The 144,179-nt window shown below is 44.7% G+C and overlaps 1 protein-coding gene across 1 annotated transcript; it reads right to left on the bottom strand.

Annotated features, from left to right (window-relative positions):
- Positions 1-45,456: 45,456 nt before the first annotated feature.
- Positions 45,457-129,253, bottom strand: LOC137359611 (probable G-protein coupled receptor 139). Its single transcript, XM_068025443.1, has 2 exons — positions 129,031-129,253; positions 45,457-46,355 (listed from the first exon to the last, which is right to left on the bottom strand). Exons 1-2 carry the CDS (start codon positions 129,251-129,253, stop codon positions 45,457-45,459), a joined length of 1,122 nt encoding a protein of 373 aa, XP_067881544.1.
- Between the last annotated feature and the right edge of the window lie 14,926 nt (positions 129,254-144,179).

Genomic DNA, 144,179 nt, shown 5'->3' with positions numbered 1-144,179 from the left:
GTCTTCATTTCTCCCTCTGACTTCAATTTTCTCTCTGTCGGCAGTCACCATCTGTCTTTCGATGTCTTTTTGTCTTCAGTCCACCCTTTCTTCATTTCTCACTCTGTCTTCATTACTCCATCTGCATTCAGTTCTCTTTATGTGATCAGTTCACCCTGTCGTCACTTTTCCCTCTGTCTTCATTACTCCATCTGCATTCAGTTCTCTTTCTGTAATCAGTCCACCCTTTCTTCATTTCACCCTCTGTCTTCATTACTCCATCCACATTCAGTTCACTTTCTGTGATCAGTCCACCCTATCTTCATTTCTGCCTCTGTCTTCATTACTACATCTTACGTCAGTTCTATTTCTGTCATCAGTTCACCCTGTCTTCAGTTCTCCCTCTGACTTCAGTTTTCTCTCTGTCGACTCTTACCATCTGACTTTAGATCTCTTTTTGTCTTCAGTCCACCCTTTCTTCATTTCTCACTCTGTCTTCATTACTCCATCTGCATTCAGTTCTCTTTCTATGATCAGTTCACCCTGTCGTCACTTTTCCCTCTGTCTTCATTACTCCATCTGCATTCAGTTCACTTTCTGACATCAGTTCACCCTGTCTTCAGTTCTCCCTCTGACTTCAGTTTTCCCTCTGTCGACAGTCACCATCTGACATTAGATTGCTCTGTGTCTTCAGTTTACCCTTTCTTCATTTCTCCCTCTGTCTTCATTACTCCATCTGCATTCAGTTCTCTTTCTGTGATCAGTCCACCGTTTCATCATTTCTCCACCTGTCTTCATTGCTTCATCTGCATTCAGTTCTCTTTCTGTGATCAGTTCATCCTGTCTTCCGTCCTCTCTCTCTCTTCATTACTCAATCTGCATTCTGTTCTCTTTCTGTGATCAGTCCACCGTTTCTTCATTTCTCCCTCTGTCTTCAAAACTCCATCTGCATTCAGTTCTCTTTCTGTGATCAGTTCACCGTGTCTTCAGTTCTCCCTCTGATCTCAGTTTTCTCTCTGTCGACGTAATCTCTCTGACATTAGATCTCTCTGTGTCTTCAGTCCAACCTTTCTTCCGTTCTGCCTCTGACTTCAGCTCTCTCTCTGTCAACAGTCTCCCTCTGACTTTAGATCACACTGTGTCTTCAGTCCACCCTTTCTTCATTTCTCCCTCTCTCTTCATTACTCCATCTACATTCAGTTCACTTTCTGTGATCAGTCCACCCTGTCTTCATTTCTGCCACTGTCTTCATTACTCCATCTGTCGTCAGTTCTATTTCTGTCATCAGTTCACCCTGTCTTCAGTTCTCCCTCTGACTTCAGTTTTCTCTCTGTCGACTGTTACCATCTGACTTTAGATCTCTTTTTGTCTTCAGTCCACCCTTTCTTCATTTCTCACTCTGTCTTCATTACTCCATCGGCATTCAGTTCTCTTTCTATGATCAGTTCACCCTGTCGTCACTTTTCCCTCTGTCTTCATTACTCCATCTGCATTCAGTTCACTTTCTGACATCAGTTCACCCTGTCTTCAGTTCTCCCTCTGACTTCAGTTTTCCCTCTGTCGACAGTCACCATCTGACATTAGATTGCTCTGTGTCTTCAGTTTACCCTTTCTTCATTTCTCCCTCTGTCTTCATTACTCCATCTGCATTCAGTTCACTTTCTGTGATCAGTCCACCGTTTCATCATTTCTCCACCTGTCTTCGTTGCTTCATCTGCATTCAGTTCTCTTTCTGTGATCAGTTCATCCTGTCTTCCGTCCTCTCTCTCTCTTTATTACTCAATCTGCATTCTGTTCTCTTTCTGTGATCAGTCCACCGTTTCTTCATTTCTCCCTCTGTCTTCAATACTCCATCTGCATTCAGTTCTCTTTCTGTGAGCAGTTCACCGTGTCTTCAGTTCTCCCTCTGATCTCAGTTTTCTCTCTGTCGACGGACTCTCTCTGACATTAGATCTCTCTGTGTCTTCAGTCCAACCTTTCTTCCGTTCTGCCTCTGACTTCAGCTCTCTCTCTGTCAACAGTCTCCCTCTGACTTTAGATCACACTGTGTCTTCAGTCCACCCTTTCTTCATTTCTCCCTCTCTCTTCATTACTCCATCTACATTCAGTTCACTTTCTGTGATCAGTCCACCCTGTCTTCATTTCTGCCACTGTCTTCATTACTCCATCTGTCGTCAGTTCTATTTCTGTCATCAGTTCACCCTGTCTTCAGTTCTCCCTCTGACTTCAGTTTTCTCTCTGTCGACAGTCACCATGTGACTTTAGATCTCTTTTTGTCTTCAGTGAACCCTTTCTTCATTTCTCACTCTGTCTTCATTACTCCATCTGCATTCAGTTCTCTTTCTGTGATCAGTCCACCCTTTCTTCAGTTCTCCCTCTGTTTTCATTACTCCATCTGCATTCAGTTCTCTTTCTGTGATCAGTTCACCCTGCCTTCAGTTCTCCCTCTGACTTCAGCTCTCTCTCTCTGCCGACAGTCTCCCTCTGACGTTAGATCTCTCTGTGTCTTCAGTCCACCCTTTCTTCATTTCTCCCTCTGTCTTCATTACTCCATCCGCATTCAGTTCTCTTTCAGGGATCAGTCCACCGTTTCTTCTTTTCTCCCTCTGTCTTCATTACTTCATCTACATTCAGTTCACTTTCTGTGATCAGTCCACCCTGTCTTCATTTCTGGCTCTGTCTTCATTACTCCATCTGTCGTCAGTTCGATTTCTGTCATCAGTTGACACTGTCTTCAGTTCTCCCTCTGACTTCAATTTTCTCTCTGTCGGCAGTCACCATCTGTCTTTCGATCTCTTTTTGTCTTCAGTCCACCCTTTCTTCATTTCTCACTCTGACTTCATAACTCCATCTGCATTCAGTTCTCTTCATGTGATCATTTCACCCTGTCATCACTTTTCCCTCTGTCTTCATTACTCCATCTGCATTCAGTTCTCTTTCTGTAATCAGTCCACCCTTTCTTCATTTCACCCTCTGTCTTCATTACTCCATCTACATTCAGTTCACTTTCTGTGATCAGTCCACCCTATCTTCATTTCTGCCTCTGTCTTCATTACTACATCTGTCGTCAGTTCTATTTCTGTCATCAGTTCACCCGATCTTCAGTTCTCCCTCTGACATCACTTTTCTCTCTGTCGACAGTCACCATCTGACATTAGATTTCTCTGTGTCTTCAGTTCTCCCTTTCTTCATTTCTCCCTCTGTCTTCATTACTCCATCTGCAGTCAGTTCACTTTCTGTGATCTGTCCACACTGTCTTCATTTCTCCCTCTGTCTTCATTACTACATCTGCATTCAGTTCTCTTTCTGTGATCAGTCCACCGTTTCTTCACTTCTCCATCTGTCTTCATTGCATCATCTGCATTCAGTTCTCTTTCTGCGATCAGTCCACCATTTCTTATTTCTCCCTCTGTCTTCATTACTCCATCTGCATTCAGTTCTCTTTCTGTGATCAGTTCACCTTGTCTTCAGTTGTCCCTCTGACCTCAGTTCTCTCTCTGTCGACAGACTCCCTCTGACTTTCGATCTCTCTGTGTCTTCAGTCCAACCTTTCTTCAGTTCTCCCTCTGACTTCAGCTCTCTGTCTGTCAGCAGTCTCCCTCTGACTTTAGATCACTCTGTGCCTTCAGTCCACCCTTTCTTCATTTCACCCTCTGTCTTCATTACTCCATCTACATTCAGTTCACTTGCTGTGATCAGTGCACACTGTCTTCATTTCTGCCTCTGTCTTCATTACTCCAACTGTCGTCAGTTCTATTTCTGTCATCAGTTCACCCTGTCTTCTGTTCTCCCTCTGACTTCAGTTTTCTCTCTATCGACAGGTACCATCTGACTTTAGATCTCTTTTTGTCTTCAGTGAACCCTTTCTTCATTTCTCACTCTGTCCTCATTACTCCATCTGCATTCGGTTCTCTTTCTGTGATCAGTTCAACCTGCCTTCAATTCTCCCTCTGACTTCAGTTTTCTCTCTGTCGACAGTCACCCTCTGACTTTAGATCTCTTTTTGTCTTCAGTCCACCACTTCTTCATTTCTCCCTCTGTCTTCATTACTCCATCTGCATTCAGTTCTCTTTCTGTGATCAGTCCACCCTTTCTTCAGTTCTCCCTCTGTTTTCATTACTCCATCTGCATTCATTCTCTTTCTGTGATCAGTTCACCCTGCCTTCAGTTCTCCCTCTGACTTCAGCTCTCTCTCTGTCGACAGTCTTCCTCTGACTTTAGATCTCTCTGTGTCTTCACTCCACCCTTTCTTCAGTTCTCCCTCTGTCTTCATTACTCCATCTGCATTCAGTTCTCTTTCTGTGGTCAGTTCACCCTGCCTTCAGTTCTCCCTCTGACTTCAGCTCTCTCTCTGTCGACAGTGTACCTCTGATTTTAGATCTCTCTGTGTCTTTAGTCCACCCTTTCGTCATTTCGCCCTCTGTCTTGATTTCTCAATCTGCATTCATGCTCTCTTTCTGTAATCAGTCCATACTTTCTTCATTTCTCCCTCTGTCTTCATTACTCCATTTGTCTTCATTTCGCTATTTGTGATCAGTCCACCCTTTCTTCATTTCTCCCTCTGTCCTCATTACTCCATCTGCATTCAGTTCCCTTTCTGTGATCAAATGGCCCTCTCTTCATTTCTCCCTCTGTCTTCATTACTCCATCTGTCGCCAGTTCTCTTTCAATCATCTGTTCACCCTATCTTCAGTTCTCCCTCTGACTTCTGATTTCTCTGTGTCGACAGTCACCCTCTGACTTTAGATCTATTTTTGTCTTCAGTCCACCCTTTCTTCTATTCTCCCTCTGTCTGTCATTACTCCATCTGCATTCAGTTCTCTTTCTGTGTTCAGTTCACCCTGACTTCAGCTCTCTCTCTGTCGACAGTCTCCCTCTGACTTTAGATCTCTCTGTCTCTTCTGTCCACCCTTTCTTCATTTCTCCCTCTGTCCTCATTACTCCATCTGCATTCAGTTCCCTTTCTGTGATCAGTTCACCCTGTTTTCATTTCTCCCTCTGTCATCTTTACTCCATCTGCATTCAGTTCTCTTTCTGTGATCAGTTCACCGTGTCTTCAGCTCTCTGTGTCTGCATTACGCTATCTGCATTCAGTTCTCTTTCTGCGATCAGCCAGCCTTTCTTCATTTCTCCCTCTGTCTTCATTGCTCCATCAGTCGTCACATCTCATTTTGTGATCTGTTCACCCTGTCTTCAGTTCTCCCTCTGACTTCAGTTCGCTGTGTCGACAGTCTCCCTCAGACTTTATATCTCTATGTGTCTTCAGTCCACCCTTTCTTCAGTTCTCTTTCTGACATCAGCTCTCTCGCTGTCAGCAGTCTCCCTCTGACTTTAGATCTCCCTTTGCCTTCAGTCCACCCTTTCTTCATTTATCACTCTGTCTCCATTACTCCATCTGCATTCAGTTCACTTTCTGTGATCAGTTAACCCTTTCTTCATTACTCCCTCTGTCTTCATTACTCAATCTGTCGTCAGTTCTCTTTCAATCATCAGTTCACCCTGTCTTCAGTTCTCCCTCTGAATTCAGTTTTCTCTGTGTCGACAGTCACCCTCTGACTTTAGATCTATTTTTGTCTTCAGTCCACCCTTTCTTCATTTCTCCCTCTGTCTTCATTACTCCATCTGCATTCAGTTCGCCTTCTGTGTTCAGTTCACCCTGTCTTCACTTTTCCCTCCGTCCTCATTACTCCATCTGCATTCAGTTCTCATTCTATGATTAGTTCACCCTGTCTTCATTTCTCCCTCTGTCATCTTTACTCCATCTGCATTCAGTTCCCTTTCTGTGATCAGTTCACCCTGTTTTCAGTTTTCTCTCTGTCTGCATTACTCTATCTGCATTCGGTTCTCTTTCTGCGATCAGCCAGCCTTTCTTCAATTCTCCCTCTGTCTTCTTTACTCCATCTGTCATCAGTTCTCCTTTTGTGATCTGTTCACCCTGTCTTCACTTCTCCCTCTGACTTCAGTTGTCTCTGTCGACAGTCTCCCTCTGACTTTATATCTCTCTGTGTCTTAAGTCCACCCTTTCTTCATTTCTCCCTCTGTCTTCATTACTCCATCTGCATTCAGTTCTCATTCTATGATCAGTTCACCCTGTCTTCATTTCTCCCTCAGTCATCTTTACTCCATCTGCATTCAGTTCTCTTTCTGTGATCAGTTCACCCTGTTTTCAGTTTTCTCTCTGTCTGCATTATTCCATCTGTCTTCAGTTTTCTTTTTGCGATCAGTCCACCCTTTCTTCATTTCTCCCTCTGTCTTCATTACTCCATCTGTCTTCAGTTTTCTTTTTGCGATCAGTTCACTCTGTCTTCAGTTCTCCCTCTGACTTCAGTTCTCTCTGTCGACAGCCTCCCTCTGACTTTATATCACTCTGTATCTTCAGTCCACACTTTCTTCAGTTCTCCCTCTGACTTCAGCTCTCTCTCTGTCAGCAGGCTCCCTCTGACTTTAGATCTCTCTGTGTCTTCACTCCACCCTTTCTTCATTTCTCCCTCTGTCTTCATTACTCCATCTGCATTCAGTTCTCTTTCTGTGGTCAGTTCACCCTGCCTTCAGTTCTCTCGCTGACTTCAGCTCTCTCTCTGTCGACAGTGTACGGCTGATTTTAGATCTCTCTGTGTCTTCAGTCCGCCCTTTCGTCATTTCGCCCTCTGTCTTGATTTCTCAATCTGCATTCATGTTCTCTTTCTGTAATCAGTCCACCCTTTCTTCATTTCTCCCTCTGTCCTCATTACTCCATCTGCATTCAGTTCTCTTTCTGTGATCAAATCACCCTGTCTTCATTTCTCCCTCTGTCTTCATTACTCCATCTGTCGCCAGTTCTCTTTCAATCATCAGTTCACCATGTCTTCAGTTCTCCCTCTGACTTCAGTTTTCTCTGTGTCGACAGTCACCCTCTGACTTTAGATCTATTTTTGTCTTCAGTCCACCCTTTCTTCTATTCTCCCTCTGTCTTTATTACTCCATCTGCATTCAGTTTTCTTTCTGTGTTCAGTTCACCCTGTCTTCACTTCTCCCTCTGTCTTCATTACTCCATCTGCATTCAGTTCTCTTTCTGTGATCAGTCCACCCTTTCTTCAATTCTCACACTGTCCTCATTACTCCATCTGCATTCAGTTCTCTTTTTGTGATCAGTTCACCCTGTCTTCAGTTCTCCCTCTGACTTCAGTTGTCTCTGTCGACAGTGTCCCTCTGACTTTATATCTCTCTGTGTCTTCAGTCCACCCTTTCTTTAGTTCTCCTTCTGATTTCAGCTCTCTCTCTGTAAGCAGTCTCCCTCTGACTTTAGATCTCTCTGTGTCTTAAGTCCACCCTTTCTTCATTTCTCCCTCTGTCTTTATTACTCCATCTGCATTCAGTTTTCTTTCTGTGATCAGTCCACCCTTTCTTCAATTCTCACACTGTCCTCATTACTCCATCTGCATTCAGTTCTCTTTTTGTGATCAGTTCACCCTGTCTTCAGTTCTCCCTCTGACTTCAGTTGTCTCTGTCGACAGTGTCCCTCTGACTTTATATCTCTCTGTGTCTTCAGTCCACCCTTTCTTTAGTTCTCCTTCTGATTTCAGCTCTCTCTCTGTAAGCAGTCTCCCTCTGACTTTAGATCTCTCTGTGTCTTAAGTCCACCCTTTCTTCATTTCTCCCTCTGTCTTCATTACTCCATCTGTCTTCAGTTTTCTTTTTGCCATCAGTTCACCCTGTCTTCAGTTCTCCCTCTGACTTCAGTTCTCTCTGTCGACAGCCTCCCTCTGACTTTATATCTCTCTGTTTCTTCAGTCCACACTTTCTTCAGTTCTCCCTCTTACTTCAGCTCTCTCTCTGACAGCAGGCTCCCTCTGACTTTAGATCTCACTGTGTCTTCAGTCCACCCTTTCTTCATTTCTCCCTCTGTCTTCATTACTCCATCTGCATTCAGTTCTATTTCTGTGGTCAGTTCACACTGCCTTCAGTTCTCCCTCTGACTTCAGCTCTCTCTCTGTCGCCAGTGTCCCTCTGACGTTAGATCTCTCTGTGTCTTCAGTCCACCCTTTCGTCAGTTCGCCCTCTGTCTTGATTTCTCAATCTGCATTCATGTTCTCTTTCTGTAATCAGTCCATACTTTCTTCATTTCTCACTCTGTCTTCATTACTCCATTTCTCTTCATTTCGCTTTTTGTGATCAGTCCACCCTTTCTTCATTTCTCCCTCTGTCTTCATTACTCCATCTGCATTCAGTTCTCTTTCTGTGGTCAGTTCACACTGCCTTCAGTTCTCCCTCTGACTTCAGCTCTCTCTCTGTCGACAGTGTACCTCTGACGTTAGATCTCTCTGTGTCTTCAGTCCACCCTTTCGTCATTTCGCCCTCTGTCTTGATTTCTCAATCTGCATTCATGTTCTCTTTCTGTAATCAGTCCACCCTTTCTTCATTTCTCCCTCTGTCCTCATTACTCCATCTGCATTCAGTTCTCTTTCTGTGATCAAATCACCCTGTCTTCATTTCTCCCTCTGTCTTCATTCCTCCATCTGTCGCCAGTTCTCTTTCAATCATCAGTTCACCCTGTCTTCAGTTCTCCCTCTGACTTCAGTTTTCTCTGTGCCGAAAGTCACCCTCTGACTTTAGATGTTTTTTGTCTTCAGTCCACACTTTCTTCTATTCTCCCTCTGTCTTCGTTACTCCATCTGCATTCAGTTCTCTTTCTGTGATCAGTCCACCCTTTCTTCAATTCTCACTCTGTCCTCCTCATTACTCCATCTGCATTGAGTTATCTTTTTGTGATCAGTTCACCCTGTCTTCAGTTCTCCCTCTGACTTCAGTTGTCTCTGTCGACAGTGTCCCTCTGACTTTATATCTCTCTGTGTCTTCAGTCCACCCTTTCTTCAGTTCTCCTTCTGATTTCAGCTCTCTCTCAGTCATCAGTCTCCATCTGACTTTAGATCTCTCTGTGTCTTAAGTCCACCCTTTCGTCATTTCGCCCTCTGTCTTGATTTCTCAATCTGCATTCAGTTCCCTTTCTGTAATCAGTCCATACTTTCTTCATTTCTCCCTCTGTCTTCATTACTCCATTTGACTTCATTTCGCTTTTTGTGATCAGTCCACCCTTTCTTCATTTCTCCCTCTGTCTTCATTACTCCATCTGCATTCAGTTCCCTTTCTGTGATCAGTTCACCCTGTTTTCAGTTTTCTCTCTGTCTGCATTACTCTATCTGCATTCGGTTCTCTTTCTGCGATCAGCCAGCCTTTCTTCAATTCTCCCTCTGTCTTCTTTACTCCATCTGTCATCAGTTCTCCTTTTGTGATCTGTTCACCCTGTCTTCACTTCTCCCTCTGACTTCAGTTGTCTCTGTCGACAGTCTCCCTCTGACTTTATATCTCTCTGTGTCTTAAGTCCACCCTTTCTTCATTTCTCCCTCTGTCTTCATTACTCCATCTGCATTCAGTTCTCATTCTATGATCAGTTCACCCTGTCTTCATTTCTCCCTCAGTCATCTTTACTCCATCTGCATTCAGTTCTCTTTCTGTGATCAGTTCACCCTGTTTTCAGTTTTCTCTCTGTCTGCATTATTCCATCTGTCTTCAGTTTTCTTTTTGCGATCAGTCCACCCTTTCTTCATTTCTCCCTCTGTCTTCATTACTCCATCTGTCTTCAGTTTTCTTTTTGCGATCAGTTCACTCTGTCTTCAGTTCTCCCTCTGACTTCAGTTCTCTCTGTCGACAGCCTCCCTCTGACTTTATATCACTCTGTATCTTCAGTCCACACTTTCTTCAGTTCTCCCTCTGACTTCAGCTCTCTCTCTGTCAGCAGGCTCCCTCTGACTTTAGATCTCTCTGTGTCTTCACTCCACCCTTTCTTCATTTCTCCCTCTGTCTTCATTACTCCATCTGCATTCAGTTCTCTTTCTGTGGTCAGTTCACCCTGCCTTCAGTTCTCTCGCTGACTTCAGCTCTCTCTCTGTCGACAGTGTACGGCTGATTTTAGATCTCTCTGTGTCTTCAGTCCGCCCTTTCGTCATTTCGCCCTCTGTCTTGATTTCTCAATCTGCATTCATGTTCTCTTTCTGTAATCAGTCCACCCTTTCTTCATTTCTCCCTCTGTCCTCATTACTCCATCTGCATTCAGTTCTCTTTCTGTGATCAAATCACCCTGTCTTCATTTCTCCCTCTGTCTTCATTACTCCATCTGTCGCCAGTTCTCTTTCAATCATCAGTTCACCATGTCTTCAGTTCTCCCTCTGACTTCAGTTTTCTCTGTGTCGACAGTCACCCTCTGACTTTAGATCTATTTTTGTCTTCAGTCCACCCTTTCTTCTATTCTCCCTCTGTCTTTATTACTCCATCTGCATTCAGTTTTCTTTCTGTGTTCAGTTCACCCTGTCTTCACTTCTCCCTCTGTCTTCATTACTCCATCTGCATTCAGTTCTCTTTCTGTGATCAGTCCACCCTTTCTTCAATTCTCACACTGTCCTCATTACTCCATCTGCATTCAGTTCTCTTTTTGTGATCAGTTCACCCTGTCTTCAGTTCTCCCTCTGACTTCAGTTGTCTCTGTCGACAGTGTCCCTCTGACTTTATATCTCTCTGTGTCTTCAGTCCACCCTTTCTTTAGTTCTCCTTCTGATTTCAGCTCTCTCTCTGTAAGCAGTCTCCCTCTGACTTTAGATCTCTCTGTGTCTTAAGTCCACCCTTTCTTCATTTCTCCCTCTGTCTTTATTACTCCATCTGCATTCAGTTTTCTTTCTGTGATCAGTCCACCCTTTCTTCAATTCTCACACTGTCCTCATTACTCCATCTGCATTCAGTTCTCTTTTTGTGATCAGTTCACCCTGTCTTCAGTTCTCCCTCTGACTTCAGTTGTCTCTGTCGACAGTGTCCCTCTGACTTTATATCTCTCTGTGTCTTCAGTCCACCCTTTCTTTAGTTCTCCTTCTGATTTCAGCTCTCTCTCTGTAAGCAGTCTCCCTCTGACTTTAGATCTCTCTGTGTCTTAAGTCCACCCTTTCTTCATTTCTCCCTCTGTCTTCATTACTCCATCTGTCTTCAGTTTTCTTTTTGCCATCAGTTCACCCTGTCTTCAGTTCTCCCTCTGACTTCAGTTCTCTCTGTCGACAGCCTCCCTCTGACTTTATATCTCTCTGTTTCTTCAGTCCACACTTTCTTCAGTTCTCCCTCTTACTTCAGCTCTCTCTCTGACAGCAGGCTCCCTCTGACTTTAGATCTCACTGTGTCTTCAGTCCACCCTTTCTTCATTTCTCCCTCTGTCTTCATTACTCCATCTGCATTCAGTTCTATTTCTGTGGTCAGTTCACACTGCCTTCAGTTCTCCCTCTGACTTCAGCTCTCTCTCTGTCGCCAGTGTCCCTCTGACGTTAGATCTCTCTGTGTCTTCAGTCCACCCTTTCGTCAGTTCGCCCTCTGTCTTGATTTCTCAATCTGCATTCATGTTCTCTTTCTGTAATCAGTCCATACTTTCTTCATTTCTCACTCTGTCTTCATTACTCCATTTCTCTTCATTTCGCTTTTTGTGATCAGTCCACCCTTTCTTCATTTCTCCCTCTGTCTTCATTACTCCATCTGCATTCAGTTCTCTTTCTGTGGTCAGTTCACACTGCCTTCAGTTCTCCCTCTGACTTCAGCTCTCTCTCTGTCGACAGTGTACCTCTGACGTTAGATCTCTCTGTGTCTTCAGTCCACCCTTTCGTCATTTCGCCCTCTGTCTTGATTTCTCAATCTGCATTCATGTTCTCTTTCTGTAATCAGTCCACCCTTTCTTCATTTCTCCCTCTGTCCTCATTACTCCATCTGCATTCAGTTCTCTTTCTGTGATCAAATCACCCTGTCTTCATTTCTCCCTCTGTCTTCATTCCTCCATCTGTCGCCAGTTCTCTTTCAATCATCAGTTCACCCTGTCTTCAGTTCTCCCTCTGACTTCAGTTTTCTCTGTGCCGAAAGTCACCCTCTGACTTTAGATGTTTTTTGTCTTCAGTCCACACTTTCTTCTATTCTCCCTCTGTCTTCGTTACTCCATCTGCATTCAGTTCTCTTTCTGTGATCAGTCCACCCTTTCTTCAATTCTCACTCTGTCCTCCTCATTACTCCATCTGCATTGAGTTATCTTTTTGTGATCAGTTCACCCTGTCTTCAGTTCTCCCTCTGACTTCAGTTGTCTCTGTCGACAGTGTCCCTCTGACTTTATATCTCTCTGTGTCTTCAGTCCACCCTTTCTTCAGTTCTCCTTCTGATTTCAGCTCTCTCTCAGTCAGCAGTCTCCATCTGACTTTAGATCTCTCTGTGTCTTAAGTCCACCCTTTCGTCATTTCGCCCTCTGTCTTGATTTCTCAATCTGCATTCAGTTCCCTTTCTGTAATCAGTCCATACTTTCTTCATTTCTCCCTCTGTCTTCATTACTCCATTTGACTTCATTTCGCTTTTTGTGATCAGTCCACCCTTTCTTCATTTCTCCCTCTGTCTTCATTACTCCACCTGCATTCAGTTCTCTTTCTGTGATCAAATCACCCTGTCTTCATTTCTCCCTCTGTCTTCATTACTCCATCTGTCGCCAGTTCTCTTTCAATCATCAGTTCACCCTGTCTTCAGTTCTCCCTCTGAATTCAGTTTTCACTGTGTCGACAGTCACCCGCTGACTTTAGATCTCTTTTTGTCTTCAGTCCACCCTTTCTTCATTTCTCCCTCTGTCTTCATTACTCCATCTGCATTCAGTTCTCTTTCTGTGATCAGTTCACACTGCCTTCACTTTTCCCTCTGTCTTCATTACTCCATCTGCATTAAGTTCTCTTTCTGTGATCAGTTTACCCTTTCTTCACTTATCTCTCTCTCTTCATTACTCTATCTGCATTCAGTTCTCTTTCTGTGATCAGTCCACCCTTTCTTCATTACTCCCTCTGTCTTCATTACTCCATCTGCGTTCTCTTTCTGTGATCAGTTCACCCTGCCTTCATTTCTCCCTCTGACTTCAGCTCTCTCTCTGTCGACAGTCTCCCTCTGACTTTTGATCTCTCTGTGTCTTCAGTCCACACTTTCTTCATTTCGCCGTCTGTCTTGATTTCTCAATCTGCATTCAGTTCTCTTTTTGTGATCTGTCCATTCTTTCCTCATTTCTCCCTCTGTCATCTTTACTCTATCTGCATTCAGTTCTCTTTCTGTGATCAGTTCACACTGTCTTCAGTTCACCCTGTCTTCAGCTCTCTCTGTCTGCATTACTCTATCTGCATTCAGTTCTCTCTCTGCGATCAGACACCCTTTCTTCATTTCTCCCTCTGTCTTCATTGCTAGACCAGTCGTCAGTTCTCTTTTTGTGATCTGTTCACCCTGTCTTCAGTTCTCCCTCTGACTTCAGTCCTCTGTGTCGACAGTCTCCCTCTGACTTGATATCTCTATGTGTCTTCAGTCCACCCTTTCTTCAGTTCTCCTTCTGACTTCAGCTCTCTCTCTGTCAGCAGTCACCATCTGACTTTAGATCTCCGTCTGCCTTCAGTCCACCCTTTCTTCATTTATCACTCTGTTTTCATTACTCCATCTGCATTCAGTTCACTTTCTGTGATCAGTTCACCCTGTCTTCACTTTTCCCTCTGTCTTCATTACTCCATCTGCATTCAGTTCTCTTTCTGTGATCAGTTTACCCTTTTTTCACTTCTCTCTCTCTCTTCATTACTTTATCTGTATTCAGTTCTCTTTCTGTGATCAGTTTACTCTTTCTTATTTCTCCCTCTGTCTTCATTACTCCATTTGCATTCAGTTCTCTTTCAGTGATAAGTCCACCCTTCCTTCATTTCTCCCTCTGTCTTCATTACTCCATCTGCATTCTGTTCTTTTTCTGTGATCAGTCCACCGTTTCTTCATTTCTCCCTCTGTCTTCATTAATCCATCTGCATTCAGTTCTCTTTCTGTGATCAGTTCATCCTGTCTTCCGTTCTCTCTGTCTACATTACTACATCTGCATTCAGTTCTCTTTCTGTGATCAGTTCATCCTGCCTTTAGTTCTCCCTCTGACTTCAGCTCTCTCTCTGTCGAACTTCTCCCTCTGACTTTAGATCCCTCTGTGTCTTCAATCCACCCTTCCTTCATTTCTCCCTCTGTCTTCATTACTCCATCTGCATTCTGTTCTTTTTCTGTGATCAGTCCACCGTTTCTTCATTTCTCCCTCTGTCTTCATTACTCCATCTGCATTCAGTTCTCTTTCAGTGATCAGTTCACCCTTTCTTCATTTCTCCGTCAGTCTTCATTACTCCATCTGCATTCAGTTCTCTTTCTGTGATCAGTCCACCCTTTCTTCATTTCTCCCTTTGTCTTCATTACTACATCTGCATTCAGTTCTCTTTCTGTGATCAGTTCATCCTGCCTTCAGTTCTCCCTCTGACTTCAGCTCTCCCTCTCTGTCGACCTTCTCCCTCTGATTTTAGATCCATCTGTGTCTTCAGTCCACCCTTTCTTATTTCTCCCTCTATCTTCATTACTTCATCTGCATTCAGTTCTCTTTCAGTGATCAGCCCACCCTTTCTTCATTTCTCCCTCTGTCTTCATTACTCCATCTGCATTCAGTTCAATTTCTGCGATCAGTCCCACCTTTCTTCATTTCTCTCTCTGTCTTCATTACTCCATCCGTCTTCAGTTCTCTTTTTGTGATCTGTTCACCCTGTCTTCAGTTCTCCCTCTGACTTTATATCTCTCTGTGTCTTCAGTCCACCCTTCCTTCAGTTCTCCCTCTGACTTCGGCTATCTCTCTGTCAACAATTTCCCTCTGACTTTCGATCTCTCTGTTTCTTCAGTCCACCCTTTCTTCTTTTCTCCCTCTGTCTTCATTACTCCATCTGCAGTCAGTTCACTTTCTGTGATCAGTCCACCCTGTCTTCATTTCTCCCTCTGTCTTCATTACTACAGCTGCATTAAGTTCTCTTTCTGTGATCAGTTCACCCTTCCTTCATTTCTTCCTCTGTCTTCATTACTCCATCTGCATTCAGTTCCCTTGCTGTGATCAGTTCATCCTGTTTTCAGTTCTCTCTCTGTCTTCATTACTCCATCTGTCTTCAGTTCTCTTTTTGTGATCAGTTCACCCTGTCTTCAGTTCCCCCTCTTACTTCAGTTCTCTCTGTCGACAGTCTCCCTCTGACTTTATATCTCTCTGTGCCTTCAGTCCACCCTTCCTTCAGTTCTCCCTCTGACTTCGGCTCTCTCTTTGTCAACAATTTCCCTCTGACTTTAGATCTCTCTATGTCTTCAATCCACCCTTTCTTCATTTCTCCCTCTGTCTTCATTACTCCAACTGCATTCAGTTCACTTTCTGTGATCAGTCCACCCTGTCTTCATTTCTCCCTCTGTCTTCATTACGACATCTGCATTAAGTTCTCTTTCTGTGATCAGTTCACCCTTCCTTCATTTCTCCCTCTGTCTTCATTGCTCCATCTGCATTCAGTTCTCTTTCTGTGATCAGTTCACCCTGTCTTCAGTTATGTCACTGACTTCAGTTCTCTCTCTGTCGACATTCTCCCTCTGACTTTACATCTCTCTGTGTCTTCATTCCACCCTTTATTATTTCACCCTCTCTCTTCATTACTCCATCTGCATTCAGTTCTCTTTCAGTGATCAGTGAACCCTTTCTTCATTTCTCCCTCTGTCTTCATTACTCCATCTGCATTCAGTTCCCTTGCTGTGATCAGTTCATCCTGTTTTCAGTTCTCTCTCTGTCTTCATTACTACATCTGCATTCAGTTCTCTTTCTGTGATCAGTTCATCCTGCCTTCAGTTCTCCCTCTGACTTCAGCTCTCTCTCTGTCAACAGTTTCCCTCTGACTTTAGATCACTCTGTGCCATCATTCCTCTCTTTCTTCATTTCTCCCTCTGTCTTCATTACTCCATCTGTCTTCTGTTCTCTTTTTGCGATCAGATCACCCTGTCTTCAGTTCCCCCTCTGACTTCAGTTCTCTCTGTCGACAGTCTCCCTCTGACTTTATATCTCTCTGTGTCTTCAGTCCACCCTTTCTTCAAATCTCCCTCTGTCTTAATTACTCCATCTGCATTCAGTTCCATTGCTGTGATCAGTTCGTCCTGTTTTCAGTTATCTCTCTGTCTTCATTACTCCATCTGTCTTCAGTTCTCTTTTTGTGATCAGTTCACCCTGTCTTCAGTTCCCCCTCTGACTTCAGTTCTCTCTCTGTCGACAGTCTCCCTCTGACTTTAGATCTCTCTGTGTCTTCAGTCCACCCTTTCTTCATTTCGCCCTCTGTCTTGATTTCTCACTCTGCATTCAGTTCTCTTTCTGTGATCAGTCCACCCTTTCTTCATTTCTCCCTCTGTCTTCATTACTCCATCTGCATTCAGTTCTCTTTCTGTGATCAGTTCATCCGGTCTTCAGTTCTCTCTCTGTCTTCATTACTACATCTGCATTCAGTTCTCTTTCTGTGATCAGTTCACACTGCCTTCAGCTCTCCCTCTGACTTCAGCTCTCTCTCTGTCGACAGTCTCCCTCTGACTTTATATCTCTCTGTGTCTTCAGTCCACCCTTTCTTCATTACGCCCTCTGTCTTTATTTCTCAATCTGCATTCAGTTCCCTTTCTCTGATCAGACCACCCTTTCTTCATTTCTCCCTCTGTCTTCGTTACTACATCTGCATTCAGATCACTTTCTGCGATCAGTTCACCCAGTCTTCATTTCTCCCTCTGTCTTCTATACGCCATCTGTCTTCAGTTTTCTTTTTGTGATCAGTTCACCCTGTCTTCAGTTCTCTCTGTGACTTCAGTTCTCTCTCTGTCTTCATTACTACATATGCATTCAGTTCTCTTTCTGTGATCAGTATACCCTTTCTTCATTTCTCCCTCTGTCATCTTTAATCCATCTGCATTCAGTTCTCTTTCTGTGATCAGTTCACCCTTCCTTCATTTCTCCCTCTGTCTTTATTGCTTCATCTGCATTCAGTTCTCTTTCTGTGATCAGTTCACCCTGTCTTCAGTTATGTCACTGACTTCAGTTCCCTCTCTGTCGACATTCTCCCTCTGACTTTAGATCTCTCTGTGTCTTCATTCCACTCTTTCTTATTTCACCCTCTCTCTTCATTACTCCATCTGCATTCAGTTCTCTTTCAGTGATCAGTGAACCCTTTCTTCATTTCTCCCTCTGTCTTCATTACTCCATCTGCATTCAGTTCCCTTGCTGTGATCAGTTCATCCTGTTTTCAGTTCTCTCTCTGTCTTCATTACTACATCGGCATTCAGTTCTCTTTCTGTGATCAGTTCATCCTGCCTTCAGTTCTCCCTCTGACTTCAGCTCTCTCTCTGTCAACAGTTTCCCTCTGACTTTAGATCACTCTGTGCCATCATTCCTCTCTTTCTTCATTTCTCCCTCTGTCTTCATTACTCCATCTGTCTTCTGTTCTCTTTTTGCGATCAGTTCACCCTGTCTTCAGTTCCCCCTCTGACTTCAGTTCTCTCTGTCGACAGTCTCCCTCTGACTTTATATCTCTCTGTGTCTTCAGTCCACCCTTTCTTCAAATCTCCCTCTGTCTTAATTACTCCATCTGCATTCAGTTCCCTTGCTGTGATCAGTTCGTCCTGTTTTCAGTTATCTCTCTGTCTTCATTACTCCATCTGTCTTCAGTTCTCTTTTTGTGATCAGTTCACCCTGTCTTCAGTTCCCCCTCTGACTTCAGTTCTCTCTGTCGACAGTCTCCCTCTGACTTTATATCTCTCTGTGTCTTCAGTCCTCCCTTCCTTCAGTTCTCCCTCTGACTTCGGCTCTCTCTCTGTCAACAATTTCCCTCTGACTTTAGATCTCTCTGTGACTTCAATCCACCCTGTCTTCATTTCTACCTCTGTCTTCATTACTCCATCTGCATTCAGTTCACTTTCTGTGATCAGTCCACCCTGTCTTCATTTCCCCCTCTGTCTTCATTACTACATCTGCATTAAGATCTGTTTCTGTGATCAGTTCACCCTTCCTTCATTTCTGCCTCTGTCTTCATTGATCCATCTGCATTCAGATCTCTTTCTGTGAACAGTTCATTCTGCCTTCAGTTCTCCCTCTGACTTCAGCTCTCTCTCTGTCGACAGTCTCCCTCTGACTTTAGATCTCTCTGTGTCTTCAGTCCACCCTTTCTTCATTTCGCCCTCTGTCTTGATTTCTCACTCTGCATTCAGTTCTCTTTCTGTGATCAGTCCGCCCTTTCTTCATTTCTCCCTCTGTCTTCATTACTCCATCTGCATTCAGTTCTCTTTCTGTGATCAGTTCATCCGGTCTTCAGTTCTCTCTCTGTCTTCATTACTACATCTGCATTCAGTTTTCTTTCTGTGATCAGTTCACACTGCCTTCAGCTCTCCCTCTGACTTCAGCTCTCTCTCTGTCGACAGTCTCTCTCTGACTTTATATCTCTCTGTGTCTTCAGTCCACCCTTTCTTCATTACGCCCTCTGTCCTGATTTCTCAATCTGCATTCAGTTCCCCTTCTCTGATCAGACCACCCTTTCTTTATTTCTCCCTCTGTCTTCGTTACTACATCTGCATTCAGATCACTTTCTGCGATCAGTTCACCCAGCCTTCATTTCTCCCTCTGTCTTCTATACTCCATCTGCCTTCAGTTTTCTTTTTGTGATCAGTTCACCCTGTCTTCAGTTCTCTCTGTGACTTCAGTTCTCTCTCTGTCTTCATTACTACATCTGCATTCAGTTCTCTTTCTGTGATCAGTATACCCTTTCTTCATTTCTCCCTCTGTCATCTTTAATCCATCTGCATTCAGTTCTCTTTCTGTGATCAGTTCACCCTGTCTTCAGTTCCCTCTCTGACTTCTGTTCTCTCTCTGTCGACATTCTCCCTCTGACTTGAGATCTCTCTGTGTCTTCAGTCCACCCTTTCTTCATTTTTCCCTCTGTCTTCATTGCTCCATCTGCATTCAGTTCTCTTTCTGTGATCAGTCCACAATTTCTTCATTTCACCCTCTGTCTTCATTCCCCCATCTGCATTCAGTTCTCTTTCTGTGATCAGTTCATACTGTCTTCAGTTCTCTCTCTGTCTTCATTACTACATCTGCATTCAGTTCTCTTTCTGTGATCAGTTCACCCTGCCTTCAGTTCTCCCTCTGACTTCAGCTCTCTCTCTGTCGACAGTCTCCCTCTGACTTTATATCTCTCTGTGTCATCAGTCCACCCTTTCTTCATTTCTCCCTCTGTCTTCATTACTCCATCTGCATTCAGTTCTCTTTCTGTGATCAGTCCACCCTTTCTTCATTTCACACTCTGTCTTCATTCCTCCATCTGCATTCAGTTCTATTTCTGTGATCAGTTCATCCTGTCTTCAGTTCTCTCTCTGTCTTCATTACTACATCTGCATTTAGTTCTCTTTCTGTGATCAGTTCACCCTGCCTTCAGTTCTCCCTCTGACTTCAGCACTCTCTCTGCCGACAGTCTCCCTCTGACTTTATATCTTTCTGTGTCATCAGTCCACCCTTTCTTCATTTCTCCCTCTGTCTTCATTACTCCATCTGCATTCACTTCTCTTTCTGTGATCTGTCCACACTTTCTTCATTTCTCCCTCTGTCTTCATTACTCCTTCTGCATTCAGTTCTCTTTCTGTGATCAGTCCACCCTTTCTTCATTTCACACTCTGTCTTCATTCCTCCATCTGCATTCAGTTCTCTTTCTGTGATCAATTCATCCTGTCTTCAGTTCTCTCTCTGTCTTCATTACTACATCTGCATTCAGTTCTCTTTCTGTGATCAGTTCACCCTGCCTTCAGTTCTCCCTCTGACTTCAGCTCTCTCTCTGTCGACAGTCTCCTCTGACTTTATATCTCTCTGTGTCTTCAGTCCACCCTTTCTTCATTTCTCCCTCTGACTTGATTTCTCAGTCTGCATTCAGTTCTCTTTCTGTGATCAGTCCACCCTTTCTTTATTTGTCCCTCTGTCTTCATTACTCCATCTGCATTCAGTTCTCTTTCTGTGATCAGTTCACCCTGCCTTCAGTTCACTCTCTGTCTTCAGTACAACATCTGCATTCAGTTCTCTTTCTGTGATCAGTCCACCCTTTCTTCATTTCTCCCTCTGTCTTCATTACTCCATCTGCATTCAGATCTCTTTCTGTGATCAGTCCACACTTTCTTCATTTCTCCCTCTGCCTTTATTACTCCATCTGCATTCAGTTCTCTTTCTGTGAATAGTAAACCCTTTCTTCATTTCACCCTCTGTCTTCATTACTCCATCTGCATTCAGTTCTCTTTCTGTGATCAGTTCATCCTGTCTTCAGTTCTCTCTCTGTCTTCATTACTACATCTGCATTCAGATCTCTTTCTGTGAACAGTTCATTCTGCCTTCAGTTCTCCCTCTGCATTCAGCTCTCTCTCTGTCGACAGTCTCTCTCTGACTTTAGATCTCTCTGCGTCTTCAGTCCACCCTTTCTTCATTTCGCCCTCTGTCTTGATTTCTCACTCTGCATTCAGTTCTCCTCCTGTGATCAGTCCACCCTTTCTTCATTTCTCCCTCTGTCTTCATTACTCCATCTGCATTCAGTTCTCCTTCTGTGATCAGTCCACCCTTTCTTCATTTCACCCTCTGTCTTCATTACTCCATCTGCATTCAGTTCTCTTTCTGTGATCAGTTCATCCGGTCTTCAGTTCTCTCTCTGTCTTCATTACTACATCTGCATTCAGTTCTCTTTCTGTGATCAGTTCACACTTCCTTCAGCTCTCCCTCTGACTTCAGCTCTCTCTCTGTCGACAGTCTCCCTCTGACTTTATATCTCTCTGTGTCTTCAGTCCACCCTTTCTTCATTACGCCCTCTGTCTTGATTTCTCAATCTGCATTCAGTTCCCTTTCTCTGATCAGACCACCCTTTCTTCATTTCTCCCTCTGTCTTCGTTACTACATTTGCATTCAGATCACTTTCTGCGATCAGTTCACCCAGTCTTCATTTCTCCCTCTGTCTTCATTACTCCATCTGCATTCAGTTCTCTTTCTGTGATCAGTCCACCCTTTCTTCATTTCACACTCTGTCTTCATTCCTCCATCTGCATTCAGTTCTATTTCTGTGATCAGTTCATCCTGTCTTCAGTTCTCTCTCTGTCTTCATTACTACATCTGCATTTAGTTCTCTTTCTGTGATCAGTTCACCCTGCCTTCAGTTCTCCCTCTGACTTCAGCACTCTCTCTGCCGACAGTCTCCCTCTGACTTTATATCTTTCTGTGTCATCAGTCCACCCTTTCTTCATTTCTCCCTCTGTCTTCATTACTCCATCTGCATTCACTTCTCTTTTTGTGATCTGTCCACACTTTCTTCATTTCTCCCTCTGTCTTCATTCCTCCATCTGCATTCAGTTCTCTTCTGTGATCAATTCATCCTGTCTTCAGTTCTCTCTCTGTCTTCATTACTACATCTGCATTCAGTTCTCTTTCTGTGATCAGTTCACCCTGCCTTCAGTTCTCCCTCTGACTTCAGCTCTCTCTCTGTCGACAGTCTCCTCTGACTTTATATCTCTCTGTGTCTTCAGTCCACCCTTTCTTCATTTCTCCCTCTGACTTGATTTCTCAATCTGCATTCAGTTCTCTTTCTGTGATCAGACCACCCTTTCTTTATTTGTCCCTCTGTCTTCATTACTCCATCTGCATTCAGTTCTCTTTCTGTGATCAGTTCACCCTGCCTTCAGTTCACTCTCTGTCTTCAGTACAACATCTGCATTCAGTTCTCTTTCTGTGATCAGTCCACCCTTTCTTCATTTCTCCCTCTGTCTTCATTACTCCATCTGCATTCAGATCTCTTTCTGTGATCAGTCCACACTTTCTTCATTTCTCCCTCTGCCTTTATTACTCCATCTGCATTCAGTTCTCTTTCTGTGAATAGTAAACCCTTTCTTCATTTCACCCTCTGTCTTCATTACTCCATCTGCATTCAGTTCTCTTTCTGTGATCAGTTCATCCTGTCTTCAGTTCTCTCTCTGTCTTCATTACTACATCTGCATTCAGATCTCTTTCTGTGAACAGTTCATTCTGCCTTCAGTTCTCCCTGTGCATTCAGCTCTCTCTCTGTCGACAGTCTCTCTCTGACTTTAGATCTCTCTGCGTCTTCAGTCCACCCTTTCTTCATTTCGCCCTCTGTCTTGATTTCTCACTCTGCATTCAGTTCTCCTCCTGTGATCAGTCCACCCTTTCTTCATTTCTCCCTCTGTCTTCATTACTCCATCTGCATTCAGTTCTCCTTCTGTGATCAGTCCACCCTTTCTTCATTTCAACCTCTGTCTTCATTACTCCATCTGCATTCAGTTCTCTTTCTGTGATCAGTTCATCCGGTCTTCAGTTCTCTCTCTGTCTTCATTACTACATCTGCATTCAGTTCTCTTTCTGTGATCAGTTCACACTGCCTTCAGCTCTCCCTCTGACTTCAGCTCTCTCTCTGTCGACAGTCTCCCTCTGACTTTATATCTCTCTGTGTCTTCAGTCCACCCTTTCTTCATTACGCCCTCTGTCTTGATTTCTCAATCTGCATTCAGTTCCCTTTCTCTGATCAGACCACCCTTTCTTCATTTCTCCCTCTGTCTTCGTTACTACATCTGCATTCAGATCACTTCCTGCGATCAGTTCACCCAGTCTTCATTTCTCCCTCTGTCTTCATTACTACATCTGCATTCAGTTCTCTTTCTGTGATCAGTCCACCCTTTCTTCATTTCACCCTCTGTCTTCATTACTCCATCTACATTCAATTCCCTTTCTGTGATCAGTTCATTCTGTCTTCAGTTCTCTCTCTGTCTTCATTACTACATCTGCATTCAGTTCTCTTTCTGTGATCAGGCCACCCTTTCTTCATTTCACCCTCTGTCTTCATTACTCCATCTACATGCAATTCCCTTTCTGTGATCAGTTCATCCTGCCTTCAGTTCTCTCTCTGTCTTCAATACTACATCTGCATTCAGCTCTCTTTCTGTGATCAGTTCACCCTGCCTTCAGTTCTCCCTCTGACTTCAGCTCTCTCTCTGTCGACAGTCTCCCTCTGACTTTATATCTCACTGTGTCTTCAGTCCACCCTTTCTTCATTTCTCCCTCTGTCTTCATTACTCCATCTGCATTCTGTTCTCTTCCTGTAATCAGTCCACCCTTTCTTCATTTCACACTCTGTCTTCATTCCTCCATCTGCATTCAGTTCTCTTTCTGTGATCAGTTCATCCTGTCTTCAGTTCTCTCTCTGTCTTCATTACTACATCTGCATTCAGTTCTCTTTCTGTGATCAGTTCACCCTGCCTTCAGTTCACTCTCTGTCTTCAGTACTACATCTGCATTCAGTTCTCTTTCTGTAATCAGTCCACCCTTTCTTCATTTCTCCCTCTGTCTTCATTACTCCATCTGCATTCAGTTCTCCTTCTGTGATCAGTCCACCCTTTCTTCATTTCACCCTCTGTCTTCATTACTCCATCTGCATTCAGTTCTCTTTCTGTGATCAGTTCATCCGGTCTTCAGTTCTCTCTCTGTCTTCATTACTACATCTGCATTCAGTTCTCTTTCTGTGATCAGTTCACCCCGCCTTCAGTTCACTCTCTGTCTTCAGTACTACATCTGCATTCAGTTCTCTTTCTGTGATCAGTCCACCCTTTCTTCATTTCACACTCTGTCTTCATTCCTCCATCTGCATTCAGTTCTCTTTCTGTGATCAGTTCATCCTGTCTTCAGTTCTCTCTCTGTCTTCATTACTACATCTGCATTCAGTTCTCTTTCTGTGATCAGTTCACCCTGCCTTCAGTTCACTCTCTGTCTTCAGTACTACATCTGCATTCAGTTCTCTTTCTGTGATCAGTCCACCCTTTCTTCATTTCTCCCTCTGTCTTCATTACTCCATCTGCATTCAGTTCTCCTTCTGTGATCAGTCCACCCTTTCTTCATTTCACCCTCTGTCTTCATTACTCCATCTGCATTCAGTTCTCTTTCTGTGATCAGTTCATCCGGTCTTCAGCTCTCCCTCTGACTTCAGCTCTCTCTCTGTCGACAGTCTCCCTCTGACTTTATATCTCTCTGTGTCTTCAGTCCACCCTTTCTTCATTACGCCCTCTGTCTTGATTTCTCAATCTGCATTCAGTTCCCTTTCTCTGATCAGACCACCCTTTCTTCATTTCTCCCTCTGTCTTCGTTACTACATCTGCATTCAGATCACTTCCTGCGATCAGTTCACCCAGTCTTCATTTCTCCCTCTGTCTTCATTACTACATCTGCATTCAGTTCTCTTTCTGTGATCAGTCCACCCTTTCTTCATTTCACCCTCTGTCTTCATTACTCCATCTACATTCAATTCCCTTTCTGTGATCAGTTCATTCTGTCTTCAGTTCTCTCTCTGTCTTCATTACTACATCTGCATTCAGTTCTCTTTCTGTGATCAGGCCACCCTTTCTTCATTTCACCCTCTGTCTTCATTACTCCATCTACATTCAATTCCCTTTCTGTGATCAGTTCATCCTGCCTTCAGTTCTCTCTCTGTCTTCAATACTACATCTGCATTCAGCTCTCTTTCTGTGATCAGTTCACCCGGCCTTCAGTTCTCCCTCTGACTTCAGCTCTCTCTCTGTCGACAGTCTCCCTCTGACTTTATATCTCACTGTGTCTTCAGTCCACCCTTTCTTCATTTCTCCCTCTGTCTTCATTACTCCATCTGCATTCTGTTCTCTTCCTGTGATCAGTCCACCCTTTCTTCATTTCACACTCTGTCTTCATTCCTCCATCTGCATTCAGTTCTCTTTCTGTGATCAGTTCATCCTGTCTTCAGTTCTCTCTCTGTCTTCATTACTACATCTGCATTCAGTTCTCTTTCTGTGATCAGTTCACCCTGCCTTCAGTTCACTCTCTGTCTTCAGTACTACATCTGCATTCAGTTCTCTTTCTGTGATCAGTCCACCCTTTCTTCATTTCTCCCTCTGTCATCTTTAATCCATCTGCATTCAGTTCTCTTTCTGTGATCAGTTCACCCTGTCTTCAGTTCTCTCTCTGTCTTCATTACTACATCTGCATTTAGTTCTCTTTCTGTGATCAGTTCACCCTGCCTTCAGTTCTCCCTCTGACTTCAGCACTCTCTCTGCCGACAGTCTCCCTCTGACTTTATATCTTTCTGTGTCATCAGTCCACCCTTTCTTCATTTCTCCCTCTGTCTTCATTACTCCATCTGCATTCACTTCTCGTTCTGTGATCTGTCCACACTTTCTTCATTTCTCCCTCTGTCTTCATTACTCCTTCTGCATTCAGTTCTCTTTCTGTGATCAGTCCACCCTTTCTTCATTTCACACTCTGTCTTCATTCCTCCATCTGCATTCAGTTCTCTTTCTGTGATCAATTCATCCTGTCTTCAGTTCTCTCTCTGTCTTCATTACTACATCTGCATTCAGTTCTCTTTCTGTGATCAGTTCACCCTGCCTTCAGTTCTCCCTCTGACTTCAGCTCTCTCTCTGTCGACAGTCTCCTCTGACTTTATATCTCTCTGTGTCTTCAGTCCACCCTTTCTTCATTTCTCCCTCTGACTTGATTTCTCAATCTGCATTCAGTTCTCTTTCTGTGATCAGTCCACCCTTTCTTTATTTGTCCCTCTGTCTTCATTACTCCATCTGCATTCAGTTCTCTTTCTGTGATCAGTTCACCCTGCCTTCAGTTCACTATCTGTCTTCAGTACAACATCTGCATTCAGTTCTCTTTCTGTGATCAGTCCACCCTTTCTTCATTTCTCCCTCTGTCTTCATTACTCCATCTGCATTCAGATCTCTTTCTGTGATCAGTCCACACTTTCTTCATTTCTCCCTCTGCCTTTATTACTCCATCTGCATTCAGTTCTCTTTCTGTGAATAGTAAACCCTTTCTTCATTTCACCCTCTGTCTTCATTACTCCATCTGCATTCAGTTCTCTTTCTGTGATCAGTTCATCCTGTCTTCAGTTCTCTCTCTGTCTTCATTACTACATCTGCATTCAGATCTCTTTCTGTGAACAGTTCATTCTGCCTTCAGTTCTCCCTCTGCATTCAGCTCTCTCTCTGTCGACAGTCTCTCTCTGACTTTAGATCTCTCTGCGTCTTCAGTCCACCCTTTCTTCATTTCGCCCTCTGTCTTGATTTCTCACTCTGCATTCAGTTCTCCTCCTGTGATCAGTCCACCCTTTCTTCATTTCTCCCTCTGTCTTCATTACTCCATCTGCATTCAGTTCTCCTTCTGTGATCAGTCCACCCTTTCTTCATTTCACCCTCTGTCTTCATTACTCCATCTGCATTCAGTTCTCTTTCTGTGATCAGTGCATCCGGTCTTCAGTTCTCTCTCTGTCTTCATTACTACATCTGCATTCAGTTCTCTTTCTGTGATCAGTTCACACTGCCTTCAGCTCTCCCTCTGACTTCAGCTCTCTCTCTGTCGACAGTCTCCCTCTGACTTTATATCTCTCTGTGTCTTCAGTCCACCCTTTCTTCATTACGCCCTCTGTCTTGATTTCTCAATCTGCATTCAGTTCCCTTTCTCTGATCAGACCACCCTTTCTTCATTTCTCCCTCTGTCTTCGTTACTACATCTGCATTCAGATCACTTTCTGCGATCAGTTCACCAAGTCTTCATTTCTCCCTCTGTCTTCATTACTACATCTGCATTCAGTTCTCTTTCTGTGATCAGTCCACCCTTTCTTCATTTCACCCTCTGTCTTCATTACTCCATCTACATTCAATTCCCTTTCTGTGATCAGTTCATTCTGTCTTCAGTTCTCTCTCTGTCTTCATTACTACATCTGCATTCAGTTCTCTTTCTGTGATCAGGCCACCCTTTCTTCATTTCACCCTCTGTCTTCATTACTCCATCTACATTCAATTCCCTTTCTGTGATCAGTTCATCCTGCCTTCAGTTCTCTCTCTGTCTTCAATACTACATCTGCATTCAGCTCTCTTTCTGTGATCAGTTCACCCTGCCTTCAGTTCTCCCTCTGACTTCAGCTCTCTCTCTGTCGACAGTCTCCCTCTGACTTTATATCTCACTGTGTCTTCAGTCCACCCTTTCTTCATTTCTCCCTCTGTCTTCATTACTCCATCTGCATTCTGTTCTCTTCCTGTGATCAGTCCACCCTTTCTTCATTTCACACTCTGTCTTCATTCCTCCATCTGCATTCAGTTCTCTTTCTGTGATCAGTTCATCCTGTCTTCAGTTCGCTCTCTGTCTTCATTACTACATCTGCATTCAGTTCTCTTTCTGTGATCAGTTCACCCTGCCTTCAGTTCACTCTCTGTCTTCAGTACTACATCTGCATTCAGTTCTCTTTCTGTGATCAGTCCACCCTTTCTTCATTTCTCCCTCTGTCATCTTTAATCCATCTGCATTCAGTTCTCTTTCTGTGATCAGTTCACCCTGTCTTCAGTTCCCTCTCTGACTTCAGTTCTCTCTCTGTCGACATTCTCCCTCTGACTTGAGATCTCTCTGTGTCTTCAGTCCACCCTTTCTTCATTTTTCCCTCTGTCTTCATTGCTCCATCTGCATTCAGTTCTCTTTCTGTGATCAGTCAACAATTTCTTCATTTCTCCCTCTGTCTTCATTACTCCATCTGCATTCAGTACTCTTTCTGTGATCAGTCCACAATTTCTTCATTTCACCCTCTGTCTTCATTCCCCCATCTGCATTCAGTTCTCTTTCTGTGATCAGTTCATCCTGTCTTCAGTTCTTTCTCTGTCTTCATTACTACATCTGCATTCAGTTCTCTTTCTGTGATCAGTTCACCCTGCCTTCAGTTCTCCCTCTGACTTCAGCTCTCTCTCTGTCGACAGTCTCCCTCTGACTTTATATCTCTCTGTGTCATCAGTCCACCCTTTCTTCATTTCTCCCTCTGTCTTCATTACTCCATCTGCATTCAGTTCTCTTTCTGTGATCAGTCCACCCTTTCTTCATTTCACACTCTGTCTTCATTCCTCCATCTGCATTCAGTTCTATTTCTGTGATCAGTTCATCCTGTCTTCAGTTCTCTCTCTGTCTTCATTACTACATCTGCATTTAGTTCTCTTTCTGTGATCAGTTCACCCTGCCTTCAGTTCTCCCTCTGACTTCAGCACTCTCTCTGACGACAGTCTCCCTCTGACTTTATATCTTTCTGTGTCATCAGTCCACCCTTTCTTTATTTCTCCCTCTGTCTTCATTACTCCATCTGCATTCACTTCTCTTTCTGTGATCTGTCCACACTTTCTTCATTTCTCCCTCTGTCTTCATTGCTCCTTCTGCATTCAGTTCTCTTTCTGTGATCAGTCCACCCTTTCTTCATTTCACACTCTGTCTTCATTCCTCCATTTGCATTCAGTTCTCTTTCTGTGATCAATTCATCCTGTCTTCAGTTCTCTCTCTGTCTTCATTACTACATCTGCATTCAGTTCTCTTTCTGTGATCAGTTCACCCTGCCTTCAGTTCTCCCTCTGACTTCAGCTCTCTCTCTGTCGACAGTCTCCTCTGACTTTATATCTCTCTGTGTCTTCTGTCCACCCTTTCTTCATTTCTCCCTCTGACTTGATTTCTCAATCTGCATTCAGTTCTGTTTCTGTGATCAGTCCACCCTTTCTTTATTTGTCCCTCTGTCTTCATTACTCCATCTGCATTCAGTTCTCTTTCTGTGATCAGTTCAGCCTGCCTTCAGTTCACTCTCTGTCTTCAGTACAACATCTGCATTCAGTTCTCTTTCTGTGATCAGTCCACCCTTTCTTCATTTCTCCCTCTGTCTTCATTACTCCATCTGCATTCAGATCTCTTTCTGTGATCAGTCCACACTTTCTTCATTTCTCCCTCTGCCTTTATTACTCCATCTGCATTCAGTTCTCTTTCTGTGAATAGTAAACCCTTTCTTCATTTCACCCTCTGTCTTCATTACTCCATCTGCATTCAGTTCTCTTTCTGTGATCAGTTCATCCTGTCTTCAGTTCTCTCTCTGTCTTCATTACTACATCTGCATTCAGATCTCTTTCTGTGAACAGTTCATTCTGCCTTCAGTTCTCCCTCTGCATTCAGCTCTCTCTCTGTCGACAGTCTCTCTCTGACTTTAGATCTTTCTGCGTCTTCAGTCCACCCTTTCTTCATTTCGCCCTCTGTCTTGATTTCTCACTCTGCATTCAGTTCTCCTCCTGTGATCAGTCCACCCTTTCTTCATTTCTCCCACTGTCTTCATTACTCCATCTGCATTCAGTTCTCCTTCTGTGATCAGTCCACCCTTTCTTCATTTCACCCTCTGTCTTCATTACTCCATCTGCATTCAGTTCTCTTTCTGTGATCAGTTCATCCGGTCTTCAGTTCTCTCTCTGTCTTCATTACTACATCTGCATTCAGTTCTCTTTCTGTGATCAGTTCACACTGCCTTCAGCTCTCCCTCTGACTTCAGCTCTCTCTCTGTCGACAGTCTCCCTCTGACTTTATATCTCTCTGTGTCTTCAGTCCACCCTTTCTTCATTACGCCCTCTGTCTTGATTTCTCAATCTGCATTCAGTTCCCTTTCTCTGATCAGACCACCCTTTCTTCATTTCTCCCTCTGTCTTCGTTACTACATCTGCATTCAGATCACTTTCTGCGATCAGTTCACCCAGTCTTCATTTCTCCCTCTGTCTTCATTACTACATCTGCATTCAGTTCTCTTTCTGTGATCAGTCCACCCTTTCTTCATTTCTCCCTCTGTCTCCATTACTCCATCTGCAATCAGTTCTCTTTCTGTGATCAGTTCATCCGGTCTTCAGTTCTCTCTCTGTCTTCATTACTACATCTGCATTCAGTTCTCTTTCTGTGATCAGTTCACACTGCCTTCAGCTCTCCCTCTGACTTCAGCTCTCTCTCTGTCGACAGTCTCCCTCTGACTTTATATCTCTCTGTGTCTTCAGTCCACCCTTTCTTCATTACGCCCTCTGTCTTGATTTCTCAATCTGCATTCAGTTCCCTTTCTCTGATCAGACCACCCTTTCTTCATTTCTCCCTCTGTCTTCATTACTACATCTGCATTCAGTTCTCTTTCTGTGATCAGTCCACCCTTTCTTCATTTCACCCTCTGTCTTCATTACTCCATCTACATTCAATTCCCTTTCTGTGATCAGTTCATCCTGCCTTCAGTTCTCTCTCTGTCTTCAATACTACATCTGCATTCAGCTCTCTTTCTGTGATCAGTTCACCCTGCCTACACTTCTCCCTCTGACTTCAGCTCTCTCTCTGTCGACAGTCGCAATCTCACTTTAGATCTCTCTGTATCTTTAGACCACCCTTTCTTCATTTCTCCCTCTGTCTTCATTACTACATCGGCATTCAGTTCTCTTTCTGTGATCAGTTCACCCTGCCATCAGTTCTCCCTCTGACTTCAGCTCTCTCTCTGTCGACAGTCGCAATCTCACTTTAGATCTCTCTGTATCTTTAGACCACCCTTTCTTCATTTCTCCCTCTGTCTTCATTACTCCATCTACATTCAATTCCCTTTCTGTGATCAGTTCATCCTGCCTTCAGTTCTCTCTCTGTCCTCAATACTACATCTGCATTCAGTTCTCTTTCTGTGATCAGTCCACCCTTTCTTCATTTCACCCTCTGTCTTCATTACTCCATCTACATTCAATTCCCTTTCTGTGATCAGTTCATCCTGCCTTCAGTTCTCTCTCTGTCTTCAATACTACATCTGCATTCAGCTCTCTTTCTGTGATCAGTTCACCCTGCCTTTAGTTCTCCCTCTGACTTCAGCTCTCTCTCTGTCGACAGTCTCCCTCTGACTTTATATCTCACTGTGTCTTCAGTCCACCCTTTCTTCATTTCTCCCTCTGTCTTCATTACTCCATCTGCATGCTGTTCTCTTCCTGTGATCAGTCCACCCTTTCTTCATTTCACACTCTGTCTTCATTCCTCCATCTGCATTCAGGTCTCTTTCTGTGATCAGTTCATCCTGTCTTCAGTTCTCTCTCTGTCTTCATTACTACATCTGCATTCAGTTCTCTTTCTGTGATCAGTTCACCCTGCCTTCAGTTCACTCTCTGTCTTCAGTACTACATCTGCATTCAGTTCTCTTTCTGTGATCAGTCCACCCTTTCTTCATTTCTCCCTCTGTCTTCATTACTCCATCTGCATGCAGTTCTCTTTCTGTGATCAGTCCACACTTTATTCATTTCTCCCTCTGTCTTCATTACTCCATCTGCATTCAGTTCTCTTTCTGTGATCAGTCCACCCTTTCTTCATTTCACACTCTGTCTTCATTCCTCCATCTGCATTCAGTTCTCTTTCTGTGATCAGTTCATCCTGTCTTCAGTTCTCTCTCTGTCTTCATTACTACATCTGCATTCAGTTCTCTTTCTGTGGTCAGTTCATCCGGTCTTCAGTTCTCTCTCTGTCTTCATTACTACATCTGCATTCAGTTCTCTTTCTGTGATCAGTTCACCCTGCCTTCAGCTCTCCCTCTGACTTCAGCTCTCTCTCTGTCGACAGTCTCCCTCTGACTTTATATCTCTCTGTGTCTTCAGTCCACCCTTTCTTCATTACGCCCTCTGTCTTGATTTCTCAATCTGCATTCAGTTCCCTTTCTCTGATCAGACCACCCTTTCTTCATTTCTCCCTCTGTCTTCGTTACTACATCTGCATTCAGATCACTTTCTGCGATCAGTTCACCCAGTCTTCATTTCTCCCTCTTTCTTCATTACTACATCTGCATTCAGTTCTCTTTCTGTGATCAGTCCACCCTTTCTTCATTTCACCCTCTGTCTTCATTACTCCATCTACATTCAATTCCCTTTCTGTGATCAGTTCATTCTGTCTTCAGTTCTCTCTCTGTCTTCATCACGACATCTGCATTCAGTTCTCTTTCTGTGATCAGTCCACCCTTTCTTCATTTCACCCTCTGTCTTCATTACTCCATCTACATTCAATTCCCTTTCTGTGATCAGTTCATCCTGCCTTCAGTTCTCTCTCTGTCTTCAATACTACATCTGCATTCAGCTCTCTTTCATGATCAGTTCACCCTGCCTTCAGTTCTCCCTCTGACTTCAGCTCTCTCTCTGTCGACAGTCTCCCTCTGACTTTATATCTCACTGTGTCTTCAGTCCACCCTTTCTTCATTTCTCCCTCTGTCTTCATTACTCCATCTGCATTCTGTTCTCTTCCTGTGATCAGTCCACCCTTTCTTCATTTCACACTCTGTCTTCATTCCTCCATCTGCATTCAGTTCTCTTTCTGTGACCAGTTCATCCTGTCTTCAGTTCTCTCTCTGTCTTCATTACTACATCTGCATTTAGTTCTCTTTCTGTGATCAGTTCACCCTGCCTTCAGTTCACTCTCTGTCTTCAGTACTACATCTGCATTCAGTTCTCTTTCTGTGATCAGTCCACCCTTTCTTCATTTCTCCCTCTGTCTCCATTACTCCATCTGCAATCAGTTCTCTTTCTGTGATCAGTTCATTCTGTCTTCAGTTCTCTCTCTGTCTTCATTACTACATCTGCATTCAGTTCTCTTTCTGTGATCAGTCCACCCTTTCTTCATTTCACCCTCTGTCTTCATTACTCCATCTACATTCAATTCCCTTTCTGTGATCAGTTCATCCTGCCTTCAGTTCTCTCTCTGTCTTCAATACTACATCTGCATTCAGCTCTCTTTCTGTGATCAGTTCACCCTGCCTACAGTTCTCCCTCTGACTTCAGCTCTCTCTCTGTCGACAGTCGAAATCTCACTTTAGATCTCTCTGTATCTTTAGACCACCCTTTCTTCATTTCTCCCTCTGTCTTCATTACTACATCGGCATTCAGTTCTCTTTCTGTGATCAGTTCACCCTGCCATCAGTTCTCCCTCTGACTTCAGCTCTCTCTCTGTCGACAGTCGCAATCTCACTTTAGATCTCTCTGTATCTTTAGACCACCCTTTCTTCATTTCTCCCTCTGTCTTCATTACTCTATCTATATTCAATTCCCTTTCTGTGATCAGTTCATCCTGCCTTCAGTTCTCTCTCTGTCTTCAATACTACATCTGCATTCAGTTCTCTTTCTGTGATCAGTCCACCCTTTCTTCATTTCACCCTCTGTCTTCATTACTCCATCTACATTCAATTCTCTTTCTGTGATCAGTTCACCCTGCCTTCAGTTCTCCCTCTGACTTCAGCTCTCTCCGTCGACATTCTCCCTCTGACTTTATATCTCTCTGTGTCTTCAGTCCACCCTTTCTTCATTTCTCCCTCTGTCTTCATTACTCCATCTGCATTCTGTTCTCTTCCTGTAATCAGCCCACCCTTTCTTCATTTCTCCCTCTGTATTCATTACTCCATCTGCATTCTGATCTCTTTCTGTGATCAGTTCACCCTGCCTTCAGTTCTCCGTCTGACTTCAGCCATCTCTCTGTCGACAGTCTCCCTCTCACTTTAGATCTCTCTGTGTCTTCAGTCCACCCTTTCATCATTACTCCATCTGTCTTCAGTTCTCTTTTTGTGATCAGTTCATCCTGTCTTCAGTTCTCTCTCTGTCTTCATTACTACATCTGCATTCAGTTCTCTTTCTGTGGTCAGTTCATCCGGTCTTCAGTTCTCTCTCTGTCTTCATTACTACATCTGCATTCAGTTCTCTTTCTGTGATCAGTTCACCCTGCCTTCAGCTCTCCCTCTGACTTCAGCTCTCTCTCTGTCGACAGTCTCCCTCTGACTTTATATCTCTCTGTGTCTTCAGTCCACCCTTTCTTCATTACGCCCTCTGTCTTGATTTCTCAATCTGCATTCAGTTCCCTTTCTCTGATCAGACCACCCTTTCTTCATTTCTCCCTCTGTCTTCGTTACTACATCTGCATTCAGATCACTTTCTGCGATCAGTTCACCCAGTCTTCATTTCTCCCTCTTTCTTCATTACTACATCTGCATTCAGTTCTCTTTCTGTGATCAGTCCACCCTTTCTTCATTTCACCCTCTGTCTTCATTACTCCATCTACATTCAATTCCCTTTCTGTGATCAGTTCATTCTGTCTTCAGTTCTCTCTCTGTCTTCATCACGACATCTGCATTCAGTTCTCTTTCTGTGATCAGTCCACCCTTTCTTCATTTCACCCTCTGTCTTCATTACTCCATCTACATTCAATTCCCTTTCTGTGATCAGTTCATCCTGCCTTCAGTTCTCTCTCTGTCTTCAATACTACATCTGCATTCAGCTCTCTTTCTGTGATCAGTTCACCCTGCCTACAGTTCTCCCTCTGACTTCAGCTCTCTCTCTGTCGACAGTCGAAATCTCACTTTAGATCTCTCTGTATCTTTAGACCACCCTTTCTTCATTTCTCCCTCTGTCTTCATTACTACATCGGCATTCAGTTCTCTTTCTGTGATCAGTTCACCCTGCCATCAGTTCTCCCTCTGACTTCAGCTCTCTCTCTGTCGACAGTCGCAATCTCACTTTAGATCTCTCTGTATCTTTAGACCACCCTTTCTTCATTTCTCCCTCTGTCTTCATTACTCTATCTACATTCAATTCCCTTTCTGTGATCAGTTCATCCTGCCTTCAGTTCTCTCTCTGTCTTCAATACTACATCTGCATTCAGTTCTCTTTCTGTGATCAGTCCACCCTTTCTTCATTTCACCCTCTGTCTTCATTACTCCATCTACATTCAATTCTCTTTCTGTGATCAGTTCACCCTGCCTTCAGTTCTCCCTCTGACTTCAGCTCTCTCCGTCGACATTCTCCCTCTGACTTTATATCTCTCTGTGTCTTCAGTCCACCCTTTCTTCATTTCTCCCTCTGTCTTCATTACTCCATCTGCATTCTGTTCTCTTCCTGTAATCAGCCCACCCTTTCTTCATTTCTCCCTCTGTATTCATTACTCCATCTGCATTCTGATCTCTTTCTGTGATCAGTTCACCCTGCCTTCAGTTCTCCGTCTGACTTCAGCCATCTCTCTGTCGACAGTCTCCCTCTCACTTTAGATCTCTCTGTGTCTTCAGTCCACCCTTTCATCATTACTCCATCTGTCTTCAGTTCTCTTTTTGTGATCAGTTCATCCTGTCTTCAGTTCTCTCTCTGTCTTCATTACTACATCTGCATTCAGTTCTCTTTCTGTGGTCAGTTCATCCGGTCTTCAGTTCTCTCTCTGTCTTCATTACTACATCTGCATTCAGTTCTCTTTCTGTGATCAGTTCACCCTGCCTTCAGCTCTCCCTCTGACTTCAGCTCTCTCTCTGTCGACAGTCTCCCTCTGACTTTATATCTCTCTGTGTCTTCAGTCCACCCTTTCTTCATTACGCCCTCTGTCTTGATTTCTCAATCTGCATTCAGTTCCCTTTCTCTGATCAGACCACCCTTTCTTCATTTCTCCCTCTGTCTTCGTTACTACATCTGCATTCAGATCACTTTCTGCGATCAGTTCACCCAGTCTTCATTTCTCCCTCTTTCTTCATTACTACATCTGCATTCAGTTCTCTTTCTGTGATCAGTCCACCCTTTCTTCATTTCACCCTCTGTCTTCATTACTCCATCTACATTCAATTCCCTTTCTGTGATCAGTTCATTCTGTCTTCAGTTCTCTCTCTGTCTTCATCACGACATCTGCATTCAGTTCTCTTTCTGTGATCAGTCCACCCTTTCTTCATTTCACCCTCTGTCTTCATTACTCCATCTACATTCAATTCCCTTTCTGTGATCAGTTCATCCTGCCTTCAGTTCTCTCTCTGTCTTCAATACTACATCTGCATTCAGCTCTCTTTCATGATCAGTTCACCCTGCCTTCAGTTCTCCCTCTGACTTCAGCTCTCTCTCTGTCGACAGTCTCCCTCTGACTTTATATCTCACTGTGTCTTCAGTCCACCCTTTCTTCATTTCTCCCTCTGTCTTCATTACTCCATCTGCATTCTGTTCTCTTCCTGTGATCAGTCCACCCTTTCTTCATTTCACACTCTGTCTTCATTCCTCCATCTGCATTCAGTTCTCTTTCTGTGACCAGTTCATCCTGTCTTCAGTTCTCTCTCTGTCTTCATTACTACATCTGCATTTAGTTCTCTTTCTGTGATCAGTTCACCCTGCCTTCAGTTCACTCTCTGTCTTCAGTACTACATCTGCATTCAGTTCTCTTTCTGTGATCAGTCCACCCTTTCTTCATTTCTCCCTCTGTCTCCATTACTCCATCTGCAATCAGTTCTCTTTCTGTGATCAGTTCATTCTGTCTTCAGTTCTCTCTCTGTCTTCATTACTACATCTGCATTCAGTTCTCTTTCTGTGATCAGTCCACCCTTTCTTCATTTCACCCTCTGTCTTCATTACTCCATCTACATTCAATTCCCTTTCTGTGATCAGTTCATCCTGCCTTCAGTTCTCTCTCTGTCTTCAATACTACATCTGCATTCAGCTCTCTTTCTGTGATCAGTTCACCCTGCCTACAGTTCTCCCTCTGACTTCAGCTCTCTCTCTGTCGACAGTCGAAATCTCACTTTAGATCTCTCTGTATCTTTAGACCACCCTTTCTTCATTTCTCCCTCTGTCTTCATTACTACATCGGCATTCAGTTCTCTTTCTGTGATCAGTTCACCCTGCCATCAGTTCTCCCTCTGACTTCAGCTCTCTCTCTGTCGACAGTCGCAATCTCACTTTAGATCTCTCTGTATCTTTAGACCACCCTTTCTTCATTTCTCCCTCTGTCTTCATTACTCTATCTACATTCAATTCCCTTTCTGTGATCAGTTCATCCTGCCTTCAGTTCTCTCTCTGTCTTCAATACTACATCTGCATTCAGTTCTCTTTCTGTGATCAGTCCACCCTTTCTTCATTTCACCCTCTGTCTTCATTACTCCATCTACATTCAATTCTCTTTCTGTGATCAGTTCACCCTGCCTTCAGTTCTCCCTCTGACTTCAGCTCTCTCCGTCGACATTCTCCCTCTGACTTTATATCTCTCTGTGTCTTCAGTCCACCCTTTCTTCATTTCTCCCTCTGTCTTCATTACTCCATCTGCATTCTGTTCTCTTCCTGTAATCAGCCCACCCTTTCTTCATTTCTCCCTCTGTATTCATTACTCCATCTGCATTCTGATCTCTTTCTGTGATCAGTTCACCCTGCCTTCAGTTCTCCGTCTGACTTCAGCCATCTCTCTGTCGACAGTCTCCCTCTCACTTTAGATCTCTCTGTGTCTTCAGTCCACCCTTTCATCATTACTCCATCTGTCTTCAGTTCTCTTTTTGTGATCAGTTCATCCTGTCTTCAGTTCTCTCTCTGTCTTCATTACTACATCTGCATTCAGTTCTCTTTCTGTGGTCAGTTCATCCGGTCTTCAGTTCTCTCTCTGTCTTCATTACTACATCTGCATTCAGTTCTCTTTCTGTGATCAGTTCACCCTGCCTTCAGCTCTCCCTCTGACTTCAGCTCTCTCTCTGTCGACAGTCTCCCTCTGACTTTATATCTCTCTGTGTCTTCAGTCCACCCTTTCTTCATTACGCCCTCTGTCTTGATTTCTCAATCTGCATTCAGTTCCCTTTCTCTGATCAGACCACCCTTTCTTCATTTCTCCCTCTGTCTTCGTTACTACATCTGCATTCAGATCACTTTCTGCGATCAGTTCACCCAGTCTTCATTTCTCCCTCTTTCTTCATTACTACATCTGCATTCAGTTCTCTTTCTGTGATCAGTCCACCCTTTCTTCATTTCACCCTCTGTCTTCATTACTCCATCTACATTCAATTCCCTTTCTGTGATCAGTTCATTCTGTCTTCAGTTCTCTCTCTGTCTTCATCACGACATCTGCATTCAGTTCTCTTTCTGTGATCAGTCCACCCTTTCTTCATTTCACCCTCTGTCTTCATTACTCCATCTACATTCAATTCCCTTTCTGTGATCAGTTCATCCTGCCTTCAGTTCTCTCTCTGTCTTCAATACTACATCTGCATTCAGCTCTCTTTCATGATCAGTTCACCCTGCCTTCAGTTCTCCCTCTGACTTCAGCTCTCTCTCTGTCGACAGTCTCCCTCTGACTTTATATCTCACTGTGTCTTCAGTCCACCCTTTCTTCATTTCTCCCTCTGTCTTCATTACTCCATCTGCATTCTGTTCTCTTCCTGTGATCAGTCCACCCTTTCTTCATTTCACACTCTGTCTTCATTCCTCCATCTGCATTCAGTTCTCTTTCTGTGACCAGTTCATCCTGTCTTCAGTTCTCTCTCTGTCTTCATTACTACATCTGCATTTAGTTCTCTTTCTGTGATCAGTTCACCCTGCCTTCAGTTCACTCTCTGTCTTCAGTACTACATCTGCATTCAGTTCTCTTTCTGTGATCAGTCCACCCTTTCTTCATTTCTCCCTCTGTCTCCATTACTCCATCTGCAATCAGTTCTCTTTCTGTGATCAGTTCATTCTGTCTTCAGTTCTCTCTCTGTCTTCATTACTACATCTGCATTCAGTTCTCTTTCTGTGATCAGTCCACCCTTTCTTCATTTCACCCTCTGTCTTCATTACTCCATCTACATTCAATTCCCTTTCTGTGATCAGTTCATCCTGCCTTCAGTTCTCTCTCTGTCTTCAATACTACATCTGCATTCAGCTCTCTTTCTGTGATCAGTTCACCCTGCCTACAGTTCTCCCTCTGACTTCAGCTCTCTCTCTGTCGACAGTCGAAATCTCACTTTAGATCTCTCTGTATCTTTAGACCACCCTTTCTTCATTTCTCCCTCTGTCTTCATTACTACATCGGCATTCAGTTCTCTTTCTGTGATCAGTTCACCCTGCCATCAGTTCTCCCTCTGACTTCAGCTCTCTCTCTGTCGACAGTCGCAATCTCACTTTAGATCTCTCTGTATCTTTAGACCACCCTTTCTTCATTTCTCCCTCTGTCTTCATTACTCTATCTACATTCAATTCCCTTTCTGTGATCAGTTCATCCTGCCTTCAGTTCTCTCTCTGTCTTCAATACTACATCTGCATTCAGTTCTCTTTCTGTGATCAGTCCACCCTTTCTTCATTTCACCCTCTGTCTTCATTACTCCATCTACATTCAATTCTCTTTCTGTGATCAGTTCACCCTGCCTTCAGTTCTCCCTCTGACTTCAGCTCTCTCCGTCGACATTCTCCCTCTGACTTTATATCTCTCTGTGTCTTCAGTCCACCCTTTCTTCATTTCTCCCTCTGTCTTCATTACTCCATCTGCATTCTGTTCTCTTCCTGTAATCAGCCCACCCTTTCTTCATTTCTCCCTCTGTATTCATTACTCCATCTGCATTCTGATCTCTTTCTGTGATCAGTTCACCCTGCCTTCAGTTCTCCGTCTGACTTCAGCCATCTCTCTGTCGACAGTCTCCCTCTCACTTTAGATCTCTCTGTGTCTTCAGTCCACCCTTTCATCATTACTCCATCTGTCTTCAGTTCTCTTTTTGTGATCAGTTCGCCCTGCCTTCAGTTCTCCCTCTGACTTCAGTTCTCTCTGTCGACAGTCTCCCTCTGACTTTATATCTCTCTGTGTCTTCAGTCCACCATTTCTTCAGTTCTCCCTTTGACTTCAGCTCGCTCTCTGTCAATACTTTCCCTCTGACTTGAGATCTCTCTGTGTCTTTAGTCCACACTTTCTTCATTTCTCCCTCTGTCTTCATTACTCCATCTGCATTCAGTTCTCTTTCTTAAATCAGTCCACCCTTTCTTCATTTCTCCCTCTGTCTTCATTACTCCATCTGCATTCTGTTCTCTTCCTGCAATCAGTCCACCCCTTCTTTATTTCTCCCTCTGTCTTCATTACTCCTTCTGTCTTCAGTTCTCTTTTTGTCATCAGTTCACCCTGTCTTCAGTTCTCCCTCTGACTTCACTTCTCTCTCTGTCTTCAGTTCTCCCTCTGACTTTTGATCTCTCTGCGTCTTCAGTCCACCCTTTCTTCATTTCTCCCTCTGTCTTCATTGCTCCATCTGCGTTCAGTTCTCTATCTGTGATCTGTCCACCCTTTCTTCATTTCTCCCTCTATCTTCATTACTCCATCTGTCTTCAGTTCTCTTTCTGTGATCAGTTCACCGTGTCTTCAGTTCTCCCTCTGACTTCAGTTCTCTCTGTCGACAGTCTCCCTCTGACTTTAGATCTCTCTGTGTCTTCAGTTCACCCTTTCTTCATTTCTCCCTCTGTCTTCATTACTCCATCTGCATTCAGCTCTCTATCTGTGATCAGTCCACCCTGTCTTCAGTTCTCCCTCTGACTTCAGCTCTCTCTCCGTCGACAATCTCCCTCTGACTTGTGACCTCTCTGTGTCTTCAATCCACCCTTTCTTCATTTCTCCCTCTGTCTTCATTACTCCATCTGTCTTCAGTTCTCTTTCTGTGATCAGTTCATCCTGTCTTCAGTTCTCCCTCTGAATTCATTTCTCTCTCTGTCTTCAGTTCTCTCTCTGTCTCTGTTCTCCCTTTATCCTCAGTGCTTCCTCTTTCTTCATTCAGCTTTTAATATGTATGGTATTAAGCTAGCACTAGGGACCATGCAGTTAATTATAACAATTTAGTAAGGATTTAATAAGTATTTATTTATTTTAAATTAATTTATTAATTAGTGCTTGAAATGTCAATTGGAGGGGTGAATTGCTTCACCTGTAAGATGTTGGAAGTCCATGACGCATCCAGCGTTCCAGACGACTGCGTCTGCAGGAAGTGTACCCAGTTGCAGCTCCTCACATACCGCATGGATCCGTTGTAGCGGCCACTGGATACACTTAGGCGCATGCAGGTTGCGGAAAGCGTCACAGACAGGAGTTTTAGAGAAGTGGTTACACCCAAGGTGCAGGCAGATAGATGGGTGACCGCGAGGACGGGCAGGCAGTCAGTGCAGGAATCCCCTGTGGCTATCTCCCTCTCTAACAAGTATACCGTTTTGGATACAGTTGGGGGGATGGCCTATCAGGGGAACACAGCAGCAGCCAGAGCAGTGGCACCACAGCTGGCACTGTTGTTCAGCAAGGAGGGACAAATCGCAGAAGAGCAATAGTTATAGGGGACTCTATAGTCAGTGGCACAAATAGTCGCTTCTGTGGACGTGAAAGAGACTCCAGGATGGCATGCTGCCTCCCTGGTGCCAGGGTCAAGGATGTCTCTGAACGGACAGGGGGTATTCTGAAAGGGGAGGGTGAACAGCCAGAGGTTGTGTTACACATCGGTACCAATGACATCGGCAGGAAGAGTGACGATGTCCTGCAGGGGGAGTTTAGGGAGTTAGGTAGAAAGTTAAGAGACAGGACCTCTAGCGTTGTATTCTCGGGATTGCTCCCTGTGCCATGTGCCAGTGAGGCTAGAAACAGGAGGGTAATGCAGCTAAACACATGGCTGAACAGCCGGTGTAGAAGGGAGGGTTTCAGATATCTGGACCATTGGGATCTCTTCAGGGACAGATGGGACCTGTACAAGAAGGACGGGTTGCATCTAAACTGGAGGGGCACAAATATCCTGGTTGTGAGGTTTGTTAGCGTCACTTGGAAGGGTTTCAACTAGTGTGGTGGGGGGTGGGAACCAGAGCAGTGGTACAGCAAGTGAAATAAATGAAGGGTAACTAGGAAATAAGCCCAGTAAGACTGAGAGGAAGAGCAGGTGTTGATGCTGTGGAGCACAGCGGGACTGGTGGTCTGAAGTGCATTTGTTTCAATGTGAGAAGTATAACAGGTAAGGTAGATGAACTTAGAGCTTGGATTAGTACTTGGAACCATGATGTTGTTGCTATTACAGAGACTAAGTTTAGGGCAGGACAGGACTGGAAGCTAAATGTTCCAGGATTTGGAAGCTTCAGGCGGGATAGAGGGGGATGTAAAAGGGGTGGGGGTGTTGCATCACTTGCTAAGAACAATATCACAGCTGTACTGCAGGAGGACACCTCGGAGGGGTCGTGCAGGGAGGCAAACAAGCGTGAAGCTCAGGAATAGGAAGGGTGCAGTCACGATGTTGGGGGATTATGACAGGCCTCCCAACAGCCAGCAGGAGGTAGAGGAGCAGATATGTAGACATATTTTGGAAAGATGTAAAGGTAACAGGGTTGTCGTGGTGGGTGATTTTTACTTTCCCTATATTGACTGGGACTCACTTAGTGCTAGGGGCTTGGATGGGGCAGAATTTGTGAGGAGCCGCCAGGAGGGCTTCTTGAAACAATATGTAGATAGTCCAACTTGTGATGGGGCCGTACTGGACCTGGTATTGGGGAATGAGCCCGGCCAGGTGGTTGAAGATTCAGTAGGGGGGCATTTCGGAACAGTGGCCATAAATCCGTCAGTTCTAAGGTACATGTGGATAATGATAAGAGTAGTCCTCGGGTGAAAGTGCTAACTTGGGGTAGGCTAATTATAACAATATAAAATACATGGACAGGATGGGAGTAGAGGGATACGGCCCCCCGAAGTGAAGCAGGTTTTAGTTTAGGCAGGCGAAAAGATGGGTGCAGGCTTGCAGGTCCAAATGGCCGGTTCCTGTGCTGTACTGTTCTTTGTTCTTTGTTCTTTGCATTAGGCAGGAACTGAAGAATTTAGATTGGGGGCGGCTGTTTGAGGGTAAATCAACATCTGACATGTGGGTATCTTTCAAACGTCAGTTGATTAGAATACAGGACCAGCATGTTCCTGTGAGGAAGAAGGATAAGTTTGGCAAGTTTCGGGAATCTTGGATAACGCGGGATATTGTTAGCCTTGTCAAAAAGCAAAAGGAAGTATTCGTAAGTGCTGGAAGGCTAGGAACAGACGAATCCCTTGAGGAATATAAAGACAGTAGAAATGAACTTAAGCAAGGCGTCAGGAGGGCTAAAAGGAGTCATGAAAAGTCATTGGCCAACAGGTTCAAGGAAAATCCCAAGGCTGCTTATACGTATATAAAGAGCAAGAGGGTAACTAGGGAAAGGGTTGGCCCACTCAAGGACAGAGAAGGGAATCTATGTGTGGAGCCAGAGGAAATGGGCGAGGTAATAAATGAGTACTTTGTATCAGTATTTACCAAAGAGAAGGACTTGGTGGACGATGAGCCAAGGGAAGGGAGTGTAGATAGTCTTAAACATCTCCTTATGAAAGAGGAGGAGGTGTTGGGTGTCTTGCAAAGCATTAAGGTAGATAAGTCCCCAGGGCCTGATGGGAACTACCCCAGAATACTGAGGGAGGCAAGGGAAGAAATTGCTGGGGCCTTGACAGAAATCTTTGCATCCTCATTGGCTACAGGTGAAGTCCCAGAGGAGTGGAGAATAGCCAATGTTGTGCCTTTGTTTAAGAAGAGTAGCAAGGATAATCCAGGAAATTATAGGCCGGTGAGCCTTACGTCAGTGGCAGGGAAATTATTAGAGAGGATTCTTCGGGATAGGATTTACTCCCATTTGGAAACAAATGGATTTAGAGCGAGAGGCAGCATGGTTTTGTAAAGGGGAGGTCGTGTCTTACTAATTTGATTGATTTTTTTGAGGAAGTGACAAAGATTATTGATGAAGGAAGGGCAGTGGATGTTATCTATATGGACTTCAGTAAAGCCTTTGACAAGGTCCCTCATGGCAGACTGGGACAAATGGTGAAGGCACATGGGATCAGAGGTGAGCTGGCAAGATGGACACAGAATTGGCTCAGTCATAGAAGACAGAGGGTAGCAGTGGAGGGTGCTTTTCTGAATGGAGGGATGTGACTAGTGGTGTGCCGCAGGGATCAGTGCTGGGACCTTTGCTGTTTGTGGCATATATAAATGATTTGGAGGAAAATGTAGCTGGTCAGATTAGTAAGATTTGTGGACGACACAAATGTTGGTACAGTTGAGGATAGTGTTGAGGATTGTCAGAGGATACAGCATGATATAGATCGGTTGGAGACTTGGGCAGAGAAATGACAGATGGAGTTTAATCCTGACAAATGTGAAGTAATGCATTTTGGAAGGTCTAATGCAGGTGGGAGGTATACAGTAAATGGCAGAACCCTTAGGAGTATTGACAGGCAGAGGGATCTGGGCGTACAGGTCCACAGGTCACTGAAAGTGGCAACGCAGGTGGATAAGGTAGTCAAGAAGGCATTCGGTTGGCTAATCTCGGATTGTTTTCACTTGAACGACAGATGTGGAGGGGCGACATGATCGAGGTTTGCAAAGTTATGTGTGGATAGTCAGAAGCTTTTTCCCAGGGTGGAAGAGTCAGTTACTAGGGGACATAGGTTTAAGGTGAGAGGGGCAAAGTTTAGAGGGGATGTGCGAGGCAAGTTCTTTACACAGAGTGTGGTTAGTGCCTGGAACTTGCTGCCGGGGGCGATGGTGAAAGCAGGTACGATAGCAACGTTTAAGAGGCATCTTGACAAATACATGAATAGGATGGGAATAAAGGGATACGGTCCCCGGAGGTGCAGAAGATTATAGTTTAGGCAGGCATTAAGATCGGCGCAGGCTTGGAGGGCCGAATGGCCCATTCCTGTGCTGGACTGTTCTTTGTTATTTGTTCAAATTTGCCGCAGCAAATATCCATAAAATGGCCACAAATATCCTTTAAATGCACAAAGCAAACTTTACTTAAAGCTGCCATTGCTAAAATCACTTAAATGATAATCGCTAAAAACAATTATTGAACGTAGCATTTTAAGAGATATTTTCTGTGACCATTTTAATTGATATAAGTTGTTTTCATTGTAAGTGTTATTTGCTGTGTTTAGTTCGCATTTTTAGAGATAATTGTTGTCACTTTTTTGTGATATTTACGGTTACTTGTTTAAATGATATTTGCTTTGAACATTTCCAGAGATATTTTGTGTGACCATTTTGATTGATATATGTTGTGTTCATCGTAAGTGATATTTGCTGTAAACATTTTAACTGATATTTCCTGTGGCTACTCCATGCGATATTTGTTATGCCCAGTTAAGTGTTATTCATTTTGACCATTTTAAGTGATCTATTCTCTGTTCATTTTAAGGGATATTTGTGATCATTTTGTGCAACATTTGCTGTGACCATTGTAAGTGATATTTGACCATTTTAAATAATAGTTGCTGTGACTTTTCTTCAGGGCATTTACCGTCTCCTGTTTAATGAATATTTGTGACCATTAAACGAGATAGTTATTGCAATCATTTCAAACAATATTTGCTCTGCACATTTTAAGTGATATTTGCTGCGACAATTTTGATTGACATTTGTTTGGAAAATTTTAATTGATATTTGTTTTGACCGTTGTGTTCAGTGCTTGTGATATTTGCTTTGAATATTTTAAGCGATATTTCCTGTGACCATTTAAAATTACATTTTCTGTGGCTAATCAATGTGATATTTCCTACGTCCATTTAGTGTTTTTCGTTTTTATCATTTCAGTGATATTCGCAATGGCAGTTTTAAGTGATGTTTGCTTTATCCATTGAAAGGATATTTGTGAGTACTTTACGGGATATTTGCTGTGAAAACTTTGAGTGCTATTTTCTGTGATCATTTCAAGTAATATTTGCTGCAACCAGTTTAAATAATATTTATTGTGACCATTTTAAGTGATATTTGCTACGATCAGTTTAAGTGATTTTTCTTTGGTCATTTTATGCTGACGACAGACGACAGATTCCGAATTCACAGCAGCAATTTACGATATCGCGAAGCTAGTGATGGAGCATTGGCTGAGCATAAAATGAGGTGGGCTAGATTTCTGATGCTCGAAATGCTTCAGTTTTTCACATTATTTCATGAATCTAACAATTACAGCAAAGGCATATTTCACCACATTCTTCAACTGCTCCCTAAACTTAGTCTGCGCCACTGCATAAATACAAGTGTTTGTGCAGCAACTCAGGAGCTGAAGCATGACTCCCATTTGTTGTACATAAAAAGGTATATATACAGACTGATCTCTCATACTCCACATTCGGATCCATATAGAATACACCATAAACATTGCCCACAACAGTATGAAATTCCCCGAGATGGCAAACAATAAAATGATAGACTTCCTTCGGCTCTCCATCTCTGGGTCTCTGGGACTGTACCCATTGTTGTGGCTCCGAAGTTTCCAGCGGGCTCTACTGGTCACTAAAATGCATTTGACAGTTAAAGCATTGAGCAGTAGAACGAGGACAAATGGAACACATGGGGTTAGAATGTGGTGAAGTGTCTCAATTATCGCCCACATCCGGGATTGTGCAACCTCTTGTGTTACAAAACAAAACCATGGAAGGATCAGCATCATATATTCATTCCTGAACATAAAGTACCAGAAAATATTATTTAAACAGCTCAGCACAGTCACTGTTCCCAGAACCACAGGCGCCGTTTTCTCGTTGCAATATTTACTTTTCAGCTTCTGGCAACAAATGACCACAAATCGATCAAAGGTGAAAGTGACGGTGAACCAGACAGAACAGTCTGTGGCTGCATAAAGCAGGACGGCGTGAATATTACATACACGGAGGTTCCACATGAAAAGAAGCTGTTCCCGAAAGACAATTGGAATCTGCCTCAGCATCAGGTCAAGGATGATGACCAGTAGATCTGCCGCTGCCATGGCCACCAGGTATTGAGTGACACATTTGGAGAGACCACACTTTTTCCGAGACAGGACCACAATTGTCACCAAATTAACTGTGAGGAACAGAAATAAACAGGAAATTATACATCACTCTGAGCAAAGCTATTAGTTTGACTGAACAGTGAGAACGATTTGCAACTGTATATCCAGTGATGTACTGAAATGTACAAACTAAACTCAAAGTGTACAAAGCTGTAGTCCTCATCACCCTTCGGTATGATGGCGAGTCATGGGTCCCAGATGGCCATCATGTACGCCTTCGAGAGCGCTTACATCAGCGCTGGCTCTGCATCATCAAGACACACTGGCAGGACCAGATCACATGCATTGAAGTCCTGGAAATAGCAAACATCACCAGCATTGAGGCCATTCTCCGGCAAAACCACTACGTTGGGTGGGTCACATTGCCCAGACGGACAACAGTTGCCTGACCAAGATCGTGTTGCACGGATAACTGACCACTGGTAAACGGAACAGAGGAGCCTCATGTAAATGTTTCAAGGATACCCTGAACAAGTGTGTGTGCTACACCGACCATCAGCAGTGGAAAGGGCAGGCCATAGATCGTGATGCCTGGATATGCTGCACTGGGTGTGTTACAAGAGTACATCCATTTTTTGGTGTGAAATATGTTTCAAGGACTTACATTTGAATTATTAACATTGATTCATTATGAATCTTGAAGAGATGCTGAACTTTGTGGGTTTTTAAAAAAATAAGTCACCAGAAGCTTCCTGGATTTGGCTTGTAAATAATTCTTAATGTAAAGCATTAGTCTGTGGATAATCACACAAAAGGCATTGCTTTTAATTTGGGGAGATGTTTACGAAGAAGTGATAGGTCCTGATTCATTCAGGTCCAGAGGCTTGACTTAGGAACATAGGAGTAGGAGTAGGCTGTTCATCCGATTGAAACTGCCCCGACATTCAATGTAATCATGGCTCATCACCCCCTTTGTTGTTGCATCTCTGTTTAAAAAGGCAGCGAAGGATAGACCAAATAACTACAGGCCAGTCAGTCTAACCTCAGTAGTGTGCAAATTATTGGAATCTATTCTGCGCGACAGGATAAACTGTCACTTCGAAAGGTGCAGGTTAATTAAGGATTGTTTTTTTATATTCATTCAAGGGATGTGGGCGTCACTAGCTATGCCAGCATTTATTGACCATCCCTAATTGCCCTTCAGAAGGTGGTGGTGAGCTGCCTTCTTGAATCGCTGCAGTCCATTTGGGGTAGGTACATCCACAGTTCTGTTAGGAAGGGAGTTCTAGGATTTCGACCAAGCGACAGTGAAGGAACTGTGATATCGTTCCAAGTCAGGATGGTGTGTGACTTGGAGGGTAACTTTCAGGTGGTGGTGTTCCCATGTATTTGTTGCTCTTGTCCTTCTAGTTGGAAGTGGTCGCGGGTTTGGAAGGTGCTGTCTAAGGAGCCTTGGTGCATTGCTGCAGTGCATCTTGTAGATGGTACACAATGCTGCCACTGTGGGTCGGTGGTTAAGGGAGTGAATGTTTGTAGATGGTGTGTCAATCAAGTGGGCTGCTTTGTCCTGGATGGTGTCGAGCTTCTTGAATGTTGTTGAAGTTGCACCCATCCAGGCAAGTGGAGAGCATTCCATCACACTCCTGACTTATACTTTGCAAATGGTAGACAGGCTATGGGGAGTCAGGAGGTGAGTTACTCACCTCAGGATTCCCAGCATCTGACCTGCTCTTGTAGCCACGGTATTTATATGGCTGGTCCAGTTCAGTTTCTGGTCAATGGTAGCCCATAGGATGTTGATAGTGGGGGATTCAGCGATGGTAATGCCGTTGAATGTCAAGGGGCGATGGTTGGATTTTCTCTTGTTTGAGATGGCCATTGCCTGGCACTTGTGTGGTGTCTATGTAACTTGTCACTTATCAGCCCAAGCCTGGATATTGTCCAGGTCTTGCTGCATTTCTGCACGGACTGCTTCAGTATCTGAGGAGTCACGAATGGTGCTGAACATTGTGCAATCATCAGCGAACATCCCCACTTCTGACTTTATGATTGAAGGAAGGTCATTGATGAAGCAGCCAAAGATAGTTGGGCCTAGGACACTACCCTGAGGAACTCCTGCAGTGATGACCTGGAGCTTGACCTCCAACAACCACAGCCATCTTACTTTGCGCTCGGTATCACTCCAGCCAGCGGAGGGTTTTCCCCCTGATTCCCATTGACCTCTGTTTTGCTAGGGCTCCTTGATGGCGTACTCGGTCAAATGCTGCCTTGATGTCAAGGGCAGTCAATCTCACCGGACCTCTTGAGTTCAGCTCTTTTCTCCATGTTTGAACCAAGGCTGTGATGAGATCAGGAGTTGAGTGGCTCTGGCGGAATCCAAACTGAGCGTCACTGAGCAGGTTATTGCTAAGCAAATGTCGCCTGACGGCTCTGTTGATGACATCTTCCAACACTTTACTGATGATTGAGAGTAGGCTGATGGGGCGGTAATTGGCCGGGTTGGACTTGTCCTCCTTTTGGTGTACAGGACAGACCTGGGCAATTTTGCACATTGCACGGTAGATGCCAGTGTTGGAGTTGCACTGGAACAGCTTGGCTAGGGGTCCGGCAAGTTCTGGAGCACAGGTCTTCAGTACTATTGCCGGAATATTGTCAAGGCCCACAGCTCTTGCAGTGTCCAGTGCCTTCAGTCGTTTCTTGATATCACGTGGAGTGAATCGAATTGGCTGAAGTCTGGCATCTGTGATGCTGGGGACTTCAGGCGGAGGCTGAGATGGATCATCCACTCGGCACATCTGGCTGAAGATTGTTGAAAATGCTTCAGCCTTATCTTTCGCACTGATGCGCTGGGCTCCCACATCATTGAGGATGGGGATATTTGTGAAGCCACCTCCTCCAGTTAGTTGTTTAATTGTCCACCACAATTCTCGACTGTATGTGGCAGGACTGCAGAGCTTAGATCTGATCCGTTGCTTATGGGATCGCTTAGCTCTTTCTATCGCATGCTGTTAAGCAGTTTGGCATGCAAGTAGTCCTGGGTTGCAGCTTCACCAGGTTGACACCTCATTTTGAGGTATGCCTGGTGCTGCTCCTGGCATGCCCTCTTGCACTCTTCATTGAACCAGGATTGGTCTGCTGGCTTGATGGAAATGCTAGAGTGGGGGATATGCCGGGCCATGAGGTTACAGATTGTGGATGAGTACAATTCTGCTGCTGCTGATGGCCCACAGCGCCTCATGGATGCTCAGTTTTGCATTGCTATATAGGTTCGAAATCTATCCCATTTAGCACGGTGATAGTGCCACACAACACGATGGACGGTATCCTCAATGTGAAGGCGGGACTTCGTCTCCACAAGGACTTGCGGTGGTCACTCAAAGAACAAAGAACAGTACAGCACAGGAACAGGCCATTCGGCCATTCAAGCTTGCGCTGATCTTGATGCCTGCCAAAATTAAACCTTCTGCACTTCCGGGGAACGTATCCCTTTATTCCCATCCTAGTCATGTATTTGTCAAGATGCCTCTTAAACGTCGCTATCCTACGTGCTTCCACCACCTCCCCCGGCAGCAAGTTCCAGGCACTCACCACCCTCTGAGGAAAGAACTTGCCTCGCACATCACCTCTAAACTTTGCCCCTCTCACCTTAAACCTATGTCCCCGAGTAACTGACACTTCCACCCTGGGACAAAGCTTCTGACTATCCACTCTGTCCATGCCGCTCATAGCTTTGTAAACTTCTGTCATGTCGCCGCTCCACCTCTGTCGTTCCAGTGAAAACAATCCGAGTTTATTCAACCTCTCCTCATAGCTAATGCCCTCCAGACCAGGCAACATCCTGGTAAAACTCTTCTGTACCCTCTCCAAAGCCTCCATGTCCTTCTGGTAGTGTGGCGACCAGAATTGCACGCAATATTCCAAGAGTGGCCTCAATAAGTTCTGTAAAGCTGCAGCATGACTTGTCAATATTTATACTCTATGCCCCGACCGATGAAGGCAAGCATGGCGTATGCCTTCTTGACTACCTTATCCACCTGCATTGCCACTTTCAGTGACCTGTGGAACTGTGCGCCCAGATCCCTCAGCCTGTCCATACTCCTAAGGGTGCTGCCATTTATTGTATACTTCCCACCTGCATTAGACCTTCCAAAATGCATTACCTCACATTTGCCAAGATTAAACTCCATCAGCCATTTCTCTGCCCAAGTCTCCAATCGATCTATATCCTGCTGCATCCTTTGACTATCCTCATCACTATCGACAACTGCACCAAGCTTTGTGTCATCCACAAACTTACTAATCAGACTAGCAACATTTTCCTCCAAATCATTTATATATACTACAAAGAGCAAAACTTTCAGCACAGTTCCCTGTGGAACACAAGTAGTCACATCCCTCCATTCAGAAAAGCACCCTTCCACTGCTGCACTCTGTCTTCTCTGACTGAGTCAGTTCTGTATTGATCTTGCCAGCTCACCTCTGATCCCATGTGACTTCACCTTTTGTACCAGTCTGCCATGCTGGACCTTGTCGTCAAAGGCTTTACTAAAGTCCATATAAATAACATCCACTGCCCTTCCTTCATCAATCATCTTCGTCACTTCCTCAAAAAACTCAATCAAATTCGTGAGACACTACCTCCCCTTCACAAAACCATGCTGCCTCTTGCTAGTAAGTTCGTTTGTTTCCTAATGAGAGTAAATCCTGTCCCGAAGAATGCTCTCCAATAATTTCCCTGCCACTGACGGAAGTCCCCCCAGCCTATAATTTCTTAAATTATCCTTGCTAACCTTCTTAACCAAAGGAACAACATTGGCTATTCTCCAGTCCTCTGGGACCTCACCTGTAGCCAATGAGGATGCAAAGATTTCTGTCAAGGTCCCAGCAATTTCTTCCCTAGCCTCCCTCAGTATTCTGGGGTAGATCCTATCAGGCCCTGGGGACTTATCTACCTTAATGCTTTGCAAGACACCCAGCACATCCTCCTTTTTGATATGTGATGACTGAGACTATCGACACTCTCTTCCCTCGGCTCATCATCCACCAAGTCCTTCTCTTTGGTGAATACTGATGCAAAGTACTCATTTAGTACCTCGCCCATTTCCGCTGGCTCCACACATAGATTCCCTTCTCTGTCCTTGAGTGGGCCAACCCTTTCCCTAGTTACCCTCTTGCACTTTATATCCGTCTAAGGCGCCTTGGGATTCTCCTTAATCCTGTTTGCCAATGGCTTTTCATGACCTCTTTTCGCCCTCCTGGCTCCTTTCTTAAGTTCCGTGCTACTTTCTTTATATTCCTCAAGGGCTCCGTCTGTTGCCAGCTTTCTAGCCCTTACCAATGCTTCCTTTTTCTTTTTAACGAAGCTCACAATATCCCTCGTAATCCAAGCTTCCTGAAACTTTCCAAAATTATCCTTCTTCCTCACAGGAACATGCCAGTACTGGATTCTAATCAACTGACGTTTGAAAGACTCCCACATGTCAGATGTTGATTTACCCTCAAACAGCCACCCCCAATCTAAATTCTTCAGTTCCTGCCTAATGTTGTTATCATTAGCCTTCCCCCAATTTAGCATCTTCTCCCGAGATCTACTCTTATCCTGATCCACAAGTACCTTAAAACTTACGGAATTATGGTCACTGCTCCCGAAATTCTCCCCTACTGAGTGTTTGACCACTAGGCCGGGCTCATTCCCCAATACCAGGTCCAGTACAGCCCCATCCCCAGTTGGACTATCTACATATTGTTTCAAGAAGCCCTCCTGGATCCTCCTTACTAATTCTGCCTCATCCAAGCCCCTAGCACTAACTGAGTCCCAGTCAATCTAGGGGAAGTTAAAATCACCCACCACAACTACCCTGTTACTTTTACATCTTTCCAAAATCTGTCTACATATCTGCTCCTTTACTTCCCACTGGCTGTTGGGAGGCCTGCAGTAAACCCTCAACATCGTGACTGCATTTTCCTATTCCTGAGCTCCACCCATATTGCCTCACTGCATGACTCCTCCGAGGTGTCCTCCCGCAGTACAGCTGTGATATTCTCTTTCACCAGTAATGCAATTCCACAACCCCTTTTACATCCCCCTCTATCCCAGCTGAAGCTTCTCAATCCCGGAACATTTAGCTGCCAATCCTGTCCTTCCCTCAACCAAGTCTCTGCAATAGCAGCAACATCAGAGTTCCAAGTACTAATCCAAGGTCTGAGTTCATCTGCCTTACCTGTTATACTTCTCGCATTGAAACAAATGCACTTCAGACCACCAGTCCTGCTGTGCTCCGCAACATCACCCTGCCTGCTCTTCCTCTTGGTCTTACTGGCCTTATTTACTCGATCGCCCTCAATTATTTCACCTGTTGTCCGACTGCTCTTGTTCCCACCCCTCTGCCACACTAGTTTAAACCCTCCCGACTGACACTAGCGAACCTCCAGCCGGGATATTTGTGCCCCTCCAGTTTAGATGCAGCCCGTCCTTCTTGTACAGGTCCCACCAGTCCCTGAATATATCCCAATGGTCCAGATATCTGAACCCTCCCTTCTACACCAGCAGTTCAGCCACGTGTTTAGCTGCACCATCTTTCTTTTTCTAGCCTCACTGGCACGTGGAACAGGGAGTAATCCAGAGATTACAACACGAGAAGTCCTGTCTTTTAACGTTCTACCTAACTCCCTAAACTCCCCCTGCAGGACCTAGTCACTCTTCCTGCCTGTGTCAGTGGTACCGATGTGTACCACAACCTCTGACTGTTCAACCGCCCCCTTCAGGATGCCCCCTGTCCGTTCAGAGACATCCTTGCTCCTGTCACCAAGGATGCAACCTACCATCCTGGAGTTTCTTTCACATCCACAGAAGCGCCTATCTGTGCCCCTGATTATAGAGTTCCCTATAATTATTGCTCTTCTTGGCTTTGTCCCTCCCTGCTGAACAACAGTGCCAGCCCTGGTGCCACTGCTCTGGCTGCTGCAGTTGTTTTCCCCTCAACGTTCATTCCCCCCACCAACAGTGTCCTAAACGGTATACTTGTTATAGAGGGGGATAGCCATAGGGGATTCCTGCACTGACTGCCTGCCCCTTCTAGCGGTCACCTATCTATCCTCCTGTACCTTGGATGTAACCACTTCTCTAAAACTCCTGTCTATGACGCTTTCTGCCACCTGAATGCTCGTAAGTGCATCCAGTTGCTGCTCCAACTGATCCATGCGGTCTGTGAGGAGCTGAAACTGGGTACACTTCCTGCAGATGTAGTCGTCCGAAACACTGGGAGCATCACGGACCTCCCACATCTCACAGGTGAAGCACTTTACCCCTCTAACTGACATTTTTAGCACTAATTAATAAATTAATTTAAAATAAATAAATCTTAGAATGTTACTCAAATGAGGCCATTTGGGTAGAACTTAAAAACAAAAAGTGGCAATCAGCTGGATGCATGTGTACTACAGGCCTACAAACAGTCAGGATGAGATAGAGGAGCAGGTATGTCGGCAAATCTCAGAGAGGTGTAAAAATAATAGGGTAATAATAGTAGGGAACTTCAACTTCACCAATATTAACTGGGGTAGTCTTAGTGCAAACGGCTTAAAGGGGCAGAATTCTTAAAATGCATACAAGAGAGCTTTTTGACCCAGGATGTAGAAAGTCCTACAAGAGAATGTTGCAGAGGAGATTTACTAGGATGTTGCCTGGTATGGAGGGAAGGTCTTACGAGGAAAAGCTGAGGGACTTGAGGTTGTTTTCATTGGAGAGAAGGAGGAGGAGAGGTGACTTAATAGAGACATATAAGATAATCAGAGGGTTAGATAGGGTGAATAGTGAGAGTCTTTTTCCTCGGATGCTGATGGCAAACACGAGGGGACATAGCTTTAAGTTGAGGGGTGATAGATATTGGACAGATGTCAGAGGTTGTTTCTTTACTCAGAGAGTAGTAGGGGCGTGGAACGCCCTGCCTGCAACAGTAGTAGAGTCGCCAACTTTAAGGGCATTTAAGTGGTCATTGGATAGACATATGGATGAAAATGGAATAGTGTAGGTCAGATGGTTTCACAGGTCGGCGCAACATCGAGGGCCGAAGGGCCTGTACTGCGCTGTAATGTTCTTTAAAAAAAAGGGGCAGTACTGGACCTAATCCTTGCTAATGAAGCAGGTCAAGTGATAGAAGTGTCAGTGGGGTAGCATTTCAGGGATAGTGACGATAACTCTGTAAGATTTAAGGTAGTTATGGAAAAGGACAAAGATGGACCAGAAATAAAGGTACTGAATTGGGGGAAACCCGATTTCAATATACTAAGACAGATTCTGGCCAAAGTGGACTGAGAGCAGTTACTTGTAGGAAGGTCTACGCCAGACCAGTGGGAGTCATTCAAAGAGGAATTTGTGGGACTTCAGAGCCAACATGTACCCATTAAGGTGAAGGGTAGGTCCAACATGTCCAGGGAACCCTGGATGTCAAGGGATATAGAGAATAGGATCAGGAAAAAAAGGAGGCTTATGGCAGATACCAAGCGCTGAAAACAGCGGAGGCACCAGAGGAGTATAGAAAGTGCAGAGTGGTACTTACAAAAGTAATTAGGAGAGCGAAGAGGGGACATGAAAAAACACTGGTTGGCAAGATAAAGGAAAATCCCAAGGCGTTTAATAAATATATTCAGGGTAAGAGGAAAGGCAGGGAAAGAGTAGGGCCCATTAGGGACCAAGGTGGCAATCTGTGTGTGGAGTCAGAGGACATAGGTGAGGTTTTAAATGATTACTTTTCATCTGTCTTCACTATGGAGAAGGATGATGTAGGTGTAGAGATTAGGGAGGGGGATATACTTGAACATATGAGCGTTGAAAGGGAGGGAATATTAGTATTTTTAGCGGGCTTAAAAGTAGATAAATCCTCAGGACCAGATGACATGTATCCCAGGCTGTTAGGTGAAGCAAGGGAGGAAATAGCAGGGAGTTTTAAATTTTAAATCCTCTCTGGCCACGGGACAGGTACCAGAGCGCTGGAAAACAGCGAATGTGGTACCATTATTCAAGAAGGGTAGTAGGGAAAAACAGGTAATTACAGGCCGGTAAGTCTAACATTAGTGGTTGGGAAAATATTGGAAAAATTCTGAGGGGCAGTATTAATCTCCACTTGGATGGGCAGGGATTAATCAGGGATAGTCAGCATGGCTTTGTCAGGGGGTGATCATGTCTAACTGAATTGACTGCATTTTTCGAGGAGGTCACAAGATGTGTCGATGAGGGTGTTGGAGAAATTTTCTGAGCTTTGCGAATTATTACATAACTTTGTAGAAGCAGAAAAGCAGGACACAGCTTGTCGCTAATCTAACCACAACCAACGGTCATAAATTGTAGACAGAGCAGCTAACCACAATCAGACATTACGGCCAGATATGGTGTCTGGAGTGGGCATTGAATTAAGGAACTAGCTTGTTATTGTTGAAACTGATGTTTCGCTGACCTCGGACCCTGCATGGTGCACCGTTACGTAGGCAGTCTTGTGTGTGCTTATCTAATTGTGAAACTGTTAGCTCTGCCTTTGTTTATACTATATAAGTCCACGGCGATCTGTAGCTCTTTGGGAGTAGCTCTGGACCGCATTTAGGTAAGGTGTGCCCCCCCATGATATCATGCAATAAAGGGTTTGATTCTCAACGTCTGAGTCCGGAGAATTTGTTCAACAATTGGGCACAATCAGGATTTTCTTCAACAGTTTGGCGTAGTCGGCAGGATCCCTGACTTCACGGGAACCAAATGAACCTATTGAAGAAATAATTGACAGGATCAGGGGTAAGTCAACTTTTCTGCGACCCTGATATCCCAATCACCCAGCCTGAGCCGGAATTAAGAGGACAACTGCGTCCCACGTGAAGGCCAGGAATTAAGTGGGCGAAGGGAACAAAGGGGTCAAGGAAGAATTGGCTGAAACCTGATCAGAAAAGATCTAAAATTCCGCGAAGGGAAGTTGAAAAGGAGATAAGTAGAAAATCCAGTAAAATGTGGCGAATTCGGTGTAGTAGTAGTACCAAATTCCGGGAATTTGGTGATCCTAATTTGAATTTGCACGAGCTGTTCCTCCACCGGGTGGAGTAAAGAGGCTGTGGGACAGAAGGAGTTAGGACAACTGTCTGGGACGGTGAACGACTGGGGCTGTAACTAAACTGCCAAATTGACCCGACAGGCACATGATCGTTGCTCCTGAGTACACGAGCCGGAATCTGGCCCCAGAGAGAGAGGCTGTGGGACGGAGGGAGAACGAAAGAGCGTTCGCCTGAGAGAGAGGGGTGTGCCAGTTAGCTGACCTTGAGAATTTAACATTAACTGCGCCTGTTCGTATCCTTGTGTCTATTTGTTTGTTGTGTCTTGTTTGTTTTCCTGTGTTTTAATGCTACTTGATTCATAGAAAAGAACTCGTAAATTTAGAAGGTTTTGAGAAAGTAGAAGTAAGAGTGGACTCAACGGCTTCCAAGAAGGAAGGGTTGCCCCCAGGGACAAGTAAACCATGTCCTCTGGAGAAAGGCGACCCACGTCCGTTTGCCCCCTCGAAGGAGACGCAGAAGCGCCACGGTAAATATGTGTTTTAAAGATAGGAATGTGTGAGAGTAAAAACAAGTAACTGTGTCTTTGATTCGACTGTGAGAATGTCGGAAGCTTCCGCGAATGAATTGAATAACTGGGAAGAACAGCTTGTATTCTGCAGAACTGACTGTCGTTAACTCTTTGTTGTCTGGCTTTAATGTTAAAAGCATGAGTCTATTAAGTTGTTTGGAATTGAATGAGTGTGAAAAGTGATTGTTGAGTGTGTTCATTTCGATTTAAGATTGTGCACCCAGGAATGGGATATAAAATTGAATTATATTTTAAGTTAAAGTTTTATTTTTAGTTGGTTTTGCAACTGTAAAAAGGCAATGAACAATTTTCTGAGGGATAAGCTGCAGCCTTGAAGGTCTGAAGATGTCTGGCAGAAATCTAATTTGGGGTTTGGAACATTGATTTAATTGGAAGCTCTGCTATTGTTTTATTTTACAGTCTAAATTTGAAAACATGTTTCACTGACTGTTATACTGTTTTAAGGGAAAGAAAGGATAGAAAAGGAGATATAGGAAAGATTCTGTCTGTTTAAAAAGATTAAAGTTTGTGTAAGGACCTAGTGTTAAGTCTTTTGTTGTAAGAATGTTAAATAACTTTTTCTTTAGTTTAGGGTGGCACAGTGGCGCAGTGGTTAGCACCGCAGCCTCACAGCTCCAGGGACCCGGGTTCGATTCCGGGTACTGCCTGTGTGGAGTTTGCAAGTTCTCCCTGTGTCTGCGTGGGTTTTCTCCGGGTGCTCCGGTTTCCTCCCACAAGCCAAAAGACTTGCAGGTTGATAGGTAAATTGGCCATTATAAATTGTCACTAGTATAGGTAGGTGGTAGGGAAATATAGGGACAGGTGGGGATGTTTGTTGGGAATATGGGATTAGTGTAGGATTAGTATAAAATGGGTGGTTGATGTTCGGCACAGACTCGGTGGGCCGAAGGGCCTGTTTCAGTGCTGTATCTCTAATCTAATCTAATCTAGTTTTTCGTTTTATTACAGTCATTTGAAAAGGCGCCTGAAGAAAGAGCAAGAAAATGATGTAATTTACCTATATTTTAAAATAAGCACGTGCTATTCTGTTCTGTGTGTAGTTAATAAGTATTATAAGTTAATAAGTATGAATTGAATTAATACTGTTAAGGTTAATTGACCTGTTTAAGTTGAAGAACTGGAAATGTCATTTGCAACCACAATGAACTTTCAAGTTTAGCATGTCGAGTTTTGGAGGAGTCTTAAGTTCTGGACAGAGGACTCACTCATATAACATCGGCAGTTTTGATTTTTAAATATTATTGCAATGAATTGGAATTGGAATCATCTTTGTCGTAAAATTCCTTGGATTAGGAATCTCTGACAAGAGATACAAAAAGTTTGGAAACAATTGGAGTTTAATCTAAAATGCTGTCTTTCCTGATGGAGATGCTTTCCTTTGAAGTTGAAATATGTTACACATGATTTTGTTGTTTTTAAACCCGAAGGATACCAAAAGGATTGAAAAGGTTTAAAATAGATAGTTCTTTTCGATCAGAAAAGAAAGGTTTTGTAAAGTGACGTAGCTGAGAATGTTTTGCTCTGCACCCTTGGAGACAAACATAGAACTTAACTCCCTGCAGCTTTTTGCATTGCTGAGAGTCAAATTTATACATATTGGACGTTGCCAAATTTTACATTTCTAAGTTGACAGATAGAATTGGACAAATTAACCCATTGGGCTCAGGGGCAGAGCCACAATGGATTCTTTTTTAGCAGGTGACGGCAGGTTCCAAGGCCACATGAGAACTGATGCCACAACAAGAGATCCAGCAGCTTTGAGAATTTAAAACTTAATTGCAGACATCAAATATCATAGCATCTTTATCAATGAGACAAAATGCTTGAGAAGAAAAGATAGTTGCAAGCATTTCTGTCCTTAACGTACAAAAAGTACAACCAAGTCTGGGCATAAGAAATTGAAATCAATAACAAAATTTAATTGATATGAGTGGTTATTTAAAGCACTAAAAGGGAAATTTATCTGATATTTAAGAGGACAATCAAAGTTTTAGAAAATAACAAATCTGTGGTTTACTGTGTTGGACATTAGCAATGGGTTCTGGTCCATACAGTTGGCACAAGAGTGTCAAAATAAATTTGCATTTACGTTCAAGGGACAACAGTACATCTGGACGTGTCTCTCCCAGGGATTTTATAATAATCCATCGATATTCCACCTTCCTTCAGAAGGTTAGAGTGAAAGTTAAGCTGAAAATTGCACCGATAATGAAGGAAAACGTTTCTTATTTGGGAATAATAATAACACAGGGAAAGCATGAGACAGAGCAAAAGTGTGTGCAGACAATCCTCGAACTCCCCTAGCACAAGATATTAAAGCTCTAAAAAAAAGGACTGTTCCTATTTCTGGTTATGAGATTAAACAGACAATAAGCACCAACCCCCACGGTTAACCCCACATCCGCATTACCGACGAGTAAGGTTACGACCCAACAGCCACAAGTGACTGGTCTCCCTTGCCCGGTCTTGACTACAGGACTAGAAAATAGACTTGCGATAATAAAACCTAATAAAATTGTATATGATAATATAACGCTTGAGTTGGTACCGGTAATATTGATTTTCTCAGATATCCAGCTACCTGACTGGTGCCCTGAGAAGACCCGAGAGTTGTACAAGGTATTACTGTAACAATTGTTGAGACAGGAATTTGGTAATGCGAAAATAATAAAGGGAAAGAGACATAAACGCAGTTTAGTGAATGACGCAGCCACAGTCTTTAATACGGGAACTTCAATTGTCAATACTATAGATTTGGAAAATGTGGACCAGAAGGTTAGAACTCTCAGTCAGCTAGTAAAGGATATTGTTTTTAAAAAAGGAACAAAAGGCACAGAAGTGGTGTAGCTAAAGTAGGACAGGATCTGTCAAAAACAGTGACAGGACTGGTGAGAGTACGGGAAGGTCATGCTCATACTATTAATGATATCATAGAAAAGGTAAAGGAGGTCCATGACATTTCAAATAATGAAAGTGTTTGTAGTACATATGGTCCGTGGATGTTAGAACAAACGAAGGAAAATTGGAGGCAAATTGATGCAGGACAGGTACCAGTTTGGATCAATTACACCCAGTTGGAGGACTTAGCTAGTCACACAAATGATAAAATTATCAGGTGCCAACTCAGAAAACTTAAGGTATGGAAAGGTCAGGAATGTGTAAATACAGGATCTATGAGTATTGGAGTAGTGTTGGGAATACCTGTAATTCTGAGAGATAAGTTAGGGATACAATTTAATGAAGTAGAAAATATAGAAGTGATAAGGGGAAAAGATTACATAAAATACAATGATATTTTACCCTATGTTATGGAAATTGGAAAAGAGGTAATTGGACCAACATTGTCCATTGTCTGAGTGTAGTCTGGAAAACCAGGTGATCAGATGTCCTCGTCCTGTATATAAAACGGCAGAATCAAAAATGCGGATTTAATACCACTGTAAATTGCACCATGGAGACTAGGAAAGCATTGTCAGGACTAACCCATGTGGCCTATATGGGAAAGGGGAGATATTGCTTAACCACCACAGCGAAGGAGTACCAGTATGGACATAAACGGACTTGTCCGGTGAGCAACAGTACATTTTGGTTCAACCCACAAATACCAACCCGAGTAGGGAAAATGGAGCTGGTACAGATACATGAGCAAAAGACAGAAACGATAACTGTGACAGAAAGTATTAAGGAGGATTTGACAAATTACCTCCGAGAATATGAATATACTATTCAGCCATTGCTCACACGCTTGGGTAAAGAGAGACAGCAGCTGGAAGCCATTGCAAGCTGGAACAACAGTCGAAGATGCTACAAGATGAGATTGACAAGATAAATTATTCTACCTGGCAGGAGGACTTATGGAACTGGGGGTCAAACGTGCAGATACACACCTGGTTTAGAATTATCTCCCATGTCCTGACAGTGGTTTTGGGTATCATGGCGTCATATGTGACAGACTTAATTTGGCAACTTAAGAAATTGATTAGGCAATGCAAGAGGATGTATGAACACAGGTTGGACAGCTACCCGAAAAGCAATTAGTGTTCGAGCTTGCTCTGTAAAAGGAGGGACAATTAGTTATGCCATAAAAGGGTAATTGGATAACCTTCTCATATGTACTTAAAGTGAGCAAATGAATGATCAATGTACTTTATGAAATTGTATTATGTTTGTACAATAGATTATGTAACAATGATGTTTAAATGACATGGTAAATGTACAAGTGTACCACCTTTTATGTTGTAAACAAGTGATTGAAGCCCCTGCAAAACTTATGCCTTTACAGAGTTCCCGCTGCCCCCTTGTGATATAAGCAGGCGACGTATTGAGTGCGACCCCTCCGAGTGTTGAAGGCTGTTGCGAGACAAAGAGAGACCATTAAAGGCACCGAGGTGGGATCAAGGTAAGGATTCTTAAAAGGGTTGTAGAAGAGTCAAGCGGGGACTGTGAGAACAGAATTTTAGAATTTTAAGAACAGAGTTTATGGGGACATTTAAGCTGAGATTAATCAATCATGTATTGCGAGCTTGGCCTTGCGGCTGCTACAGCGCGATGGTAGGAAAGATATAATGCTGCAATGACTACTTTAAATACCTCTCCCCTCCACATACGATGATATTGTGTTATCATGGTATGATAAAAGGAGGGATTGTTGGAGAAATTTTCTGAGCTTTGCGAATTATTACTTAACTTTGTAGAAGCAGAAAAGCAGGAGACAGCTTGTAGCTAATCTAACCACAACCAACGGTCATAAATTGTAGACAGAGCAACTAACCACAATCAGACATTACGGCCAGATATGGTGTCTGGAGTGGGCATTGAATTAAGGAACTAGCTTGTTATTGTTGAAACTGATGTTTCGCTGACCTCGGACCCTGCATGGTGCACCGTTACGTAGGCAGCCTTGTGGGTGCTTATCTAATTGTGAAACTGTTAGCTCTGCCTTGGTTTATACTACATAAGTCCACGGCGATCTGTAGCTCTTTGGGAGTAGCTCTGGACCGCATTTAGGTAAGGTTTGCTCTCCCATGATATCATGCAATAAAGGGTTTGATTCTCAACGTCTGAGTCCGGAGAATTTGTTCAACAATTGGGCACAATCTGGATTTTCTTCAACAGAGGGTAAAGCAGAAGATGCAGTATACAAGGATTTCAGTAAGGCTTTTGAGAAGGGTAAGCATGGAAGATTGGTTAAGAAAGAAAGAGCCCATGGGATGCAGGACAATTTGGCAAATTGGATCCAAAATTGGCTTAGTGGCAGCAGGCAGAGGGTAATAGTCAAGGGCTGCTTTTGCGATTTGAAGCCTATGACCAGTGCTGTACCACAGGGATCCGTGCTGTGACCCTTGCTGTTTGTAGTGTTCATTAATGATTCAGACATGAATATAGGAGATATGATCAGTAAGTTCGCAGATGACACGAACATTGGTGGTGTTGTAAATCGTGAAGTGGAAATCCTTAGATTACAGGGAGATATAGATGGGCTGGTAAGATCCGCGGAGCAGTGGCAAATTGAATGCAATCATAAAAACAGTGAGGTAATGCATTTTGGAGAACTAACAAGGCAAGGGAATACACAATGGATGATAGGACCCAAGGAAGTACAGAAAGTCAGAAGGACCTTGGTGTACCTGTCCACAGATCACTGAAGGCAGCCGCACTGCCTGTGTGGAGTTTGCAAGTTCTCCCTGTGTCTGCGTGGGTTTTCTCCGGGTGCTCCGGTTTCCTCCCACAAGCCAAAAGACTTGCAGGTTGGTAGGTAAATTGGCCATTATAAATTGTCACTAGTATAGGTAGGTAGTAGGGAAATATAGGGACAGATGGGGATGTTTGGTAGGAATATGGGATTAGTGTAGGATTAGTATAAATGGGTGGTTGATGGTCGGCACAGACTCGGTGGGCCGAAGGGCATGTTTCAGTGCTGTATCTCTAATCTAATCTAATCATAAAAAAGAACAAAGAACAAAGAAAATTGCAGCACAGGAACAGGCCCTTCGGCCCTCCAAGCCTGCGCCGATCCAGATCCTCTATCTAAACATGTCGCCTATTTTCTAAGGGTCTGTATCTCTTTTCTTACTGCCCATTCATGTATCTGTCTAGATACATCTTAAAAGACGCCATCGTGCCCGCATCTACCACCTCCGCTGGCAACGCGTTCCAGGCACCCACCACCCTCTGCGTAAAGAACTTTCCACTCATATACCCCCTAAACTTTTCCCCTTTCACTTTGAACTCGTATCCTCTAGTAATTGAATCCCCCAGTCTGGGAAAAAGCTTCTTGCTATCCACCCTGTCTATAACTCTCATGATTTTGTACACCTCAATCAGGTCCCCCCTCAACCTCCCTCTTTCTAATGAAATAATCCTAATCTACTCAACGTCTCTTCATAGCTAGCGCCCTCCATACCAGGCAACATCCTGGTGAACCTCCTCTGCACCCTCTCCAAAGCATCCACATCCTTTTGGTAATGCGGCGACCAGAACTGCACGCAGTATTCCAAATGTGGCCGAACCAAAGTCCGATACAACTGTAACATGACCTGACAACTCTTGTACTCAATACCCCGTCCGATGAAGGAAAGCATGCCATATGCCTTCTTGACCACTCTATTTACCTGCGTTGCCACCTTCAGGGAACAGTGGACCTGAACACCCAAATCTCTCTGGACATCAATTTTCCCCAGGACTTTTCCATTTACTGTATAGTTCACTCTTGAATTGGATCTTCCGAAATGCATCACCTCGCATTTGCCCTGATTGAACTCCATCTGCCATTTCTCTGCCCAACTTTCCAATCTCTCTATATTCTGCTGTATTCTCTGACAGTCCCCTTCACTATCTGCTACTCCACCAATCTTAGTGTCGTCTGCAAACTTGCTAATCAGTCCACCTATACTTTCCTCCAAATCATTAATGTATATCACAAACAACAGTGGTCCCAGCACGGATCCCTGTGGAACACCACTGGTCACACGTCTCCATTTTGAGAAACTCCCTTCCACTGCTACTCTCTGTCTCCTGTTGCCCAGCCAGTTCTTTATCCATCTAGCTAGTACACCTTGGACCCCATGTGCCTTCACTTTCTCCATCAGCCTGCCATGGGGAACCTTATCAAACGCCTTACTGAAGTCCATGTATATGACATTGACAGCCCTTCCCTCATCAATCAACTTTGTCACTTCCTCAAAGAATTCTATTAAGTTGGTAAGACATGACCTTCCCTACACAAAACCATGTTGCCTATCACTGATAAGCCCATTTTCTTCCAAATGGGAATAGATCCTATCCCTCAGTATCTTCTCCAGCAGCTTCCCTGCCACTGACGTCAGGCTCACCGGTCTATAATTACCTGGATTATCCCTGCTACCCTTCTTAAACAAGGGGGCAACATTAGCAATTCTCCAGTCCTCCGGGACCTCACCCGTGTTTAAGGATGCTGCAAGGATATCTGTTAAGGAACCAGCTATTTCCTCTCTCGCTTCCCTCAGTAACCTGGGATAGATCCCATCCGGACCTGGGGACTTGTCCACCTTAATGCCCTTTAGAATACCCAACAATTCCTCCCTCCTTATGCAAACTTGACCTAGAGTAATCAAACATCTGTTCCTAACCTCAACATCCGTCATGTCCCTCTCCTCGGTGAATACCGATGCAAAGTACTCGTTTAGAATCTCACCCATTTTCTCTGACTCCAAGCATAACATTCCTCCTTTGTCCTTTAGTGGGCCAATCCTTTCTCTAGTTACCCTCTTTCTCCTTATATATGAATAAAAGGCTTTGGGATTTTCTTTAACCCTGTTTGCTAAAGATATTTCATGACCCCTTTTAGCGCTCTTAATTCATCGTTTCAGATTGGTCCTACATTCCCAATATTCTTTCAAAGCTTCGTCTTTCATCAGCCGCCTGGACCTTATGTATGCTTCCTTTTTCCTCTTAGCTAGTCTCACAATTTCACTTGTCATCCATGGTTCCCCACTCTTGCCATTTCTATCCCTCATTTTCACAGTAATATGTCTCTCCTGCACGCTAATTAACCTGTCTTTAAAAGCCTCCCACATATCAAAAGTGGATTTACCTTCAAACAGCTGCTCCCAATCTACATTCCCCAGCTCCTGCCGAATTTTGGTATCGTTGGCCTTCCCCCAATTTAGCACTCTTCCTTTAGGACCACTCTCGTCTTTGTCCATGAGTATTTTAAAGCTTACGGAATTGTGATCACTGTTCCCAAAGTAGTCTCCTACTGAAACTTCAAACACCTGGCCGGGCTCATTCCCCAATACCAGGTCCAGTATAGACCCTTCCCGAGTTGGACTATTTACATACTGCTCTCGAAAACCCTCCTGGATGCTCCTTACAAATTATGCTCCATCTAGACCTCTAACACTAAGTGAATCCCAGTCAATGTTGGGAAAATTAATATCTCCTATCACCACCACCCTGTTGCTCCTACATCTTTCCATAATCTGTTTACATATTTGTACCTCTATCTCACGCTCGCTGTTGGGAGGCCTGCAGTACAGCCCCAACATTGTTACCGCACCCTTCCTATTTCTGAGTTCTGTCCATATTGCTTCACTGCTCGAGTCCTCCATAGTGCCCTCCTTCAGCACAGCTGTGATATCCTCTTTGACCAGTAAAGCAACTCCTCCACCCCTTTTACCTCCCTCTCTATCCCGCCTGAAGCATCGATATCGTGGGATATTTAGTTGCCAATCATGCCCTTCCCTCAACCAAGTCTCAGTCATAGCAATAACATCATACTCCCAGGTACTAATCCAAGCCCTAAGTTCATCTGCCTTACCTACTACATTTCTTGCATTAAAACGAATGCACCTCAGACCACCAGTCCCTTTACATTCATCATCTGCTCCCTGCCTGCTCTTCCCCTTAGTCACACTGTCTTCATTATCTAGTTCCTTGCAGGCTTTTGTTACTACCTCCTTAGTGTCAACTGAACCTCCTCAATTGGTTCCCATCCCCCTGCCACATTAGTTTAAACCCTCCCCAACAGCGTTAGCAAAAGCACCCCCAAGGACATTGGTTCCAGTCCGGCCCAGGTGTAGACCGTCCAATTTGTAATACTCCCACCTCCCCCAGAACCGGTCCCAATGTCCCAAAAATCTGAACCCCTCCTTCCTGCCCTATCTCTCAAGCCACGCATTCATCCTGACTATTCTTTCATTTTTTACTCTGACTATCACGTGGCACTGGTAGCAATCCTGAGATTACTACCTCTGAGGTCCTACATTTGAACTTGGCTCCTAACTCCCTAAACTCTGCTTGTAGTACCTCATCCCGTTTTTTACCTATATAATTGGTGACTATGTGCACAACGACAACTGGCTGTTCACCCTCCCCCTTTAGAATGTTCTGCAGCCGATCTGAGACATCCCTGACCCGTGCACCTGGGAGGCAACATACCATTCGGGAGCCTCGTTTTCGACCACAGAACCGCCTATCTACTCCCCTTACAATAAGGTGGTTAGGAAGGCATATGGAATACTTGCCTTTGTTAAATGAGGCATAGAAGATAAGAGCAGGGAGGTTATGATGGAGCTATATAAAGCGCGAGTTCGCCACAGCTGGAGTACTGTGTACAGTTCGGGTCACCACACTATAGGAAGGATGTGATTGGACTGGAGAGGGTGGAGAGGAGATTCACCAGGATGTTGCCTGGTCTGGAGCATTTCAGCAATGAAGAGAGACTGGATCGGCTGGGGTTATTTTCCTTGGAACAGAGAAGGCTGAGGGGGGGCATGATTGAGGTGTGCAGATTATGAGGGGCATTGATATGCTCAAGAACCAGGGGGCACAGATTTAGGGGGATTTCATTAACCAGTTATTCACCCAGAGGGTGGTTCGAATCTGGAACACCATGCCTGAAGAGGTGGTGGAGTCAGGAACTCTCACAACATTTAAGAAGTACTTGGATGAGCACTTGAAACGCCATAAAATACAAGGCTACAGGCCAAGTACAGGAATATGGGATTAGAATAGTTGAGTGCTGTATGGCCAGCTTCGACACGATTGGCCGAAGGGCCTGTATTTGTGCTGTTTAACTCTGTGACTCTATGACTAAGTAACAAGGAAGATAGATATGGGTAATAAAAACAAGAAATGCTGGAACCATTCAGCAGGTCTGGCAGCATCTGTGAAAAGAGACGCAGTGTTAAAGTTTAGCACTGAGTGTGGATCTCAGGATGCGGCGAGTGTAGCAGTCCGAGGAACGTTATATTTCTCGGATATACCTGTGATCCTGGGTGGATTAACAAGGTAAAAGAGACAAACGAAAATCCCGTCGGAGAGACGAGCAGAACTTCTTCAAGGTCGGCATTCCTGGAAGAGAAGTGGCAGTGAATTAACACTAAAATAAAAGCAAAATACTGCGGATGCTGGAAATCTGATAGAAAAACACGATATGCTGGAACGAATCAGCAGGTCTGGCAGCATTTAGAACATAGAACAGTACAGCACAGTACAGGCCCTTCGGCCCACGATGTTGTGCCGAAACATTAACCTACTCTACGATCAAACTACCTACTTACCCTTCATTCTACTATCATCCATGTACCTATCCAAGAGTCGCTTAAACGTCCCTAATGCATCTGCTTCGACTACCACCGCTGGCAGTGCATTCCACGCACCCACCACTCTCTGTGTAAAGAACCTACCTCTGACATCTCCCCGCAACCTTCCTCCAATCACCTTAAAATTATGCCCCCTGGTGATAGCACTTTCCGCCCTGGGAAAAAGTATCTGGCTATCCACGCTATCTATGCCTCTCATCATCTTGTACCCCTCCACCAAGTCACCTCTCATCCTTCTTCGCTCCAATGAGAAAAGCCCTATCTCCCTCAACCTTTCTTCGTAAGACATGCCCTCCAGTCCAGGTAGCATCCTGGTATATCTCCTCTGCACCCTCTCTTAAGCTTCCACATCCTTCCTATAATGAGGCGACTAGAACTGAACACAATATTCCAAGTTTGGTCTAACCAGGGATTTATAGAACTGCAGCATAACCTCGCGGCTCTTAAACTCAATCCCTTTGTTAATGAAAGCCAACACACCATATGCCTTCTTAACAACCCTATCAACTTGGGTGGCAACTTTGAGCGATGTATGGACATGGACCCCAAGGTCCCTCTGTTCCTCCACACTACCAAGAATCCTGTCTTGAAGCCTGTATTCTGCTTTCAAATTCGACCTTCCAAAATGAATCACTTCGCACTTTTCCAGGTTGAACTCCATCTGCCACTTCTCAGCCCAGCTCTGCATCCTGTCAATGTCCCGTTGCAACCAAAAACAGCCTTCCACATTATCCAGCAATCTTCGTGTCATCGGCAAACTTGCTACCCAGCCTTCCACTTCCTCATCCAAATCATTTATAACAATCACAAAGAGCAGAGGTCCCAGAACAGATCACTGCGGAACACCACTTACCAGCGAGCTCCAGGCTGGATACTTTCCATCTACTACCACCCTCTGTCTTCTATGGGCCAGCCAATTTTGTATCCACACAGCAAACTTTCCCTGAATCCCATACCTCCTTACTTTCTGAATGAGCCTACTAGGGGAACTTTATCAAACGCCTTGCTAAAATCCATATACACCACATCCACTGCTCTTCCTTCATCAATGTGTTTTGTCACAACTTCAGATAATCCAGTAAGACTTGTGAGGCATGACCTGCCCCTCACAAGGCCATGCTGACTGTGTCTAATCAAACCATGCTTTTCCAAATAATCATAAATCCTGTCTCTCAGAATCCTCTCCAATAATTTGCCCACTACCGACGTAAGACTGAGTGGTTTATAATTCCCAGGGTTATCCCTATTCCCTTTCTTGCACAAAGGAAAAACATTTGCCATCCCCCAATCATCCGGTACTACTCCAGTGGACAGTGAGGACGCACAAATCATCGCCAAAGGCGCAACAATCTCTTCCCTCGCTTCCCGTGATAACCTTGGGTATATCCCTTCTGGCCCCGGGGACTTATCTGTCCTTATATCATTCAAAATTTCCAGCACATCCTCCCTCTTAACATCAACCTGTTCGAGCATATTAGCCTGTTCCACGCTGTCCTCACAAACGACCAGATACCTCTCACTAGTGAATACTGAAGCAAAGTATTCATTTATGACCTTCCCTACCTCCTCCGACTCCAGGCACAAGTTCCCTCCACTATCCCTGATCGGCCCTACACTCACTCTGGCCATCCTCTTGTTCCTCACATACGTGTAGAACGCCTTGGGATTTTACTTGATCCTACCACAATGACTTTTTCATGTCCCCTTCTAGCTCTCCTAAGTCCATTTTGCAGCTCCATCCTGGCTACCTTGTAACCCTCCAGAGCCCTGTCTGGTCCTTGGTCCTCAACCTTAAGTAAGCTTCCTTCTTCCTCTTGACTAGCTGTTCATCATCTCTTGTCATCCAAGGTTCCTTCACCCTACCGTCCCTTCCTTGCCTCGTCGGGACAAACCTATCCAGCAGTTGCAGCAAGTGCTCCCTAAACAACCTCTTCATATATGTCGTGCATTTCCCTGAGAACATCTGTTCCCAATTTAAGCTCCCCAGTTCGTGCCTAATAGCATTGTAATTCCCCCTCCCCTAATTAAATATTTTCCCATGCCGTCTACTCCTGTCCCTCTCCATGACTATAGTAAAGGTCAGGGAGTTGTGATCACTATCACCGAAATGCTCTCCCACCGAGAGATCTGCAACCTGGCCTGGTTCGTTGCCAAGCACCAAGTCCAACATAGCCTCCACTCCAGTCGGCCTATCTGCATATTGAGTCAGGAAACCTTCCTGGACTCACCTGACAAAAACTGCTCCTTCCAAACTATTTGCACTAAGGAGGTTCCAATCAATATTAGGGAAGTTGAAGTCACCCATGACAACAACCCTGTTACTTCTGCACTTTTCCAAAATCTGCCTCCCAATCTGTTCCTCCATGTCTCTGTTGCTACTGGGGGGTCTATAGAAAACTCCCAATAAAGTGACTGCTCCTCTTCTGTTTCTGACTTACACCCATAATGACTCAGTAAACAAACCTTCCTGGACGACCTCCCTTTCTGCAGCTGTGATACGATCCCTGATTAGCAATGCCACTCCCCCACCTCTTTTACCTCCCTCCCTATTCCTTTTGAAACATCTGAACCCCGGAACATCCAACATCCATTCTTGCCCCTGTGATATCCAAGACTCCGTAATGGCCACAACATCGTAGTTCCAAGTACTGATCCATGCTCTAAGTTCATCACCCTTATGCTTTACACTTCTTGCGTCAAAATAGACACACTTCAACCCATCATACTGGCTGCAACTTTGCCCTGTCAACTGTCTGACCTTCCTCTCAGACTCTCTGCACTCGGTATCTGCCTGCTCAACAGCTATCCCATCCACTTATCCGTAGCTCCGGTTCCCACCCCCCTGCCAAACTAGTTTAATCCTTCCCGAAGAGCTCTAGCAAACCTCCCGCCCAGGATATTGGTGCCCCTCCAGTTCAGATGTAACCCGTCCTTCTTGTGCAGGTCCCACCTTCCCCAGAAAGTATCCCGATGATCCACATATCTGAAGCCCTCCCTCCTACATCAGCTCTGTAGCCACGTATTTAGCTGGTCGCCACTCTACCAGAAGGACGTGGAGGCTTTGGAGAGGGTACAGTGGAGGGTGACCAGGATGTTGCGTGGTCTGGACGGCATTAGTTATGAGAAGAGGTTGGAAAAACTCGGATTGTTTTCACTGGCACGACGGAGGTGGAGGGGCGAAATGATAGAGGTTCACAAAGTTATGAGCGGCATGGACAGAGTAGATAGTCAGAAGCTTTTTCCCAGGGTGGAAGATTCAGTTATTAGGGGGCATAGGTTTAAGGTGCGAGGGGCAATGTTTCGAGGGGATGTGCGAGGCAAGTATTTTACACAGAGGGTGGTGAGTGCCTGGAACTTGCTGCCAGGGGAGTTTGCGGAAGCAGATACGATAGCGAAGTTTGAGAGACATCTTGACAAATATATGAAAAGGAAGGGAATAGAACAAAAAAAACAAAGAACAAAGAACAGTACAGCACAGGAACAGGCCGTTCGGCCCTCCAAGCCTGCGCCGATCTTGATGCCTGCCGAAACTAACACCTTTTGCACTTCCGGGGCCCACATCCCTCTATTCCCTTCCTATTCATATATTTGTCAAGATGTCTCTTAAACGTCGCTATCGTATCTGCTTCCACCACCTCCCCTGGCAGCAATAGAGTGATTTGGGCCCCGGAATTGGATCGGCGCAGGCTTGGAGGGCCGAATGGCCTCTTCTTGTGCTGTATTGTTCTTTGTTCTTTGCACTCGCTCCCTGTTTCTGGCCTCACTAGCACGTGGCACCGGTATCAATCCTAAGATTACTACTCTGCTCGTGCTGCCTTTTAGCTTCCAACCTAACTTCCTATATTCGCTTTTCAGGTCCTCGTCCCTTTTCCTAGCTATGTCATTGGTACCAATGTGTACCACGACCTCTGGCTGCTCCCCCTCCCCCTTAAGAATCCTGTAGACTCGATCCGAGACATCCCTGACCCTGGCACCCGGGAGGCAACATACCATCCGGGAGTCTCGGTCGCGACCACAGAATCTCCTGTCTGTTCCTCTAACCATTGAATCTCCTATCACTATCGCTCTCCTATTCTCCCCCCTTCCCTTCTGAGCCACAGAGCCAGGCTCAGTGCCAGAGACGTGGCCGCTGTGGCTTTTCTCTGGTAGTATGTCCCTCCGAAGCGGATCCAAAATGGTATACATATTATTGAGGGGAATGGCCACAGGGGATCCCTGGACTGTGCGCCTATACCCTTTCCCTCCCCTGACGGTCACCCAGCTACCTTTATCCTGTAACGTAGGTGGCACTACTTCCCTATAACTGCTCTCTATCACCCTCTCAGTCTCCTGAATGAATCGAAGTTCATCCAGCTCCAGCTCCAGTTCCCTAACGCGGTCTGTGAGGAGCTGGAGTTGGGTGCACTTCTCACAGGTGAAGTCAGCAGGGACACAACTGCCCAAGCTTCCATCCCCTCTGCTCTAAATTGACAGCAGAGATTAAAAAAAATAAAAATAAATAAATAAAGGAAAACCTTACCTCACCAAAGCCTCCACTCAAGAGTCCTTTTTTTTGGTTAGAGGAGGAGGATGGGTGGGAGACACGACACGTGCAGTGTTTCGGGTTTAGGCACTGCCCGAATATATAAGTTTACTTACCCAGCAGTCCCCGTGACCACCGAATCAAGAGGTAAGTACTTTGTACTGAAACTTACCTTCCCAGCTGCCCCCTCGCTCGCACTATCGCTGAACAAAAAGAAGCTGCCGAATCGAGAGGTAAGTACTTTCTACTGAAACTTCTGTGAAAAGAGAAGCAGGGTTAAAGCTTAGCACTGAGTGTGGATCTTAGGATGCGGCGAGAGTAGCAGTCCGAGGAACGTTGTATTTCTCGGAGATACCTGTGATCCTGGGTGGATTAACAAGGTAAAAGAGACAAACGAAAATCCCTTCGGAGAGGCGAGCTGAACTTCTTCAAGGTAGGCATTCCTGGCAGAGAAGTGGCAGTGAATTAACACTAAAATAAAAGCAAAATACTGCGGCAGGAAGATATTGATGGCCGGGTCAGATGGGCAGAATAGTGGCAAATGGAATTCAACCTGGAGAAGTGTGAGGTGATCAATGAGAAAATACTGAGCAATGCCAGGGGTGTGAGGGACCTTGGAATGAATGTCCACGGGATCCCTGAAGGTATGTCAGGTCGATAAGGTGGTTAAGAAGGTATATGGAATCCTTTCCTTTATCAGCCGATTCATAGAACATAAGAGCAGGGACGCTATGCTGGAACTGTACAAGTCATTGGTGAGGCCACAACTTGAGTATGGTGTGCAGTTCTGGTCAGGTAATTACAGAAAGAATAGAATTTCATTACAGAGCGTTCAGAGGAGATTCCGAGCATGTTGCCAGGACTGAGAAATGCAGCTATGAAGAAAGACTTGATAGGCTGGGGTTGTTTTCCTCGGAACACAGAAAGCTGAAGGGAGATCAGATTGAAATGGATAGAAGTTTTACGAGCCTGGATAGAGTGCACGTTAAGGGTCTATTTACCTTAGCAGGGAGGTCAGTGACCTGGGGGGCACAGATTTAAAGGGATGGTAGAAAAATTACAGGGGATATGAGGAAAAGCTTTGTCACCCAGAAGGTGTTGATGGCCTGGAACTCACTGCCTGAAAGGGTAGTTAAGGCAGAGATCCTCAACTAATGCAAAAGGAGTCCGGATATACACCTCATGTGCCGTAATCTGCAGGGCTGCGGACCAAATGCTGGGATTAGAACTGGTAGATCCTATATTGGCCGGCACAGACACAATGGGCCAAGTGGCCTCTTTCCATGCCTTAGATGTTCTATGATTCTGTGATTTTAAGGCACACCAAATTGAAACCATGCACCAGGACATACCTCTCACTTAATGAACCACCAGCTCGTTCTTGAAAAATTCAAAATACAGTGTCCAACATGAGATGTGATTCTATAAGTGAACAACATTTGATAAATATTCTGTAAGATTGCTCTGACAGCCAATGGAAGATTGTCAACAGGGATCGCAGTGTGGCACATTTGCACGTGCTCTAAGCTACACATATCAATACAGAGACCCTGTTCTTTGCAGATAGAAAAAATACGTACACACATTGTGCCTGTTTCAGCTAAGCATAAGTGACAGCCATCCGCTGTTCATTCCTTAGGGCAATGCTTTGAAAAAGTAGAGTCCAGCTGCCTGGTTTAAATTTCGAACAAGACTTGGCAGTTAACTGTCAGTTACCATGAACTGGTGCATTCTCCATGGCAATGCCTCTACCATTCAGAGTTCACTTGCAATCCAATCAGCACTCTCTTCTCATTCAGTATAAGTTGTTGTTTTCCCTTAAATTGGTTATTCTTGCACATTGTCCTGATCAGTGCGAGACCAAAAGCTTCGACAACATGTCTCTATTTGCAGCAATGATCTAGACTCTTGGTGCACAGGGCACAATTTCAAATTTTGCAGATGATTCGAAACTTGGACACATTAAGAACTGTGAGGAGGATAGTGTAGAACTTCAATAGGACATAGAAAAGTTGATGGAATGGGCAGACAGGTGGCTAATGAAGTTCAATGCAGGGAAATGTGAAGTGATTCATTTTGGTCGGAAGAACATATGAGACAGGATAAAATAAAGGGAAAGATGCTAAAAGGGCTGCAGGAGCAGAGGGACCTGGGTGTTTATGTGCATGAATAATTGAAGGTGGTAGGAGAGGTTGAGAGAGCAGGTAATAAATCATATAGTATCCAGGGCTTTATTAATAGAGGCAGAGTACAAGAGCAAGGAAGTTATGTTGAACTTGTATAAAACACTAGTTCAACCTCAGCTGGAATATTGTGTCCAGTTCTGGGCGCCTTAGTTGAAGAAAGATATGAGGGCATTGGAGAGAGCAGAAAAGATTCACGAGATTAGTTTCCGGGATAAGGAACTTCAGCTTGAAGAGAAGGTGAAGAAGTTCGGACTGTTTTCATTGGAGAAGAAAAGGCTGCAACGTGATTTTATAGAGGCATTCAAAATCATGAGGGGTTTTGACAGACTAGAGAGAGAGAAACTGTTCCCACTCGTGAAAGGCTCAAGAACGAGAGGGCACAGATTTAAAGTATTTTGTAAGACAAACGAAGGTGGTGACATTCCCATGAATTTGCTGCCTTTGATCTTCTAGTTGGTAGAGGTCGGAGATTTAGAAGGTTCTGTCGAAGGAGCCTTGGTGCGTTGCTGTGGAACATATTGCAGATGGTACACACTGCTGCCACTGTGCGTCGGTGGTAAAGGGAGTGTATAGAAACATAGAAAATTGGAGCAGCAGTCGGCCCTTCGGCCCTTCGAGCCTGCTCTGCCATTCATCATGATCATGCAGATCATCCAACGAAGTAACCTGTTCCGGCTTTCCCCGCATATCCCTTGATCCCTTTCACCCGAAGAGCTCCATCTAACTCCTTTTTGAAAACATATAATGTTTTGGCCTCAACTGCTTTCTGTGGTAGCGAATTTCAGGGGCTCACCACTTTCTGGGTGAAGAAACTTCCCCTCATTTCAGTCCTGAAAGGTTTACCCCGTACCCTTAGATTATGATTCCTCGTTCTGGACTCCCCCACCATCGAAAACATCCTTCCAAGTCTACCCCGCCAAGTACTGTTAAAATGTTATAGGTCTCTATGAGATCCCCCCCACCTCCCCCCCCGACTCTTCTGTACTCCAGCGAATAATATCCTCGTATGTCAGTCCCGCCATCCCAGGAATCAGACCAGTAAACCTTCGCTGCACTCCCTCCATTGCAATAACATGTTTCTTCAGATAAGGAGACCAAAACTGACCACAATATTGCAGGTGTGGCCTCACCAAGCCCGATATAATTGCAGCAAGACATCCCTGGTCCTATAGACGAATCCTCTTGCTGTGAAGGCCAACATACTATTTGCCCTTTTTGCTGCCTGTAGCACCTGCATGCTTACATTCAGTGACTGGTGTACGAAAACACCCAGGTCTCGTTGTACCTCCCTCAGTTTATTGCCATTCAGATGACAACCTGCCTTCCTGTTTTTGCTACCAAAGTGGATAATCTCACATTTACCCACATTATACTGTATCTGCCATGCATTTCCCCACTCACTCAACTTGTACAGATCACCCTGAAGCCTCTTAGCATCGGCCTCACAACTCACACTCTCACCCATTTTTGTGTCATCTGCAAATTTGGAGATATTAGTTTTAGTTCCCTCATCTAAATCATTAATATATTGTGAATAGTAATGTGAATAATATTATAGTACTGAAGACCAGAACTTGCCGAGCCCTGAGCCAACCTGTTCTAGTACATCTACAATACTGGCATCTACCCTGCAATGTGGAAAATTGCCCAGGTATGTCCTGTACACAAAAAGCAGGACAAGTCCAACCCGGCCAATTACCGCCCCATCAGCCTACTCTCAATCATCAGTAAAGTGATGGAAGGTGTCATCAAAAGTGCCATCAAGCGGCACTTGCTTAGCAATAACATGCTCAGTGATGCTCAGCTTTGGTTCCGCCAGGGCCACGCAGCTCCTGACCTCATTACAGCCTTGGTTCAAACATGGAGAACAGAGTTGAACTCAAGGCAGCATTTGACCGAGTATGACATCAAGGAGCCCTAGCAAAACTGAAGTCAATGGGAATTAGGGGGGAAACACTCCGCTGGCTGGTTGGAGTCACACCTAGCGCAAACGAAGATGGTTGTGGTTGCTGGATGTCAATCACCTGAGCTCCAGAACATGACTGCAGGAGTATTGCAGGGTAGTGTCCTAGGCCCAACCATTTTCCAATGCTTCACCAATGACCTTCCGTCAAGCATAAGGTCAGAAGTGGGGTCTTTCGCTGATGATTACACAATGTTCAGCACCATTCATGACTCCTCAGATACTGAAGCAGACCGTGTAGAAATGCAGCAAGACCTGGACAATATCCAGGCTTGGTTTGATAAGTGGCAAGTAACATTCACGCCACATAAGTGCCAGGCAATGACTATCTCCAACAAGAGAGAATCTAACCATCTCCCCTTGACAGTCAATGGTATCGCGATCTCTGAATCCCACACTATCAACATCCTCGGGGCTACCTTAGGAGACCAGAAACTGAAACTGGTGTAGCCATATAAATACCGTGGCTGCAAGAGCAGGTCAGAGGCTAGGAATCCTGCGGCGAGTAACTCACCTCCTGACTTACCAAAGTCTGTCCACCATCTACAAGGCACAAGTCAGGAGTGTGATGGAATACTCTCCACTTGCCTGGATGGGTGCAGCTCCAACAACACTCAAGAAGCTCGACACCATCCAGGACAAAGCAGCCCGCTTGATTGGCACCCCATCCACAAACATTCACTCCCTCCACCGCCGATGCACAGTGGCAGCAGTGTGTACCATCTACGCACCAAAGCTCCTTAGACAGCATCTTCCAAACTCGCGACCTCTGCCAACTAGAAGTACAAGGGCAGCAAATACATGGGAACACCACCACCTGCAAGTTCCGCTTCAAGTCACACGCCATCCTGACTTGAAACTGTATCACCGTTCCTTCACTGTCGCTGGGTCAAAATCCTGGAATTCCCTTCCGAACAGCACTGTTGGTGTACCTACCCCACAGGGACAGCAGCGGTTATGAAGGTAGCTCAGCACCACCTTCTCAAGGGCAATTAGGGATGGGTAATAAATGCTGGCCTGGTCAGCGACGCTCACATCCCATGAATGAATAATAAAAAAGGAGTATTTTGGGTCCTAGCACCGATCCCTGTGGTACCCCACTAGTCAATACCTGCCATTCGGAAAAAAAGACCCATTTAGTCCTATTCTTTGTTTCCTGTCTGCCAACCAATTTTCTGTGCCTCACAATGCACTAAACCCAATCCCATGTACTTTTAATTTACACGCTAACCTCCGATGTGCGACTTTGTCGAAAGCCTTCTGAGGTTCCAGAGGAGTGGAGAGTAACCAACGTTGTTCCTTTGTTTAAAAAGGGTGGCAAGATAATCCAGGAAATTATAGGCTGGTGAGCCTTACGTCAGTGAGAGGGAAATTACTGGAGAGGATTATTCGGGACAGGATTTGCTCCCATTTGGAAACAAATGAACTTATTAGCGATTGGCATCATGGTTTTGTGAAGGGGAGGTCGTGTCTCACTAACATGATCGAGTTTTTTGAGTAAGTGATGAAGAAGACTGATGAAGGAAGGGCAGTGGATGTTGTCGACAAGGACTTCGGTAAAGCCTTTGACAAGGTCGTCATGGCAGAATGGTACAAAAGGTGAATTCACACGGGATCAGAGGTGAGGTGGCAAGATGGAGACAGAAATGGCTCGGTCATAGCAGTGGAAGGGTGCTTTTCTGAATGGAGGGCTGTGTCTAGTGGTCTTCTGCAGGGATCAGTACTGGGACCTTTGCTATTTGTTGCATATTTTATTTGATGATAAAGCACTGAAACAGGCCATTCGGCCCACCGAGTCTGTGCCGACCAACAACCACCCATTTATACGAATCCTGCAGTAATTCCATATTCCCTAACATCTGCCTACACTAAGGACAATTTACAATGGCCAATTTTACCGATCACCTGCAAGTCTTTAGCTGTGGGAGGAAACCGGAGCACCTGGCGAAAACCAACGTGGTCACAGGGAGAACTTGCAAACTCCACACAGGCAGTACCCAGAATCGAACCTGGGACCCTCGAGCTGTGAGGCTGCGGTGCCAACCACTGAGTCACTGTGCCTCATATGTAAATGAATTGGAGGAAACTGTAGCCGGTCTGATTGGTAAGTTTGCAGACCACATAAAGGTTTGTGGAGCTGTGGATAGTGATGCGGATTGTCAGAGGATCCAGCAGGATGTAGATCGGTTGGAGACTTGGGCAGAGAAATGGCAGATGGAGTTTAATCCGGAAAAATGTGAGGTAATGGAATTTGGAAGATCTAATACAGGTGGGAAGTATACAGAAAATGGCTGAACTATTAGGAGTATTGACAGGCAGAGAGATCTGGGCGTACAGGTCCACAGATCATTGAAAGTGGCAATGCAGGTGGATAAAGTAGTCAAGAAGGCATACGGCATCCTTGCCTTCATCGGTCGAGGCATAGAGTATAAAAATAGGCATGTCATGCTTCAGCTGTACAGAACTTTAGTTAGGCCACACTTAGAATATTGCGTGCAATTCTGGTCGCCACACTACCAGAAGAACATGGAGGCTTTGGAGAAGGTACAGAAGAGGTTTACCAGGATGTTGCCTGGTCTGGAGGGCATTAGCTAGAAGGAGAGGTTGAATAAACCCGGATAGTTTTCCCTGGAACGACGGAGGTGGAGGGGTTACATGATAGAGGTTTACAAAATTATAAGCGGCATGGACAGAGTGGATAGTCGGAAGCTTTTTCCCAGGGTGGAAGAGTCTGTTACTAGGGGACATTGGTTTAAGGTGAAAGGGGCAACGTTTGGAGGGGATGTATGAGGCAAGTTCTTTACACAGAAGTTGGTGAGTGCCTGGAACTTTTTGCTGGCGGAGGTGGTGGAAGCCATTGAGACGTTTATGAGGCATCTTGACAAATACATGAATAGGATGGGAATAGAGGGATATGGACCCCGGAAGTGCAGAAGGTTTTAGTTTAGACAGGCATCAAGATCGGCGCAGGCTTGGAGGGCCGAATGGCCCGTTCATGTGCTGTACTGTTCTTTGTTCTTAGTGTTTTTCAAGACGCCCAACAGCTCCTCCATTTTGATATCGACATGACCCAGACAATCTGCACACCCTTCCCTGAACTCATTGTCCACTAAGTCCTTCTCTTTGGTGAATGCTGATGCAAAATATGCATTTAGCACCTCGCCCACTTCCTCTGGTTCCACGCACAGATTCCATCCTCTGTCCTTGAGAGGGCCAACCCTTTCCCTGGCTACCCTCTTGCTCTTTATATACGTATATAAAGCCTTGAGATTCTCCTTAAACCTCTTTGCCAATGACTTTTCATGACCCCTTTTAGCCCTCCTGACTTTTTTCTAATGATCCGTAATATCCTTATATTCCTCAAGGGAAGTCTGTTCCCAGCCTTCTGGCCCTTCCGAATGCTTCTTTTTTGATTTTGACGAGGCTCACAATATCCCTCGTTATCCAAGGTTCCCTACATTTGCCAAAGTTATCCTTCATCCTCGCGGCAACATTCCGGTCCTGGATTCTAATCAACTTACGTTTGAAAGACTCCCACATGTCAGAAATTCATTTTCACTCAAACAGCCGCACCCAATTGAAATTCTTCAGTTCCTGCCTAATATTGTTATAATTAGCCTTCCCCCAATTTAGCACGTTCACCCGAGGACTAATCTTACCCTTGTCCAGAATTACCTTAAAACTTACGGAATTATGGTCACTGTTCCCGAAATGCTCCCCCACTGAGACTTCGACCACCTGGCCGGGCTGATTCCCAAATATCAGGTCCAGTACGGCCCCATCCCACTTTGGATTAGAGCAAAGAACATAGAACAGTACAGCACAGTGCAGGCCCTTCGGCCCACGATGTTGTGCCGAACCTTTAACCTACTCTAAGATCAAATTAACTACCTACCCTTCATTCTACTATCATCCATGTACCTCTCCAAGAGACGCTTAAATGTCCCTCATGTATCTGCTTCTAGTACCACCGTTGGAAGCGCATTCCACGCACCCACCACTCTCTGTGTAAAGAACCTACCTCTGACATCTCTCCGAAACCATCCTCCAATCACGTTAAAATTATGCCCCCTGGTGATAGCCCTTTCCACCCTGGTAAAAGGTCTCTGGCTATCCACTCTATCTATGCCTCTCATCATCTTGTACCCCTCTATTAAGTCACCTCTCATCCTTCTTCGCTCCAATGAGAAAAGCCCTAGCTCCCTCAATCTTTCTTCGTAAGACATGCCCGCCAGTCCAGGCAGCATCCTGGTAAATCTCCTCTGCACCCTCTCCAAAGCTTCCACATCCTTCCTATAATGAGGCGACTAGAACAGAACACAATATTCCAAGTGTGGTCGAACCAGGTCCTTATAGAGCTGCAGCATAACCTCGCGGCTCTTAAACTCAATCCCCCTGTTAATGAAAGCCAACACACCATACGCATTCTTAACAACCCTATCAACTTGGGTGGCAACTTTGAGCGATCGATGGACATGGACCCCAAGATTCCTCTGTTCCTCCACACTATCAAGAATCCTGTCTTGAAGCCTGTATTCTGCTTTCAAATTCGACCTTCCAAAATGAATCACTTCACACTTTTACAGGTTGAACTCCATCTGTCAATTCTCAGCCCAGCTGCGCATCGTGTCAATGTCCCTTTACAACCTACAACAGCCTTCCACACTATCCACAACTCCAACAACCTTCGTGTCATCGGCAAACTTGCTAACCCAGCCTTCCATTTCCTCATCCAAGTCATTTATAAAAATCACAAAGAGCAGCGGTCCCAGAACAGATCCCTGCGGAACACCACTGATCACCGAGCTCCATGCTGAATACTTTCCATCTACTACCACCCTCTGTCTTCTGTGGGCCAGACAATTTTGTATCCAGACAGCCAACATTCCCTGTATCCCATGCCTCCTCACTTTCTGAATGAGCCTACCATGGGAACCTTATCAAACGCCTTGCTAAAATCCATATACACCACGTCCACTGCTCTTCCTTCATCAATGTGTTTTGTCACATCTTCAAAGAATTCAATAAGGCTTGTGAGGCATGACCTGCCACTCACAATGCCATGCTGACTGTCTCTAATCAAACCATGCTTTTCCAAATAATCATAAATACTGTCTCTCAGAATCCTCTCCAATAATTTGCCCACTACCGACGTAAGACTGACTGGTCTATAATTCCCAGGGTTATCCCTATTCCCTTTCTTGAACACGGGAACAACATTTGCCACCCTCCAATCATCCGGTACTACTCCTGTGGACAGTGAGGACGCAAAGATCATCGCCAAAGGCGCGGCAATCTCTTCTCTCGCTTCCCGTAATATCCTTGGGTATATCCCATCTGGCCCCGGGGACCTATCTGTCCTCATATCATTCAAAATTTCCAGCACATCCTCCCTCTTAACGTCAACATGTTCGAACATATCAGCCTGTTCCAGCTGTTCTCACAAACGACCAGGTCCCTCTCACTAGTGAATACTGAAGCAAAGTATTCATTTAGGACCTCCCCTACCTCTTCCGATTCCAGGCCCAAGTTCCCTCCACTATCCCTGATCGGCCCTACTCTCACTACGACCAGCCTCTTGTTCCTCACATAAGTGTAGAACGTCTTGGGATTTTCCTTAATCCTACCCGCCCAGACTTTTTCATATCCCCTTCTAGCTCTCCTAAGTCTATTCTTCAGTTCCTTCCAGGCTACCTTGTAACCCTCTAGAGCCGTGTCAGATCCTTGCTTCCTGAACCTTAAGTAAGCTTCATTCTTCCTCTTGACTAGCTGTTCCACATCTCTTGTCATCCAAGGTTCCTTCACCCTACCATCCCTTCTTTGCCTCATCGGGGCAAACCTATCCAGCAGTCGCAGCAAGTGCTCCCTAAACATCCCTAAACATCTGTTCCCAGTTTATGCTCCCCAGTTCCTGCCTAATAGCATTGTAATTCCCCCCCCCCAATTAAATATTTTCCCATCCAGTCTGCTCCTGTCCCTCTCCATGACTATAGTAAAGGTCAGGGAGTTGTGATCACTCTCACCGAAATGCTCTCCCACCGAGAGATCTGCCACTCGGCCTGGTTCGTTGCCAAGCACCAAGTCCAACATAGCCTCCCCTCTAGTCGGCCTATCTACATATTGAGTCAGGGAACCTTCCTGGACACACCTGACAAAAACTGCTCCATCCAAACTATTTGCACTAAGGAGGTTCCAATCAATATTAGGGAAGTTGAAGTCACCCATGACAACAACCCTGTTACTTCTGCACTTTTCCAAAATCTGCCTCCCAATCTGTTCCTCCGTGTCTCTGTTGCTATTGGGGGGTCTATAGAAAACTCCCAGCAAAGTGAGTGCTCCTTTCCTGTTTCTGACTTGCCCCCATAATGACTCAGTGGACAAACCCTCCTCGACGACGTCCCTTTCTGCAGCTGTGATACTATCCCTGATGAGCAATGCCACTCCCCCACCTCTTTAACTTCCCTCCCTATTCCTTTTGAAACATCTAAAGCCCGGGACATCCAACATCCATTCCTGCCCCTGTGATATCCAAAACTCTGTAATGGCCACAACATCGTAGCTCCAAGTATTGATCCATGCTCTAAAATCATCACCCTTATTTCTGACACTTCATGGATTATCTCCATATTGTTTCAAGAAGCCCTTCTGCATGCTCCTTACAAATTCTGCCACATCCAAGCCCCTAGCACTAAGTGAGTCCCAGTCAATAATGGGGCAGTTAAAATCACCACCACCACAACCTTTATGCTTTCACATCTTTCCAAAATCTGTCTACATATCTACTCCTCTATCTCCCGCTGGCTGTTGGGAGGCCTGTAATAAGCACCCAACATTGCGACTGCACCCTTCCTATTCCTGAGCTCTACCCATATTGCCTCACTGCATGAGCCCCCCCCCCCCCACCCCGATGTGCCCTCCCGCAGTACAGCTGTGATATTCTCCTTAACCAGTAATGCATCTCCTTCAATCCCTCCGTACTGCATATTTCCTTCAATCCCTGCGTCATACAGATCTCCTTCAATTTCTGCGTTCTGTACATTTCCTTCAATCCCTCCATACTGCATACCTGCTTCAATCTCTCCACACTGCACATCTTCTTCAATACCTCCATACTGCACAGCTCCTTCAATCCCTCCTTGTACTCTTGCACTCATCAGGACAATCCTCAAGAACACCAATGTAAGGGATATCAACAACTTGATACTGTATGAGAATAGAGTGCTGATTGGTTGGCAAGTGATCTCTGATTGGTAGAGGTGTTGCCATGGAGATTGCACCAGTTTATGGTGACTGACAGTTAACAGCCAGGCAGTTTGACTCTGGTTAGTCAAGTCATTACCCTAAGGAATAAACCAGAGAATGCCTGTCACTTATTTTGTTTAGAAGCTGCTTGTACTGGAAGTCACACGTATCAATACACAGCGCCCCGTTCTTTGCAGTCAGAAAGAACAGGTGCACACATCGCGCCTGTTCCAGCTAAACAGAATATGTGCAGCCATTCTCTTTTAGTCATTCATTGCTGATGTGTTCATATTTTGTCCGATCTTCTGACCTGAAACCCATATTTTCGCAATTATGTGATTTTTCTTTAAGTTTGATGCTATCTTTTTCATTTTTTTATTAACTTCGCATGGAGGGTCCTCCCCTTAGAATTTTTCTTTCCGTTGGGCTATATCTATTCTATGTATTCTGCAATATCTCCTTCATTGTCTGCCACAGTATCTGTATTGACCTATCCCTCAACCTAGGTTTCCATTTCGCTTTAGCTAGCCTTGCTTTCATTCCCTCACAATTGCCTTTGTTGAAGTTGTTACAACTGAGACGGGAGTAATGCATTGTCAATTCGGTCCCAATACTCCACAGGTCGCAGCATATTATGTAGGTTTCCCACCTACCGGAAATCAGCCATATTAAACACTTTAATAACCCATAGAATAAGACAGACCAAACCATGTATCTTCAAACAAAAAAAATACTGTTTATTAATAAACTAAATCTTAAACAATATTGAGATAAATTTGTGGCTGAAGCCCTTATAAACTTCGTCTTTCTCTGAACGTCCATGCACACACACATAAATTCAAAAAACCAACAGCTCACCTTCTTTTTTAATCATGCTTTTTTTTTTAAAGAGAGCTGTTTCTTAGGAATACATAAATAGCTGGGCTGTAAGTCCTGGTGAGTTACGTTCCTGATTAGTGAGATGTCCCTGAGTTGAATGGTCAGATGTGACTCAAATTCTCCAGGCGAATTTGATGAGCAGTCCTTACTAGATAGGCAGTAAAAGCACTTCGGTTTCAGCAAGTATTACACAGTTCTTTCAACAAGGAGTATAGCAACATGTCTGTTTGGATTTTAAAATTGGTAGTCTTTTACAATAAATTTTCCTGAGAATTCCAGCAAACACAAGCAGACAGCAGAGAGTCACTCTTGAAGCAGAGAATTCTTAGAGTTTCGAAGTGAAAAGGAATTTACTACTTTATACAATGCTAATGATCTTTTTCCCGGGTTTCTTTTCTCTCCTTAGGCAACACAAAGCCTGAAGAAAAATGTAGGTTTTCCTGCTGAGAGAGGAAGGGGCATCCTTCTTTTCAGTAAGCACGCTTCGCTGGTTTCCAGTTCAGACTGCTTTTAGCTGCTTTTTTACACACAGTCAAAAGTTACAAAACAACACGTGAGCTTTTCTCTCTCCTGTTGTTGCCTAGGAAACAGGAGCAGCTGCTGCCACACTATTGTTAATCCGAGTTTTAAAGGAACAATGTTTTAAACAGAGGACAGAAAAAACAGTTCTGTGACACCTCTGCCCTTGGCGGAATGAAACGCCATTTCTTAAACGTGCATTTCATTACTATACAAAACAGAAACTAGAAAAAAAAACACTCGAAATAGATTTTCACATTCATGCCCTCATTTACTCTACTGATAATTTACAGAACTTTGTTTTGTACCATCGACAATCATGTAACTGAACAAGGTTAAATTTGTGATAAAGCGTCAGCAATAACATTATTTTGCCCTGACATACGTGCAATCTTCAAATGATAAGGCTGTAACAATAAACTCAATCTAAATACCTCAGCATTTCGGATTTTACATTTTTCCCCAAATATTGATAGATTATGGTCAGTGCATATTAATGTTTGTTTGTAGTCTTTCTGGAAAAATACTTCGAAATGTTTGAGAGCCAGTAAAATTCTTAATGTTTCTTTTTCCACAGTGGAATAGTTTTTTGGTGATAGTTTAGTTTTCTTGAAAAGTACCCTGCAGGCTTTTCTATGCCCGATTCGTCATCCTGCAAAGGGCTGCACCAACCCCAGGTTGCTGGCATCGAGCGCTATTTTATAGGGTTTAGCAAATTTTGGAGCAGCCAACACGGGTTCACCAGTTAAGATTGCCTTTAGCTTTTCAAAAGCTGCCTGGCATTCATCTGACCATAGTTCATTGTTTTGCTTTTCATGTAGCAAATCTGTTAATGGAGCAGCTACTGTTCTAAACTTCTGTACAAATTTCCAATAAAAAACCGTACATCCCTAAAAACCTTATTACTTCCAGCTTTTTCCCAGGGTGGAAGAGTCAGTTACTAGGGGACCGAGGTGAGAGGGGCAAAGTTTAGAGGGGATGTGCGAGGCAAGTTCTTTACACAGAGGGTGGTGAGTGCCTGGAACTTGCTGCCGGGGGTGGCGGTGGAAGCAGGTACGATAGCGACGTTTAAGAGGCACTTGACAAACACATGAATAGGATGGGAATAGAGGGATACGGTCTCTGAAAGTGCAGAAGGTTTTAGTTTCGGCAGGCATCAAGATCGGTGCAGGCTTGGAGGGCCGAATGGCCTGTTCCTGTGCTGTACCGTTATTTGTTCTTTTTTCTTTGTTCACGTTTAGATTTAGGGATAAGAAACTCCAATGAGGCTTGTACTTCTGCTGTTTTTGGCAATACCTGTCATTGCTCCACTTTTTTGCCAGTTTTATCACTATGTGGCACAGTGGCGCAGTGGTTAGCACCGCAGCCTCACAGCTCCAGCGATGCGGGTTCAATTCCAGGTACTGCCTGTGTGGAGTTGGCAAGTTCTCCCTGTGTCTGCGTGGGTTTCCTCCTGGTGCTCCGGTTTCCTCCCACATGCCAAAGACTTGCAGGTTGATAGGTAAATTGGCCATTATAAATTGCCCCTCGGATAGGTAGGTGGTAGGGAAATATATAGGGATAGGTGGGGATGTGATAGGAATATGGGATTAGCGTAGGATTATTGTAAACGGGTGGTTGATGGTCGGCACAGACTCGGTGGGCCGAAGGGCCTGTTTCAGTGCTGTATCTCTAAATTAAACTAAAAACTATGCGCTGCTTTCAATTTTTCCAATCAGAGTTTAAGTATTCTTCCAAGTGTTGCTGTATATTAGTACATCATCGAGATACAGTGCACAGTTGGGAACACAGGCTTCCACCTGATTCATTAATCTTTGAAAAATAACTGGGGCATTTTTTTTATCCCAAATGACATCACCCAGCACTGATAATGACTTTCAGGTGTGACAAAAGCTGATATTTCTTTGGCTCGAAGAATCAAAGGAACTTGTCAATATCCCTTTAACAAGTCAATTTTGGTAAGAAACTTCCGACTCTGTTAGTACAGTCTTTTAAACGCAGAACTGGCTCGGAGTCTGCCTTCGGTACTGCATTGAAATTTCTGTAGTCTATGCAAAGGCGGGTTGACCCGTCAGCTTTAGGTAGCAGGACTAGTGGTTAACTACAGCTGCATTGACTTGGTTCGATTAAGTTGCTTTCCAGCATGTATTGGATTTCTGCTTTTGCTTGGGCCTGTTTGTCTGGACTTAAGCCTTAAGGATGTTGCTTTAAAGGAACGGATTCCCCTACAGCGACATCATGTGTGGCTAAGGTTGTACTCCTGGCATATCCCTACAGACGCTTTTAAATGCTGTGCAAAGCCTGGTTAGGCCTTCAGGTTGTTTTGCATTTACGTTCAAAAGCATGTTGTCCAATTTTCCTAGCCATTCTGCATTCCCTAAATGGATAGTTGGAGGTAAATTCTGGAAATTGTATCGGCTTTGTTCTGCCTCATCCTTACTATCCCTTTCCTACTCAACAGTCTCCATGACCTGGCATACCTGCGTTGGTGTATCCTGCTCCCTGCAATAATATTGCTTTAACATATTGGTGTGCGCAACCAGTTCATCTTCCGGTGGTCAGGGGTATCAATGAACCTTACCCACTCTTTTAATTATTTTACATGGGCCACTGAACCGTGCTTTTACTTGTTCCCCCGTAACTGTAAAAAAAACACCAATACTCCATGCCCTGGTTGAAAATTGAAGCTGTTTGCATTCTTGTCTGCCCATTTTTTTCATTTGATTTGAGAATGTTTCAAGGTGCTCCTGAGCCACACAACCTGCGTCACGTCATTTGTATGGCCTGACCAATAGTAATGTTGACGTAGTCGTGCTTTAGTCTTCCAAATTCCCCTTTGTCCTGCAAAAGAAATGTCATGTGCTACCCTTAATAATTCCTGGAAATATTTAGGTGGTTCCGTTATCTGTTTAACAACAGTCCAGACTTAGTCTGCAGGCCTTTGAGGCGTTCTCCATTTCCTCCTCAAAACCTGGTTTTCTATATAATAGCATTCTGGAACTCCTTTCGCTTCAGCTTCATTAGAGCTGTCTGTGCTATTCGGTGTAACATTGGATAAGCTTGCTGTGCTGCAATTATAGAAGTACTGTAAAACATCTCATTTGGATGATCTAATCCCCAACAGCGGCCTCCAGGTGATTCCCTCATTCCATTGATTTCAAGAGGCTTTCCCTTTCTTTACAACTATTTCACTGTCCATCTATGGTCGGGCTTGTGACTTCCACAGTTCGACTAATCCATCAAGTTCCATCTTATGACCCTTAGGCCATCAAGTTTATCTAATTTTAGGACATTTATGGCCTTCCAGTTCCTGAACAGATTTCTGAGCAGTAATGTTTCCAGAATTCTGATCTCACTAACATCCTGCACGTGTCTGAGCAAGTAGTGGTTAACGACCATGACTCATGGCCCTCCTGCCTTGGGCGCAATGGCATTGGAAGGATGAATGAGAATGGACAGAGACTGCTTGAGTTGTGTACCTATCATAACCTCTGCATCACCAACTCGTTCTTTCACAATAAACCCTGTCACCAGGTTTCTTGGAGGCACCCAAGATCACGTCATTGGTACCAATTGGACCTCATCTTCACAAGGTGAGCCTCTTTAAACAGTGTCCAAATCACACGCAGCTTCCACAGTGCAGACTGCGACCCTGACCACTCCCTGATGTGCAGCAAGGTTGGACTCAAGCAAAGAAGCTGCATCACTCCAAGCAGAAGGGCCGCCCGCGCATCAACACTAGCAGACTTTCTTACACACAGCTGTTCCATAAGTTTCAAAATTCACTTGAAAAAGCCCTTCACAACACTCCTACAGGGGATGCAGAGACCACGTCGCCCACATCAGCGGCGCCACCTATGACGCAGCAGTGACCACCTAAGGCAAACGTATGAAGCAGAATGCAGACTGGTTTCTATCTCACCTTGAAGAGCTTGGAACTGTCATAGCCGCTAAGCGCATTGCACTGCTGAACTACAAGAAAGCCCCCAGCGAATTAACATCTGTAGCACTTAAAGCAGCCAGAAGTGCTGCACAAAGAACAGCCAGGCGCTGTGCAAATGACTACTGGCAACATCTATGCAGTCATATTCAGCTGGCCTCTGACACCGGAAACATCAGAGGAATGTATGATGGCATTAAGAGAGCTTTTGGGCCAACCATCAAGAAGATCGCCCCCCTCAAGTCTAAATCAGGGGACACAATCACTGAACAACGCAAGCAAATAGACCGCAGGGTGGAGCACTACATCGAACTGTACTCCAGGGAAAATGTTGTCACTTAGACCGCCCTCAATGCAGCCCAGTCTCTGCCAGTCATGGATGAACTGGACGTACAGCCAACAAAACAGGAACTCAGTGATGCCATTGATTCTCTTGCCAGCGGAAAGGCCCCTGGGAAGGACGGCATTAGCCCTGAAATAATCAAGAGTGCTAAGCCTGCTGTACTTTCAGCACTCCACGAACTGCTTTGCCTGTGCTGGGATGAGGGAGCAGTACCTCAGGACATGCGCGATGCCAATGTCATCACCCTCTATAAGAACAAGGGTGACCACGGTGACTGCAACAACTACCGTGGAATCTCCCTGCTCAGCATAGTGGGGAAAGTCTTCACTCGAGTCGCTTTAAACAGGCTCCAGAAGCTGGCCGAGCGCGTCTACCCTGAGGCACAGTGTGGCTTTTGCGCAGAGAGATCCACCATTGACATGCTGTTCTCCCTTCGTCAGCAACAGGAGAAATGCTGCAAACAACAGATTCCCCTCTACATTGCTTTTATTGATATCACCAAAGCCTTTGACCTCGTCAGCAGACGTGGTCTCTTCAGACAACTAGAAAAGATCGGATGTCCATCAAAGCTACTAAGTAAGATCACCTCATTCCATGACAATATGAAAGGCACAATTCAGCATAGCGGTGTCTCATCAGACCCCTTTCCTATCCTGAGTGGTGTGAAACAGGGTTGTGTTCTCGCACCAAAACTTTTTGGGGTTTTCTTCTCCCTGCTGCTTTCACATGCGTTCAAGTCTTCTGAAGAAGGAATGTTCCTCCACACAAGATCAGGTGATATGTTGTTCAACCTTGCCCATCTAAGAGCGAAGATCAAAGTACGGAAAATCCTCATCAGGGAACTCCTCTTTGCTGACGATGCTGCATTAACATCTCACACTGAAGAGTGTCTGCAGAGACTCATCGACAGGATTGTGGCAGCCTGCAACGAATTTGGCCTAACCATCAGCCTCAAGAAAACGAGCATCATGGGACAGGACGTCAGTAATGGTCCATTCATCAATATCGTCGACCACGCTCTGGAGATGGTTCAAGAGTTCACCTACCTAGGCTCAACTATCGACAGTAACCTGTCTCTCGATGCAGAAATCAACAAGCACATGGGAAAGGCTTCCACCGATATATCCAGACTGACCAAGAGAGTGTGAGAAAATGGCACACTGACATTGAACATAAAAGTCCGAGTGTATCAAGCCTCTGTCCTCAGTACCTTGCTCGATGGCAGCAAGGCCTGGACAATGTATGTCAGCCAAAAGCGACGTCTCAATTCATTCCATCTTCGCTGCCTCCAGAGAATCCTTGGCATCAGGTGGCAGGACCGTATCTCCAAAACGGAAGTCCTCGAGTTGGCCAACATCCCCAGCATACACACCCTACTGACTCAGCAGCGCTTGAGATGGCTTGGCCATGTGAGCCGAATGGAAGATGGCAGGATCCCCAAGGACGCATTGTATAGCGAGCACGTCATTGGTATCAGACCCACCGGCCGTCCATGTCTCCACTTTAAAGACGTCTGAAATCGCGACATGAAGTCCTGTGACATTGATCACAAGTCCTGGGAATCAGTTGCTAGTGATTACCAGAGCTGGTGGGTAGCCTTAAAGGCGGGGCTAAAGTGTGGCGAGTCGAAGAGATTTAGTAGTTGGCATGGAAAAAGATAGAAACGCAAGGAGAGAGCCAACTGTGTAATAGCCACGACAACCAATTTTATCTGCAACACCTGTGGAGAGTCTGTCACTCTAGAATTGGCCTTTATAGCCACTCCAGGCGCTGCTTCACAAACCACTGACCGCCCACAGGCACTTACACATTGTCTCTAGAGACACGGAGGCCAAAGAATAATCCCCAAGTAACTTTCAAATTCTCGGCTATTTATTTGTGGTGCCTCTTTTACCTTCGACAATGGAACCTGTTTAACTATTGCTCGCATTACTACACACATAGGAAATATTCCTGGAATTCGTTCCTGTAATTCCTCCGTTTCTTTAACTTCACTTGGCTTCTCAGTGATTATAGGAGAAAATGATACTTTTTATCCACCCAAATCATTTCCTGGGATTACCTCAGTACCCTCAACTGTCAAACTGTGAACAACGTCTGCAGTTAGCATCCCAGATATGCGGTCGCACCTTAAGTGCACTTTATATAAATGTGCTGTTGAAGTGTATTCCCAGGGCAAAGGCACCTGCAATAGATATTATACGAAGAACCAATAACATATAATTCTAGCTGGCAATGAAATGTTTGCAAGGCACCATGGGACTCAGCAAATTTGACCACATTCCTTGCAAGGGATGATTCGCACAGATGCAGCAGAGTCTAATCAAGTGGCCTCTGGCAGATGCCTTATGGAATGCTGACAAAGATACCAGCCTGTAACAAGGTTAAGATAAGATGTTATGTATACATAAGGCCCAAGGACGGTGAGTGGGGAGATCTGGAAGACATCATGAGCGCATGAGTAACCCCCTAGCTGACCATGAGCTGACAACGCAGTCCTCCAATGTCTAATAACCCATTTCATTGGCTCTATTAATCAATGTATGTAATCTATAATCACTACAATTGGGCCGTGCGCAGCCGGGATGGGCTGAGTAATTATTTGAAACTTTATAAATATTGATGATTTTCCTTTGTTCAGTGGAGAGGTATCTGGGCTGCCCAGTGACCTACTCCCCACCAGCGTAACCCGATAAACTGTTTGACATTTTGAACAGAGCCGAGGGTCGAGCGATACGTTCAGAATTATTCCCACTAACATGTATTCCCCGCCAATTCCATTAACTAAAACTTTAGCATTCATGGCGTTCTCTGGTGGAAATGTTATATCTTTCCCCAGCAAAAGTGTTTGGGTTGCTCCTGTTTCCCTGAGTATATCGATAGGCATTTCTGTACATGAACCGCAAAATGTTAGCATGAGGTACAGCAAGTAACTAGGAAAGCAAATGGAATGTTGGCCTTTATTGCTAGGGGATTAGAGTTTTAAAAATAACGAAGTCTTGTTACAACTGTACAGGGTGTTGGTGAGGCCACACCTCAAATACTGCGTACAGTTTTGGTTCCCGTATTTAAGGAAGGATGTACTAGCATTGAAGGCAGTTCAGAAACGGTTCACTCGGCTGATTCCTGGGATAGATGGGTTGCCTTAACAAGAACGGCTAAGCAGGTTAGGCCTTTATTCATTGGAATTTAGAAGAATGAGATGTAACCTTATTGAAGCAGATAAGATTCTAAGGGGGCTTGACAGGGTAGATGTTGAGAATATGTTGCAACTGGTGGGGGAATCTCGAACTAAGGGACATCGGCACAGAATAAGGGTTCACATTTTAAAACTGAGATGTAAAGGAATTTATTCTGTCAGAGGGTGGTGAATCTCTGGAATTCTCTACCTCAGAGAGTTGTGGAGGCTAGTTCCGTAAATGCATTTAAGGAGGAGGTAGAGAGATTTTTGAAATCTCGGGGAGTAGAGGGTTTTGCGGAGCAGGCTCGAAAGAGGAGTTGAAGTCTGGAACAGATCAGCCATGATCTCATTGAATGGCAAGGCAGGCTCGAGGGGCTGAATGGCCTACTCCTGCTCCTATTTCTTATGTTATTATGTTATCATGCCTCACTTTAAAGGATATGGAGTTACTTTCCCCGGGAAGAAAAATCCATTATAACTTTTGGGTGTCTTATTGTTAACCTCTCCACTCACTTTAGTTGTTGTATCTGGTTTGACAGCTGCTGTTAAAGCTATAGCCTGCTCTGCTATACTCTCAGTCAGAGTCTTTTGCTCTGCATTAGCTTTGCGTACTGCAACCAGTCCTATGGGTCTAACTCACAACTTCCAGCATTCTGAATGAAGATGACCTGTTTTGCAGCAATGATAACACTTCAGCTTGCAGATCTCACTTCCACCCACAGCAACTTCCTTCCTGGCCTTAGGAGATGATGTTGGGGCATTGCCAGCTGTTCCTTTTTGTCCCCGGCTAATTGCCTTCCTTTCACTCTCCCATTTTCGCCCATTCTTGGATTTATGGGGGTGATGGACAAAAGGTTTTGGTTTAATCACTAGCCCAAAATCATCATCAATTTCCACTGCTTGCCTAACTTTCAAACCTCTCTTGTTAGCTACATGAGTTCTCATTGCTGAAAGAATTGAATTTGAAAATTCTTCCAAGAGAATCAATTCTCCAAGGTTCTGATATGTGGTTTCCATCTTGAATGCCCGTATCCAACGATCAAAATTTAATTTGCTTCACTTTCTCAAATATTACATACGTCTATCCAGCCAATCTATGTAAATTTGAAAACTTCTGACAGTAGGCTTCAGGGACTAACTCATATGCGACTAGAATGGCCTTTTTTGCCATCTCATAATCTGCAGAAGCCACCTCCAAAATTTGGCATAAGCTTCATGAGCTCTGCCTACCAGCCTGCTCTGAATTATCAATGTTCAACTTTCCTTTGGCCATTTCATTTATTTGGCTATTTTTTCAAAAGATATGAAAAATGCCTCTATGTCCCATTCCTCAAACGTTCGAAAAGCTTAAAAAAATAGAACCACAGAAATATTACGGCACAATATGAGGCCATTCATCCCATCTGTCCGTGCCATCTGAAACAAAATAGCCCATCTAATCACTCTTTCCAGCACATGGTACATGGCCTTTTTTGAAATTTAACATCTTTTCACTGTGTCCTGGGCTGAATTCAGATTCTTCATGACTAGAACTTTCCCTGAATTCAAGACTACCTATTTGTCTTATTTCCATCTCTTTTAACACAGTGGTGCAGTGGTTAGCACCGCAGCCTCACAGCTCCAACGACCCGGGTTCAATTCTGGGTACTGCCTGTGTGGAGTTTGCAAGTTCTCCCTGTGTCTGCGTGGGTTTCCTCCGGGAACTCCGGTTTCCTCCCGCATGCCAAAGACTTGCAGGTTGCTAGGTTAATTGGCCATTATAAATTGCCCCTAGTATGGGTAGGTGGTAGGGAAATATAGGGACAGGTGGGGATGTGGTAGGAATACGGGATTAGTGTAGGATTAGTATAGATGAGTGGTTGATGGTCGGCACAGACTCGGTGGGCCGAAGGGCCTGTTTCAGTGCTGTATCTCTAAACTAAACCTAAATTCTCTCTCTTCTCTTTCACTTTCTCTCTGATGTGCTCTCTCTTTCCTCTTTTTCCAATTCAAGTTTTCGTAATTGTTTTGCAGCCTCAAGTTTTTTCTTTCTAACTGAATCCTTTCCAAAACAACTGCATCACGTTATGACTTATTTTCATCTTGTTCCTCGTCATCTTTTTCCTCTTCTCTTCTTCTAATTTTTAATGTTGGCTTATTATGTCAATGATATCTCTGCTTTTTAGCACCTGATTTCAATTCTAACCCAATTGTGCTTCCAATTGTTTTCGTTTATTCGTAGTTAAAGTTATCAATTTACTGAGGCACACATTCTCCTTTCCCATCAAAAATTGGTGCAACTGCTAATGCCATTCCAATGATACAGCCTTTACCCTATTGCACAAGAAACCTGGTTCGTTATAGTTTTCTCTTTCAAATTATTACTCTCCTTATAGCTAACATAATTGGCATTAGATTCGGTTTGGATCCCAGACACAAGAGAAATTAACATGGTCCCAGATGTGAGAGCAATTCATATGATTGCCAACGAGGCCTCATTTAATATGCTACGACAGTAATGCACTGTTAATTCAGTCACAATACTCCACAGTCCCATCATATTATTAAAATTTTCCCACCTACCAGAAATTAGCGATATTAAACATTTTAGTAATCCCCAAAATAAAACAGGCCAAGCCAGGTATCTTTAAGGAACAAATTACCAATTTATTAACTAACTAAACCTTAAACATCTTTGAGATAACTTCATGTCTAATAACTTAAAACGTCTTATTTTTCTTACCCCCATACATAAAAACATAAATTCAAAACCAACAGTTAACCGTTTTATTTTAATGGTGACTTTTTTTTAAGAGAAATGTTTTAGGAATAAATAACTAGCTGGGTTGGAACTCTTGGTTTGGTGTCCCAGAGCTGATTCGTCAGATGTGACTCGAGTCTCCAGGCGAATTTGATGAACAGTCTTTACTGGATAGACGTTCAGAGCACTTCGGTTACAGCAGATGTCACACAGTTCTTTTAACAAGGAGTATAGCAAAAGGTCCATTTGGATTTTAAAATTGATATTCTTTTAGTAGAAACTTTACTGAGAATTCCAGCAAATACAGAAAACAGAGAGTCACTCGTGAAGCAGAGAATTATCGTCATAGAGTCATAGACTAACACAGCACAGAAACAGGCCCTTAGGCCGAACACATCCACGCCGACCATCATGCACCCATCCAATCTAATCCCATTTTCCTGCACTTGGCCTGCAGTCTTCTATGCTGTGGCGTTTCAAGTGCTCATCTAAATACTTCTTAAATGTTGTGAGGTTCTTACCTCTACCACCACTACAGGTAATGCATTCCGGAATACAACCACCCTCTGGGTGAATTGTTTTCTGCTCAAATGCCCTCTGAACCTCCTGTCGCTTACCATAAATTTATTCCCCCTGGTTATTGACCCCACCACTAAGGGAAAGTGTTTATTTCTATATATACTATCAATACCACTCATAATTTTGTATACCTCAATCAGGTCGCCCCTCAACCTTCTCCACTCCAAAGAAAACAACACCAGCCTATCCAGTCTCTCCACACAGCTGACATGCTCCAGCCCAGGAAACATCCTGGTGAATCTCCTCTGCACCCTCTCCAGTGCAATCACATCCTTCCTATAATGTGATGATCAGAACTGTACACAGTACTCCAGCTGTGGCCTTACCAGCGTTCGATACAGCTCCATCATAACCTCCCTGCTCTTATATTCTATGCCGCAGCGAATAAAGGCAAGGATCCTGTATGCTTTCCAAACCACCTTTTCAACCGTACTGCTGCCTTCAGTGATCTATGGAAAAGTACACCAAGGTCCCCCGACCCTCTGTACTTCCTAGGGCTCCACCTTGCCTTGATAGTCCTCCCAAAATGCATCACCTCACACTTCTCAGGATTAAATTCCATTTGCCACAGCTACGCCCATCTTACCAGCCCATTTTTATTGCCCTGTAATCTAAGGCTTTCCTTCTCACTATTTAAGACACCACCAATTTTCATGTCATCTGCGAACTTACTAATCATACCTCCTATATCCACGTCTAAGTCATTAACGTACACTACAAACAGCAAGGATCCCAGCACCGATCCCTGTGGTACACCACTGGTCACAGACTTCCACTCACAAAAACAACCCTCGACCATCACCCTCTGTTTCCTGCCACGAAGCCAATTTTTCATCCAATTTGCCAAGTTGCCCTGGATCCCATAGGCTGTTACCTTTTTAACCAATCTCCAATGTGGGACTGTATCAAAAGCCTTACTGAAGTCCAACAGGGCAACAGGAGACAGAGAGTAGCAGTGGAAGGAAGTTTCTCAAAATGGAGACGTATGACCAGTGGTGTTCCACAGGGATCCGTGCTGGGGCCACTGTTGTTTGTGATATACATAAATGATTTGGGGGAAAGTATAGGTGGTCTGATTAGCAAGTTTGCAGACGACGCTAAGATTGGTGGAGTAGCAGATAGTGAAGGGGACTGTCATAAAATACAGCAGAATATAGATAGATTGCAGTGTTGGGAAGATAAATGGCAGATGGAGTTCAATCAGGGCAAATGCGAGGTGATGCATTTTGGAAGATCCAATTCAAGAGTGAACTATACAGTAAATGGAAAAGTCCTGGGGAACATTGATGTACAGAGAGATTTGGGTGTTCATTGTTCCCTGAAGGTGGCAACGCAGGTCAATAGAGTGGTCAAGAAGGCATACGGCATGCTTTCCTTCATCGGACGGGGTATTGAGTACAAGAGTAGGCAGGTCATGTTACAGTTGTATAGGACTTTGGTTCGGCCACATTTGGAATACTGCGTGCAGTTCTGGTCGCCACATTACCAAAAGGATGTGGATGCTTTGGAGAGGGTGCAGAGGAGGTTCACCAGGATGTTGCCTGGTATGGAGGGCGCTAGCAAGAAGAGAGGTTGAGTAGATTAGGATTATTTTCATTAGAAAGACGGAGGTTGAGGGGGGACCTGATTGAGAGGTATCGACAGGTTGGATAGCAAGAAGCTCTTTCCCAGAGTGGGGGATTCAATTACTAGGGATCATGAGTTCAAAGTGAAAGGGGAAAAGTTTAGGGGGGATATGCGTGGAAAGTTCTTTACGCAGAAGGTGGTTGGTGCCTGGAATGCGTTGCCAGCGGAGGTGGTGGATGCGGGCACGATAGCATCTTTTAAGATGTATCTAGACAGATACATGAATGGGCAGGAAGTAAGGAAATACAGACCCTTAGAAAATAGGCGACATGTTTAGATAGAGGATCTGGATCGGCGCAGGCTTGGAGGGGTGAAGGGCCTGTTCCTGTGCTGTAATTGTCTTTGTTCTTTGTTTGACATAGACTACATCAACTGCTTTACCCTCATCTACACATCTAGACACCTCCTCTAAAAATTCAACTTTGTTAGACACGATCTCCCCCTGAAAAAGCCGTGCTGACTATTCCTGATTATGTCCTGCCTCTCCAAGTGGAGATTAATCCTGTCTCTCACAATTTTTTCCAATAGTTTCCCAACCACCAACGTTAGACTCACCGGCCTGTAAAGAGGAAATAGCGATGGTTCAGAGCAAGCATGTACCCGTTTAGGTGAAGGGTAGGATCATTAAGTCCAGGAAACTCTGGATGTCATGTGATATAGAGTATTGGATCATGAACAAAAAGGAGGTTTATGGCAGATTCAGAGCGCTGAAAACAGCGGTGACCTTAGAGGAGTATAGAAAGTGTAGAGGGGTACTTAAAAATAATAATTAGGAGAGCGAAGAGCGGACATGAAAAAACATTGCATGACAAGATAAAGTAAAATCCTAAGGCGTTTTATAAGTATCTTCAGGGCAAGAGGATAACCAGGGAAAGGGTAGGGCCCATTAGGGACCAAAGTGGCAATCTGTGGCTTGCGGCCAGGCCACAGAGAAAGGATAGCTTGTGTGTCAGCTCACCAGAGAGTGAGGTCGTAAACAAGTTATGATCCAGGGAACTCAGATGAGAACTGCAATGGGGCAGCATATAGGAGGACGCTGATGGGCATGCCCACTGAGATGTTCTATGCATTGGTAAGCCATTGAGACAGTGTGTCGCCACTGTCAAGGAGCCTGGAGGAGTTTGGCTCCAAACAATGACAGAGCGCAATATTGTCCCTGTGATAGTGGTAACTAAGTCAATGACAGCACCAATGGACTCATCCATGACAAAGCATCTGGTTGCCATTGTCTCAAGTCCCACTGCAGGACAGGTGGATGCCAACTAAGTCTCAGTCCTGCGGTAGAAGCTCAGCCAGAGGTCATCAGATGCATGGCAGTGCGGCCATGCAGGCTCAGACTATTGCCATCATGGCTGCAAATCTTAGAGCTCAAAGGCATTTGCAGATTCGGCAGTCCGGCGATCAGTGCTCCAGAGATTACTAGAATTGCTAAAATGTTGCCCCATTGATTCAGTGATAAAGAAAACTGTTGTCCTCTCTCAGTATGACAACATTTGTGCTCCCACGAAACCTACACTGCTGTTTCGCAGCGGACAACCCATATGGTTGCTTTTCATGTCGAGGTGATGCAGTCCATATCCAAGCCCTCAAGCCCCATCGCTGCTTGAGGGCATCTGGTAAGCCCTACCCCAGTTTTCCCCGGTGAAAGTCAGGAGCCTTCCACTGACCATGCTGGAGCCACTATGGAAATACTATATTGGAAGATAAGCTAATAGCGGAACCTGCAAGACATGGGAATACAAAAAGTGAATAGTTTTTTTGGAAAATTAGATGTGCTGTTGGATAAAGTTGATAACGAAATGCTTTTGCTTGTGGTTTTTATTGCAGGATAGAGGCCAAGGGGACGGTATCATGGGAGTCTCAGATGGAGGTAATGGTGGAGAGTGGAGGATACAAGGTGGTAAAGGAACGTTGTCCTTTGCGAACTGGCCTGTCAAAGACATCCAGGAAATATCTTGCTTACTTCATCCTCCTCCTTCTGGAAAATAAAGTGTGGTACAGCCAAATCTAGATCCGCCTGCTTATTTCAAGCATATCAGTAAGATAATGCAGGAAAAGAAAGCTTATGACAGTCATAAAACGTAATACGTTAGAAAGCCGAGAGGACTATAGAAAGTGTAGGGCTGGAGGAAAAAAGGAAATTAGGAAAGCAAAGAGACAGCATGAAAAATTATTAGCAGGTAAAATCAAGGAATCCCAAAGATTGCCTAAAATAGAGGCATGTTGTTGAAGCTTTTCGTCTTGCACTCATCAGGACAATCTGAAAAAATAACCAATGTAATGGAAAACACCAACTTATACTGCATGAGTAGAGAGTGCTGATTAGTTGGTAAGTGAACTCTGATTGTTAGAGGCTTTGCCATGGAAAATGAACCAGTTTATGGTGACTGTCGGTTTACTGCCAAGCCCTCTACAGACGGAAAGTATATGTGCAAACATCGTGCCTGTTTCAGCTGAACAAAATAGGTGACAGCCATTCGCTGGTTCTTTCCTCAGGGCAATGCCTTGACCAATCAGAGTCAAGCTGCCTGGTTTAAATTTCAAACAAAGCTTGGCAGCTCAACATGACAGGACAGCCTTGTTTAAAAGTAAGCTTAAATAAAACGCTTGCAGGTATTGTGCAAGAGCAATGCGCTGTTGGATCATATATATGGCAGGGTTCATCCTCACAGTTCGCTACCTCCACGTATGTATGACTGACCAAGATATACTAACTTGATGTCCTTCTGCGCTCCATCTTAACTATGACCGGTTCTGCACAACATGAATTGGCCAAATGGTTGGGCGAATTGTTCCAACCAGTTTTGAGCAAGTTCCCCACATACACAGTGAAGGATTCCTTCACATTTGCGAAGGCCATGCAGGACTTGCAGATCGATAGCAATTCCATTTCCGTGTCCTAATTTGACATTACTAGCCTATTCAACAATGTGCCACTTAAGAAAGCCATAGACATTTGCGCTGAAGCGCTAGATCACGATGATCTAGACTCACCACCATTGCATGATTCAATATTTATTGAACTGAAGTTGTGTTCAGTTTTAACGACACCATATATGCCCGAATAGATGGTTTTGCCACGGTATCCCCTCTAGGCCCAGCAATGGCAAACATCTTTGTTGGGTTCCATGAGAAGCATGTTTTTAATGGAATGACGCCTAACTTCCTACCTCCCGAATATTTCTGATATGTAGATGATACGTTTGTTATACATGAATCCGCAACAATAATTTCCTTACATGTCGTTATGTGCTCTATCCTGCGGTCAAATTCACCTTTGGAATAGAGCATGCAAATGAGCTCCCATTCAAAGAGAGATACAGCACTGATACAGGCCCGTCGGCCCACCGAGTCTGTGCCTTAACGTACGAGTTGAGAAATCTGTTAAGGGTTCTCTACCACAGTCTATTTTAAACTGTTGGAGAATTTTCTGAGCTTTGCTAATTATTTTGTTAACTTTGTAGAAATAGAGAAACAGGACGCAGCTTGTAGCTAACCTAACCAATGATCAGGAAATATAGACAGGGCAACTGACCACAATCATTTTGGAAGGAGTAACAGCAATGCAGAGTACTGGGCTAATGGGAAGATTCTTGGTAGTGTAGATGAGCAGAGAGATCTTGGTATCCAGGTACATAAATCCCTGAAAGTTGCTACCCAGGTTAATAGGGCTGTTAAGAAGGCATATGGTATGTTAGCTTTTATTAGTAGGGGGATCGAGTTTCGGAGCCACGAGGTCATGATGCAGCTGTACAAAACTCTGGTGAGACCGCACCTGGAGTATTGCGTGCAGTTCTGGTCACCGCATTATAGGAAGGATGTGGAAGCTTTGGGAAGGGTGCAGAGGAGATTTACTAGGATGTTGCCTGGTATGGAGGGAAGGTCTTTCGAGGAAAGGCTGAGGGACTTGAGGTTGTTTTCGTTAGAGAGAAGGAGGAGGAGAGGTGACTTAATAGAGACATATAAGATAATCAGAGGGTGAGATTGGGTGGATAGTGAGAGTCTTTTTCCTCGGATGAGGATGGCAAACACGAGGGGACATAGCTTTAAGTTGAGGGGTGAAAGATATAGGACAGATGTCAGAGGTAGTTTCTTTACGCAGAGAGTAGTAGGGGCGTGGAACGCCCTGCCTGCAACAGTAGTAGACTCGCCAACTTTAAGGGCATTTAAGTGGTCATTGGATAGACATATGGATGTAAATGGAATAGTGTAGGTCAGATGATCGGCGCAACATCGAGGGCCGAAGGGCCTGTACTGCGCTGTAATATTCTAATTCTAATTCTAAAATCATCTGGCTTCGGAAGGGACAGAGCTCAGGATGGATTTGGGGAAGTGAAAACAGACTGTTCGTTACTGACTCTTCCGCTTTTATCATGTTTGTGCAACCTAGCCAGAAGTAACGGCCAGATATAGTCTGGAGTGGGCATTGAATTAAGGAACCAGCGTGTTATGCTCGAACTAACGCTCTACTGACCTCGGACATTGCAAAGGGCACAGAGCTGCAGGTGGTCTTGTGGTTGTCCTGTGGTTTATGCTTAAATGTGAAACCGCGAGCTCTGCTTCTTTTATACTACATAAGTCCACGACGATTTGTAGTTCGAGGGAGCAGCACTGGACCGCATTTAGATAAGGTGTGCATCCCCATGATATCATGCAATAAAGTGTTTGATTCTCAACGTCTGAGTCCGGAGAATTTGTTCAACAATTGGGCACAATCTGGATTTTCTCCAATATAAACATACCTTCACTGTTCAATACCCGAGTTAGGATTCTTAGAGTTCCACAGGCTATAAGATTGGGCTAATCGGCAACATCGTAAATCGGGCCCAAGTCATTTGCTCACCATGCAAGCTTGATGCTGAAATAGGGCGAATCAAAGATGAATATACAGGCGAATATACAGTGGATGGTAGATCCCTAGGAAGTATAGAGGGTGAGAGGGATCTTGGTGTAAGTGTCCACAGATCACTGAAGGCAGCAGCACAGGTAGATTGCTTTTTTATACAGTCATGGGATGTGATCGTCGTTGGCCAGGCCAGCATTTAGTGTCCATCCCTAATTGTCCTTGAGAAGGTGGTGGTGAGCTGCCTTCTTGACCCGCTGCAGTCCATGTGGGATAGGTACACCCACAGTGCTGTTAGGAAGGGGGGTTCCAGGATTTTGACCCAGCGACAGTGAAGGAACGGCGATATAGTTCCAAGTCAGGATGGTGTGTGACTTGGAGGGGAACTTGCAGGTGGTGGTATTCCCATGTATTTGCTACCCTTGTCCTTCTAGTTGGTAGAGGTCGCGGATTTGGAAGGTGCTTTTTAAGGAGCCTTGGTGCATTGCTGCAGTGCATCTTGTAGATGGTACACACTGCTGTCACAGTGCGTCAGTGATGGAGGGAGTGAATGTTTGTAGATGGTGTGCCAATCAAGCAGGCTGCTTTGTCCTGGATGGTATCGAGCTTCTTGATTGTTGAAGGTGCTGCACCCATCCAGGCAAGTGGAGAGTATTCCATCACACTCCTGACTTGTACCTTGTAGATGGTGGATAGGATTTGCGGAGTCAGGAGGTGAGTTACCCGCCGCAGGGTTCCTAGCCTCCGACCTGCTCTTGTAGTCACGGTATTTATATGGCTACTCCAGTTCAGTTTCTGGTCAATGTTGGCCCCTAGGATGTTGTTAGTGGGGGATTCAGCGATGGTAATGCCATTGAATGTCAAGGGGAGATGGTTATATTCTTTCTTGTTGGAGATGGTCATTGCCTGGCACTTGTGTGGCGCGAATGTTACTTGCTAAGTATCAGACCAAGCCTGGAGATTGTCCAGGTCTTGTTACATTTCGAAGTGGACTGTTTCACTATCTGAGGAGTCATGAATATTGCTGAACATTGCGCAATCATCAACGAACATCCCCACTTCTGACTTTATGATTGAAGGACGGTCATTGATGAAGCAGCTGAAGATGGTTGGGTCTCAGACACTACCCTGAGGAACTCCTGCAGTGATGTCCTGGAGCTCAGATGATTGACCTCCAAGAACCACAACCATCTTCCTTTGCGTGAGGTATGACTCCAGCCAGCGGAGGGTTTCCCCCTGATTCCCATTGACCTCAGTTTGACGAGGGTTACTTGATGCCATACTCGGTCCAATGTTGCCTTGATGTCAAGGGCAGTCACTCTCACCTCACCTCTTGAGTTCAGCTCTTTTGTCCATGTCTGAACCAAGGCTGTAATGAGGTCATTGGCGAAGTGGCCGTGGCGGAACCCAAACTGAGCGTCACTGAGCAGGTTATTGCTCAGCAAGTGCCACCTGATGGCACTGTTGATGACACCTTCCATCACTTTACTGATGATTGAGAGTAGGCTGATGGGGTAATTGGCCGGGTTGGACTTGTCCTGCTTTTTATGTACAGGACGTACCTGAGCAATTTTCCACATTGCAGGGTAAATACCAGTGTTGTAGCTGTATTGGAGCAGCTTGGCTAGGGGCACGGCAAGTTCTGGAGCACAGGTCTTCAGCACTATTTCGGAAATATTGTCAGGGGCCATAGCTTTTGCAGTGCCCAGTGCCTTCAGTCGTTTCTTGATATCACGCGGAGTGAATCAAATTGGCTGAAGTCCGGCATCTGTGATGCTGGGGACATCAGGAGGAGGCCGAGATGGATCATCAACTCGGCACTTCTGGCTGAAGATTGTCGCAAATGCTTCAGCCTTATCTTTCACACTGATGTGCTGGGCTCCCCCATCATTCTGGATGTGGATATTTGTGGAGCCACCTCCTCCAGTTAGTGGTTTAATTGTCCACCAGCATTCACGGCTGAATGTGGCAGGACTGCAGAGCTTAGATCTGATCCGTTGGTTATGGGATCGCTTAACTCTATCTATCGCATGCTGCGTACACAGTTTGACATGCAGATAGTCCTGCGTTGTAGCTTCACCAGGTTGACACCTCATTTTGCCTGGTGCAGCTCCTGGCCTGCTCTTCTGCAGTCTTCATTGAACCAGGGTTGGTCTCCTGGCTTGATGGTGTTGGCAGAGTGGGGGATATGCCGGGCCAGGAGGTTACAGATTGTGGTTGAGTACAATTCTGGTGCTGCTGATCGCACACAGCGCCTCATGGATGCCCAGTTTTGCATTGCTGGATCTGTTGGAAATCTATCCCATTTAGCATGGCCGCAGTGCCACACAACATGAAGGGGGGTATCCGGAATGTGAAGGCGGGACTTCGTCTCCACAACGACTGTGCGGTGGTCACTCCTACCCATACTGTCATGGACAGATGCATCTGCGGTAGGCAGATTGGTGAGGACAAGGTCAAGTATGTTGTCCCCTCGTGTTGGTTCCCTCACCACTTGCCGCACACCCAGTCTCGCAGATATGTCCTTTAGGACTTGGCCAGCTCTGTCAGTAGTTTTGATACCAAGCCACTTTTGGTGATGGACGTTGATGTCCCCCAGCCAGAGTGCATTCTGTGCCCTTGCCACCCTCAGTGGTGTTCAACATGGAGGAGTATTGAGTCATCAGCTGAGGAAGGGTGGCAGGTGGTAATCAGCAGGATGTTTCCTTGCCCATGTTTGGCCTGATGCCATGAGACTTCCTGGGGGCCAGATTCGATGTTGAGGACTCCCAGGGCAACTTCCTCCCTACTGTATACCACTGTGCCACCACCTCTGGTGGGCCTGTCCTGCCGGTGGGACTGGTCATACCCGGGTATGGTGATGGCAGAGTCTGGGACATTGTCTGTAAGGTATGATTCTGTAAGTATGACTATGTCAGGCTGTTGCTTGACTAATCTGTGGGACAACTCTCCCAACTTTGGCACAAGCCCCCAGATGTTAGTAAGGAGGACTTTGCAGGGTCGACAGGGCTGGGTTTGCCGTTGTCATTTCTGGTGCCGAGATCGATGCTGGGTGGTCTGTCCAGTTTCATTTCTTTTAAATGACTTCGTAGCGGTTAGATACAACTGAATGGCTTGCTAGGTCATTTCAGAGGGCATGCAATAGTCAATCACAGGTGGTTGATAATGTGATAAGTTGGTTCCTAATTATTATGGAATACTTGCCTTTGTTAGCCGAGGCATAGAATATAAGAGCAGGGAGGTTATGATGGAGCTGTATAAAACAACCACAGCTGGAGAACTGTGTACAGTTCTGGTCACCACACTATAGAAAGGATATGATTGCACTGGAGAGGGTGCAGAGGAGATTCACCAGGATGTTGCCTGGGCTGCAGCATTTTAGCTATGAAGAGAGACTGGAAAGGCTGGGGTTGTTTTCCTTGGAGCAGAGAAGGCTGAGGGGGGAACCTGATTGAGGTGTACAAAATTATGAGGAGCATTGATGGGATAGATAGTAAAAAGAATTTCCCCTTTGAGGAGGGATCAATAACCAGGGGGCATACATTTAAGGTAAGGGGCAGGAGATTTAGAGGGGATTTGAGGATAATTTGCTTTCTCCCGGAGGGAGAAGTGGCGCTAGAGTCAGAAAGCCTCACAACATTTAAGAAGCACCTAGATGAGCACTTGAAACGCCGTAACAGAGAACAAGGCGAGGAGCTAAGTGCTGGAAAATGAGATTCGAACACATAGGTGCTTCATGGCCCGCATAGACCTTTCAGGACTGAGATGAGGAGAAATTTCATCACCTAGAGAATGGTGATCCACAGAAAGCAGCTGAGGCCAAAATGTTGCATGTTTTCAAGAAAGAGTGAGATATAGCTCTTGGGTCTAAACGGATCAAAGGGTATGTGGTGAAAGTGGGAACAGGTTACTGAGTTGGATGATCAGCCAGGATCATAATGAATGGTGAAGCAGGCTCGAATGGCCTGCTCCTGCTCCTATTTTCTTTGTTTCTGTTTCAGACACGAGGGGCCGAAGTGCCTGTTTCAGTGTTGTATTACCGTGTGACTCTAAAGACATCCTGCGTGGCAATAGCTACCCTGATCAAACAACTTCTCATTGTTTTTCACACAAACCTATGTATAGACCTAAGTTCGTCTTATTGGGCACTGAAAAAGTACCCAGTCTACCTCAAATTACGCCAAACATTTGAGCAAGAGGTAAAGTTAGCTGTTTGACGCTGCTGCTATGCAATAGCAACACGTGTGGTGTTCGTCCGCAACAGGATATTGCCATCAAGCCAAATATACGTCCTGCCTATCACACAAATGAGTAACGTGATATATGAATATCAATGCCAGTGTGATACAATGTATATAAGCCCTACGTCCCAAAGACTGGCGGATCACATCAAACAACATGTCCCTTCTGTTGTTCGCAACAGACAAGGTACAGGTCGTACCCAACTAGCCCGTGCTTGCAAAACTCAAAAAACAGTGCCCAACATTAAATGTGATTCCGTGTTTGGACAGCATTTGCTAAATAATCCACATTGTGCTAAGAATTACGCTGACATTATCAGCAGGGCTCACAGCATTGCACATTTTCACATGCTGGAAGCAACGAATATTAATACACAGGGCCCTGTTCTTTGCAGACAGAAAGAATATGTACAAACATTGCACCTGTTTCAACTGAACGAAATAGCTGACAGCCATTTGCTGGTTCACTTCTCAGGGCAATGCCTTGACCAATCTGAGTCAAGCTGTCTGGATAAATTTCAAGCAAGCTTGGCAATTAAATGCCAGTCACCAGATACTGGTGCATTCTCAGTGGCAACAGCTCTACCAATTAGAGTTCACTTGCCTACCAATGAGTACTCTCTTCTCATGCAGTATAAGTTGTTGCTTTCTCTTACATTGGGTATTCTTGAGAACTGTCCTGATGAGTGCAAGATGAAAAGCTTCGACAACATTTTCAGCAGTATTCAAGTTTTGTGCTTCTAAACCACCAAACCCAAAAAATATTTTATCAGTACATTAAGAGCAAGAGGATAACTAAGGAAAGGGTTGGGGCCTGTCAGACAGTGTACAAGAGAAATCATGTGTGGATGCCGAAGTTGTGGGCAGGGTTCTTGATAAGTTTTTTGTCTCTGTCTTCACAAAGGAGAGAAATGATGCAGGCACTTTGGTAAAAGAGGAGGAGTGTGAAATATTAGATACGATAAGCAAAATGGGAGAGGAAGTACGAGACAGTCTGACATCCTTGAAAGTGGATAACTCACCAAGGCCGGATGGATTGTATCCCAGGTAGTTCAAGGCAGCCAGGGAGGTAATAATGGATGCGCTGAGGATCATCTTCAAATCCTCACTGGATACAGGCGAGGTGCCAGAGTATTGGATGTCTGTGAACACTGTAACATTGTTGAAAAGGGTTTGAAGGATATGCCAAATAATTATAGGCTGGTCTATCTGAGCACGGTGGTGTGTAAAGTATTAGAATCAATTCTGAGACATAGGATAAACTGCCATTTATAACGGTACAGATTGATCAACGACAGTCAGCACGGAATTGTTAGGGGAAGGTCGTGTCTTACATACGAATGCAAGAAATAGGAGCAGCAGTGGACCATATTGCCCATCGAGTCTGCTCCGCCATTCAATGCGATCAGGGCTGATCTTGGTCTTCAATTCCACTTTCCTGCCTGCTCCCCATATCCCTTGATTCCCTGCGAGACCAGAAATCTATCTATCCCAGACTTAAATGTATTCATTGATGAAGCATCCAGAACCCTCTGGGGTAGAGTATTCCAAAGATTCACAATCCTTTGAGTGTAGACATTTCTCCTCATCTCAGTGCAGAATGAACGGCCCTTCATCCTGAGACTGCGCCCCCGTGTTCTAGATTCCCTGACCAGTGGGAACAACCTCTCAGATTCTACCATATCCAGCCCTAGAGAATCTCATATGTCTCAATTATATCACCTCTCATTCTTCTAAACTCCGAGAATATAGGCCCAATTTACTCAGCCTCTCATCATAGGACAACCCCTCATCTCAGGGACCAATTTAGCATATATTTGCTTCACTTCCTCCAGTGCAAGTATATCCTTTCTTAAACGTGGAGACCAAAACTGCACACAGTATTCCAGGTGGGGTCTCACCAATGCCTGGTACAATTTTAGAAAGAGTTCTTTATTCCTGCACTCCAATCCCCTTGCAATTAAGGTCAACATGCCACTTGCATTCCTATTAGCCTGCTGCATATGCAGGTCCACACCTGCCAAGAATGAGGTACATTTTGCCACATGGACATTAACTTTCAAATAGTTGCTGGGAAGAAGATAAGGCCTGTTGCAAGGAATTGCCAGGCTCCTGGCCGGAAAGACATTTTTGCATATTATCAGATAGTGTTGGTACAAAGGGGCTATCTGTTTCCTGCTCCCATGCAATACACAGAACAGACCTAGTCAAACCAGTCAGCCAAATGACCACCCTGCTGGCCAACTTGGGGTGTTTTAAATTGTATAGACAGTGTTTGAACAGGCAGAACGCTCTTTGCTTCTGGACTAAAGAAGACCTCCTGTCTACCTGTCTGTTCCCATCTCTTTCTCACAGAACTGAAACCCCGAAGACGTATGAACCTCAAGAGAGAAAAGCCTCCTGCAGTGAACAGGTTTAAGAAGATTAGTGGGCGCCAACGAAAAGCCAGCTATAGCTACAATCAAGGACTCTACAGCAAGCTCGAAGCACAATAACAAATAAACCCTCTGCAGATATTGCCTCAAAATTCTCCACTTTATTTTCCTTCCGTACTTTCTGTCCCAATCTGCCAGTTCGTATTGCATATGTGTATTAGCGTGGACGCGTTGTGTATCAGTAAGCATTAATCGAATTAGAGTTTAAGATCAAGTTTAATAAAATTTCACCTTTCTTCTTTAAAGCTAAGAAAGCCTGTTTGTGCTCATTTCTTTTCTTTATACTTGGAAAGCAGTGAACAAGGATTCACCAAGGGGTAGCTAAAACACAGCGTGTTTAAAAATAACACCCTGTGACAGTAAGACCAGCTGAAGGCTGAAAGGGAACCCTAGATCTCTTTCTCACCTGGTAGTAACAATATTAACTTTGTGAGTTCCTTATACGAGTACCCCCAAGTCTGTCTGAACAACAACACTTACCACTTTCACACCTTTCAAAAATATTCTACTTTTCTATTTTTTACGACCAAAATGAATAACTTCACACTTCCTAGCATTGTTGTAAGATTGTTAGGTAGCTAAGCGTTACTAAACGGTATACCAATTTTTGGAATCTAGCTGTTTTCAACTAACAAATGACCTTCGATTATGAGCTAACATTTAGCTTCAATAGGTTGCTTCTTTGCAGTATGATAAAGTAAAAATACTTAGGAAATAATGCACAGTATAGGTAGGATGTCAAGGCAGAGAGATTCTGTCTTATGTAAAGTTTTAAAATGCTTGCTTGCAATAAAATTGTCAGGCCTTGTGAGCAGGCAGTGGCAGCCTCTGCATAGATTTGTCTCATCGTGAGATAAGGAATCCCCCGAAATGTACAACCATTGAGATAAGGTGGTTAACACCAAGACTTTTTTTATGTATTAATAGTGGAAATGAAAAGCTTGTCAACCATCACAAAATAATCCTTGGTTTTCTGAGGAAGATTTCCTTTAATACAAGACTGATCACTGCTTGGTGTGAGGGGAGGGTTAACTGTAAAGCTGACAGAATAAGTTGAATTGTGCCCCTATGCAGCAGAGAATTTTGAACATCAACAAGAGAACTTATGGGAGAGAAAGAGAGAGCCAAAGGCTTGAAGACCACAAGATGCAAGACAGAGAGTTGTTGCCTCTGCTGTTCAGTCTATAATATAGGTTAGACTGTTAAGAACTGCCTGAGTTTGTGAGTATAGTTTATCGGAGAACTTAACAAACTTGTCCTTGACTTGGGGGCGGCTGTTTGAGAGTAAATCAACATCTGACATGTGGGAGTCTTTCAAACGTCAGTTGATCAGAATCCAGGACCAGCATGTTCCTGTGAGGAAGAAGGATAGGTTTGGCAAGTTTCGGGAACCTGGGATAACGCAAGATATTGTGAGCCTCATCAAAAAGAAAAAGGAAGCATTCGTAAGGGCTGGAAGGTTAGGAGCAGCCGAATCCCTTGAGGAATATAAAGGCAGTAGGAAGGAACTTAAGCAAGGAGTCAGGAGGGCTAAAAGGGGTTATGAAAAGTCATTGGCAAACAGGATTAAGGAAAATCCCAAGGCTGTTTATACGTATATAAAGATAAAGAGGGTAACCAGGGAAAGGGTTGGCCCACTCAAGGACAGAGAAGGGAATGTGTGGAGCCAGAGGAAATGGGCGAGGTGCTAAATGAGTACTTTGCATCAGTATTCACCAAGGAGAAGGACTTGGTGGATGATGAGCCTAGGGAAGGGAGTGCAGATAGTCTCAGTCATCTCATTATCAAAAAGGAGGAGGTGTTGGGTGTCTTGCAAAGCGTTAAGGTAGGTAAGTCCCCAGGGCCTGATGGGATCTACCCCAGAATACTGAGGGAGGCAAGGGAAGAAGTTGCTGGGGCCTTGACAGAAAACTTTGCACCCTCATTGGCTACAGGTGAGGTCCCAGAGGACTGGAGAATAGCCAATGTTGTTCCTTTGTTTAAGGGCGGCAAGGATAATCCAGGAAATTATTGGCCGGTGAGCCTAACATCAATGGTAGGGAAACTATTAGGGAGGATTCTTAGGGAAAGGATTTACTCCCATTTGGAAACAAATGGACTTATTAGCAAGAGGAAACATGGTTTTGTGAAGGGGAGATCGTGGCTCACTAATTTGATTGAGTTTTTTGAGGAAGTGACGAAGATGATTGATGAAGGAAGGGCAGTTCTCTATATAGACTTCAGTAAAGCCTTTGACAAGGTCCCGCATGGCAGACTGATACAAAAGGTGAAGTCACGTGGGATCAGAGGTGAGCTGGCAAGATGGATACAGAACTGGCTCTGTCACAGAAGACAGAGGGTAGCAGTGGAAGGGTGCTTTTCTGAATGGAGGGATGTGACTAGAGGTGTTGCGCAGGGATCAGAGCTGGGACCTTTGCTGTTTGTACTATAAATAAATGATGTGGAGGAAATGGTAGCTGGTCTGATTAGTAAGCTTGCGGATGACACAAAGGTTGGTGGAGTTACGGAAAGTGATGAGGATTGTCAGAGGATATAGTAGGATATAGATCGGTTGGAGATTTGGGTGGACAAATGGCAGATGGATTTTAATCCGGACAAATGTGAGATAATGCATTTTGGAACGTCTAATGCAGGTGGGAAGTATACAGTAAATGGCAGAATCCTTAGGAGTATTGACAGGCAGAGAGATCTGGGCGTACAGGTCCACAGGTCACTGAAAGTGGCAGCGCAGGTGGATAACGTAGTCAAGAAGGCATACGGCATGCTTGCCTTCATCGGTCGGGGCATAGGGTATAAAAATAGGCAAGTCATGCTGCAGCTGTACAGAACTTTAGTTAGGCCACACTTAGAATATTGCGTGCAATTAGATTAGAGAGAGATACAGCACTGAAACAGGCCCTTCGGCCCACCGAGTCTGTGCCGACCATCAACCACCCATTTATACGAATCCTACACTAATCCCATATTCCTACCAAACATCCCCACCTGTCCCTATATTGCCCTACCACCTACCTATACTAGTGACAATTCATAATGTCCAATTTACCTATCAACCTGCAAGTCTTTTGGCTTGTGGGAGGAAACCGGAGCACCCGGAGAAAACCCACGCAGACACAAGAAGAACTTGCAAACTCCACACAGGCAGTACCCAGAATCGAACCCGGATCCCTGGAGCTGTGAGGCTGCAGTGCTAACCACTGCGCCACTGTGCCGCCCACTTTACCAGAAGGACATGGAGGCTTTGGAGAGGGTACAGAAGAGAATAACCTGGATGTTGCCTGGTCTGGAATGCATTAGCTATGAGGAGAGGTTGGATAACTCGGATTGTTTTCCCTGGAACGACGTAGGTGGAGGGGCGACATGATAGAGGTTTACAAAGTTATATGTGGCATGGACAGAGTGGATAGTCAGAAGGTTTTTCCCAGGGTGGAAGCGTCAGTTACTAGGGGACATAGGTTTAAGGTGAGAGGGGCAAAATTTAGAGGGGATCTGCGCGACAAGTTCTTTACACAGAGGGTGGTGAGTGCCTGGAACTTGTTGCCGGGGGAGGTGGTGGAAGCAGCTGCCAAAGAGACGTTTAAGAGGCATCTTGACAAATACATGAATAGGATGGGATCAAAGGGATATGGACCCCGGAAGTGCAGAAGGTTTTAGTGTAGGCTGGCATCAAGATTGTCACAGGCTTGCAGGGCCGAATGACCTGTTCCTGTGCTGTACTGTTCTTGTTCTTTGTTCTTTATTTGTTTTAATAAAGTCGATTCACAACAAGCTGTTTTGCTGTTAAGTCTGTTCCCACCAAACAAGGGGCATAAAACACCCTTATCCTATTAAAAATCTATCTTTGCCATCTTGGTACCCAGTCACATAACCTGCCTATATCTCTTTACAGCCTCTCTAAATTCTTCTGCAGCTTATCTTTCCACCGAGCTTTGTATCATCAGCAAACATAGATACATGACTCCCTCTCTCTTCATCCAAGTCATTAATATCCGGCTTAGGCCCCAGGACGGATCCTTGCGGCATCCCGCTATTCACTGCTTGCCAACTTGAAAATGCCCCATTTATGACAAGTCTCTGCTTCCTGTCTGTTAACCAGTCCTCTATCCAAACTAATATAATACCCCCTACACCAGTGCCCTTATTTTGCCTATTAATATTTTATGTGGCACCTTATCAAATGCCTTTGAAAATTCAGGAATACAACATCGAGCAACTACCTCCCCGACCAGTTACATTCTCAAAAAACTCTAATAAATTTGTCAAACAAGATATTCTTTAGTAAAATCATGCCGACTTGTTCTAATCATACGATGCTTTTCCAAGTACAATGTTAAGACTTCTTTAATTTTAGTTTCCAGCATCTTCCCAACGACTGATGCTTGGTAACTGGCCTGTAGTTCCCTGTTGTCTCCTGACCTCCATCCTTGAAAAGCGGTGTAACATTTTCTTAGAACATTACAGCGCAGTACAGGCCCTTTGGCCCTCGATGATGCGCCGACCTGTGAAACCATCTGACCTAAACTATTCCATTTTCATCCATATGTCTATCCAATGACCACTTAAATGCCCTTAAAGTTGGCGAGTCTACTACTGTTGCAGGCAGGGCGGTCCACGCCCCTACTACTCTCTGAGTAAAGAAACTACCTCTGACATCTGTCCTATATCTATCACCCCTCAACTTAAAGCTATGTCCCCTCGTGTTTGCCATCAACATCCGAGGAAAAAGACTCTCACTATCCACCCAATCTCACCCTCTGATTATCTTATATGTCTCTATTAAGTCACCTCTCCTCCTCCTTCTCTCTAACGAAAACAACCTCAAGTCCCTCAGCCTTTCCTCGTAAGACCTTCCCTCCATACCAGGCAACATCCTAGTAAATCTCCTCTGCACCCTTTCCAAAGCTTCGACATCCTTCCTATAATGCGGTGACCAGAACTGCACGCAATACTCCAGGTGCGGTCTCACCAGAGTTTTGTATCGCTGCAGCATGACCACGTGGCTCCGAAAATCGATCCCCATAGCAATAAAAGCTAACACACCATATGCCTTCTTAACAGCCCTATTAACCTGGGTGGCAACTTTCAGGGATTTATGTACCTGAATACCAAGATGTCTCTGCTCATCTACACTACCAAGAATCTTCCCGTTAGCCCTGTACTCTGCATTCCTGTTAGTCCTTCCAAAGTGAATCACCTCACACTTTTCCGCATCAAACTCCATTTGCCATCTCTCAGCCCAGCTCTGCAGCCTATCTATGTCCCTCTGTAACCTACAACATCCTTCAGCACTAGCCACAACTCCACCGACCTTCGTGTCATCCGCAAATTTACAAACCCACCCTTCTACACCGTCATCCAGGCCATTTATAAAAATGACAAACAGCAGTGGCCCCAAAACAGATCCTTGCGGTACACCACTAGTAACTAAACACCAGGATGAACATTTGCCATCAACCACCACCCTCTGACTTCTTTCAGCTAGCCAATTTCTGATCAAAAGCTCTAAATCACCTTCAACCCCATACTTCCGTATTTTCTGCAATAGCCTACCGTGGGGAACCTTAACAAACGCCTTACTGAAATCCATATACACCACATCCACGGCTTTACCCTCATTGACCTGTTTGGTCACCTTCGCAAAAAACTCAATAAGGTTTGCGAGGCACGACCTACGCTTCACAGAACCGTTCTGACTATCGCTAATGAACTTATTCTTTTCAAGATGATTACAAATCCTATCTCTTATAACCTTTTCCAACATTTTACCCACAACCGAAGTGAGGCTTACAGGTCTATAATTACCAGGGCTGTCTCTACTCCCCTTCTTGAACAAAGGGACAACATTTGCTATCCTCCAGTCTTCCGGCACTATTCCTGTCGACAATGACGACATAAAGATCAAGGACAAAGGCTCTGCAATCTCCTCCCTAGCATCCCAGAGAATCCTAGGATAAATCCCATCTGGCCCAGGGGACTTATCTATTTTCGCACTTTCCAAAATTGCTAACACTTCCTCCTTGTGAACCTCAATCCCATCTAGCCTAGTAGACTGAATCACAGTATTCTCCTCGACAACATTTGCTTTCTCTACTGTAAATACTAACGAAAAATATTCATTTAACGCTTCCCCTATCTCCTCTGATTCCACACACAACTTCCCACTACTATCCTTGATTGGCCCTAATCTAACTCCAGTCATTCTTTTATTCCTGATATACCTACAGAAAGCCTTAGGGATTTCCTTCATCCTATCCGCCAATGACTTCTCGTGTCCTCTCCTCGCTCTTCTAAGATCTCCCTTTAGATCCTTCCTGGCTATCTTGTAACTGTCAAGCGCCCGAACTGAGCCTTCACACTCACCCGAACATAAGCCTTCTTCTTCCTCTTGACAAGCGCTTCAACTTCTTTAGTAAACCATGGCTCCCTCGCTCGACAACTTCCTCCCTGCCTCACAGGTACATACTTATCAAGGACACGCAGTAGCTGCTCCTTGAATAAGCTCCACATTTCGATTGTTCCCATCCCCTGCAGTTTCTTTCCCCATCCTACGCATCCTAAATCGTGCCTAATCGCATCATAATTTCCTTTCCCCCAGCTATAATTCTTGCCCTGCGGTATCTACCTGTTGCTGCCCATCGCTAAGGTAAACCTTACCGAATTGGGGTCACTATCACCAAAGTGCTCACCTACATCTAAATCTAACACCTGGCCGGGTTCATTACCCAGTACCAAATCCGATGTGGCATCGCCCCGGGTTGGCCTGTCTACATACTGTGTCAGAAAACCCTCCTGCACACACTGAACAAAAACTGAACCATCTAAAGTACTCGAACTATAGTATATCCAGTCAATATTTGGAAAGTTAAAGTCCCCCATAACAACAACCCTGTTACTCTCGCTCCTGTCGAGAATCATCTTCGCTATCCTTTCCTCTACATCTCTGGAACTATTCGGAGGTCGATAGAAAACTCCCAACAGGGTGACCTCTCCTCTCCTGTTTCTAAACTCGGCCTTAACTACCTCAGTAGACGAGTCCTCAAACGTCCTATCTGCCGCTGTAATACTCTCCTTGATTAACAATGCCACAACACCCCCTTTTTCACCATCTTCTCTGTTCTTACTGAAACATCTAAATCCCGGAACCTGCAACATCCAATCCTGTCCCTGCTCTACCCATGTCTCCGAAATGGCCACAACATCGAGATCCCAGGTACCAACCCATGCTGCAAGCTCACCCACCTTATTCTGGATACTCCTGGCGTTGAAGTAGACACACTTTAAACCAAGTTCTTGCTTGCCAGTGCCCTCTTGCGTCTTTGTAACCTTATCCCTGACCTCACTACTCTCAACATCCTGTACACTGGTACGACAATTTAGGTTCCCATCCCCCTGTTGAATTACTTTAAACCCCCCCCCCCCGAAGAGCACTAGCAAATCTCCCCCCCCACCCCGCCCCAGAATATTTGTTCCCCTCTTGTTCAGGTGAAGACCATCCTGTTTGTAGAGGTCCCACCTACCCCAGAAAGAGCCCCAATTATCCAGGAAACCAAAACCCTCCCTCATACACCATCCCTGCAGCCACGTGTTCAACTCCTCTCTCTCCCTATTCCTTGCTTCGCTATCACGTGGCACGGGCAACAAACCAGAGATAACAACTCTGTTTGTTCTCACTCTCAGCTTCCACCCTAGCTCCCTGAATTTCTGTCTTCAATCCCCATCTCTCTTCCTACCTATGTCGTTGGTGCCTGTGTGGACCACGACTTGGGGCTGCTCCCCCTCCCCCTTAAGGATCCCAAAAACACTATCCGAGACATCACGATCCCTGGCACCTGGGAGGCAACACACCAACCGTGAGTCTCTCTCGTTCCCACAGAACCTCCTATCTGTTCCCCTAACTATGGAGTCCCCAATGATTAATGCTCTGTTCCTCATCCCCCTTCCCTTCTGAGCAACAGGGACAGACTCTGCACCAGAGACCTGTACCCCATTGCTTACCCCTGGTAAGTCGTCCCCCCCAACAGTATCCAAAACGGTATACCTGTTGTTGAGGGAAACGATCACAGGGGATCCCTGCACTGCCTGCTGGTTCCCTCTCCTTCCCCTGACGGTAACCCATCTACCTACTTCTTTTACCTGAGGTGTGACTCCCTCCCTCTCACTCCTCTCAATAACCCCCTCCGCCTCCCGAATGATCCGAAGTTCATCCAGCTCCAGCTCCAGTTCTTTAACGCGGTTCTCGAGGAGCTGGAGCTGGGTGCACTTCCCGCAGATGCAGTCAGCAGGGACAGCCTTGGCGACACTTACCTCCCACATTCTGCAGGAGGAACATTCAACTGCCTTAACCTCCATTCTCACTATTCTAAATTCCAAACAAATCTACTGAAAACCAAAAAAAAAGTCAAAACTTGTTAGCTTCGCAATCCGACGGACAGAACTTTTTTTTTTGGTTAGAGGAGGATGATGGGTGGGAGAAACTACCCGAGCAGTGTTTCGGGTAAAGCAACTGCCCAAATATGTAACCTCACTTACCCAGCAGTCCCGCGTGCGCTCCGCCGATACACGAGAAATGCTCTGCTGCCGCTGTTCTCTCTCTCTCGAACTTCCAATCTGATGGGACAATTCCTGAATCTGAGGAATTCTGGAAAATCATAGCCAGAATATCTATTATATCTGCAGCTATGTATTTTAGAACCCGAGGATGCAGGTCATTTGTTCCTGGGGACTTGTCAGATTATCGGCCCTCAAGTTTCATTAGAACATTAGAACATTACAGTGCAGTACAGGCCCTTCGGCCCTCGATGTTGCGCCGACCTGTGAAACCATCTGACATACACTATTCCATTTTCATCCATATGTCTATCCAATGACCAATTACATGCACTTAAAGTTGGCGACTCCACTAATGTTGCAGGCAGGGCGTTCCACGCCCCTGCTACTCTCTGAGTAAAGAAACTACCTCGAACATCTGTCCTATATCTATCACCCCTTAACTTAAAGCTATGTCCCCTCGTGTTTGCCATCACCATCCGAGGAAAATGACTGTCACTATCCACCCTATTTAACCCTCTGATTATCTTATATGTCTCTATTAAGTCACCTCTCCTCCTCCTTCTCTCTAACGAAAACAACCTCAAGTCCCTCAGCCTTTCCTCGAAAGACCTTCCCTCCATACCAGGCAACATCCTAGTAAATCTCCTCTGCACCCTTTCCAAAGCTTCCACATCCTTCCAATAATGCGGTGACCAGAACTGCATGCAATACTCCAGGTGCGGCCTCACCAGAGTTTTGGAAAGCTGCAGCATGACCTCGTGGCTCCGAAACTCGATCCCCCTACTGAAGAAAGCTAACACACCATCTGCCTTCTTAACAGCCCTATTAACCTGGGTGGCAACAGTCAGAGATTTATGCACCTGGACACCAAGATCTCTCTGTTCATTACACTACCAAGAATCTTCCCATTAGCCCAGTACTCTGCATTCCTGCTACTCCTTCCAAAGTGAATCACCTCACACTTATCCGCATTAAACTCAATTTGCCATTTCACAGCCCAGCTCTGCAGCCTATCTATGTCCCTCTGTACCCTACAATATCCTTCGGCACTATCCACAACTCCACCGACCTTCGTGTCATCCGCAAATTTACTAACCCACCCTAATACACCCTCATCCAGGTCATTTTAAAAAATGACAAACAGCAGTGGCCCCAAAACAGATCCTTGCGGTAAACCACTAGTAACTAAACTCCAGGATGGACATTTGCCAGCAACCACAACCTTCTTTCAGCAAGCCAATTTCTGATCCAAAGCTCTAAATCACCTTCAACCCCATACTTCCGTATTTTCTGCAAACGTCTACCTTGGGGAACCTTATCAAACGCCTCACTGAAATCCATATATACCACATCCACTGCTTTACCTTCATTGACCTGTTTGGTCACCTTCTCCAAAAACTCAATAAGGTTTGTGAGGCACGACCTACCCTTCACAAAACCGTGCTGACTATCGCTAATGAACTTATTCTTTTCAAGATGATTATAAATCCTATCTGTTATATCCTTTTCCAACATTTTACCCACAACCGAAGTAAGGCTCACAGGACTCTAATTACCAGGGCTTCTCTACTCCCCTTCTTGAACCAGGGGACAACATTTGATATCCTCCAGTCTTCTGGCACTATTCCTGTCGACAATGACGACATGAAGCTCAAGGACAAAGGCTCTGCAATCTCCTCCCTGGCTTCCCAGAGAATCCTAGGATAAATCCCATCTGGCCCAGGGGACTTATCTATTTTCACACTTTCCAAAATTGCTAACACTTCCTCCTTGTGAACCTCAATCCCATCTAGCCTAGTCGTCTGAATCTCAGTGTTCTCCTCGACAACATTTTCTTTCTCTACTGTAAATACTGACAAAAAATATTCATTTAATGCTTCCCCTCTCTCCTCTGATTCCACACACAACTTCCCACTACTATCCTTGATTGGCCCTAATCTAACTCTAGTCATTCTTTTATTCCTGATATACCTATAGAAAGCCTTAGGGTTTTCCTTGATCCTATCCGCCAATGACTTCTCGTGTCCTCTCGTTGCTCTTCTTATCTCCCCCTTCAGATCCTTCCTGGCGAGCTTGTAACTCTCAAGCGCCCTAACTGAGCCTTCACGTCTCATCCGAACATAAGCCTTCTTCTTCCTCTTGACAAGCGCTTCAACTTCTTTAGTAAACCACGGCTCCCTCGCTCGACAACTTCCTCCCTGCCTCACAGGTACATACTTATCAAGGACACGCAGTAGCTGCTCCTTGAATAAGCTCCACATTTCTATTGTTCCCCTCCCCTGCAGTTTCCTTCCCCATCCTACGCATCCTAAATCTTGCCTAATCGCATCATAATTTCCTTTCCCCCACCTATAATTCTTGCCCTGCGGTATATACCTGTCCCTGCCCATCGCGAAGGTAAACCTAACCGAATTGTGATCACTATCACCAAAGTGCTCACCTACATCTAAATCTAACACCTGGCCGGGTTCATTACCCAGTACCAAATCCAATGTGGCATCGCCCCTGGTTGGTCTGTCTACATAGTGTGTCAGAAAAACCTCCTGCACACACTGGACAAAAACTGACCCATCTAAAGTACTTGAACTATAGTATATCCAGTCAATATTTGGAAAGTTAAAGTCCCCCATAACCACTAGTCTGTTACTCTCGCTCCTGTCGAGAATCATCTTCGCTATCCGTTCCTCTACATCTCTGGAACTATTCGGAGGTCTATAGAAAACTCCTAACAGGGTGATCCCCTCCTCTCCTGTTTCTAACCTCGGCCCATACTACCTCAGTAGACGAGGCCTCAAACGTCCTTTCTGCCGCTGTCATACTCTCCTTGATTAACAATGCCACACACCCCCCTCTTTTACCATCTTCTCTGTTCTTCCTGAAGCATCTAAATCACGGAACCTGCAACAACCAATCCTGTCCCTGCTCTACCCATGTCTCCGAAATGGCCACAACATCGAGATCCCAGGTACCAACCCATGCTGCAAGCTCACCCACCTTATTCAGGATGCTCCTGGCGTTCACGGAGACACACTTTCACCCAAGTTCTTGCTTGCCAGTGCCCTCTTGCGTCCTTGTAACCTTTTCCCTGACCTCACTACTCTCAACATCCTGTGCACTGGTACTACAATTTAGATTCCCATTCCCCTGCTGAATTAGGTTAAACCCCCCCAAAGAGCACGAGCAAATCTCCCCCCAGGATATTGATTCCTCTCTGGTTCAGGTGAAGACCATCCTGTTTGTAGAGGTCCCACCTACCCCAGAAAGAGCCCCAATTTTCCAGGAAACAATAACCCTCCCTCCTGCACCATCCCTGCAGCCACGTGTTCATCTCCTCTCTCTCCCTATTCCTCGCTTCGCTCGCACGTGGCACGGGCAACAACCCAGAGATAACAACTCTGTTTGTTCTCGCTCTAAGCTTCCACCCTAGCTCCCTGAATTTCTGCCTTAAATGCCCATCTCTCTTCCTACCTATGTCGTTGGTGCCTATGTGGACCACGACTTGGGGCTGCTCCCCCTCCCCCTTAAGGATCCCAAAAATACGATCCGAGACATCATGAACCCTGGCACCTGGGAGGCAACACACCAACCGTGAGTCTCTCTCGTTCCCACAGAACCTCCTATCTGTTCCCCTAACTATGGAGTCCCCAATGACTAATGCTCTGTTCCTCTTCCCCCTTCCCTTCTGAGCAACAGGGACAAACTCTGTGCCAGAGACCTGTACCCCATTGCTTACCCGTGGTAAGTCATCCCCCCCAACAGTATCCAAAACGGTATACCTGTTGTTGAGGGAAACGGCCACAGGGGATCCCTGCACTGCCTGCTGGTTCCCTCTCCTTCCCCTGACGGTAACCCATCCACCTACATTTTTACCTGCGGTGTGACTGCCTCCCTATAACTCCTCTGAATAACCCCCTCCGCCTCCCGAATGATCCGAAGTTCATCCAGCTCCAGCTCCAGTTCCCTAACGCGGTTCTCGAGGAGCTGGATTTGGGTGAACTTCCCGCAGATGCAGTCAGCGGGGACACTCTTGGCGACCCTCACCTCCCACTTTCTGCAGGAGGAACATTCAACTGCCTTAACCTCCATTCCCACTATTCTAAATTCCCAACAAATCTACTGAAAAACCAAAAAAAAAAGTCAAATCTTGTTAGCTTAGCAATCCGACGGACAGAACTTTTTAAATAAAAAACTTACCTTATCAACCCTCCAGAGTCCTTTTTCTTTGGGTTAGAGGAGGAGGGTGGCTAGGAGACACTACACGTGTAGTGTCTCGGGTGCAGCCAACGCGCAAATATACTCCATTACTCCATTACATTTTCTAGGCTGTTATCAATATCCTTAATTTCCCCACTCTTTTTACCCCCGAGGTTACCGTCTGTTTCTGATATGGAACCTTTGATATGGACACAAAATATTTCTTCAATGCCTCTGCCATTTCCTCATTCCCCAAGATAATTTCTGTCTCTGCCTCTAAGGGATCAACGTTTACTTTGGCTAATCGGTTCCGTTTTATGTACTTCTCAAAGCTCTTACAAACTGTTTTTGTGTTGCTGGTTAGTTTACTCTCATCTTCTATTTTTCCAGTTTTATAAACTTTTGGTGACCCTTTGCTGGTTTCTAAAACACTCCCAATCCTCAGAATTACTACGATTGTTGCCACATTGCAAGCTTCTTCTTTTAGTTTAATACTGTCCTTAATTTCCTGAGTCAGCCATGGGTGCGACTTTCTTGATGAGTTTTTGTTTTTGAATGGAATGTACTAACCTGACTGTGATAACGTGCTTGAACTTGTTGAGGAAGTAACAAGGAGGATTGATGAGTGTAGTGCAGTCGATGTGGTCTATATGGATTTTCGTAAGGCATTTAAAAAGATAACACATGGCAGACTGGTCAATAAAATGAAAGCCGATGGGATGCAGGGGAATGTGCCAAATTGGATACAAAATTGGCTCAGTGACAGGAAAACAATGTGGAGTGGTGATAAATGTTTTTGTGAATGGAAAGCTTTTTCCAGTGGCGTTCCACAGGGCACAGTGAATGGTCGCTTGCTGTTTGTGGTATGTATTAATAATTTGGACTTAAACGTGGGAGGCATGATTGGGAAATTTGCAGATGACACAAAAATTGGCCGTGTAGTTGATAGTAGAGAGGATAGCTGTAGACTACAGAATGTTATCAATGGTTTGGTTGAGTGGGCGGAAAAGTGGCAAGTGGATGTCAATCCGGAGAAGTGTATGGAGGCAAACAAAGCAAGGTCATACACATTAAAAGGGAGGGAATTGGGGGGGTAGAAGAAATGAGATACCCTGGAGTACATGTCTACAGTTCTGTGAAGGTAGCAGGACAGGTAGATAGAGTGGTAAAGAAGGTATATGAATGTATTCCTTTATTGGCCAAGGTATAGAATAACAAAGCAGGGATGTAACGCTGGAACTGTATAAATGCTGATTAGGCCACAGCTGGAGTATTGCATACAGATGTGGTCAGCACATTACAGGAATGACATAATTGTTCCGGAGAGAGTACAGAGATTTACAATAATGTTGCCAGGTCTAGAATGTTGCAGCAATGAGGAAAGGTTGGATCGACTACGGTTGTTTTTCTTAGAGCAGAGGAGGCTGAAGGCGACTTAATTGAGGTGTACAAAATTATGAGGTGCCAAGATGGAGTAGAAAGGAAGGACCTGTTGCCCCTAGTAGAGTGGGCAATTACCAGGAGACACATATTTGAGGTGATTGATAGAAGAATTAGACTGGACATGAGGAAAACCATTTTCACCATAGGGTGGTGGTTGTCCGGAATTCACTGCCAGGATAAGTGGATGAGGCAGAAACCTTCAACTCTTATAAAAAGTACCTGGAAATGCACCTGATATTCAGCAACTGCAAGGCTACGGACCAGATGCTGGAAGGTGGCATTAGATTGGGTGGCTAGCTTATTTGATCTGGAGCAGACACGATGGGCTGAATGGCCTCTTTCTGCACTGTAATTTTCTATGGTTTCAATCGTTTCTAGTCCTTCTTTCCCTCCTGAGGTAGTTTCCTGGTGTTTGGTGGCAAGATCTGCGTTCCAACAATGGTGATCACACGAAGGATGCAGCAGAAAAGCACATATTTCAGCAGCTGCTCCAACATGAGCTGGAGGGCTCCTTCCGAGTGGTTCAGCTATCTGAAGTGCTGGTTCTTCATAGTTTCGTAGAATTGTACAGCACAGAAACAGGCACTTCGGCCCATAGTGTCTGTACTGGCCATCAAACACCTATTCTAATCCCATATTTCTGCAGGTGGCCCGTAGTCTTGAATGCTATGGCGTTTCAAGTGCTCATCTAAATACTTATTAAATTTTGTGAGGGTTCCTGCCTCTACCACCTCTTCAGGCAGTGTGTCCCAGATACCAACCACCCTCTGGGTGAAACATTCTTTCCTCAAATCCCCTCTGAACCTCCTGCCCCTTATCTTCAATCTATGCCCCCTGGTTATTGACCCCTCCACTAAGGGAAAAAGTTTCTTCCTATCTATACCCTCAATGCTCCTCATAATTTTGTATACCTCAATCTGGTCCGCCCTCAGCCTTCTCTGCTCTAAGGAAAACAACCCTAGCCTATCCAGTCTCTCCTCGTGGCTGAATTGCTCTAGCCCAGACAACATCCCGGTAAATCTCCTCTGCACCCTCTCCAGTGCAATCACATCCTTCCTATAGTGTGGTGCCCAGAACTGTACACAGTACTCCAGCTGTGGCCTAACTAGCGTTTTATACAGCACCATCATAACCTACCTGCGTTTATATTCTATGCCTCGGATAATAAAGGCAAGTATCCCAAATGCCTTCCGAATCACCTTATCTACCTGTGCTGCTCCCTTCAGTGATCTATGGGCAAGTACACCAAAGTCCCTCTGACCCTCTGTACTTCCTAGGGTCCTGCTATCCATTGTATATTCCCTTGCCTTGTTAGTCCTCCCAAAATGCATCACCTCACATTTCTCAGGCTTAAATTCCATTTGCCACTGATCCGCCCAACTAACAAGACCATCTGTATCGTCCTGTCATCTAAGGCTTTCCTCCTCACTATTTAGGACACCACCAATGTTTGTGTCATCTGCGAGCTTACTGATCATACCCCCTATATTCACGTCTAAACCGTTAATGTAATCTTGATTATCGTATGCGCCACGATGTTTCTGGTGGTTCCTTTTCTTTTGGTGTGCAGGTGTTATTTGTGCGTGGCTGGTTGGTAGCGTTGGGTGTTGAGGGTGTCCGTCTGGACATCATGAGCCGTGAACAGAGGTGTTTGCCTTCATTCACAGAGAAACCACATCCTGGTTCTCTGTTAACGGTCAAATACAGTGAGAATGGCTGTCGGCCAAATACGTGTGTCAATCTGCCAAAATGGCTGATTGATGCCACACCGGGAATTGTTGGGAACTGGAATTCACTGCCTGAAAACATGATGGAAGAATCGCATTCAATAACAACTTTCAAAAGAGAACAAGGTATATGTTATCGAAACACGTATTTGCAAGCTATGGGGGAAGAGGAGGGGAGCAGAACTAATAAAATAGTTCCTTAAAAGAGACGGCATGGACACAATGAGCAGAATCGCCTCTTTTAGCTATGCAGAAGTCTACGATTTTATGAGAAAGAGACAGTGAGAAGAGGAAAAGAGAGACAGGGAGATAGAAAGAAAGAAAGAAAGAAAGAGAAACACAGACAGAGACAGAATGACAGTGAGAGATATGGAGGAAAATAAATGAACTTTAAAAAAGAACTGGATAAATATCTGAAGGGGAAATATTTGCATGATTGCGGTGAAGGGCTAATGCTTGCAACTAATGGAAGGGGTTGGGACACAAGGATGAGAATTTCAGATTGTGGTGTTACCAGACAGGGACCCAATGTAGGTCAGTGAGCACGGGAGTGATAGGTGAACGGGACTTTGTGTGAGTGAGGATAGGTCAGCAGAGATTTGGATGAGATGACGTTTATGGAGGCTTGTAATTGTCAGGCTGGCTAGAACAACATTTCATTTTTTTATTCATGCAGGGGATGTGGGCGTCGCTGGCCAGGCCAGCATTTATTGCCCATTCCTCATTGCCCATGAGAAGGTGGTGGTGACCTGCCTTCTTGAACCGCTGCAGTCCATGTGAGGTAGGTATACCCACAGTGCTGTTAGGCAGGGTGTTCCAGGATTTTGACCCAGCGACAGTGAAGGAATGGCGATGTAATCCCAAGTCAGGATGGTGTGTGAATTGGAGGGAACTTGCATTTGATGGTGTTTCAATGCATTTTGTGCCCTTTCTTTCTAGTTGGTAGAGGTCGCGGGTTTGTAAGATGCTGTTTAAGGAGCCTTGGTGCATTGCTGCAGTGTATCTTGTAGATGGTACACACTGCTGCCACTGTGCGTCGGTGGTGGGAGTGAATGTTTGCGCATGGAGTGCCAATCAAGCGGGCTGCTTTGTCCTGGATGGTGTCGAGCTTCTAGAGAGTTGTTGGAGCTGCACCCATTCCAGGCAAATGGAAAGTATTCCATAACACTCCTGACCTATGCCTTGTAGATGGTGGACAAGATTTGGGGAGTCAGGAGATGAGTTGCACGATGCAGGATTCCTAGTCACTGACCTGCTCTTGTAGCCACGGTATTTATATGGCTACTCCAGTTCAGTTTCTGATCAATGGTAGCCCCTAGGATGCTGATAATGGGGGATTCAGCGATGGTAATGCCATTGAATGTCAAGGGGAGATGTTTAGATTCTCTCTTGTTGGAAATGGTCATTGCCTGGCACTTGTGTGGCGTGAATGCTACTTGTCACTTTTCAGCCCGAGCATGAATATTATCCAGGTCTTGTTGCATTTCTACACGGGCTGCTTCAGTATCTGAGGAGTCGTGAATGGTGCAGAACATTGTGCAACCATCAGTGAACATCACCACTTCTGACCTTATTTATTGATGAAGCAGCTGAAGATGGTTGGGCCTGGGACATTACCCTGAGGAACTCGCGTAGTGATGTCATGGAACTCAGATGATTGACCTCCATCAGCCATAACCATTTTCCTTTGCGCTCGGTATGACTCCAATCAGCAGTGGTTTCTCCCTGATTCCCATTTACTTCAGTTTTGCGAGGGCTACTTGATGCCATACTCGGTCAAATGCTGCTTTGCTGTCAAGGGCAGTCACTCTCACCTCACCTCTTGAGATCAGCTCTTTAGTCCATGTGTGAACCATGGCTGTAATGCACTCGGGAGCTAAGTGGCCCTGGCAGAACTCAAACTGAGCGTCACTGAGCAGATTATTGCGAAGCGAGTGTTGCTTGATGGCACTGTTGATGACACCTTCCATCACTTTACTGATGATTGAGAGTAGACTGATGAGTGGTAAATGGCCTGGTTGGACTTGTCCTGCTTTATGTGTACAAGACAGACCTGGGCAATTTTCCACCTTGTCGGGTAGATGCCAGTGTTGTAGCTGTACTGGAACAGCTTAGCTAGGTGTGTGGCAAGTTCTGGAGCACAGGTCCTCAGTAATATTGCCAGAAAATTGTCACGACCCATAGCCTTTGCAGCATTAACTGCCTTCAGTCGTTTCTAGATATCAGATGTAGCGAATCGATATGGCTGAGGTCTGGCATCTGACATTTTGGGGACTTCAGGTGGAGGCCCAGATGGATCATCAACACGGCACTTCTGGCTGAAGATTGTTGCAAAAGCTTCAGCCTTATCTTTTGCACTGATGCGCTGGCTCCACCATCATTGAGGATGGGGATATTGTGGAGCCACCTCCTCCAGTTAGTTGTCTAATTATCCAGCACCATTCACGGCTGGATGTGGCAGACTGCAGAGCTTAGATTTGATCCGTTGGTTATGGGATCGCTTGGCTCTGTCTATTGCATGCTGCTTCCGCAGTTTGGCACACACGCAAGTAGTCCTTTGTTGTAGCTTCACCAGGTTGACACCTCATTTTGAGGTATGCCTGGTGCTGCTCCTGGCATGCCCTCCTGCACTCTTCATTGAACTAGGGTTAGTCTCCTGGGTTGATGGTAATGGTAGAGTGGGGGACATGTTGTGCCATGAGGTTACACATTGTGGTTGCATACAATTCTGCTGCTGCTGATGGCCCACAGCGCCTCATGGATGTCCAGTTTTGCAATGCTATGTCTGTTCGAAATCTATCCCATTCAGCACGGTGATAGTGCCACACAGCACGATGGAGGGTATCCTCAATGTGAAGGCGGGACTTCGTCTTCACAAGGACTGTGCGGTGGTCACTTCTACTAATGCTGTCATGGACAGATGCATCTGTGGCAGGAAGATTGCTGAGGACTAGGTCAAGCACGTTTTCCCCTCACCACCTGCCACAGACCCAATCTGGCAGCTATCTCCTTTAGGACTCGGCCAGATCGGTCAGTCGTACTATAACTGAGCCACTTTTAGTAATGTACATTCTGCGCCCATGCCACCCTCAGTGCTTCCTCCAAGTTTTGCTCAACACGAAGGAGTACTGACTTATCAGCTGAGGCAGAGTAACAGGTGATAATCAGCAGGATGTTTCCTTGCCAATGTTTGACCTGATGCCATGAGGCCTGGAGTCGATGTTCAGGATTCTCATGGAAATTCCATCGCTACTGTGTACTACTGTGCCACCAGCTCTGCTGGCTCTGCACTGCCAGTGGGACAGGACATGCCCAGGGATGGTAAGGCACCTTATTTGGAATGTATGATTCCGTGAGTATGACTATGTCAAGCTGTTGCTTGATTACTCTGTTGGCCAGCTCTCCCAACTTTGGCACAAGTCGCCAGATGTTAGTAAGTAGGACTTTGCAGGATCGACAGGGCTGGGTTTGCCATTGTCGATGCTGGGTGATCCGTTTGGTTTAATTTCTTTTTGTAGACATCGTCGTGAGTAGATACAACTGAGTGGCATGCTAGGCCATTTCAGAGGGCATGTAAGAGTCAACCACATTGCTGTGGGTCTGGAAGCACATGGAGAACAGACCTGGTAAGGATCGAAGATTTCCATCCCTGAAGGGCATTAGTGAACCAGATGGAATTTTGAAGCAATCGACAATGGCTTCATGGCCATCTTTAGACGAGCTTTTTAATTAATTAAATTCAAATTCCACTTTCTGCTGTGGTGGGATTCGAACCCCTGCCTTCAGACAAATACCCTGATATTCTGCCTTACGAGTCCAGTGACAATACCAGTACGCCACCGCCTTGCCAGCTAAGTCTAGGTGGAAAAAAGGCATGGATAATTGTGTATGCAGCAGATGGGTTGAGGTAGAGGTGGACATAGACAAGATTACGGATGTGGTAGTAGACAGTACTGGTGATGGAGACGATTTGAGGTTGGAGCTCACCTCAGGGTCAAAGGGGTCACTGCGGTGGTGAACAGTCTTGCTCAGCCTCAAACATTGCCCAAAGATGGTATTGCTGGAGTGGGAATGGAAATTGTGATGGGGACCGAAGACAATGGACTTGGCCTTCACAATAAATGCATAACAGGAACCGTAATACAGTGAAATGTGGTTTACAGATGTATAAGCTGGAAATTGAAACTGAACAGGGACAACAAAAACAGAAAAGATGAGAGAGTAAATTACAAAAATTTTAATACAGGTCTCAAAATTTTGTGGAGTTCATAGCTGGATACAGGAACGTACCAGGAACAACAACGCCAGTGAGGAAGGGAGAGTAAATGACAAGGACAATACGACAATTAAACATGTTTTATAAAATTAATAGCTGATTTAGAGACTTACCAGGGACGCCAACAATAACGAGGATAGGAAAGTAAATGCTTTGAATAATTAGAAATGTGTTTAACAACCACGTTTCTAATGAATGAGTCCCATGATATCTGGGGAGATAGTCAAATTCCAAGGAGAAACTCCTGCCCATTGATGTAATATTCCAATCCACTGTTTTCAGATTCTGATCAGTTGATGTAATATTCAAATCTACTGTTCCCAATTTCGAAACCATCGTTGCAATATTCCAATCTTTTCTTTTCAGATTGAATGTCGCCTCTTTCTCTGGAGTTTCAGATCTCTGTTAGTGCTGGAGGTTATGCTCCCACTGACACTATGTGATATTACGTTCAAACGAGTTCCTTATTAATAGAAGGGAGCAACACTCCAGTGGCACAATTAGGATCCTTGGAGACTGACGTTAATTACAGACACTGAACAAACAGGTTCAGTTAACCCATTTCAATTCAGTAGATCATTTACTCAGTCTGAAGGAGATGTATGAGGAGTTTGGGATATTAAAGGATATGGGACAAGGTAGGTATTTGGAGTTAGGCCGCGGATCAGCCATGATCGCATTGAATGGCAGGACAGGCTCGAGGGGCTGAATGACCTACTCCTGTTTTTATCTCCCCATGTTCCAATAAATGGGATGTATGAGCAGTAGCTGAGATAAGGAATGGGGAAAATAGCCGAGGTACAGGCCAGAATCTGTCACTCCTAATATATAGGAGTGGAGCCAGAAGACTGGAGGGTTGCAAACGTTACCCCCTGTTTAAAAAAAAGGAGAGATAGGTAAACCCTGTAACTATAGATCAGTCAGCGTAACATCGGCGGTGAAGAGCTTCAAAAGGTCATAGTATAGAAGAAAAATAGCTGCTGCTTGGAAAGAAATGTGTTGATATATGACAACCAGCATGGATATATCAATAGCAAAGCATTTCTGGCAAGCTTGATCGAGTTCTTTAATGATGTTACAGGTAGAGTGGAGAAGGGTAGTGTGGTTGATGTTATGTAAATGGGCTTTCAAAAAGGCGCGTGACCAAAGGCCATTTAATCGAAATAAACTGAATCCCCTAGCTCTCGATTGCCCCAAGAGACGAAACACATTCTCTGCATCTACCCTGTCAAGCCCTCTCAGAATATGTTTCAATAAGATCAGATCTCATTCTTCTGAACTCCAAACAGCAAAGGCCCAACCTGCCTAACCTTTCCTCATAAGACAACCCCTTCATCTTAGAAATAAACCTAGTGAACATTCGCTGAACTGTTGCCAATGAAAGTATATCTCTCCTTAAAGAAAATAAAACTGTACACAGTACTGTAGGTGTGATCTCACCAACTCCATGCACAGTTCTAGCAAGACCTCCCTATTTTGACTTTCCATCTCCCTTGCAATCGAGGCCAACATTCTGTTTGCATTCCTAATTATTTGCTGTACCTGCAAGATAACTTCTGTTGTGATTTATGTCCGAGGATACCCAGACCCCTCTAAACAGCAGCAATCTGTAGTCTCTCTTCATTTAAATGCCATTCTGCTTTTCTATTCTTCCTACCAAAATGAATAACCTCACATTTTCCTAAATTATCCTCCATCTGCCTACTCACTTAGCCTATCTATAATCACTTTGCAGACTCTCTGCATCCTCATCATAATTTTCCTTTCCATCTATCCTTGTATCGAGAGCAAATTTGGCTACAATATCCTATAACCCTTCAGCCAAGTCATTAATCTAAATTGCAAACAGTTAAGACTGCAGCAGTGCTGTCTCTTGCACCCGACTGGCTACAATTTGCCAAAGTGAAAATGCCCCATTTATCGTGACTCTCTGTTTCCTGTTCGGTAGCCAATCGTCGATCCACGTTAACATTTTAACACCAAAACCATGAACCTTGTGTGGTAAGCTTTCATGTGGCACCTTATCGAATGTCTTTGGAAATCCAAATACTGTGGATCTACTCAATACAATGCTCAATACATCCTCAAAGAATTCTAATAAATTTGTCAAATGCAATTTGCTTTTCAGAAAACAATATTGACTGTAAGATTTGATAAAATAGGTGTGTTTGAAATCGCCTTCTAAGATGGAAACAGTCTTGGCAGCACAACAGATTGTTGTGAATCGACTTTACGAAGACAAAGCTCAAGCCAAGTTTGTTAATTTTTCAGATTAAACTATTAGTTACAAAATTAGGCAGCGATTAACAGTCTAATGATAGTCAGATGATGTCAGAAACTGGGCGGTAGAGCGCATGACTATTTTCTTTTGCAGCTTTGGGTCCTCAATCTTTGCAATGTCTGTGTCTGTGTGTGTGTGTGTGTGTTTGTGTGTGTGTGTGTGTGTCTCGTAGTTTCACTTGTCTCTTGTTGTCTTTGATGTTCTCTGCCAAACAGCAGTACGTTTCCAGTTAACCCTCCCCTTTCCCAATAAGTGATTAGTCTTGTATTAAAGGATGCATTTCTTAACTAACCAAGGATCGTTTTATGGTGGCTGTTAACCTTTTAGATTTGTACAAGTAATTTTCCTTCGTGTTGACTACTTTATCTCAATGCTTTTACATTTCGAGCATGTCTTTCTCACTACCAGTCAAATCTACACAGAATCTTTTTTTACTGTCTGCTTTCAGGGTCTCACCCTTTTGCTGCAAGTAAACATTTTAAAACGTGACATAATAATCCCAGAATCCCTCTCCCTGACATCTTATCCATATTGTGCCCTATCTCCTAAGATTTTCAACTTTACAATACTACAAAGAATGGGTCTAATAAAGCTACATGTTAGTTTATGCTAATAAGTTATTTGTTAATTTATAATAGCTAAATTGCAATAATTAGGAATCTGGTTAGTAACTTTTAGTGACCTAATAATCTTGCATGTTTCTGCTTGCTTGTGCTAAGATTTTCTAAATGTCCTGCTACGACTTCTTAACACAAAGTGGCAGTACTGTGTACCGTTTCCGAGATGCACTGCAGAAACTCACCACGCCTCCATTGACAGCACCCTCAAAATTCGCAACCTCGACCACCTGGAAGGACAAGGCAGTATGTGCGTGGGACCATCACCACCTGAAAGTTCCCCTCCAAGCTACTCACCATCTTTACCGGGAAATATGCCATCGTTCTCCTTCACTGTCGCTAGGTCAAAATCTTGGAACACCCTCCCTAACAGCACTATGGGTGTACCCGCACCAAATGGACTGCAGCAGTTCAAGAAGCAAAATCCCACTCCTTCTGAAGGGCAATTAGGGATGGGCAACAAATGCTGGCCTTGCCTAGATCTCATGAAAAGAGTAAGAAAGGTGGATTCCAACATTTTCCCAATGGTGTAATGTCGGCCAATTAGCCTATAGTACCCTGCTTTCTGTCTCCATGCTTTTTGAATATAGTGTTACATCTGCGGTCTTCCAATCCACTGGGACCTTTACAGGATATAGGGAATTTTAGAAGATTACAACCAATGCATCCATTTTCTCTTACACCACTTCTTTTATGATCCTGGGATGCAGGCCATCAGGACCAGTGGACTTATCAGCCTTAGTCCCATTAGTTTAGCTCGTATTTTCGTTCTTTGCTGATAGCGATTGTTTTAAGTTCCACCGTTCCATTCCTCTCTGATTTTCTCTTATTTTTAGGATGCTTTTAGTATCTGAAGACAGTTACAAAATACTGGTTCAAAGTCTCTGCCATTGTCTTTTTTCCATTATTAATTCCCCTGGCTCAACCTCTTAGGGACCGACATTTACATTAGCTACTCTTTTTCTTGTCATATATTTGTAGACGCTCTTTCTGTCTGTTTTTATATTTCTTGCTAGTTTGCTCTCAAATTGTAATTTCTTCCTCGTTTCTTTAGTCATCATTTACTAATTTCATTTTGTTCCCAATGTTATGACATGCCAGTAATCTTCACAGCATTGTAGGCCTTTTCTTTAAATTTGATATCATCCTTAACTTCCTTAGTTAGCTACAGGTGATGCATCAGGTTAACATACAAACATATGAATTAGGAGCATAATCAGGTCATTCCGCCCATCGACCCTGCTCCACCATTCAATAAGATCAAGGCTAATTTCTGTCTCGAATTCTACACTCACATCTACCCTTGATAACCTTTGATTCCTTTGCCTAACAAGAAGCTATCTACCTCTGCCTTAAAAATATTCAATGATCCCGCCTCCACCACCTTCTGAGGCAGAGAATTCCAAAGTCACACAACCCTCCGAGAGAGAAAAAAATCTCCTCATCTCTGTCCTAAAATAGTGGCCCCTAATAACAAAACAGTGCCCCCTAGTTCTGGACTCCCCTACATCCACCTTGTCATGACAGATCAAGATCTTATAAACTTCAATCAAGTCTCCCCTCACTCTTCGACACTCCAGTGAAAACAAGCCCAGTCTATCCAACCTTTCCTCATAAGATAAGGTGCTTATTCCAGGGATCAATCTAATAAACCTCCTGTGAACCACCTCCAACGCATTGACATCCTTCCTTAAATATGGAGACCAAAACTGCCCACATTATTCCTGATGCGATCTCATCAATGATCTGTGTAACTGGAACACAAAGGCAGTCAACATGGATAGCAAAGGATGTTACGGATTGTATAAGATTAAAAGAAAAGGCCCATGACGTTACCAAAAAATAATAGTAAACCTGTGATTGGAAGGATTTTAGAATACAGCAAAGGAGGACCAAGAAACTGATAAAGAAAGGGAGAAGAGAAAATGAATGCAAGCTAGCAAAAAGTATTAAAACAGACTGTAAAAGCTTCCACAGGTTGCTAAAAAGGAAACGTCTCACGAAGACAAATGTGGATCCATTACAGGCAGAGTCAGGAGAATTTACAATGGGAAATAGAGAAATAGTCGAGAAGCTAATTACTTTGTGTTTGTCTTCACTGAAGAAGATACAAGAAATCTTCCAGAATTCGAGATCCAAGGGATTAGGAGAAATGGGTATTGAAGGAAATTAGTATTAGGAAGAAGTTTGTATTGGAGAAATTAATGGGGCTGAAGGTCGATAAGTCCCCAGGACCAGATATTCTGCATCCAGAGTGTTGAAAGAGGTAACTATGAAAATAGTGGATGCATTAGTGGTTATCTTCCAAAATTCTATAGATTCTGGAATAGTTCCTGCAGATTGGAAGGTCACAACGTCACCCCACTATTTAAGAAGGGAAGGAGAGAGTAAACAGAGAATTAAAGGCCTGTTAGCCTTACATAATCGCTGGAAAAATGCTAGAATCTATTCTAAAGGATGCAATAAATGGACAATTGGGTAATAATGATCTGATTGGGCATAGTCAATGTGGATTTATGAATGGGAAATCTTGTTTGACGAACCTGTTGGAGTTTTTTGAGGATGTTACCAACAGAATTGATAAAGAAGAATCGGTGGACGTGGTATACTTGGATTTTTAGAAGGCTTTTGATAAAGTCCCCCATAGGAGGTTAGTTAGCAAAATTAAAGCAAATGGGCTAGGAGGTATTTTACTGTCATGGATTAAAGAATGGTTGACAGGCAGAAAGCTGAATGTAGGAATAAATGTGTTATTGTCGCATTGCCAATCTGTGACTAGTGGGGTACCACAGGGATCAGTACTTTGTCCCCAGTTGTTCACAATGTATATAAATGATTGGATGTGGAGACCAAATGTAATGTTTCCAAGTTTGTGGATGCACAAAACTAGATAGGAATGTCTGTTGCGAGGAAGGTGCAAAGCGGCTTCAAGGGGATTTGGACAGACTTAGTGAGTGGGCAAGAACATGGCAGATAGAATATAATGTGGAAAAATGTGAGGTTATCAACCCCAGTCGGATGAATAGATGTGCACAGTATTTCTTAAATGGTAAGAAATTAGAAAGTGTAGATATACAAAGGTACATAGGAGTCCTTGTCAATAAACCACTGGAAGCTGAAATGTACGTGCAGCAAGCAATTAGAAGGCAAATGGAATTCTGGCCTCCATTGCAAGAGGTTTCGAGTCCAGGAGCAATGAATAAAACATTGGTTAACAGCACTTGGAGTGCTGTGTGCACTTTTAGTCCCCTTACCGAAGGAAGGGTATTAATGCCCCAGAGGAAGTGAACGAAGTTTCATCAAACGTGTTCCTTGGATGATGGGACTGTCCTACGAGGAGAGATTGGACAAACTGGGACTGCATTCACTACAATTTTGAAGAATGAAATGTGATCTGATTGAAACCTACAAAATAATTAAAGGGATAGACAGACTAGTTGCAGCTAAGACATTTCCCCTGGTTGGGGAGTCTAGAACCAGGGGACACAATTTCATAATAAGGGGAAAGTTACTTATGGCAGAAATGAGGAGAAATGTATTTATTCAGAGATTTGTAAATCTTTGGAATTATCTACCCCAGAGGACTGTGACAGCTCAGTCATTGAGTACGCTTAAAGGAGAGATCAACAGATTTCTAAATACCAACGATATAAAGGGATATGATGATACTGTAGGAAAAGGCATTGAAGAGGCACCTTTGCAAAAAAATTATTCATTGGCCATTTTTATTGCACAATACTGAAGACTGTAGGATAGCTAATATTGTGCCTTTATTTAAGAAGGGCAGCAGGGACATTCCAGGGAACTATAGGCCGGTGAGCCTTACATCAGTGGTGGCAAACCTATTGGAAGGGATTCTGAGAGATAGGATTTAGAAACATCTGGAAAGGCACGGTCTGATTAGAGATAGTCAGCATGGCTTTTTGCGTGGGAAATCAAGGCTCACGAATTTGATTGAGATTTTCGTGGAGGTGACCAAGAGGATTGACGAGGGCAGGGCAATGGACGTTGTCTACATGGACTTTACCAAGGCATTTGACAAGGTCCCGCATGGCAGATTGGTCCAGAAGTTTGGAACACATGGGATCCAGGCTGAGTTGGCAATTTGGATACAAAATTGGCTTGGTGATAGGAGGCAGACGGTGGTAGTGGAGGGCTGTTTTTCAGATTGGAGGCCAGTGACCAGTGGTGTGCCGCAGGGCTCAGTGCTGGGCTCTCTGTTGTTTGTCATATATATTAATGACTTGGATGTAAATGTCAGGGCCATCATTAGTAAATTTGCAGATGACACCAAAATTGGTGGTATAGTGAACAGTGAAGAAGATTGACTAAGGTTACAACAGGATATAGATCAACTGGGAAAGTGGGCAAGGGAGTGACAAACGGAATTTAACGCAGACAAGTGTGAAGTGATGCATTTTGGGAAGTGAAACCAGGGCAGAACATATACAGTGAATGGCAGGGCCCTGGGAAGTGTTCTTGAGCAGAGAGACCTTGGGGTGCAAGTACATAGTTCCCTGAAAGTTGCAACACAGGTAGACAGGGTGGTGAAGAAGGCGTATGGCATGCTTGCCTTCTTCAGCTGAGGCATTGAGTACAAGAGTTGGAACGTCATGTTACAGTTGTACACAACGTTAGTTAGGCCGCATTAGTGTGCAGTTCTGGTCGCCGCACTACAGGAAAGATATGATTAAGCTAGAGAGGGTGCAGAAAAAATTCACAAGGATGTTGCCTGATTTGGAGGGTTTGATTTATAAAACGAGATTGGATAGGCTGGGTCTGTTTTCCCTGGAGTGAAGGAGGCTGAGAGGGGACATGATAGAGGGATATAAAATTATGAGAGGCATAGTTGGGTAGATAGCCAGAGAGCGTGGTAGGGGTGACTAAAACTGTTGGGCAAAGATTTAAGGTTAGAGGGAGGATGGTTAAAGGGGATCAAAGGGGTAAATTTACACACAAACAATAGTGGGTATCTGGAATGAGCTGCCTGAGGAGTTGATGGAGGCAGGAACAGTCGCAACATTTAAGAGGCATCTGGACAGGTACTTGAATGAGCAAGGCATAGAGGGATATGAAATTAATGCAGGCAGGTGGGATGAGTATCGATAGGCATTATGGTCGGCATGGACGCGGTGGGCCGAAGCGCCTGCTTCTAAGCTGTACGACTGTATGACTCTGAGTCCAACCCACCCCATCAGTCCACTCTCAATCATCATTAAAGTGATGGAAAGTTTCATCATGAAGCGGCACTTGCTTAGCAATAACCAGCTCAGAGATGCTCAGTTGTGTTCCGCCCGGGTTGCACAGCTCCTGACATCATTGCAGCTTTCGTTCAAACATGGAAAAAAGAGCTGAACTCAAGAGGTGAGGTCAAAGTGACTGCTTTTGACATCAAGGAAGCATATGACCGAGTATGGCAACAAGGAGCCCTAGCAAAACTGGAGTCAATGAAAATCAGGGGAAAAACTCTCCATCGGTTGGATTCATACCTCGCGCAAAGAAAGATGGTTGTGTTTGTTGGAGGTCGATCTCAGCTCCAGGCGTTCCTCACATTTTGTCCTAGGCCCAACCATCTTCAGTTGCTTCTTCAGTGACCTTCTTTCAATCATAAAATCAGAAGTGCAGATGTTCACTGACGATTGCACAATATTCAGCGCCATTCGTGACTCCTCAGATACTGAAACAGTCCGTGTAGAAATGCAGCAATATCCAGGCTCTGGCTAAAAATTGGCAATTACATTCGCGCCACACAAGTGCCAACTCCAACAAAAGATAATCTAACCGGCATTAGCATTAGTGTGAGAATATGAGACCTATGCGAGCCAGTGGCAGCTGAGAAGGTAGGTTTCAGTATAAAGTACTTACCTCGCGATTCGGAAGCTTCTTTTAATTCAGCGATAGTGCAAGCAAGGGGGCAGCTGGGAAGGTAAGTTTCAGTATAAAGTACTGACCTCTTGATTCTGCAGCTTCTTTTTGATCAGCGATAGTGCGATCGAGGGGGCAGCTGGGAAGGTAAGTTTCAGTACAAAGTACTTACCTCGCGATTCGGAAGCTTCTTTTAATTCAGCGATAGTGCAAGCAAGGGGGCAGCTGGGAAGGTAAGTTTCAGTATTATGTACTTACCTCGCGATTCAGCAGCTTCTTTTTGATCAGCGATAGTGCGACCCAGGGGGCAGCTGGGAAGATAAGTTTCAGTACAAAGTACTTAACTCTTGATTCGGCAGCTTCTTTCAGATCAGCGAAAGTGCAAGCCAGGGGGCAGCGGGGAAAGTAAGTTTCAGTATAAAGTACTGACCTCGCGATTCAGCAGCTTCTTTTCATTCAGCGATAGTGCAAGCGAGGGGGCAGCTGGGAAGGTAAGTTTCAGCATAAAGTACTTACCTCGCGATTCGGTGGACACGGGGACTACTGGGTAAGTAAACTTATATATTCGGGCAGTGGCTAAACCCGAAACACTACACCTGTAGTGTCTCCCATTCTCCTCCTCGAAGCAAACAAAAGGACTGTTGTGTGGAGGGTTTGATAAGGTAAGGTTTTCATTTATCTATTTATTTTTAAATCTCTGTTGTCAATTTAGAGCAGAGGGGATGGAAGCTAGGGCAGTTGCATGCTCCTCTTGCAGGATGTGGGAGGTAAAGGTCACCACTTGTGTCTCTGCTGACTTCACCTGTGAGAAGTGAACCCAACTCCAGCTCCTCGCAGACCGCGTTAGGGAACTGGAGCTGGAGCTGAATGAACTTCGGATCATTGAGGATGCTGAGGGCGTGATGGAGAGCAGTTATAGGGAAGTAGTGACACCTAAGTTACAGGATAAAGGTAGCTGGGTGACCGTCAGGGGAGGGAAAGGGAATAGGCGCATAGTGCAGGGATCCCCTGTGGTCGTTGCCCTCCATAATAAGTATGCCGTTTTGGTTACGGTTGGGCGGGAGGACCTGCCAGGGGAAAGGCATAGCGGCCACGTCTCGGGCACTGAGCCTGGCTATGTGGCTCAGAAGGGAAGGGGGGAGAATAGGAGAGCGATAGTGACAGGAGATTCAGTGGTTAGAAGAACAGACAGGAGATTCTGTGGTCGCAAACGAGACTCAGGGATGGTATGTTGCCTCCCGGGTGCGAGGATCAGGGATGTCTCGGATCGAATCTAAGGGATTCTTAAGGAGGAGGGGGAGCAGCCAGAGGTCGTGGTACACATCGGTACCAATGACATAGCTAGGAAAAGGGATGAGGACCTGAAAAACGAACATAGGGAGATAGGATGGAAGTTAAAAGGCAGGACGAGCAAAGTAGTGATCTCAGGATTGATACTGGTGCCACGTGCTAGTGAGGCTGGAAACAGGGAGCGAGTGCATCTGAACATGTGGTTGCAGAGCTGGTGTCGGAGGGACGGCTTCAGATATGTGGATCATTGGGACACCTTCTGGGGAAGATGGGACCTGTACAAGAATGAAAGGTAGTATCTGAACGGGAGGAGCACCAATATCCTGGGCGGGGGGTTTGCGAGAGCTCTTCGGGAGGGTTTAAACTAGTTTGGCAGGGGGATGGGAACCGGAGCTACTGATCAGTGGATGGGGTAGCTGCTGAACAGGCAGATACAGAGTGCAGAGAGTCTGTGAGGAAGGTTAGACAGTTGGCATGGTGAAGTTGCAGCCAGTATGATGGGTTGAACTGTGTCTATTTTAACGCAAGAAGTGTCAGGAATAAGGTTGATGAACCGAGAGCATGGATCAGTACTTGGGGCTACGATGTTGAGGCCATTACGGAGATTTGGATATCACAGGGGCAGGAATGGATGTTGGATGTTCCGACGTTTAGATGTTTCAAAAGGAATAGGGAGGGAGGTAAAAGAGTTGGGGGAGTGGCATTGTTAATCAGGGATAGCATCATAGCTACAGAAAGGGAGGTCATCGAGGAGGGTTTGTCTACTGAGTCATTATGGGTGTAAGTCAGAAACAGGAAAGGAGCAATCACTTTATTGGGAGTTTTCTATAGACCCTCCAATAGCAACAGAGGCACGGAGGAACATATTGGGAGGCAGATTTTGGAAAAGTGCAGAAGTAACAGGGTTGTTGTCATGGGTGACTTCAACTTCCCTAATATTGATTGGAACCTCCTTAGTGCAAATAGTTTGGATGGAACAGTTTTTGTCAGGTGTGTCCAGGAAGGTTTCCTGACTCAATATGTAGATAGGCCGACCAGACAGGAGGCTATGTTAGACTTGGTGCTTGGCAACGAACCAGGCCAGGTGGCAGATCTCGCGGTGGGAGAGCATTTCGGTGATAGTGATCACAACTCCCTGACCTTTACTATAGTCATGGAGAGGGACAGGAGCAGACGGGATGGGAAAATATTTAATTGGGGGAGGGGGAATTACAATGCTATTAGGCAGGAACTGGGGAGCATAAATTGGAAACAGATGTTCTCAGGGAAATGCACGACAGAAATGTGGAGGTTGTTTCGGGAGCAATTGCTGCGACTGCTGGACAGGTTTGTCCCGATGAGGCAAGGAAGGGATGGTAGGGTGAAGGAACCTTGGATGACAAGAAATGTGGAACAGCTAGTCAAGAGGAAGAAGGAAGCTTACTTAAGGTTGAGGAAGCAAGGATCAGACAGGGCTCCAGAGGGTTACAAGGTAGCCTGGAAGGAACTGAAAAATGGACTTAGGAGAGCTAGAAGGGAACATGAAAAAGTCTTGGCGGGTAGGATTAAGGAAAATCCCAAGGCGTTCTACACTTAAGTGAGGAACAAGAGGATGGCCAGAGTGAGGGTAGGGCCGATCAGGGATAGTGGAGGGAACTTGTGCCTGGAGTCGGAGGAGGTAGGGGAGGTTCTAAATGAATGCTTTGCTTAGATATTCACTAGTGAGAGGGACCTGGTCGTTTGTGAGGACAGCGTGAAACAGGCTGATATGCTCGAACAGGTTGATGTTAAGAGGGAGGATGTGCTGGAAATTTTGAATTGAAATGAGGACAGATAAGTCCCCGGGGCCAGACGGGATAATCCCAAGGTTGTTATGGGAAGCGAGGGAAGAGATTGCCGCGCCTTTGGCGATGATCTTTGCGTCCGCACTGTCCACTGGAGTACTACCAGATGACTGGAGGGTGGCAAATGTTATTCCCTTGTTCAAGAAAGGGAATGGGGATAACCCTGGGAATTATAGATCAGTCATTCGTGCGTCGGTGGTGGGCAAATTATTGGAGAGGATTCTGAGAGACAGGATTTATGATTATTTGGAAATGCATGGTTAAATTAGAGACAGTCCGCATGGCTTTATGAGGGGCAGATCATGCCTCACAAGCCTTATAGAATTCTTTGAAGATGTGACAAAGCACGTTGATGAAGGAAGAGCAGTGGATGTGGTCTTTATTGATTTTAGCAAGGCGTTTGATAAGGTCCCCCATGGTAGGCTCATTCAGAAAGTAAGGAGGCATCGGATACAGGGAAGGTTGTCTGTCTTGATACTAAAGTGGCTGGCCCATAGAAGACAGAGGGTGGTAGCAGATGGAAAGTATTCAGCCTGGAGCTCTGTGACCAGTGGTGTTCCACAGGGATCTGTTCTGGGACCTCTGCTCTTTGTGATTTTTATAAATGACTTGGATGAGGAAGTGGAAGGCTGTATTGGCAAGTTTGCCGATGACACGAAGATTGCTGGAGTTGTGGATAGTGTGGAACGCTATTGTAGGATACAACGGGACATTGACAGGATGCAGAGTTGGGCTGAGAAGTGGCAGATGGAGTTCAACCTGGAAAAGTGTGAAGTGATTCAATTTGGAAGTTCGAATTTGAATGCAGAATACAGGCTTAAAGACAGGATTCTTTGTAGTGTGGAGGAACAGAGGGATCTTGGGGTCCACGTCCATAGTTCGCTCAAAGTTGCCACCCAAGTTGATAGGGTTGTTAAGAAGCAGTATGGTGTGCTGGCTTTCATTAAAAGGGGGATTGAGTTTAAGAGCTGCGAGGTTATGCTGCAGCTCTATAAAGCCCTGGTTCGACCACACTTGGAATATTGTGTTCAGTTCTGGTCGCCTCATTATAGGAAGGATGTGGAAGCTTTAGAGAGGGTGCAGAGAAGATTTACCAGGATGCTGCCTGGACTGGAGGGCATGTCTTACGAAGAAAGGTTGAGGGAGCTAAGGCTTTTCTCATTGGGGCGAAGAAGGATGAGAGGTGACTTGATAGATGTGTACAAGATGATGAGAGGCATAAATATAGTGGATAGCCAGAGACTTTTTCCCAGGACGGAAAGGGCTATCACCAGGGGGCATAATTTTAAGGTGATTGGAGGATGGTTTCGGGGAGTTGTCGGAGGTAGATTCTTTACACGGAGAGTGGTGGGTGCGTGGAATGCACTGCCAGTGGTGGTAGTCGAAGCAGATACATTAGGGACATTTAAGCGACTCTTGGATAGGGACATGGATGATAGTAGAATGAAGGGTATGGAGGTAGTTTGATCTTAGAGTAGGTTAAAGGTTCGGCACATCATCGTGGGCCGAAGGGCCTGCACTGTGCTGTACTGTTCTATGTTCTATGCATGCTGCTGCACATATGTACATCACATCTGGCCTCAGAAAATGCTGCACAGAAAATAGTAAAGAAATAATAGGACCTAAAAGTGTTCAACGAAACATCTCTAGATATAAATAGGGACAGCATTCTACAGAATTGCTTTAAACAATCCCTTGACCAAAAAAACTCAAGTTAATAAAAGGATGTTGATGCATAATAGATCAATCAGATAAAATTGTCCAAAAGTTACCATCGCTGAATCCCACACCATCAACAAACTGGGGTTTACCATTGACCAGAAAGTGAACGGGAGTAGCCATATAAATACTGTGGCTGCAAGAGCAGGTCAGAGGCTAGGAATCCTGCGGCGAGTAGCTCAACTCCTGACTCTCCAAAGCCTGTCCACCAGGCACAAGTCAGGAGTGTGATGGAATACTCTCCACTTTCCTGGATGGGTGCAGCTCCAAAAACATTCAAGAAGCTCGACACCATCCAGGACAAAGCAGCCCGCTTGATTGACACCCCATCTACAAACATCACCACCGACGCACAGTGGCAGCAGTGTGTACCATCCAGAAGTGCACTGCAGCAATGCACTCAGGCTCCTGAGACAGCACCTCTACCACCGAGGACAAGGGCAGAATATGCACGGGCACACCACCACCTGCAAGTTCCCATCCAAGTCACATCCCAACCTGACTTGAAACGATATCGCTGTTCCTTCACTGTCACTGGGTCTAAGTCCTGGAACTCCCTTCTTAACAGCACTGTGGGTGTACCTACCCCACATGGACTGCAGCGGCTCAAGAAGGCAGCTCAGCACCACCTTCTCAAGGGCAATTAGGGATGGTCAATAAGTGCCGGACTGGCCAGCGACGCCCAAATCCCATGAATGAATAATAAAATAAAAACTCCCAGCATCTCAATCCTCTTAACTGCTTGATTCGCAGCACAGTCTCTTTTCACTGACCACTGACGAAATCAGCAGATACAGTCATAGGGGTGTCGCTGCCCTCTGTGGACGATCGGATCCACTTATTAATGAACAGACCATTAATCTCCTCAAGCCCAATAATCATTAACCGACGTACCATGAGTCTTGTCCAGCCTGCCCCTTCCAGCGGTCACCCGTCTCTCTGCCTGCACCTTGGGTGTAACCGCTTCTCTAAAACTCCTGTCTATGACGCTTTCCGCCACCTGCATGCTCCTAAGTGCATCCAGTTGCCGCTCCAACCGATCCATGCGGTATGTGAGGAGCTGCAACTGGGTACACTTCCTGCAGATGAATTCGTCCAGAACGCTGTAAGCATCACGGACCTCCCACGTCTCACAGGTGAAGTACTTCACCCCTCCAACTGTCATTTCTAGCACTAATTAGTTCATTAATATAAATAAATAAATACTTATTAAATCCTTACTAAATTGTTATCATTAACTATATGGTTCCTAGTGCTAGATTTCCACTATAAATATCAAATAAATACAGTAATCTCCTCCCTCTGGTTTACTTACTCTACATATTAATTAGTTAATTAGGATTTTAATCAAATTATACCAATGTTTTATTTTCAAATTTAGTACAAGCTTATAATATTCTTAAATACTTTAAGCAATTTTTCCGACAGTGGGCTAAGTAGTTTAATGAACTACTACCACCGTTTGACTATTGGTCAGACCCAGTCCACAGGTTTAAAATTCGTTGGTCGCTGAACACCATCCAGTGCCAGGATACATTTTTGAAAATATACTCACCCTGTACTTCTGATGGTATCAAACGACCACTGAATCCTCTTCGTCTCCAGTTCGGGATCAGGCTCCAGACAACTCCCCCTTGGCCCCTTAATTCCCTTCGCCCACTCGATCC

Source organism: Heterodontus francisci, unplaced genomic scaffold, assembly GCF_036365525.1.
Source record: "Heterodontus francisci isolate sHetFra1 unplaced genomic scaffold, sHetFra1.hap1 HAP1_SCAFFOLD_521, whole genome shotgun sequence".
NCBI classification, from domain to species: domain Eukaryota; kingdom Metazoa; phylum Chordata; class Chondrichthyes; order Heterodontiformes; family Heterodontidae; genus Heterodontus; species Heterodontus francisci.
The sequence above is the reverse complement of the archived record's forward strand: the minus strand, read 5'-3'. Positions and strand labels throughout refer to the sequence as shown.

Bases quoted from the DNA above. Each gene is read 5' to 3' on its own strand.
- LOC137359611 (XM_068025443.1), bottom strand. From the start codon at position 129,253: ATGGTTTCGAAATTGGGAACAGTAGATTTGAATATTACATCAACTGAT. The intron at 46,356-129,030 runs GTAAGTCTCTAA...TGTTCCTCACAG, and splicing joins CGTTATTGTTGGCGTCCCTG to TTAATTTGGTGACAATTGTG.